A 101,915-nucleotide genomic window follows, 5' to 3' on the forward strand; every position below is an offset into this window, starting at 1 on the left:
AGTTCGTTTAGTGACTGTTCAAAGTTACAACAGCACTGAAAAAAGTGACATGACTGTTTTTTACACTCACGACTGTTGCAGCATCCTCATGATCATGTAATCAAAATTCAGATGCTTGGCGGCAACTGACTCATGTTTATGATGGTTGCAACGCCCCAGGATCACGTGATCCCCTTTTGCAACTTTCTGACAAAGCAAAGTCAATGGGGAAGCCAGATTCACTTAGCAACCATGTTACTCACTTAACAACTGCAATGATTCACTTAACAACTGTGGCAAGAAAAGTCATAAAATGGGGCAAAACTCACTTACCAAATGTCTCACTTAGCAACATAAATTTTAGGCACCACTGCGGTCATAAGTCAAGGACTACCGGTATATCCAAAATCCTTACATTTTCTGGATCCCTCTATTTAAAGCAGACCAAAATACAGGTAGTCTTGGTTTAGCAACTCAACTTGGTCATTAAGCCCTTACTTATCAATGGGGACCGAGTGCAGCAAGTGGCCAGTTTTAAGTTTCTGGGTGTTATCATAAAAGAGGCCCTGACCTGGGGCACTCACATTGCAGCACTGGTCAAAAGGGCCCAGCAGAGATTATACTACCTGAGACTTCTCAGGAAACAACTGAATGAAAAATTGCTGGTGGCTTTCCACCGCTGTACCATAGAGAGTATTTTAACTTACTGCATCTGTGTATGGTTTGTCAATTGCACAATGGCAGATAGGACAGCACTCCAGAGGGTCAACGTCATTGCCCAGAGGATCATTGGTTGCCCTCTCCCCTCTTTGGAAGAGCTTTATAGCTCCCACTGCCTTAAGAAACTTCAAAACATTCTTAAAGATCCATCTCATCCTGGGCACCCTTTTTTTGAACTATTACCATCTGGCAGACGGTACAGGGTAATAAAAACAAGGACAAATAGGCTGAAAAACAGCTTCTATCCCAGGGCAATAACCATATTGTATTCTACAGTATAGTGCAATATCGGGTTTTCAATTTCAATTATATGGAATGTAAAGGATGTATGTTTGTGTTTTATTTTTATAGTTATAATGTACACTGAAGATGGCATTTAATTTCGTTGTACCATGTGCAATGACAACAAAGTAAACTGAACTAAACTAAGTGCAGATGTCCCCAAGTAAAATCGTGACTGTCTTTAAGGTTTTACTTCAGATTTTCTTTGCTTTACAAACCTGCAGATGCCATATATGCCAGGACTAGTTGAAGCGTTACTTTTTCTGTAACTGCAAACAGTCACTGTAACAAGGCAGTTGCTAAATGAGGACCACCTGTACTGCCTTCAAGGAGGTTAAAAATGGATTTGTTTACTATACTAAGGCGTAAGCTGTTTTAGCTTCATGCAATTCCCAGATTCATTTCTACAACTTTAGAATCCTTAGGATTGCAGAGTTCAGCGACAAATCACAGATATTTTTCCTTAGATCCTTTTTAGCAGAAAAGAAACAAAATTAAATCCACAGACAGGCTTAGCATATGGAAGCAAACAACCCATAGTCAAATTCAATCACTTAAAAGATTTGTTTGTTTGTCTGTTTATGAACAGTCTGTTTATTAGTACAGCCTCTGATTCCCAGTGCCCCTGAAGCAGTTCACAAAGTAAAATACAGAAAATTAACAATGCATAATAAAAAAATAATAAAAAGAGGGAGAAAAGGTGGCAAAACTGGGCAACAATTGAAATGTATGCATACTACACAGAAGAAGCTTCACCACCTTATTCAAGTCTTCAAGACCCAAGATTCAATGGGAGATAGACATATACAGTAATGTAGTATACTAATACACTATTCCAAGTTTCCTCTTACAAAGCCCTAGCTGATTACAGTATTAGTTCTACACACCCAAATGTTAAGATTCTTCATAACTTTTTAATCTGTTGTATGATTCACAATGCTAAAAGACAACTTAAATGATACATTTTGAGCTGCTCCTGAAAGAAGGCCAAGTATTCATTAAGACAGATTCACAATGTCATATATTATATACTAGGAAAACCAGTGTGAAAAGAAAGTAGCTGAGATCCTGCTTTCTGGAACTTCTGTTCTGAGAATGATCAATACAATAAAGCAGGCCTGTCAAAATGGCGGCCCGTGGGCCGGATGCAGGCCATGCAGGCCACATCCACCCCGGCTCTGCAAGGACCAAAAACATCCCGATACATCACAATACGGCCCGCAATATGATCGGGTTTGACACCCCTTCAATAGGTTTCTAGCTATACATATTCTCTAGTCTCTTTCCAGTGTAAGCAGTTTTCATTTTTCTCAGAGGCATAATACTTTTCAAATTTAGAGATTGCAATCAATGACAACAAAAAAAGCAAGAGTAATACAGCTATCAATGAAGCTCCCGGTCCAGACACCTTCATAGAGGGACCCCATGTGTAAAAAGCAAGAAAGATCAACACTGGGTAAGTTGAACTTCAACTCAACTATTGAGCTGAAGGCATAAGGGGAAGTCCACTTCATTTTTCCCAACTTCATAATGTAAAGAGTGCCAATGGGTTCTTTCCTCCTTCTAAATTGTTGCCACTCCTAGATAATCACCAACACTTAGCTAAATGCTGCACACATATATTAAGGTTAATTAAACGTAATACCAACCGTAATAGGAATGACTTGATAAGACAACTTGGATCTGGCCTCTTTTCAACTGTGCACAAGACCACACAAGGGAACTGATTGTAATGCAACTGTCTCTCAGCTTCTATACAAACGAAGGCTGTCTACAAGCTTTCCCTTTACAAAGTCAAATAACCACAACAAAAGAAAGAATGGATGAATTGTTTGAAGAGAAACAGAAGGAACTTGAAAAGCCTACTTTAACATAATCTTTGGGATCATCTTGGACCGCAGTGCTGACTCAGTTTACCTCCAGCATAGGTAAACATGTAACTCAATGTTTCTAAAATAAATAGTCTAATACATCTGGAAGAATTAGAGATGAAGAAAATGTTATTAGAGAACACAACTGAAAGAACACTACAACAAGTAGTCCTCGACATAGAACAATTCGTTTAGTGACTGTTCAAAGTTACAACGGTACTGAAAAAAGTGACTTATGACCATTTTTCACACTTACAACTGTTGCACCATCCCCATGGTCATGTGATCAAAATCCAGATGTTTGGCAACTGACTCATAGCTATGACAGTTGCTGTGTCCCGGGTTCATGGGATTCCCCTTTTGTGACCTATTGACAAGCAAAATATATGAGGAAGCCAGATTCACTTAACAATTGTGTTACTAACTTAACAACTGCAGTGATTCACTTAACAACTGTAGCAAGAGAAATCGTAAAATGGAGCAAGATTTACTTAACAATGTCTCATTTTGCAACATAAATTTTGGGATCAATTGTGGTCATAAGTTGAGGAATACTTGTACAATGCGGATCACCCCAACGATGCCCTTGAAGTGATGTCCCAGTGCCTGGAGGCCGTACGGATCTGGATGGGGAGGAACAGGCTCAGGCTCAACCCATCCAAGACTGAGTGGCTGTGGTTTCCGACGTCCCGATATAGTCAGCTAATGCCATCGCTGACTATTGGGGGTGAATCATTGGCCCCCACGGATAGGGCTCGCAACTTGGGTGTCCTCCTGGATTCACGGCTGTCGTTAGAAGAGCATGTGACGGCCGTGTCCGGGAGGATTTTTCATCAGGTTCGCCTGATCCGCCAGTTGCGTCCCTATCTAGATCGGGACTCCCTACACACAGTCACTCATGCCCTCGTTACTTCTCGTCTGGATTACTGCAACGCTCTCTACATGGGGCTCCCCTTGAGGTGCACTCGGAGGCTCCAACTGGCGCAGAGTGCGGCCGCGCGGGTGGTGATGGGAGCGACATGGAGTTCCCATGTGACACCTCTCCTGCGCGAGCTGCACTGGCTCCCGGTGGTCTTCCGAGTGCGCTTCAAGGTTCTGGTTATCACCTTTAAAGCGCTCCATGGCTTAGGACCTGGTTATTTACGGGACCGCCTGCTACCACCAATAGCCTCCCACCGGCCAGTACGCTCCCATAGAGAGGGGCTCCTCCGGGTGCCGTCAGCCAAACAATGTCGGCTGTCGGCCCCTAGGGGGAGAGCCTTCTCTGTGGGGGCACCTACGATTTGGAACGAGCTCCCCCCGGAGATACGTAGGATCCCGGATCTGCGCACCTTCCGCCGCGCGCTTAAGACTTTTCTATTTTATCAAGCTGGCCTGGCCTAAATCTTCCCCCCTTTTTAAATGTGGAAATTTTAAATTTTTAAATTTTAAATTCGTCTTTTTATAGGGGTATGGGTAAGGCATTTTAAATTGGGGAGCCATTTTAGATTTAATTCTGTTTTAAACGTATTTTAATTGTTTATATTGTATGTTTTTTAACTTTGGCTGTGCACCGCCCCGAGTCCTTCGGGAGAGGGGGCGGTATAAAAATCTAATAAATAAATAAATAAATAAATAAATATTAAAGTATATGCTGTTGTCTATACAGAATATTGGGCTTGCATAGTAGATTCCGCATTCAAACAGGCATCTGATGGATTTATCTATATGAGTGGTCCCCAATCTTTCCAGCTTGGCAGCAAGGCCCAGCATGGGGTAGGGACATGTGAGTGGCAGACGCACATGGGTGTGCACATCTCCATTTGTACGAATGATAGGCGCTTGCACTTGCGCGCAAAGACTCTCAGGCACAAAGCTTTACTCACACGAGCACCCTCCACTAGTGCAAGCAGAGTTTCTTTTTAAAAAAAAAATTTATTGAAAATTATTAAAAATTACAGAAAAAAAATATAGCAATATGGATAGAATTGCAGAGAATGATATAATACATATAGAGTTTTAAAGCATCAATTTTCGCCTAGAAATAGTACCAACCTCCATTAAACCAAATCATCAAAAAAAAGAAAAGATTATCCAGAAGAAAGAATTCTCAGCTGCCATGTAATAGCCCTATAAATATTTACCCACAGTCACACTAAGATTATTATATTACATTCTTCTTAAGATTTCTTTTTTTCAGTCACGCATATCACCGGTCCCAACTCATATATAGCCCTGATTCTTGTCTATCTCGCAAAAGTCCGGTAAGCTTGTCTGCCTCTGCAGTCCATGATCTTTGCGGTTAACATAGCCTCCGATGGGATGTTTTTGGATTTCCATTCTTGCGCAAACGAGATCCTGGCTGCAATGATGATGTGGAGAACGAGATACCAATTAGATTTGTTTAAGTTCTCTGGTTTCATGCCTAGTAAAAACGTTTCTGGGTTCAATTTTATCCTACATCCTATGATTTCTAAAATCCATTTTTGAATTCTGGTCCAATATTCTCTTACTCGGGGACAGGTCCACCAGATATGAAAATAAGTTCCCATAGCGGCGTTACATTTCCAACAAACCGGGGAGATTCCCAGGAACATCTTCAATAATCTAGCCGAAGGGAGGTGCCATCTAGACAGCATTTTATATGTATTTTTCTTATAGGAAACCAACATTGTTAGTTTTACCAAATTTCTTCCCATTTTTCAAGCTCTATCGAATATCCCAAATTTCTCCCCCAGGCAATCATTAAGTCCTTGATAACCTCCACTCCAATCCAATCCATTAAGAGGAATTGATACAGTTTGGATACCTTCTCATCCTTCCCCAACAAGATCTTATCAAGTTCTTGTAGGGAATTATAGATTCCTCCCTTGTTTTTGTCCTGAGCTGTCCTGGATTGGATCTGATTGTATGTCCACCAATCTAACTCATAGCCTAATTCCACCAGCGTATTTCGAGGTTTTACTTTGCCTAAAGGATCCAACAGAACTTGGTAAATTAATGGTTTATTTCTATTATAAAGGGTTGGGTGTATCATTGCCTCTAGAGGGGAAAGCCAAATCGGAGTCATCAGGTAATATTTATTTCTTATTCAAACCCAAATAGTCATCAAAACCTTTCGGATGAAGTGATCCATAAAATATTTGTTTTTTGGGCCTTTCCTGACTCAGATAATAAAGTTCGAAATAGATCTATCTTAGTCTCCTTAGTCTCCCAATGGGCAGCAGAGTGTTTGCTGGCTGCCAGAAAAAAAAGCCTAGAAACTAGTGGATTGTGAACCAGCGCTGCATAAAAATCTTGGTTTACGTAGGAAGAACCTGGCTAAAGAGAAATACATACATACATACATACGTCATTTCACTTTCACACCAACTCCTAAGAATGAAAATTTATTTCTCCTTTAACTGCTCTTAGCAGTTCTTCTCAAAATTTTGGCAGCCAATGCATGCACCTGAAGCAAAAGGAGAATAAAGCCAGTGCAGGAAACCTTCTGCAACGTCTACTTCCCAGGGCCAAGCCATCTCTACTTCCTTGCACGTGGACCACAGGCTTATCGTGTCACTGACTCATTTCCTTCTCCGCTTACCCTTGGTGAACCTTCCCTCCTCCACAATGGCTTGCAAGCATTGGAGCCCTGCAACCCAGCATTAGCAAGGAAGGGCGTTCCTTCAGCAAGGCTGAAAAGCTATCTGCTTGGGAGTTCAAAGGTATCTCTGACACACATGTATGTGCACACACACACGTACACACACACACACACACACACACACAGGTGGAAAATGTCTGCTTCAAATGCAACTGGTACTGTATTGCATTTGGTCTACTAGTTGGAGAAAATGTCGCAGCAGGCACTCTAGACTGTAAAAGGACCTCAATTAGGCAAAAATAAAAAGTTCTCTTTGCTTATTGCTTATTTAGAAGTTTCACCAAGCCCACAGTAAGTCCTGACTGGATGTGAGGCTACAACTTTTTCTCAGAAGGAAAAAAACTAAGGCATGTTGTGTCAGATAATAGAAAAACAATGCCCCCAAACAGTAACCGTAAAAGGCATAAACCAAATCTTTCCCTTAAACCATTTCTCCTCCCCATCCCCACCCCAGTATAGCATGCTAATTCTGCCCTCGGGTCACCCTGTCACTTGGAGATGAATACGGGAAAACTCTTCTCTGTGCTTTGCTTTGATTTGATTTCTCTACCAAGCAGCAGAAACTTCTTCAATGCTGCTAACTAACCCACATGGAACACTTTCATTTTCTTTTCTTTTTACAACTACAAAATGTGGTTTCTACGGCTGTGCCCAAACCAGCACGTTTGCAATTAAAACAAATAACCGTCCTGCAGTTCCAGAAGGATTAATGCAGCATTTAGGAGCCAAGGAAGGCCTTCATTTTGTCAGAACATCTCTATAACAGTTAATCAAATACCCCCGGGAATCAATGCTTCCTAAGTTTCTGCTCCTGAATTTTGTGGGATATTTTCCCTGAAGTTGGAACTTCTCTTGAAATTATCACCCCAGCCACACTGTCCTTCATAACTGGTTTTAGTTGGTGAGGTGGTGAAGATGTTAGCCTAGGAAAGGGGGATCCAGGTTCAAGTCCACCCTTAGGCACAGAGGTTCATGGTATGATTTTGAGCCAGTAATTGACAACCAGTGGGACATCCAATCTGACAGTTTTTTTTTTTAAATTGTACAAATATCATCAGGGCCTGCAAAACTTACCTTTCCCCAAGAAATGTTAATATCATACAGAGTCATTTTGTTTGCACCATATGTGGAGAAAACAGGGTTGACAGCTCAATTCTGTGTGTGGTTACATTCAGGAATTAATCATACACAAGCCAGAATAACAGCTGACAGCACATTCCCCCAAAAGAAACTATTTCTGCATGCGTACAATCTCAAATACTAACATACTTATGTATTTATGGAGAAATATAAATGATTAAATAAGTTACAGATAGTAATAAATATCCCTTAAGCACTGGATTCTGCTCCCCTCCAATTTTACTTCTAGAGCTGGTGCTTTCCAATTTATAAATTCATTTCCAAGCAAGAAAAAAAAAATCATAAAATGATTTTTATAGTAATCTAGGCTTGGATATAAAATATTTCTTCTCAAAACATTGCATATGGCTTTCTTTTAATTTATAAGCTAATGTAATTCCTGACGCTTTTCTCTAAATCTTACACAATTGGTCAATTCAGACACAACTGCATTACACTTAATGAATGAACCTAATGTTTAAAATAAAAATACATAGGTGAGTATTTTCTTTCAATACAAATTATGGTAAGTAACTATGACACAAAGAAAACAACCTACCGTATTTTTCAGAGTATAAGACTCACTTTTTTCCCCATAAATGAGGGTGAAAATTTGGGTGCGTCTTGTACACCAAATGTAGCCCCGCCCACCCACCGGCCCCCAGAAAATGGGGCGCGCGGAGGCAGCAATAGGCTATGGCAATCCCTGCAGCCTGAAACAGCTGATCTTTGAGAGGCCGATCCAACGGACAATCAGCTGCTTGTGCTAATCAGGCTGTGCTGAAGCTGAAATTGAAACAGGCTGTTTGCTGCAAGGAGGCAAATTGCTGGGAGGCAGAGGCAGATTTTTTTTCTTGTGCTAATCACGGCTGTGCTGAAAATGAAACTGAAAACAGGCTGTTTGCTGTAAGGAGGCAAATTGCTGGGAGGCAGATTTTTTTTCTTGTTTTCCTCCCAAAAAAAGGTAGGTGCGTCTTATAGTCTGGAGTGTCTTATACTCCAAAAAATACGGTAGATTTGACTGTCCTTTAGGCTAATAAAATCATTGCATATGAAAGAGAAATGTAATATTTTGGAAGGAAAAATATTTCTTTCTCCTTGGGGGCTGGGATTATGTTGTATCTGCAAACCTGCGCCAAGAAAGAAGAGAACCTAGCAGTCAAGTCATAACAACAAAATCCTGCTGCAAAAAACTTTTAGAGTATACAAAAAAGAAACGGTTACTTATTATAAAGATGAATAAACATCACTGAGCTATAACTTGCTTTACTTCAGCTGAGCCCAACTGAATAAACAGGATCAATGCATAAACCCTGCCTTGCTTTAGAGCTATAAAGCTGAATATAAAACCAAAGCTTGCTATTGGCTCAATGCTTTCAACTTCAGGCTAGTCACTTGATGTGTAGTCAGGACAATATTCCTGGATTATTTCTGGTTTGTTTTCATGCCTCCAGTGGTTCTCAACCTGTGGTCAGCGGACCCTGGGGGGGGGCACGATATCATTACAGGGGATCCACGAAAGTTGAAGAAATGTTATTTCCGTGGCCACCACCAAAAGGTATTTAAAGTGTGAAGAAAAAGTCAAGAACCACAGCTCTAACCAATCCATGGAGATGCAAAGGCAAGGTAGCACAGGTAGCTTTCAATTTATGACCATGACTGACTGTGGAATTACAGTTGTCAAGTTGTTGTGGTCATAAGGTAAGGCATCCTGTGACCAGATTCAAAATTATGTATTTGAATCAAAAAAATCAGTTTTTACAATGGCTGTTTAGTGGTCATGACTATTGTTAAGCAGGCACTACAATTGTTAAAGGAATCAATTTTCCCCAGTGGGTGTTGTTGGGGGGGGGGGGGTTGTCAGAAACTGGAAATAGAAACTGGAAACTGGCCAAAACTGCTACAAATGGTTGTCACATGACTATGGGACTCTGCAAGCAACTCTATAGGGAAATCAGTTGCTAAGCTCCCAAAATGTGAACACTTGATTATATGTGGTGTATATAGCTATCATAATATCAAAAACAGGTCACAAGTGGTTCAGAGGAGGTCCACCTTAACTTCCAACAGTCATTGACTGGTTGTAAATCAAGGACTTCATGTAAACCATGATTTTAACAGTTGTCTTGGTGAGACGTGAACTCAATGGAAATCTAATACATGGAAATAGCAGATTTGATAGGAATGAACCTATTAGGTGATCTGGACAGGCATTATTTTTCCTTAGGTATGAAACACGTGTTTTGCACTTGAAATGGGTGGCTCTAAGCATTTAAAAAGTGTTTAAACTCATAAAAATATTTTGTTCTGAATACTTAAGACTTCTGGAGTAATTAAAACAAGCTATGTAAAAACAAATGCTTCCCATTAAAAACAATTGTTTTGAACTTGAAATGTCGGGGTTCAAATTTGAAATGTTTTGCATACCACAAGAGGAAACCAGTATGTCATTATCAGTTCTTTGGGAGGAAAAGGCATAATTAAATATAACACAGAAAAATAAGTTTTACATTCTCACTTGGTCTTTTGTCAGCCATGTAATTTGCCAAGCCAAGGGAGTCTGAATCTCCCTTACGAGAAAAATATTGAAATGTCTTACTAGATTTTTCTAAGATAGCACAGATGTTACATATTCCAAATTTCCATTCCGTTCAGTGGGAATCATGAGAAAGTTTGTACATAATAGTGAGTTAACTAAGATTATGACTATTTATGCTTTAAAATTGAACTTGGTCATTATGTTGTTTCAGAACGTAAGGTGCAACTTGATATGCCCAATAAATACAAGTAACTAATATGTTTACTCATCATTTTTCATCTTGAGATCAAGTTTAGATAACGTTGCCACAACCTCTAGCCTTTTTTTAATTGTTTCTCCACTGTTCCCTGCATTTTCTACCACTTAGCTATGGAAAAATCTTTAAGCATGAATGCTTCAAAATGTATTTGTGTTATAGTTTGATTAGTTTTAATAAAAAGTGTTGTCTAAATATAGACTTTTCTTTTCCGTGGATCTGCAGAATTCATTGTGAATATTTAAATTTGTTTTTATTTATCTGATTTCTGCAGACACCCATCTCAACAAATGATTCTAGGTCGCGTACATCATAAAAATATAAAACAGTACAGAACAAATATATATGGTTACCAAGCAAACTATTGCCATAGATGTTAATACAGTAAAAAAATGTGGCCCTTAAGATAGTCAAGGCATCAGGCCCATAACCAACCAGGTCTTCATGGCCTTATTATAAAAGGGTTGGGGTCAACATGATCTCTGAAGGGAGAATTGTTCCAGAATGTTCCTTTCATATAAAATGAACTGTTACAGTGATGTATCCCAAAATAGTGCCCCAAGAACTTTCATTCTCTGTTTGTTCTTATTTAGCAAAGATCTCCAGATATTCTGTTTACTTTTCCTGCTATGTTGCAATATTATTGGATATGCTTCCCTTCTGCAGCTAGTATAGATATTGATTTTATTCAGCATTGTTTTGATTGCAGATGCTTTAGCTTGATGTGTAAACTACCATGGTATAAAAAAACAAGAAGTAGGTCATGTTGGGAGTTAAAATATTTGCCAAAATTACGCAATTTAAACAGCATCCCTTCACATCAACTCTCCTAGAGTTCTACAAGTTATTCCCTCAATTTTGAAAAACAATTCTGAAAAACGAATCCTGCTCTTAAATATTATATTCTATTTAATCTCTACAGATCTTCTATTTAAATCGTGAGGTCCACGACCCCCACCTCAAACAACATTATGCTTCATTTGCGGCCCATCTGTCAAAGAGCCTCCCGCAATCTTCCTTCTCAGTTTCAACTGCTATTCCAGTTATTCCTAGTTATGTTGATAGTCATAGGCAGACTTATATATACCCTTACAATGCAATCCTATATATGTTTACTCAGGAGTAACTCCAACTATGCGCACAGCACTTAATTAAAAAACAATAAATGCATAAAAACAACCACACTTTAAAAAGAACTATTAAAAAAGACACATAAAACAAGAAAGGATGGTTATTAACCACAGTAAGAGAGCCACTGTAAAATCTCCTCATTCCTGGGACCCCTCAGGCCTGATACCAGAGCCATGTCTTGAGGGACTACGGAATATGGAGAGGGATAGAATTAATTGTACTGGGGGGAGGAGATTCTACGAGGTCGTCATTGTGGCAGAGAGGACCTTCCCTCCTGGGACCTGCCAGATGTAATTCCCTGGCAGATGGGACCCGCAGCATGTCTTCTCTGCCAGAGCTGTTGGGGGGAAGCAGAAAAATAAAAGTAATCAAGAAAAAGCAGTCCCTCAGATAAACCCACCCCATGCCTTGAAATTTCAGTGAAATCCAAAATAAGTATGCAGAGAACTGAATCTTAAATTGATTTCTGTACAAGCCCTTTAAAAACCAGGATCTCTTCCTTCAAAAGCTGTACTGAATATATACAGGTAAACCTTGACTTATAACAATTTATTTAGTGACCGTTTGAAGTTACAACAGCACTGGAAAAAGTGAATTGCGACCGTTTTTCACACTTATGACCCTCGCAGCATCCTCGCAGGTCACGTGAATAAAATTGGGTTGCTTGGCAACTGGGTTCCTATTTATGATGGTTTCAGTGTCCCAGGGTCATGTGATCACCTTTTGCGATCTTCTAACAAGCAAAGTCAATGGGGAAGCCAGATTCACTTAACAACAGTGTTACTAACTTAACAACTGCAGTGATTCACTTAACAACTGTGGCAAGAAAGATTGTAAGATGGGGCAAAACTCACTTTAACAACTGTCTTGCTTTGGAACAGAAATTTTGGGCTCAGTTGTGGTCATAAGTCAAGGACTACCTGAACAGAAACATAAGTAATAAAACTACCTGATAATGTTTTAATATGTCTAACATAAATAAAATATTGTCCTAGTTCACACATCCTACTAATCCATGTTTTTCTATGTCATAATAATTTAGCTTTGGCTAAATAAGAAAAGGGACACAGTGGCTCAGTGGTTAAGACACTGAGCTTGTCGATCAGAAGGTCAGCAGTTCAGCGGTTTGAATCCCTAGTGCCGTATAATGCAGTGAGCTCACTTTACTTGTCCCAGCTTCTGACAACCTAGCAGTTCAAAAGCATGTAAAAAAATGCAAGTAGAAAAATAGGGGCCACTTTCGTGGGAAGGTAACAGTGCTCCATGCACCTTCGGCGTTTAGTCATGCCGGCCACATGACCACGGCGACGTCTTCTGACAGCGCTGGCTCTTCGGCGTAGGAACAGAGATGAGCACCACCCCTAGAGCCAGAAATGACTAGCACGTATGTGCGGGGGAACCTTTAAATAAGAAAAATCAAACCAATTTAGGGCAAGGCAGAATATGTCAATCTAGTCATTCTCTTTAAGGATTGGAACAAATGAACACATAGGGTTTTTGTACCATTTGACTTCCTCCTCCACCTTAGCAAAGAAACTAATACGTTAGATAACCAAGAACCATGTTAATTACTACTTAAGTGATCACTTGTGCCCAAGTAAGAGTCACACCCCAGGCAGTGAAACATTCACAAGTAAACATTAAGCTCCAAAAAGCTTATATAAAGATTGTGCGGTTAAAGGAGATTGATAAAACAATATCCCTAAGCTAAGCACTTTTATGACTTACTGGCAAGACTATAATATTTCACTTGGTTCTACTATAATATCAAATTCCAAATAATTTGATGGAACTAAAACTCATTCTAGTTGAAGTCATTTAGTCTTAGTTTATATTTCTTTTTATCTGCAAGGTTAGCATGGGTTAGAATATTAACATAAGTATGGGCTATCATGGTCAAATAGTATAAAAAGATCACATAGTAGATAAATATGGAAGAGGCCAGTAATAAAACACATAGTCCACATGTAAAAGATCCAAGATTCAATCTCTACTATTTGCTAGAACAAATAATTCCGTGAAGTAAGACTTTGGCTTGAAGCATTACCCTTTTGATACAATTAAAAAAACATATGGTACAGGGCAGGGGTGGGTTCTACTTACCTTTATTACTGGTTTGCAATGGGACCGCGCGCGCACACTCTTCTGTGCATGCTTAGAAGCGTTCTGATGACGTTGGGTCGGTGGCCTCCCGCCGGTTTTACTACAGGTTCTATAGAACCGGTGCGAACTGGGGGCAACCCACCACTGGTACAGGGATACCCAGACTTATACGCTTTCTCCTTTCCTATCATATACTGAGAAACTCTACTATATAAATTTGTCCCAAACCAGCAGAAATTCTTAAATAACTGAACCTTGGACATTACTGATCCACAGAGATCTTCCAGATGGTCTCCTCCAGTCAACTGGCTCACCACTCAAGTTCCCATCTCCCCAAATTCACTACCTGTCACTCCTCTGATGTTACACAGCTCTTCCATGATGTCATCATATAATCAAGTGTTCTTTCTCTGTGAAGATCTCTTTCTCTGATAGAAAAGACTTATTACTCAGGAAAGTTCTACTGAAGAACATTCCTGTTCAGCAAGTTTATGCAAACAGATGTTACTATTAGATGACAATTATGATATAGGGTGCATAAATTAATCCGAGTAGTAATATTTAATTTTGCATTAAATTTGGGGATACAACAGAGAAATAAAAAGCTTTTAAAACTGGACAGACTAGGAAAACGCAGCTATTTTCATTACTTTTCCCACAACAATTGTATTATTAATAAAAAAATATGCATGTGCATGGCTTAAAATTGAAAAATAAATAAAGGGGATATTTGTTTATTGGGCAATCCTTGCATTTTTCAAATATTTAATGATCAGAATTGCAGACAATTTGAGAATTGCTGCCATAGAGAATCTGTAATTGAGGACTCTGTTGGATTATACCACAGGGGCCATTTAACTAGGATTTTGCTGCCACCATAACCAACCAGGTTCTTTTATAAAGAACATCCATAAACAAGACACAAAGACAATAGCATTCCCTCATTATGTTCCACTGCAACTGAGAGTAAGCAATTTTTCACATTTCTACATTTTTTAAAAATGAACCATTCTCCATTATACAACAGGGAAACTAATCCCTGAATTCATTTTCATTTTCGTTATCGATAAAAAAATATACTGACTTTAAAAACACAAAGGCTGCATTTTTGCTTTGTTTTAGCCATATCCTGTAAACTTCAGCAACTAATGTTTATGCATGTTGAAGAAAGGAAGCATACCGCAACACTGTTATATGAATTTATTAATGTATTCAAGCTACTATATTCAAGGGTTATAAACCAGAGATTAGGTTAAAAGCACACTTTGAATGCAATATAGCTTTTATGGTTAAATATTGGGTGCCTAAAATTTTTATTGCTCTTTTTTCATGCTTATCTGTTTTCTGCCTTATACTCTTTCAGGGAAATAAGATGGGATACAAATCAATAAAATAAAATAAAAATCAATTTCATTAGTGCCCCAAACATTATTAAGTTTCTAGCAGAGAATCTGCTATTCCATGTATAAATTCCTATCAATCCAATTAATGAGATTCAACCAATTCAAGCTATGTGAATACTAAGCATGATTAAAATTCTTGCAGATGGCAACCAGCCTTTCTCCTCCCACTCACCACCTACTGCTGCCTGAAGTGGAGTGACGGCAGCATTCCTATACCCTGGAGGTTTGACTAAGGAAATGAAACCTCTCTGCACATGGAGGTATCTCCATCCTCCAGCCTTTGTTACTTCATTTTACCACAAAAGAAACAACTGGCAGTGGGTGGGGGGGGTGGGGAGGGAGCATCATGTCCAGCCCATGAAAAAGGAAGAGGAAAAAAATGTGTGAGTCTTATCAATTCAATCACAATTAAGCTGATTTTGAGCTGTGTCTTCTCATGGTAGGGTTTGCTAAAGCAATGCCAGGTTTCAGATTCAGCCCAAGAACAAATGATGGCCAAAAAATTAAATCCTGTTTGGAAAAAGACCTTGTGATTTGGGGGCTCAGAAGAGTATTATCTAATTTATGCAGTCTCTTGTAAAAGAACAGAGGTTTATTGTGATTATTCCTTGATCCATCTTTGTCACTCAAGGTGGCTTCAGTAGAAATTGAATTTTGCTATAAACGGGGCAGAGTAAAGTTGAGCCTTGAGCCTACTGCCTGAAGGACTGGGTCTTTTTTTGAGGGGTACCCTGGCTCAGAAATGTTCTCTCAAAAGTGGAACGAACAAAACCTGCATTAAGCATTTTTTATAGAAGAGGTTTTATTTATTTTATTTATTTGTTCAACTTGTATGCCGCCTTTCTCCAAAGACTCAAGGCGGCTTACAATGCATTTAAAAACCATATATAAAAACATTAAAAATTAAAACATTAAAAACAATTAAAACCCATTCACACCATTCATGGCTGGATCTCGCCAGATCGCAAGAGCGAGATCAACGGTCCCAGGCCTGCCGGAAAAGCCAGATCTTCACCGCTTTTCAGAAGGCCAATAGGGTGGGGATGGTCCGGATCTCAGGAGGTAACTGGTTCCAGAGAGCTGGGGCAGCCACAGAGAAGGCCCTCCCCTGCGGGCCCACCAGCCAGCACTGTTTAGCTGACGGGACCCGGAGACGACCAATTCTGTGGGATCTTACCGGTCGCTGGGAGCTATGGGGTAGAAGGCGGTCTTGAAAATAACCTGGCCTTGAGCCATGTAGGGCTTTAAAGGTAATAACCAACACCTTGAATTGTGACTGGAGACCAATAGGGAGCCAGTGAAGCTCGCAGAGAATTGGTGTAATGTGGCTGTACCTAGGTGAACCCATGACAGCTCGCGCAGCTGCGTTCTGGACCAACTGTAGCCTCCGAACACTTTTCAAGGGTAGCCCCATGTAGAGCGTGTTGCAATAATCTAACCGTGAGGTGACAAGGGCATGAGTGACTGTGAGGAGAGACTGTGAGGAGAGACTGTGAGGTTAACACATTTTTACTGGCATTGGTACTTTAGAGAGTAATTTCCATAATATGTATTTCTCTTTGAGAGCTCTCAGCTTATAGTTTTGAAAAAGAATGGATGTATAGTGTGAATAGGTTTTTTTATATCTGTTGTGCTCTGAACTAGAATTCACTTGATTCAAGGACAACTGAGAAATATTGCAAACAACCGAAATGCCATTAGTTTAAATTTAGATTTAAAAAAAAATATTGCACTAACACAATGGAGACAACCCTTCTTGGAGCTACCTCCGTCAGATGTGTTGTACAAGTTTCATAATTCCTTGTAATAGTGGCAATTAGGAGTCTTTAAGTCCAAAACATCTATCTATAAGACACTTTTTGGGAAGATTGGCATGGTCAATGCATATCTACAATGCCTGGGAGCCTTTGTTGAGTTTGGTTTATCAGTTCTCCATGACAGGAGGAAGACTTCACTATGGATAAGCCAGCTGATTTACTGCTCTTGTTAAGGGATGCCAAAACTTAACAGTAATATAAACACAGATAACTTGAAACTCAAGTTAAATACTTAGTGACTAACACAATCCAAGTTACTCCTTACTTTAAAGATTTTATTAAGCATCTGGATGAAAAATCAGTGCAGACTTAACATAGCATAGGATACACCCAATAGACCTTGGCCAATCATAGAAAACTAAGCAGAGTTGGATTCTCTTTAGTACTTGGTTAGAAGAACACCACAAAATGACATGAGTGTAATTTAGTCTACAAAAGGAGAAAAAAATAAATAAACATCTTGGAGGAAGGTGACCTACCCATTACAATATCCATTTCTGGACAAATGGGAGAATAGTATTTTACTATTATAAAAGACAGTTCAATCCCACAGCCTATTTTTGAAAGAAGGTAGAGATCACCTCAACCTGCCGTTACTCGGACCAATGCTGTCTTCCTTTTCCATCCTCCAAAATGTTCTGGCAACTGGCATACAATACTGGAAAGATATAAGGGCAGAACTAGAGTCAAAATAACAGTAAATGTAATTCAGCATAGTACAGTAAGAAGAAATCCCAGCCTTTCTCAGTCTCATTTCTCCTCAAAATGTGGGACTCAAATTCCCATGCTGGTCGAGAATTATGGCAGTTGGAAGACAGGAAGTTGGGGAAAGCTACACACCCAAAAGGACTCTGTATTTGTAAAATGATAGTTCAGAGAAACCTATTGTCTCCTTTTCCTCTAGTCTCTGCTTATAATCACTGTTTATTCATAATGTAAAGTAATTGTCACTTAGGATTTTTAAATGGCTTTTAGCTCCCTGCTACTGTATTGAAGGAAGTATTCATCCATTGAGGTGGACACTGTTCTGCTTTGAGTATTCAAAAAGAGTAAGGGAGGCTGAAGATAACCTTAAGAGCAATAACTGAGATGAAAAAAACACAGCAGGATGTGTAAAAGGCATTCTTGCAAGAAGAAAAATCCACAGCAGTCTTAAAAGTGAACAGAACTCTCAACATGCTTAACACAAACAACTGATAAATGATATTTGGGGGAAGTTAAGACAGATAATCCTGAATAAAAAAAGACTGAATACACAATACCAGGGATGTCAAACTCAAGGCCCGCAGGCCAGATCCGGCACATGGTGTGCTTAAATCTGGCCTGTGGGGCCACCCTGGAAAAAGCAAAGGACCAGCCTGTGGTTCCTCTGCCAGCAAAAATGGAGCTCAGGAGGGCCGCCAAGCTCCATTTTCATTGACAGAGGGTTGCAGGAGGTCGTCGCAACTGAAAATGGAACTCGGGAGCCCATTGTCACTGGCAGAAAGTTCAGGTTGCCACAGGCGCCCCGACATGAGTGACATTGAGCTGGCCACGCCCCCCCCAGCCTCCCCTAGATCAAACACAACCCTGATGCGGCCCTCAATGAAATTGAGTTTGATACCCCTGCACTATACTGTACCATTATTCTCAATAACTTAAAATTTTAATGAGGCATGTAAATAAGGAAAATCAGAACTCTGCTGAAAAGAGATGTCTATATAAAGTATTTGGTTTAAAATACTAACCTAGCTTAAGGTTATGAAGCAGACATTCTAAGACACTCAGCTCAGTTGCTTAACTTATCTTCAACAACATCAAACTAAAATCAGGAAGTCTAACAACCAGGAGATAAACATCCAGTCAGAGGCTAAAAACAAATCCTGACTTTTAATGTTGTCTTATCAGAAAAGTAACAAAACCAGGGTTCTGGTTAGCATGCAAAAGCAAACAAACCACTGCAGAGTTCTAGATTTGTGCAGTTGTGAAGAGCAGAGCTAAATTGGAGTAACAGAGTAGCGCCAAACAGGACACTTGCTTGGTGGTAATAAATCTGGCTTCCTGTTACATATGAGTAATATATTGCAGACACCCAGTCAGGAGCATTGTAAATAAAGGGAAGCACTGCAGCATTTTTTGGCAGAATTAGGTTTATAGCATGTATTTGTTCTAGCTGCCTACTGCTTTAAAACTCACTCTAACAAATGAGATATACTAATGTTTGATTGAGCATTAAGAGAAAGTCTGTAATTTGAACTGTCTAGTATATGGCAAGTAGGCCCAGAAGAAGTAACCTACACATTCTGACACAAATGTACACATTCTTTTCTTTTGGAAGCAAGTTAGTTGCTAACAATTAACAGAGCTGTTAACTAGGCTATTTTCAGCTCCTCTTTTGAAGCTGACAAGAAGGGAGTTGCTAGCAACAGAAAGCTGTGTTTACACGCCAGCCATGCAGGAACTGCAGTTGGAATAACATGGAGCTAGCCAAAAGTTCTCCTCAGATTCATATTCCCACAGTCCTTTTGCTGCTGCTGCTTGCAAAAAATAATGAACTGGCATAACAAGCCAAACTCTGAAAGCCGGAGAGGCCTGAAAGTATGTTGGGGTTTTGCATGACGAAATCAGGCTGTACAAAAATGCAGTGGAATATTTGCACTTAAAAGGTACTCTGCTCCTCTTGGACTTTCCACTGCCATGCAAATCATTATCTCGGCCAAAGGTGAGAAACAAACAAGGCAAGTTCAAGCTTGTGCACTGTAAATTAGATTTGGACTTGAATTTGAAGGCAAAGCTGATTCAGCACTAGCAGCAGAGAGGGTATCCCTCTCCTAACATCTAAATGTTAAGAGGATTTTTTAAAACATATCCATAAATTTGTTTTTGCACTCTCCGAAGAGCTTACGGTGAGTGGCTAATAACAAGTGTCAATGGAATGTGCAGGGCTGAAATTTTGAGCCCAGCTGTCACACCATGGAGTGGAAAGGTCTGTGGTGGTTTCAACATGATGGGGGTTAAGCAAACGTACTGATGAAAATTGGCATTTTACTTTTAAATTTTGGTATGGCACAATGATATTGGAGCTTCAAAAATCGAGTTGAGACTTTCTAACCTGTTTTGAATTCTGAAAGACTGAATAGCATCAGATTTAAAGAGTGCAAAGTAGATATGACACACTGCATTATTAATCATCAAACTTCCAGACACATGTTCAATCTTTGTAGAAAACTTTTTATATATTTCTATAGTCTGCTCTTTCCTAATCGGGTGTCTTTCAAATAGTTACAATACCCAGAATTGCCAGCTGGGATAATGGAATGTTCCTGTCTTTTAGTTAAGGCTAATCAGTTCATTTGTATGCAAGCACTTAATAACCATTGATTTAGGGGAATGTAAAACTCTACATTTATGGCATTTAAAAAAATTAGTCAGTTGAGACAAAGGCAATATAGTACAATAGGTTTCCACCCCAATTATTATTGGCATATATACCATCCAGAGTCAATATGCTGTTTTACTTTGCTACTGCAGAAACAGAAAGGTATTTTGATATCTTAATAAATTCTTCCATTACCAATTTGACTGCAGAAAATAAACACTGAAGTGAAATAAATAAAATATTAAATCTTTAAGATACCACAACACTCTTCTTTTATTTTGCTCTGATATGCTAAACAAAACAGGCATCTTAATTTATGGACCAATTTTGCTTACACTCAGTGATACACTTTTTCAACATGTAAGTTTCCAGAATTTCCACACACTGCATTTTTGAAGTTTTATTTCCATTGACACCCCCGTTAATATGTTTCGTTACATCCATTAGAATATATTATTGATAGCATAGGACAATTTGTTGTAAATCAATTCAAATTAAGCCAATTGTTCTTTAAAATTATGCCTATTAAAATTGTTACTTTTAAAGCCAAAATATAAATTTACTGCAAAAAGTAAGAGAGCCATTATTAGGGAAATTATTACAGGTAGTTCTCCCTTACCATTCATTCAGCAAAGCCAAAGTTTGCATCATACAAGCAAAAGATCATTACAGATAGTCCTCAACTTACAACAGTTCATTTAGTGACCGAAGTTACAACGGCACTGAAAAAAGTGACTTATGACCATTTTTCAGTTACAACTTTTGCAGCATCCCTATGATCATGTGATCAAAATTCAGATGTTTATCAACTGGTTCATACTTATGACCATTGCAGCGTCCCAGGGTCATGTGATCCCCTTTTGCAACCTTTTGACAAGCAAAGTCATTGAGAAAGCCAGATTCACTTAACAACCAGGTTACTAACTTATCAACTGCAGTGATCCACTTAACTTTGGCAAGAAATGTTGTGAAATGGGGCAAAACTCACTTAACAAATGTCTCACTTAACAACAGAAATTCAATGCTGGTTTTAATTCAAGAACTACTTGTAGTTATCTCAGGATCTATATATTTCAAACAATGCAATTTTTTTTAATAAAAGTGGGGGATGCAACCAAAATTACATAATGTAGCAACATTAGAAATAGATTATATAGTTCTGGATGTACATTACTTATATGAACAATAAGGGTAAAAACAAGTTATGCATCTAATTCTGTCTAGTTAGTTACATCTTTCATCCTTTTCACATTAAGATTTTGTAAACTGCTAACAAGCTTTTGAAGAAATTAAACACAAAATTAATATTTTATCCTACACAGTAGTATAAATCTGTCTTTGTGCATTCCAATTAGTGAGGTGCCAACAACCAAGTACCATCATCTGGCAAGAACTGCACATTCTATCAGATCGACACAACAAGCCATCAATCAAGAAACAATTTTCCCCTGAAATCCTGTCTTCCAATACCATAAACATCAAAATATTACATTTCTGTATTTAAGGTTCTATGAGTAGAATGAACTGATATGAATTCCTTTGTTGGAAGCCGATTCATTAAAATTAAAATCTGTTATTTTTACCTAATAATATTAATTGCTCTCTCCATGCCTTAACCCAACAGCATTCTTATAACTTTGTAAGTCAAGACTCACCCTGAATAAAGCTACTTTATTATAAATCAGACATAGTTCTCCAGGTAAGTCTCATTAATGATGCAAGCTACTCCCAAGTCTGTGCCTGCACACACTTCAACTGTTGTACTGTTATTTGGCATGCTAAAATAATACCTTATCCAGGAAGAGATTTGCATACATAGGTTAGTGAATCTTGCATTTCTGATTATTTCAGAGGAAAACAGTAGCTGCCTTTGATTGGTTTTTGCGAGTTTCTGTTTTTAAATTTTAAGTGTTTTAAAATGTTTTAATTTCCTATTAAAACCAATATACCCTGTAACCTTCCTATTTTTTTTTTCCACAATTCCGTATGCCAGATGAATTAGCCATAGTATTCTATTCGGGTTACAAGATGGTCTGTTTTTTTCTTTTGGGACAGTGGGCGATGCTTAAAACTGAAGAACTGGCTTCCAACTTTTCAATTTTTTTTTCTCTCCAAGAACATTTTGGACCTCAGATGCATGCTTGAGAAATAAATGCACTACCATGAGGCCCTCATTTTGTTCTTGATTACTTCCAGCTCCACATAACATTTACTTTTTACAAATTAAAGTTTGAATTGAAATCTTTATTTGGCCAAATGTGTTTAAACACAGGAGGAATTTGTTTCTGATACAGAGCACTCTGTTCATGCAATAAACAAACAAATAAATAATAAAATCAAACAATCACACATTTTGGTAGGTTCTAAAATAATATAAGCAGGCCCTCAGACAGTTGACAACTGATTCAATTTAGCAGAATAAACATGTCTTAAAAACTAACTTCTAAGACAGGAGGTAGTGAGCCAGCTAGCTAGCCTCTCTGTCATTACATTCAGGAATGCATAGCTTCATAAAACCTTAAAAAGCCATGTAACTGTGACATCATGTTCCAGCTTTTGGTCAACAACCAAACTGAACTGAATTAAAGTTATTACATCCATATTTACCAATTCCACAAAGTAATGGAAAGAAAAAAAAACTTAAAAGAAGCTTTTGTGTCTCTCTGCCTCTCATGGCTTATTACCAGTGTGGTTAAAGTGAAACTAGTAACAAGCAGAAACAAAAATACCCTCATAAACTATGCATTCAGAGAACTGCAGTCAGTTCAGGTGCTGTGAGAGTGACAGTCCCACATGAACAAACTTGGAACATCCTGTGACACAACACATCCCTTCTTTAGGCAAGGAAGTTAATGTCTGTACAATAATAGCCTATGAATTCACCTTGACTCTCAGGTCACCAGGAAAGAGATTGATGATGCCCAGCTCCAAGCTAAAAGGCAGGTGTACTTCTAGGATGTCATGCTCCAAGTGCAGGGGCCAATTACACTCCTCTACTTAATAGCAAAGCTCTCATTGATTTCCACAGGAACTAGAACAGCTTGGATGATGTCACCAGTTACAACTCCAACCACACGCCCTGGGAAGTCACTGTGACTTTGATTACACATACCTTTCAACATTACTGCCACTGCTGCAACCCCTCAGCCTCTAAAGCAAGATGAGATCAGGGTTCCAGAAATCACCTGAGCTTCTTACACACATCCCTCCTGGGCTTTGCACACATTCCTTTTTCACCCCTTCACATTTCTGGGCACAAATTTATGCAAACAGAAAGGGGTGGGGGTGGACAGATAACAATGTGATCTTCGCTCACATGTATCTCTAGCCTAAGCATTCATGTACTGTAATTTATGCACTCAAGACATAAAAAAAAAAAGTGGGGGGGGCGCCTCCTTCCACGAGCCCTTTCTCGCATGTGGAAAGCATCTACCATCCCGAGACAGACCCGCACAAGGAACCTTCTAATTTATCGCATCACAAATCAGATCGACAAGTAGGAGAGCGAACTGCAGAAGTCCCACGGGGATGGGCTGAGGAGAAGTGTACTGTGCCTCTTTCTCTGCAAAACAGTGTCAATCGGTAACCGGGAGGGGGGGGGGAATACCCGACAAAACCCGAAGGGGGTGGGAGGGAGGAATTGAAAGAGGAAATGTTATACCCGCTTTACTACAGACACGAAACGTATCTTAACTATTCCTTCCCCTGTTATCCGCCTTAATCAGGATTTTAAAAAACCCACAGGATTGAAGTAAATGTGAGGGTCGCGCGCAAAGTAGCAGCGATTGGAATTGCGAACGCCCTTCAACAGGAAGTATGCGGCGATCGGAAGCCGAGGCAATTCGAAGCGTTTTTTTCTTCCCCCCGCAACTCATTTTGCCAGGCGCCTTTTTAAGTAGAATTCCGCAGGCACGGATCTCATTTCCCGGTTCGGAAGGGAAGAGCCCTCCGTTCCGCGACTGCCTGCTCGCCCGGCCGAGACGCTTCGCTGCACAAACAACAGCCACGCCACGCATTCGTGCAGGCGACTGAAGAGACGCCGGAAAGCCAACAAAAAGTTCGCCCGAGCTCTCGACGCCTTCCCATTAAATGCCAGCACCACAACTGCTCCTTTGCAAAATCGGTCGGGGCTGCAAAGGCACCGACCCCACGCGAGATGCGATTTCTTTTGGGGGCGGGGGGGGGGGGAAAGAGAGGCAGAAAGCTCCACTTACCTCTTGTGTTTTCCTGGAGCAGATTAAAAGGTTAGTTTCCCCATCTCTCTTTCCTTCAGTCCTCTCGTAGATTGTAATCCCCTCCCCGGCCAAAAAGGAAGAAAAAAAAAATTCCACGCAATCAACCAAACGCCAAGAGAGCTCTCTAAAGGCTACTTGAAAAGAAACCAGAAAGTTTTGGGGAAAGTGGGAGGGGGGGGAGAAGAAGACTGGCGTCGGCGAGTATCGCTTGCAGTGGCTTCGCCTCTTTCTCTCGTTCAATTTGCTTCCTGCGCAAGAGTCCTGCAGTGTACCTGCTCCAAGCGGGAAAAAAAAACCCCGGTTCTAGTCGCCTTCTCCGCCAACCGCACTTTGCGGTGTCAGGATTGCAAGTCTCTGAGTCACAGATTTGAGATCACAGCTTGGGGAACAGAAAGGGGGGGCCGAGCGAGGTGGAGAACTGTAGCGACGAAGGCGGCAAACAACTGCAGCAGCAGAGGAAGCTGGGTCTTTTTTTTTTTTTTCCCCTCTCCCCTCCCTTCTCTTCCCTTCTGATAGCAAGACGTTGCACAATTCTCAAGTAAGGAAACTGGAGCAGCCGCCTGCCGAAGGAGGAGGAGGGGGGGGAAAAGAAAAACGCACTTCGGCTCTGCAACAGAAGTAAAACCAGCTCTTCTACTTCATCAGCACAACTGCCTGCTGTTCAGGCTTCCCCACCCTACAGCAGGCCGAAGTCACGCCCATTTCCTGTTACCATATTAGGGGAAGAAAGTTTCCCCCCCCCCCCCCGTTTTAATAGCCATCCAGTAACTCTAGACTAGAGTTGCGTGTAGCTGCGAGAGCGCGCCTGCCCCATCGTTTGGCTGGCGGGAGGATCCAGTGGCTCTGGCGCGCATTCGCATCTCCAGCCGAGCCACAAGGTCAGCGGGAAGAGCTTCATCACGTTACTGGAAACGCTGCCCTGCCAGGAAGAGCGCTGACTTTCTCTCTGCTGGAAGATACTTTTAGTCCCGATTTCTTCTCGGGCCACCCATAGACGCTTTGCCAGGAACTCGTGCGCACTCGGAAGGCGCCGTAGGCAAGGAAACAAATCAGAGCAACTATCGAAAGTTGAAAACTCGGGCGGGGGTGGGTGGAGGAGGGGGATCAGAGAGCGAGAGTGCAGAAAAAGAGAACAGGAAGCCAGCAAACTCCTTTCGGGTTAGCCGTGCAAAAACGTGTGGATTGCATTCTGGCGAAGCGCAGTTTCATTTTCCACCCCACCCCCCAGGAAACACATGCGACGGAGCGCCAGTTTCCCCCCCCCCAAAAAAAGCGAGGGAGGCGGGGGCGCAGGGCTGTCTTGACTTAGTTGCAAAGGCAGAAGCAACGGAGAGCTCAGTTTATCGGTCTCAAACGAAACGATAGAGATTTTGCACCTCGCTTACGGGGAACCAGCTCTTTCTCGGAAATGCCACATTTACTATAAACTGGTAATTCTTCGGAATTATTATTTTTTTTAGACATCCCGACCTAAGAAAATGCAAAGGGAGGGAGGACTGGAGAGAAAAAAAAATATGCAAGGAGTGAAAGGGACCGTAATTTTGAGTGAAATTTTTGAGTGTTAAATTCGAGCGTGAGGCAGTGAGTCATGGATTGTTCTTGTGCAACAGCTTCAGCGTTTTTATGAGAGGTATAAAAGAAAGCTATTCATATCTGCCACGTCTAAGTGGTTTATACGGTTGGCCCTCTTCTTTCGACCCGTACCTCAAAACTTGCATTTTCTCTCTTCCCCCATCCTGAAACTTCTGTTTGCATCGTGCACAGGTCGCGGCCAAATTGCTGCTGCAGCAGCCCAGTGCAAGAAAAGAACAAACACTCTGCAAGTGAAGAAGCAGAAGAGACGGCGCTGTGGCAAACAAAACTGCTGGTTTGGGCTAGGAAAACAAAGCAGGCCAGAAAACTCTTGGGGAGAAAATACTATCGTGTACTATCTTGCATTTGCGTTCCCCACATTCCTGTTTGGGGAAAAAAAAAAAACAAATATGTGTGCCAAGCACATGGCTTCCTGTACTGAAGAAATCTCTCAAATAAATTAAGCATTGGAGACTTCAAATTATGCAACAAATTCCAATAAATTCTGCAAGTTAGAAGAGATCAGAGCTGCTCTGAATTTGAATTTACCATTTTGATCTTTTATGAGCCATACCTTCCCGATGCCTTGGGACCACAATTTATAGTATTTTGAATGGAAAAATGTGGATATTTTCATTTATTTACATCCCATCTTTATTATTTTTACAAATAACTGGAGGTAGTGAACATGTACAAATACCTTCCGCCTCTTTTCCCCACAACAACAACCCTGTGAGGTCGGTTGAGCTTGACTTTTATCCCACCTTTATTATTTTAGAAGTAACTTGAAGCAGTGAACATGCATATTGCTTCCTCCTTTTATTTCCCCCCACAACAAACCTTGTGAGGTGAGTTGCGCTGAGAGAATATCTGGCTCCAAATTACCCAGCTGGTTTTCATGCCCAAGGCAGGACTAGAACTCTCAGTTTCTAGCCTGGTGCCTTAAGCATTAGGCCAAACTGGCCAAATTGCAATGCCAGCCCACCTGAATAACACCAGATTGGGCAACACTAAATAACCTGCCAGCCATTATCTAATTACTGGTCATATCTGCTGGAAAACAAGGAGTGTAGTTCCACAAATCTGAAGGGCACTAGATAATTTTTATTACTAGTGAATCACTGATCAGTTTCCAGTACATTGGCTAATACCTGGACTGATTTGATTATGTGCCATCAAGTCTTTTTTGGTTCCTAGTGACCACAGATTCAATAAGAAAATACTTACATAGTTGTGCTATTATTGCAAATAATGGAATTTGAATAGATTCAGTAAGAAATCTTTTGGACTGATCACAAAACATTTATTTAAGGGACTTATGTAGACATCCACTTTAAGCAACATAATTTTGGGTTGCTTACAAACAACATTAAAAACAGTACCAAAAATGAAAACCTTCACAAAAATTCCTGGCATCCCCGAAACCAACACATATCCCACATATATACAAACATTAATGGGTTCCAACCTTATTCTTTCCCAACACTTGTTGGAAAAGCCAGGTTTTCAAGGCATTCTGAAAAGCTTAAGAGGTTAGGGATCTGTGGGATTTCAGGTGGTCCTTGATTTATGACTAGTCATTTAACAACCATTCAAAATTACAACAGACTTCAAAAAAGGTTCTTATGATCCATTCTCAAAATTACAACACTCTTCCACTGTGCAATCACATGATTGCATTTTGGGTGCTTGTCAACTGGCTTGCATTTACAACCAGTTGTAGTATTCTGTGGTCATGATTGCAAATTTCTGTAAAAAAAATTCTCATTTGGAAGAATGTATTTGTTTAACAACTACATGGTTCACTTAATAACCTCGGTGACTCACTTTACAATAGTCATAAAAACAGTCATAAAATCAAGTCCGGTCACGTGCCTTGAGTTATGATTGCAAGACTTAATGACCAAAATTGTCATAAATCAAGGACTACCTCTATGCCAAAAGGGGATAAGTTGCCATGCAAATAGTTGAGGTCAGTTTGAGTAAATTAGAAGTAGCTGATACGGAATGGCCCACTTGGAAATCAATTGAGAGTACAGAAAATACCCAAAAGCTCAATAACAAAAATGTTCATCTTTATAAAGTCTTCCTTTTGTTCTTACATGACTATCCTTTCAGAAGTTATTAAGCCATAGAGTAGGATCAGGATCATGTAACCCAAATTAATTATGACATAGTTATGTAGAAGTTCTGAGTTATTCAAACTTCAGAAGACTGCACGTTTAAAAAAAGTAACTGATATAAGTCAATCCTGAAGCCTGCCTAACCAAGTACAGTATTGTTGTTTTTAGGCAGAAAAAATCCAAAATTCAAGAAATATGAAAAAGTGTTTAAAAGATTTCCATATTATTTATGTATACAGTACATTAATGTATTTTACTGATACAGTAATGTATCAGTAAAATAAACTTTGAAAATCTTTTAGTCACAAGTTAGTATTTGAAAACAAGCTTTTGTTGGATCAAAGCCACTGCTTACAACATTCCAGTAAGTGAAATGAATGAGGCAACCCAAGCCCACTGAAATAATACTTAGTCCACGGACATGATAGAAAAATGTGAAAACTAGAAAACCAGTTTACTTTTAATGAAAATACTAATTATTTGATAATTATTCACTTACAGGCAACCACAGGCATCTGCATATTTCCAAATCTATTATAATTTACAATATCAGCTGTTGGCACCAGGAAAAAAATATTTCCTTCCTTTCATTCTTACAAAGCAATCAAGTTGGAACTTTACGGAAACAAGAACTGCAGAAAATGTTTTTTTTTAAAAAAAAAAAAAGTTGTATTTTTCAATGCAAAAATTAAAAGAAGCCTCCAGAACTAAATCATTGGCACGAAGTGCAAAGTATTAATGGGGAAAAAAAGATGCTGTAGAGAAATAAAATGCATTCCATTAAATAGAAACAGCAGCTTTTTATTAAGCATGAGTTGACACATTTTTTTCTCTAAATGTAGCGGGTATTTTGTTTTGTTATATTATCAGTTCCATATAATACACCTTAATGTTCCATGTTCTATACAGCAAAGAGCAATCTCAGCTTATTTGATGAATTTACCCAAATATTGTCATCCTCAAAGCTTTGGGCTCATCTCCCTCCCTTACTACTTGTAGTGTAATGAGTGGTTATATGGTAAGATGTATGATCTACCTTTTGAATGGTATCACCAACCCTTGGCATTTACTGTATTCCCTAAAGAAATTCATTATTCTTCATTGCTTCAGTGAGTTCTGAGAAGGTAGCCCGTGCACTCAAAACCCTTAAGAGAGGCTGAGTTAGAAGGACTAAGGAGGTTTTTAAAAAGTAAAAATTAAGTTATTACAGTAATGCCTTACCACTCTCCCTCATGAAGTTTTAGTACTTCTCTTAAGGAAAGGAATCAGAGAGTGTTTTATAGTTGAACAATATTTGAAAATGAAATGTAGCAGTTACTATCCCAAACACAAAATCCTCTGGAATTTTTAAAAGACTAGTTAGAAAATCGAGGTAAGCATTCCCTTCGTCTTCACCTGAAACTATCTCCAAACAGCTCTGTGAGTCAAAGGGGAGTGAGAGTTTGCTAGAACCCAAAAATAATGGGAGTCCCTGACTTACAACCATTTGTTTAGTGTCTGATCAAGGTTATAACGGCCCTGAAAAAAGTGACATATGACCGTTTTTCACACAACTGCAGCATTCCCATGGTCACGAGATCAAAATTTGGACACTTGGCAACTGGCGTGTATTTAAGGCAGCTCCAAAGTTATGTGATCACCTTTTGCAACCTGACAGAAGTCAATGGTGAAGCCAGATTCACTTAACAACCATGTTACTAACTAAACATCTGCGGCGATTCACTTAACAACTCTGGCAAGAAAGATTGTAAAATGGGGCAAAACTCACTTAAGTCAAAGATAGTTAACTTAATTTTTAAAGAAAGGACAGATTAGAAATGTTTCTCATTTTTATTCTATCCCCCCCCCCTCTTTTTTTCAACACTTTCCATTAAAATAACAATAATTCTCTAAAGCAATCCTACTACTGTAGAGGTCACCAGAAGGGGAAGAGCAGAGAGAGGAAGCATTATTGCAAAGTTTTGCAACTGTTCTTTTCAAATCTGCAGAAGAGTACTTAAGTCCTCTACTAAAACAGAAGCAGGCAACCTTTTGTCATTGGCTTAATTTTGTGTGTCCTTCAGCCTAAATTTAAGTGTTCTCTGCAAATGATCAGTTAAGATGCCTGTGAAAACTAAAAGGCTGGATTCCTTGCAGTGTAAAGAATTGTAGAAGGAAACAAAGCAGTAAAAATGACAGAGAAATCGAGGCCTATTCTCTTTGGCTCAAGCCTTATTCACTACCAGAATGTAGCTCTTAAAAGAAAATGTAGTTAATAATATAATAAACATTTATTTATTTTAATGTGACAAGGTGTTCAAAAAATACACTTTCTAAACATGTTTTCAAAGTTTAATGACATACATATTATCCAGCCTTCTGAAGCAAGATTTTATACTTTTAGGAATGTGTTGCAAGAACTACTGTATTGGTACAAATAATCCTTATGACTGGTCGTTTAGCAATTGTTCAAAGTTACAACACATACCCAAAAAAGGGAGTTATGACCTGGATTTGAAGTTCTGACGTCTAGGTCCCCACCATGGTTACGTGACTGCATTCTGGACGCTCAGCAACTGACCTGCATTTACACCATTTGCAGCGTCGTGCAGTCATACGACTACAATTTATGATGTTCTTTCCCCCCAGAAACCGGCATTTACTTACAGTATGTTTTCTGGCAAAAAAGGCCCCATAACAAAAAAAAATGAGTTCACTTTACAACCATGACATTTCCTTAATAACTGCCACAAAAAAAGATTGTGCTAAATGGGACATTTGTTGAGTGAGTTCTGCCCCATTTTACAACATTTCTTGTCATAGTTGTTAAGTGAATCATTGCAGTTGTAAGCAATATGCTTGTTAAGTGAAGCTGGCTTCCCCATTGACTTTGCTTGTCAGAAAGTTACAAAAGGTGATGCCATGACCCCAGGACTCCTCAACCGTCATAAATAAGACAGTTACCAAGTGTGTGAATTTCCAGCACATGACCACTAGAAAAGAGTCTGAAAAATGGTCGTAAGTTACTTTTTTCAGTGCCATTGTAATTTCAAATGGTCTCTAAATGATCAGTTGTAAATTGAGGACTACCTGTAAAGTGTTCTATTCCCAAGAGATATTGCCTTACTAAGAAAATTATATTATCCTACATCCAAAGGCTTCCACTAAAATCTCTGAAGCTGTGGATACACTATTTTAACATGCAAAGTTTTCAATTCCATATTATGGATTCTGGCTCTGTCTTCCTGTGAAAGCAACACTTTTGTGCAGCTGTTTCTTCAGTCTGAAATCCCTTGGCTGATTTCTTTTTCATTTAATAACACTCAGACTTTCTTACTTATATTTCTCTATATTGCTTAGGTCCTTTTGCTATTTTTTTTCAGGGGAAATATCTGAAAAGGCTGCTGCTCATAAAAATCTGTACAAAAAACCCTTTTCAATCTTCCTATCAGATATTTTTTCCAACAATACTGTTAATTAAGATTAGGCAGCAGAAAAAGAATTAATAAAAGCCCATAGTTCTTAAACTGGAGGTAATTGCCTCCAAGGGGTAATTTTAGCATATCTTGGGAGTAATTTGTAATTGCTTGCTTGTGAGTTGAAGATCCAATTTGGGACTACTGCCGCCAGGACACTTGTATAAAACAAGAGGGTATGTGTGTAGTTTGAATCTTAATGTATTACACAGGTAATATGCTTGCAAAATGCTTAGGAAATATACAACTATTATCAGAGTCTTAACTTTATTTATTTAACTACAATAGGGGGACTCTACTACATGCAACTTTTCTGAAACCACTTGTTCCTAAATATTTAGTTCAGTTTTTGCTGATATTAATCATAATACATTACACCATTTTTTTTCCAATGTAGTTTTCCTCTTAGGTAATATAGGGGCATCTTTTAAGGAAAATACTGAGTTTTAAAGACCCCAGTAATTACCTGGGTATGAATAAAACTCTCACCATATTGCAACTTTGCTATTAACTCTTCATGTCCCAGAATTCCAAAGCAGTCTGCAAGTTTTCTTCCGTTATGAACAACAGCCTCTATATACTTATATTTAAAGTAATTTATATAAACCATTTTGAGAGCCAGGGAAGCAGAATGTACTGCACATAAACTAAATAAAATACAGTATCAAAAAGAGGATGACAAATATTAGGAAAGAAAAATCAATTCTATCATCATTCTGTAGTTATTTTTAGGATCTTCGAACTTTAATATTTAAATGTGTTATTTTATCAAAACAAAGATAATCAAAACAATGGTAACAATTCATCATGTAGAAGATCTGTATACTCACACCTCTTCATAAGCAATTGTTCAGCTCATTTCCTCCCTGATTTAGGCTACTAACATTCATACAATCTGAGGCCACAGTATCAGAAGTCCAACTTGTTGCACAAGTAGAATTCTTTGACAAAAAAGCCTTAGGCCATCTACCCAATTTCATTCTGCAAATGTAAGAAGCCAGGCAGTAGAAATGGTTGGAGGTTAAACCATTACATGTTTCATGTGCACATGAAAGTATTCCTAAAACCAAGAATCAGATAAAGATTAGTGAAATGGGTTAAATAATAGTAACAGAAGTGATATATTTTACATGTAATACTGTACAAAGACAGGCAAAGCCTAACACATACTTAATACAACCTACCAAGAGGAGTAGATGTCCCCTCTATTAAGGGGTCCCACGCCACACCCATGTCAGCTCCGCAAAGGGAAAAAACGTGAAACGTCACATGACAGCAATGTGACACCGCAAGTTTAACACATTAGTTTTGTATTTGGGGTTTTACTTGTGTATGTAGCTCAGAGTCACCATGATGAGTTGAATGGTCATATACATTTTCTGGAATGAATGGATGGATGAATGAATGAATGAATGAATGGGTCAAAGAGCATGTGCTTTATTTATGTGTCTGGGAAGAAAGGCAAAAGGAGGTGACCTCAGTTTAGCAATCTCGTAAACAAAGAGCAGGCAGAGTCATAAACAAACAGGGGGCACAGAGTAAATGCTTAACTCTCTATAGTAGCTATTGCTCCATTATATTCAGTAGGTTGCAAAGTTCCTGAGAATCAGTGCCATCGGATCCACACTGCCAACATCCTTTCTTATGGGTCTTGCAGAAATCCACAACTTTTGAAGTTTGTGTGTTGATCTCTGGGGAAGCGCTTAGACTTAGTGGTATTTGAGGTATTTGGTGTCTATAAGCTTTGCTTGCTTCCTTATTCTTTCTCTTCTATTTTCTTGGCTATCTTTCTTCCCATAACAGATACCTACATCTAGATAGCTGATAGTGTATATCCATCTTCATATTCAAACCTGTCATAAAAACAAGGATCAGACTTATCTTGTATGAATGTATGCTTGACAAGTGTTTGGCTCAGATGTATCCATTTTTCATTCTCTAGCTGCTTGTTTCAGTCAGATGTTCTCTTGAAACTTGCACAACTAGATCTTTCTTTCCTGTTTCCTCAAATTCAAGTGGCCTGTCGCTGTCCTTTATTTACTCATGTAAAATCAGTCTTTGTATCTACTTGTATATTTATGTCTTGCGGTTACGTTGCGCTGTGATCTCACAATATTTCTCATGCTAAAACTGTATTGCAATCTTCATCACACTTCTTGGTCTATCAGGCTTATTTTATGAGGCTAGACATTCTATTCTGCATCCTACGTGGTCCTGAAAACTCATCTGCATCTCACTTTGTCATTCTTATGCAGTGCTTTAACCTTCTCTTCTACAGTCTTTCTCCATTTTCTCTTTTGACTGACTAACATCCTTTTCATGCCCTTTTATGTGGGTTTTCCCCCCACTTGCTTCCTCTTGGCATTGCAGGATAGCTTTTGTAGTAGAACCCTTCTGTTGGGCCTCTTAGAGCTTCAAGATGTGGTGTTTCAGTATCCCCTTTTGGCTTTGTCATACAGTTAACTTCTGGACATGTGATGAGGTTGCCCTTCAAAGCTTGTGGTCTCTGTTTAGTGTTTGCCTGGATGTGGTGAATAAAACTTGACTTCTCATGATTTTCCTATTCATCAAGATAGGCAATAATGCATATTTTAATTATCCAACCATCACATCTGCAGTTCAATTAGGTTCTTTGTTCTTTTGGCCCATATACATATATATATTACATCAAAACAATTTTATGTGCCCTGAGCTGGGCTTTCTTCGCTGCCATGGCATGAAATACATTCCATTTATGGGTTTCACTGGAAGCTTTTTGGTAAGTACAGATAGTCCTTGCCTATCAACTACTTACAGTTATTATAGTGCTATAAAAGTAACTTTGTGACCAACTCTCACTTTTACAACTGTCACAATGTCCCAGAGTCACGTGATCAACATTTGCAGGCTTTGCAACCAGCATGCAGTTATAACCATAACAGCATCCCTCAGTCACATGCTCACAATTTCTGTACTTTGCAACCAGCACACATTTTCGCTTGCGACAATGACAGAAGGTGGAGGTAAAATTATATATCATGTCCATTTGATTTTTTGTTTAGTGATTACTGACCAAAGGGGAAGTAAGGTTGTAAGCCTAGTTAAAGTCACATGATTTTCTGCTTAGTGTCCGCATTGCTTAGCAACTGAGTTGCCAGTCCCAATTGGGGGTCACCAAGAAAGGACTACCTGAAAATGACTGGGTTAAAACTGTTTAATCCTAGAATTTATCTGAAAGTTCTATATCTTGCAGGATATACCTGATTATCTCAGTCAACATTAATTTTTTTCTTATCTTCTATACCAACATGTTCTAGAAAGTAGGTTCTATTGTTTCATGCACAATTCCTTGCTCTTTTACATACATTTGCATGTTCCTTGTTACATATTCATCCTTTTGTCTATACATATTTGAGATTTTCTCCCAAACTTGTTACTGGAGCCACATATTCTTTAAAATTTTCCAAAATGGCTCTTTTCCTTGAGCAGGTAGCAAAACGTTTACCTTGTGTAATAATCTCTGAATATGATATTATAATGAGCACTGGCACACATATGTTGCTATAAGCTAGTTCTTATGTCTTGTCTTCACATTTATTGGCCTAGTGCCTTTGGCCTTTATACAACATGCACACCTGCACTGATTTTCACAGGGCTGGCACTTTAGTCCTTTGGCTAAGTCCCCTAAATAACAAACTGTATCTGGGTCTCTATGACTATTCTTCAGTGTCATTTGGCTAGACAATGTTTGTGACTGAAATTCTTTGAAGTTCTTGCATTACCTTCTGCCTAGGCTAATTCAAAAAGTCTTATTTTTCCAGAGAGCACCTTTCATAAGCAATCCTCTATTTTAGTTGATAAATTGAGCACCTCTCCTTTGCTTCATATACAACAAAAATTTAAAGCACCTCTCCTAGCCAAGGTGATCATTTGTTCATTGACCAAGTAAATAGTAAATTGATGTTCATACAATTCAATTAACCCTATTTTTTAAAATGAAGTTAGAAATGCCAGTAGAATGAAAACAGATGCCATCTGCCGGCCCATGTATATTCTCATATCATTGTCCTTTTCCTTTCTAGCCTTTTTCTCCCCATTGGGGTGGGGTGAGTCTTTACCTTGGAATATTAGGAATATTAGGAATATCTAACAGGTATTTCTTGTTCTCCCTTTCCTAGGGTAGCTTGTTTGCAATGACCCTAGCCACTGCAATAAAGCATTTCCTTTCTTTTTTCCCCCAAGCTTTGTAAATAAACCGATGACAGTTATAGGCATTCTCTCTTGAGAGTTATTCAGATAATAGTCTTGCAGATGTTTTATTGTGAAATTAGTATTCATTTCTTATTCCATTCTTATTGTATGTTACCTCAGCCTAGTAACTTCTATCAATTCTAGGCAATGAATTTAAAATGAAAACAGTTCTTACTTTGCAAGTATCTTTTTCCTTTCAATCTGAATTGCTATATCTTTTTAAATTTAGATTCTCCCCTCCTTCAGTCAACTTGCCTGCTGAATTTTCTGAAACGATTCATTTTGCATACTGTCAATCTTTTTTTTAGGTAAGTCTAACACTTTTCCCTAATATTTTGGATTTAATCTATATCTGTTAAAAGCACAGTAGATGGCTATTTCCCATCCAGCATTCACCCAACTGCTTTCTCACTTGCAACATCCCAGTTTTCTTGACTTTTCCCTGCTTCTGTAACTTTTGCTTTGTCCACTCAAAGATAATTCTTTAGACATAATAATAATAATAATAATAATAATAATAATAATAATAATAATAATTATTATTATTATTATTATTATTATTATTATTATTATTATTTTATTTCTATACCGCCCTTCTCCCGAAGGACTCAGGGCGGTGTACAGCCTATTAAAAACACAAAAATATACAGACATCAATTAAAAATAATTAAAATTATTAAATAATTTCGGCCAAATTAAAACCCAAAAATTTAAAACACCCAATTTAAAATCCTTTACATTGATAGCCCGGCCTGGCGGAACAGCAGAGTCTTGAGGGACAGCGAAATACACGGAGGTCGGAGATCTTGCACAATTCTGGGGGCAGTTCATTCCACAGGGCAGGGGCTCCCACAGAGAAGGCCCTCCCCCTGGGTGTCGCCAACTGACATACCTTGGCCGATGGCACCCTGAGGAGCCCCTCTCTGTGGGAGCGGACTGGCCAGTGGGAGGCTACTTCAACAGTATTTCCCTCTTGAATGGTTAGAAAGAGAATTCTGGTCATTCCAACTTGTCTGTGGCAGAAGTCAAAGAACATACATTTTGTCTGTATGTTTTCCAACTCAATCAGCAAGCTTGGAGATATGCCAGTGAATTGGGAGAGTCAGGAGCTGAAGCGTCCTCTGCTTATCCAATGTGATGCTGTAAGGCCTCTCCTCTACATAGAGCCTCTTCAACTAATACACCCACGAGACAGCAGGGCAGGGATTGTGATCTGAAAACTTTGTAGCCATCTTGGTGTCAATCACAATGGCAGGATAGTTTGCCCAGGTAAATTCCAATGCAACCAATGCATTCCAATGCAAGTTCAGTCCAAGATATTTCCATTTGAGGTGCACAATGCAGGCTTGCATCATTATAGCTACTTTAATGTGCCTCTGGAGGAGTTGCAAAAAGAGGTGCTGCACATGGCTGGACAATTTAGCTTGGATCTGATCAAATGAGATTTCTGATGGCCACAAATTAAGGTTGAGATGTGCTGGCATGTTGTAACTATCCGTGCTGTCTGCCACCAAGTTAAAGTTTGTTCTGATTCTGAACAAACTACCAGCCTCCTGCAACTTCTACCAGCACCCAAAATTCTCTGGAAAAGCCATTCCATGGACTTTATTACAGATAATTCCCTCAAATCTCAAACCCGCCTTCCCAGAAAATCTAATCTCCAACAGAAATGAGGATAGAAATATTGTGCTTGAGAAATTGGTGTAACAAAAGACATTTAATTTCTTAATTTAAAATTCAGGAACCAAAACCATTGATCAATCCAGCTATTCTTCTACTGCTTCAATTCCTGAACTTCACTTACACACTGTTGCATTGTAAATGCTAAACAATCTGTTACATAGCTTGAGTTATATTGTGGGTACATTGCATGTTGGTTCTAAAAATTACATGGGATCCAGGACAAACAATGCAGATATGATCCAGAACATACTGATGAGACACATTACATTTGAAAGAAGCAACCTTTAAATATATACATTGCATCCTTCAGAGGTGGTTTACATAACTGTACTATCTGCTTTCTTCTCAATATATACACATTTTAGCAATATCAATAGCACTTAGACTTATATACCGTTTCACAGTGCTTTACAGCCCTCTCTAAGTGGTTTACAGAGTCAGCATATTGCCCCCCTCAAAATCTGGATCCTCATTTTACCAACCTTGGAAGGATGGAAGGCTGAGACAACCTTAAGCTGGTTAGAATAGAACTGCCGAACTGTTGGCAATTGGCAGTCAGCAGAATTAGCCTGCAATACTGGATTCTAACGACTGCACTACCATGGCTCTTTTCACATTTTTAGCATCTTATCCATCAGTCCATGCTGTGGTGCTAAAAAGTCTGACTTCATTACTGGATATAATGCCACATTATTGATTCCATGATATGCAAAGATGCAAGATGTTTTAAATTGCTGGTGGCTCAGCAATTAAGATTCTGGACTTGTCGTCTGAAAAGCCGGCAGCCCAAGTTCAATACCTGAGGTCTACATGATGGGGTGAGCTCCCATCCTTTCCCCAACTCCTGCCAACGTGCCAGTTCAAAAACATACAAATTGCAAGTAGATAAATAGGTACCACTTTGGTGGGAAGGTAACAGTGCTCTGTGATGTCATGCTGGCCATATGACCATGGAAATGTCTTTGGACAGTGCTCGTTCAATGGTCTTGAAACAGAGATTAGAAGCTACTTTTATAATTGGCAACGATTAGTGGAGTAAAATCCGCAGGGACTCCTTTACGTTTACCTTTTTATAAATGACCATCAACTCCCATTTTTGTTCCATTATACAAAAGGATTACTCGCAGATCTACCAAGGCTGCTTTTCACTTAAGAAACAACTACCACAGATTGATAAATGTATTTTTTCCCCACCCAAGATTGGTAGTTTCTGTCTTGGAGACAAGAATAAATATTTCAAAATGTTACCTCCTTTTAATTATCCTAGAAGGATAATAGTAAACTACTGGTGCCTTCTATGCCATTACATCCATGGTTTCTATGCCATTATGTTCAGCCTAAAATGCTAAACATTAAAAATAAGTTAAACAATATGCCGGTTTTATCATATCTAAATTCTAGGGCATCTTTCTTCTTTCTAGCAGCATGTTAATTGGAAAGAAAATAACTGTGCCTCATATTTTCCAAACATATTCTGATAAACTAGACTGTAGGATCTTTAAACGAACATTTCAAGAAAGGCAAACTATGTTGACAGTGAACTGTGGTCTACTGGTATCCATGTTGTTTGTCTTCATTTTATTTAAAACCAAATTCTGTAATAATAATAAGCTGGCCATACACATAATTACTGATGCTTATTTAATTACTTTAATTTAAAAATGTATTATTTTGTAATGCAACACAGTAGTACTGATCTCCAAACAAGACATATGGCCATATAACAGTAGTGGGTGAAGTGTAAGAAACTGTAATGAAATCTAAGATCTAAATTTATATAGTCGCACCTGGTAATGTTACAGCCTTAAATGGAAAATTGTTTTTCTGTATGTGTGATTGTGGACAAAGCTCATTTCAAAGTGCCTCCATTCATTTTAACGGTTCTATTATCTCTATTATACAAAAAATCCAGGAAGTTAAGATGCAAACTAACAGAATTCATAGTCTATTTCTTCTGACATTTGGAGTGATGTGTCCAATAATCTCCAAAATTCTGAAGCTATAGTAGCCTTCTGATTTCCTTAGTACAGCAGACAGAAGGATGATTTTAGTGCTAATCCCTGTATTTTAGATTCCAAATTCAGATTTTCATCCAAGCATTTGCTTTATACAGGATAAAGAAATCACTATTGTGCCAAGACAGCACATTCAATTTACACCAAAGGTCTGGAAACATACCAAGACTTCTTCCCGCCAAAACTGATTAAATATTTTCCAACAAAATCCCTTTCTGCTTCACTCACAGAGTTAGCATCATATTGTGCAGTTGTTCTAGTTATGCATCCTGTCTCCCACATACTTCCGTACCTACAATAGCTGTTACTGTTACTATGGCATCAAAACAGCCATCCTTAACTTATGCAATCTTCTTACCACAAATGAAAAGGATTCTCTAATACTAGAAACAAAGTTGGACATAATATGGTCTGCTGAAGCCGGTGAAGATTCCTCAGCCCTAGAACAAGCTTTAAAACTGGGTGAATTTACTATGCTAAATGTAACACATGCGATGCCTTATACCTCTTTTTCTGCCATGGTAATCACATATATTAGAAATCCAGCTGCAGAAAAAATGTAAGAAAGACTTTCACAATACATTGTTTAACATAAGACAAGGGAGAAAATCTGTTTGAGTAATGTATTGCTTAAAAATAAACTCTGAAAATTGATAAGCACATTTGTCATATGAATTTGGGTTATAAAAAATTGATGCCATACCTAATAACCCCCTTTTTCCATTCATCTCAATTTATGCAAATTTGCTTTATGCCAGGTTTTAAACCTAAACCTAGCATAAAACAAATATGTTCACCTTTGTCATTTTTAAGAACTCTAACTCTGCATTTTGGCATATGGCTAAATATTATCTTACCTTGACAATTGATATTTTAAATGATATTACAACACAGTTGCCCTTTATAAGCAAGTGTAATTGGGTCACTATGTACCCATGTTAGTAGATAGTTGGATCAGTTACAACCGCACCTGCTTGGTGAAATTGTTCACACAGAGGCATCAATGTACAGCACAGCAATCCCAAAACTTCATCTGAACAAAAAAATGTACCACTTCATCATTTATGAACTGAATGAAAATAATGCTCTGGCCCAAAACTCTCCTTGATTAACTATTCGTTTCCAACTGAAACCATTTCTGACAAGGTTCTTTCTTACCTTGGGACATACAATGACATATAAAGTAGGATTTTTGTACACATAAAACATTTTCAATTCAGCAGTTCACAGGACCAAACCTTGCAAGACACAATCACCTAGCTAGCCTACAACTGCTATGTAGGAAAGGTATTTTTCTTTGGTCTATGGACAAAAATAAGTAGAAAAAAAATCTTTTGATATCCTACTGACATCTCTAAGCAAAATAGGCAATTTTCAGCAATGTCCCCTACTGGGCTCCTTTTGCCAAATGCTGTTTTCTAAATACTTAACTTAAAAGAATTCACAACTTGTGTTACCTTTGAGATTTATTTTTATTAACAATAACGCTTTTAGCTGCTTAGAATCCTGTAGGTATCCTTAGAAAATAAATATGTTGAAAAATGGTAACTGAGTGGCTCATTTGCAAGGATGCCCACATAACTAGAAAAGAAAGTCAAAGCTGTATGGAACAGTTTTCTGACTGTATCTGCCAGTTTGCCATCTAAAAAAACTGCAACTCTCCAATGCCCCTTATGGCAGCCATTTTGTGAATAGGCAAGATCTGTCAAGAAACCTTAAAAAGGTTACTTTGAAGCCTCCTTTAGCCCAAGTCAATCATTCTCCAAACAGCTGAACTGGGTAGGAGCTATATTGACAAAAATCTAGAAAGGCTCCACAAAAATGGAAACTTTCTAGTCATTCTATCTCTGTGCCCACTTTGGAGCCAAAAAAAGGAGTGAAAAGGGGGGCAAAAATGGCTAAGGAATGGCAATTCCTTCCAATTCTGTAAGTGCCAACCAGTTTGTGCCACTTTTTTTTTCTTTTTCTCAAAGGTAGGTAGATAGGTAGGTAAATCCTGTCAAGAGTAGGAAGAGAAGTGCAGGCCTCCCAGCCCATTTTGAAATAGCTGGGAGGATTGTAAACATGTCATTGGATGACTAATTGGGATATCACTGGCTGTGCACGGAATAGAAGTAACCTGAAGATAATACTGAATATATTTCTTTGTGAGCTCAACTTCAGTTACCATGTAATACCTTTACAATTCTGGTAAGGACTTGATTCTAATTATAATAAGAATCTATCTATTTATTATCCCACCTTTACTGTTTTTACAAAGTACTCATGGCAACAAACATATCCACCACACCTTCCTATTTTCCCTATAACAACAACCCTGTGAGGCAGGTTGGGCTGAGAGAAGAATGACTGGTCCAGAGTCACCCTGCTGCTGGCTTTTATGGTTAAAGCGGGACTTGAACTCACAGTCTCCTGCTTTCTAGCTTGCTGCCTTAACCACTACACCAAACCTTTCCAGCACTTGAGACTGCCCAACATAATAGATCTTACTGGAAAAGAAATCAAAATTTGGGTTTAGGTTTAATTTACAGTATTATTCAAAAATGGAATGCTGTTGTGTATTACTTTTTTTGGAAATCATAGAAATGTAATTTTCTCTCCTTTTTTTCTCTCCTTTCCTTTTTAGGTTTTCAGTTTACACCTTGTTATATAAACTTAGTCATTTTCATTTAAATGAAATGCAGTTTAGCAGTTTTGTTTGCAACTGTTATGAGTTGTATCATCTTTGTTACCATTTATATTGATATAAAAATTCAATATATTTCTTTAAAAACTTTGGGTAACCTTGCAAGGGAAACATGGCCACTAAACCTTATCTTGAGGGTCAAAGCATCCTTTAAACTCAAGTACTTCTTCTTTCATGCAAGCCATCTGATTTTCTATGATGCATTAAAGTATTTTCTTTCCCAAAGGCAAGGCAGCCCATCTGTCTGTAACTTTGAACAAGCTGATAGGAGCAAATGGTGAGGAAAAACCACACCTATTGCCTGTGCTCTGCCTCAGAGCAACATGCCAGAATTTTTCTTGATCATTGCCTTGCAAAAAAAGAAAGTCCTGCCAATGACCCAAAACACACATTCTGCAAAAAGGTGTGGCTGAAGTTTTCTGTTACAGATTACTAAACTCTAAAATGCATTCCAGAATATATTATTTCTTTTGGCCGTGATGCATTTGTTCTTTTATAAAACAGGATCTCAGGGCAAAAAACTACCAAGAGAGAAATCTGATTTTTGCACTCTTATATTGTGCAAGAACACAATATTGTATTAAGTAAATTATTGCTAGAGTTAAAGTCAAAATGACATTTTACCCTAGACTCCTTTGGTTCGTATCTGTTACAGTCTGACCTTGTGTATATAATTACTGTACTGAAAGACACATGAAGTTGTTCATAAGGTTGACATCACATATGTGTATATAAAGCTATATTACTTCCAATTTTCCTTTAATTCGATGACACTTAAGTTTTATTTATGTTTTCAACTGGAAGTCTAAACACATATCCAAACATTTGTTGGTTCAGTTTACTAATGAGTCAAACACTCCTATTCTTTTTTTTAAAGACTTCATGCAAATCAGATAAAATACTGAAAATATGCAGAATGCATATAAATTCACAAATATACAAACCATACAAGAACTGTAGCTGTTATTTGATTCTTAAGACACATAGGAACTCTCTCAGTTATGCAGTAATTGATACTTTAACCAGCAAAGACAAATCTCAGATTTTAGAGTTCAATGCAAAGACTGAGCACAGAAGTGTGGCTGTAACAAACTTACAAATAGTCCTCGACTTACAACCACAATTGAGTCTAAAATTTCTGTTGCTAAGTGAAACATTTGTTAAGTGAGATTTGCCCCATTTTACGACCTTTTTTGCCACAAATGTTAAGTGAATCAATGCAGTTGTTAAGTAAGTAGCATGGTTGTTAAGTGAATCTGGATTTCCCATTGACTCTGCTTGGGAGGAAGTCGCCTAAAGGGAAATCACTTGACCCCCAGGACACTGCAACTGTCATAAATATGAGTCAGTTGCCAAGAGTCTGAATTTTGATCACATGACCATGGGGATGCTGCAACGATTGTAAGTGTGAAAAATGGTCATAAGTCACTTTTTTCAATGCCATTGTAACTTTATATGTCATTAAAGGAACTGTTGTAAGTAGAGGACTGCCTGTATTTTATTTTTAAAAAGGCTTATGTTTAGGCAAACTCATGATCTTGCATAAGGTGGCTAGGAACCATTAAAATGAATTATGCATATGCCATGCTGGCTGAGAATGATGGGAGACTGCTTTTAACACCTAGTCCTTAAAACCTTTGCTTATTTCTTTCTATTAAAGAAGCAGAAAATTGGGCTAGAACAGAAGCTCTCAAACTGTGGGTTGAGATCTCCCAATGCGGTCATTAGCAACTGGGTTGTGCGTGTGTGTATCTCTTACTTTTTTAAAAAAAGATCAGCTTTCCCCAGGCAGAATCGGGCATTATTTCAAACTGGTTCGTCTTTGCTCCTTACTTTGCCTGCATAAGCCCCAGTGGCCACTTAATGACACTGCAAAGCCTGAGAAGTCTTGTGATATAGATTAATATTTAATTCTTAGAAGTGTTATTCTTTTTTCTTGTCTGAACTTAAACCCAATGGGAATTTTTTTTATTCATTTGGGTTACAGAAAATTCATTTATGATTTCAGGGGGTTGCAAAGTTTCAAAGTTGCAGGGTTAGAAGATTTCAATAATTTAATAGATCCATTGCACAGGCCAATGTTAATTGGCTAATAGAAGTACTATGTTAAAATGCAGCTGGCTAATTGGTCGCTCAGTGTATCGTATAAACCCAGTCAATATGGTTAACACATTGTTCAGTTAATTAAAGAAGACGCCCTGGATCGAGCCAAATGGAGACGGTTTTGCCGACATGCGAACCCTGCCATGGCATAATGGCAGGGAATAATGTTAGGAAAGAAAAAGATTTTTCAGTTAATTATGGACTAGCAGTTTGTGCAAATACAACCCTTGCCTTGCCTAGTGAAATATGCTGGACTAAACAGAAGCCAAGAATATTATCTACTATTACCAATATTCTGTCCTGTGGTTCAGTAGTAGCATGATAAAAGCAGGCTTCTCTGCATATTGAGCAGTTCCTTATATTAAAAGCTTGGCACAGTGAGGCAGCTGCCACATGGAACTAATTAAAGCATCAAGTATGTACAGTGTGGGTTTTGCTTGTAATACGTTTCACATAATAAATCTGTCCTTATCACAGATATGATGCCAGCAAATGGTGCTGTCCATATTGACAGTGCACAGGATACATTTAGGACACAGATGGGAGGGTTGCCCAGCTTTGTTGTCCTCCCCTCTTAGCGAATGTCAAATATCCATACTTATTTAAATGGCTACCTTAGATGTCACCTATGTCCCTGACAAAATGGTGAGTGAAGCATTTGAGATTATACTCATGTTGCAACCCAGGCTACTTGTTGACTCTTTAAAAGTGAAAGCACCACTTTAAAAGCTAGGAGTGACTTTTAAACTCCTTTAGGTAAAGTTTGGGATTGAGATTAAGAGAACGGCATGCCAAGTTGCCCAAAGAAAAGAAGCTTCCAAAACATATCCATGCTATATAAAGTGCAAGTGGGGAAATGCCCATCTTTACCACATTTTGTTTTATTTTGCATTTCAAATGGCAGGTTTTCTTTAAGCCAGTTACGGATTTTAACAAAGAAGGAAGGGCAAGGACTCCCTGCAACATTTCAGTATAAGCGCTCTGCTCCGTAAACCCTGCAAGGTTGCAATCTCTCCAAAATAAGCCTTCATCAGGCTTGCCAGTATTATGTAAGGCACTGCCACATGTCAGTGGGTGTTGGGAGAGCTCCCTGCCAAAGAATCTCTTCCTCTCTAGTACGAATAAAACACGAAACAGGACAGTCTCAAACATTTCTCCGAGACTACCGGTATGTTGCAAGCCTGAGCCCCAGAGGGCTTCTCGCTCTCCCTCCGCAGCGAGACCTGGGGAAAACCTGCTCGTATTCCAAGGATGACGCCTGATCCTCGCCCACGAGGGGGGAGAAAAAGGACATTTTCGTACTGCGCTGCAAAGCAGGAAGGGCTGTTTCTGGTTGGCGCTTGCAACCTCGTCCCATATCTGGAAGGGCCGCTTCGCTACTTAACTTCCCCCCCTTCCTTCCCCCCCCACACTTCTATTAACAGCAGCAGCACGGAGGTCACTCGCAGGAAAGCTTTGTTCAGCGAATAAAGGCCCAAAGATCCCCTTCCATGCGGAAGATCACAACAACTCATCGCCACCCGTGTGGCTCCAGTGTTTGTTTTGATTCGCGGCAGCGTGGAAACCGAGGCAAAATTAATCGCGCGGCCTCTTTTCTAGGCGAAGCAGCGGCTTGGGGAGCTCCAAAGAGGAGCGGCCCGAAACCTGAGCTAGTAAAAAAAAGGACAACAACCGCTAACTCGTGACAAGCGCTTTCTTAACTTTGCACACACATACCCTCCCCGCGCCGAGGGTTCATTCGGCCGCTCGCTTTTGCAAAACAACTCCGAGCCGCTCTGCTGTCACTCACACGGCGCCTGCTCTATATTTGCATAGTCAAACGCAAACCAACCCTCTCTCTCTCTCTCTCTCTCTCTCTTTTCCTCGTAAACTTTCTCCTGCAACTTGCTCCGCTTGGAGGGGGAGCAGGAGCCAGCAGAAAGGAGCAAAAGGCGAAGTCCGGAGCAAGCTACCTGCTGCAGGAGTCCACGGCACCGAAGAGCGGCTGCACAACCCAAATCCAAGCGCGGAAGGACGAGCTCACCTCAGCAGTCCAGACGGGTGGCAAAGACGCCGCCGCCGCCGCCGCCGTCGTCGTCAACCAGCCAAACCGAGCCAGCGCCAACTTCGCCTCTTGCGGTAGGATTCTGGGAAGGCGTCACTTCCTAGAAGTGGTAGATTCCGAAACCAGCTTTTTGCAAGTCGGTGCCACCTCCTCGCGGTGCCCGGTTCCTCTGTCTGTCTCGACCGGTCGCGTGAGAAGGTGCAGGACTTATTAAGCTGGTGGGTGGTGATTATCGGGAAAAGGAAGGGCGTTTTGGTATTGATAGCTCTTGGGATTCCTTGAGCCGAGTTCGGCATACCTGAAGCGCATTTTAGTCCTGAACAACGAGTCCAGCTTTGCGCCAGTCCTGTTATAACTTGACGCTGGCAAGCGCCCCAGTCGAGCCGAGTTCCTTGGCACCTGAGACAGACAGTCCTACAAGCGCTGCCCTCCTTCCTTTCAGTTTTGATCAAGATAATTAATTTTAAAAGATTGCTGCCTTTCTGCAATTCAAATCCGGCTGAGTCATTTACTGTCTGTTGCCTAATGCGCTCTTCCTCACCCTGACAACTCTCTAGGAGTGTTGGAGGTATCAGAGCCAGAAATTTAGGGGAGTTCTAGACCCAACATCTGGAAGGTGCCAGGTTGGGGAAATCTCATTTACAGAAGTGACATCAAGCGGAGTCTAATATTAGACCCCACTTGATGTCACTTCTGTAAATGAGATTTCCTATGCTTTAATTTGTTTTTGTGCTGGGTGTTCCTGATAGGATCCTGTATCCTTACAGGCAAAGAGACAGAGAGACTGTAGATAAAGTGCATATATATTAGTCTAATGTGCTGTGCAGATCAGCCGTATAAGGTTAATTTATGGTTGGTTTGTTGTGTGAACCAAGAACATTTGGATGAGTTGATCATAAGTGCGTTGTGTGAATATAGCCAAGTAATTCTGCCTGCTATTCTGTATCTTTCCTCCCAGTTTTCAAAATGAGGGAGCCAGAATGACTATGGATAACCTGACATGTACTTTTATCCTTTCCTCTGGCTGTGTTCATACAACAACCCTTACTTAACTGAAACATTGCTTCTAGAATTAACAATAGGTTCACACATCATATCGTATAGTTTGTATAACTGATTTATTTAATAACAATTGATTAGGTTCATTAAATATTCACGTCCAACCAATCATTTTGTCATAGCTAATACGACAGACATAGTTGTGGTTAACGTGTATCCTGGGCAATTTCTCTACCACCTTAACAGTTGAGTTTTCTCCTCCCTGAGCATATCTAAAATATTGTCTTCCTGCTTGGGCATCTATTTGCCTGCTGCCTTGTGTGAACCAACCTCTTTAGAAAGTAATGGATGTGAATAGCAGAGGAGGATATGACTCCTTATCCATAGGAAGGGTCAGGAATAGGGCAATTGCTGTCTATAGTACTGAGCACAAAGGATTAGGATACAATAATAGCATGACATGAGTTTATGCTATCACTTTGTACAGTGTGCTATAATTTTGTGCGTAGGAGAATGCTCGAACATGTAATTGAACTGTGTCCATTAACTGTTTCCCAACAGAGTTTAAATGTTGGCATAGTTGGCTTCTTTAGTGCCATTTTCTGGACTGGGTTAGTCTCAGTGGATATAACAGGTGACAGCTGTTCCATCTACATAGCAAGAGCAAAACTTTTTCCCAGCCCTCAGAGATTTCATTGGAGTATAGAGTTCCTTTCTAATCGAAAATAGGAATATTGTATACTCTTCTGCGAAGGCAGCTGCAGAAATGATTAGGTGCTTTACTATGATAAAATGCATTGTTCTGGTATATTTTACACATGGAAAAAGTCAATAAAAAAAGAAACTAGAGTAAGCAATAGCTGGATAGCACACTAGCTTGGAAGAACAGAAGCTTATAAAAATATATTGTAATTTTTTTTTTCCAACATGGTAATCTGGCACTAGATCAGTGTTTGTCAACTGTGGCAACTTTAAGATATGTGAACTGGCTTGGGAATCCTAGGAGTTGAAGTCCACACATCTTAAAGTTGCACATCTTAGGGTTGAGAAACGGTGCTCTATATTACTTGGTCTTTGTGTCAGACAACGAAGATAAATGATCACAAATACCAAATTAGCTTGCCTGCGGCCAAAACTGCATAGCAAAAGACTACAAGTGGAATTATTGCCTTTATGTTCAGCACAATACAGTAATTGTGTACTCTGAACAGAATTCATGAGTGTGCAGTGCAATTCTATCCATGTTGAATTAGAAGCTATCCTCACCAGATTTTATTCCTAAATTAATATGAAGGCTTATTGCCTTAAAGAACCACTTATTGTGTTTGTGTTGTATTTTTCATAGTTGGTCTTCTGAAAGCTTTAGCTGTTCTAGAAGGGAATGAATTGTGCCTAATATATTGTGTCAGTGTTTGTCTTAGTTTGATGTTAGGCTTTTTATGACATTTCATGTTTTCAAGATACAAATTCCTGGGAATTGTTTTTCTGTTTCGCAGGATAAATAGATCAGTAGTATTCAGCTGTGATAACTTCCATTCCATTGATGGTGGAACAGTGTATGTCAGATTAATACAATTTCAGCAGGCAAGGTTTAAAATGCATGCATACATTTTAAAAATGTTGACCCTAGTCAACATTGTTTTCGGGTAAGCCTTCTATAATGGGAATCCTGCTGTCCCAACCAATCTCCAGCATAATGCCTCTTGGCCTCTATCATGAACAGCATGTGAAGAGCAACTCTGTCAAGCTCTTAAGTCACAAGCAATACTGATATCCGAGTAGGCTTCACTGGACAAGACAGGAGAAAATGAGTGATTTACTACATGTTTTGATCAGAAGTTTGAAAGTGTAACAAATGCTAATAAAAATCTAGCTTGACCAAACTCTGAAAATCCTAGTTCCTTAAAATGCATGTAGATGCATCAGCATCTACATGAAGAATTTTGTGAAAATAATTACTACTTGGCCATCAGGAAAATACCACACACATAGATTAATAAGCAGACACATATACACGCTGAAATGTTGATGTTTATTTAAGTATAAGAAGAGACAAGAGAAGATTTGGTTACTTACTATCAATCATGTTGGTGACATGCACTCTTGCAGAGCTCTTTAGCTGTTGGCTTTTCATTCCTTACGTTTGTTCTTCTTACAACCCATATTGGGTTTTTTTCTTTCTTTCATTGCTGCAGCTGTTGTTGCTATGCTGTCTATACTGTTGCTATGATTTGCAAGACTTCTGCATTTGCTAGATCATGGTTGTCTCTGATGAACAGTAATACCATTCATTCCCCTTGCAGTCTCCTCTCTCCAGTTTCTAAATAAATGAGAACAGTTTAATCATAAGGAATAGTTTCTGGGACATAATCTGGCTGTAGGAGTTTACCATTTTTATGAGGGGCAGGAATCAGGATGAATTTGGTAGCACCTTTCCAACCAATACACTGTATTAAAAAAAATGTAACCTATGCGCACCACATTTTATACTTTAATGTGTTGGAAATTGTATTACCAGACTCTTTCTGATTTAAGGCTACTAGACTAACACCGCTGATCTCCTACAATGTCTATAATAAAAGGAGCAGGGTGGCGCAGCAGACTAAACTACTGTTAAAAGTAGCATTTAGCTGCCAGCTGCCTGCAATTACTGCGAGTTCAATTCTCACCAGGCTCAAGGTTGACTCAGCCTTCCATCCTTTCAAGGTAGGTAAAATGACGACCCGGTTGGTGGGGGCAATAAGATGACTTTGTATAAAATAGAACACCGCTTAGGGGGGGGCCAAAAAAAGCCCTACTAAGCAGGTATATACAGAATATGAAGGCTATTGCTTAATGCATTGTAAGCCGCCCTGAGTCTCCGGAGAAGAGTGGCATATAAATCACACTAATAAAATAATAAAATAAATAATAATAGGGGGAAATTATCCTAAATTATATCTACTCATATCTAAAAAGGAAATATTGATTGATTGATTGATTGATTGATTGATTGATTGACTAGGTGCTATCAAGTCAGTGTCGATTCTTACTCAATATGTAGATAGATTTTCTCCAGGAGCATTATTCCCCAACCTGGCCCTTCAGGGTTTCCAGCAGTGTTGTAATTGAATCAGTCTGCCTTGAGGTTGGTTATCCTGTTCTTTTTTTCAGCGTTATGAAATTCTCCAGAGAATTAGGTCTTCACATAATACATCCAGAGTATGATAATTAAAAAAAAATCTACATGCTTTTGTGATAATTTTGAATGAAAATTAAAATACCTGTAAACTAAGACCAGTTGGACTTAATTAATATTTTATGGGAGACCACAAGGAAAGCCAGGCTGCTGAAAACAGATCCAAAGATCTCTGAAGAAGGCAATGGCAAGTGACACTGTTTTCAAGAAAACTGCACAAATTATGTCTTTGCAATCAGACTTAACTTAGCTGGATATGAGCAAAAGTAAGTCATCAGCACTCTTATCTACAATACACCATATTGCTGCTTGTCAGACCTTCAAAGTAAACCAGACTAGGAAACCAAAGTTATGAATGCTAATATCAGTTTTATTGTAAGATTACAATAAGAGAAATTTGAAAATCTAAAGATGCTTTCTCCCATCCCTTTACTTTTATGAGAACTAGAAAGGGGTCAGGTTTGAGACACTCTTCTCAAATTACATTTCTGCCTCAGACTCAAATCTCTGTTATCAAATCAGTTTCTTGGATGCAGCTCTTCTTTTCTTCCTCAAAGTCAACCCTACTATCCATTACACGGCCTTGTTCACACTGCCCACTTACAGTGATTAACTGAATTATGCTTTTTTCTGTTCCTGAGTTCATGTGACATTCACCTGTAAATTAATTGCATGGATTTGGTTGGCCTAAAACACATAGAATAAAATGTGATTGGCTGTTTTATAGATTACATTAAATCTGACTGAAGAGTTAACCAGTGAAGAAAGTGAATATTTGTTTAGAACTAGTATATTTGCTTGGAATAGTTTTCATTTATATCCTGTTTTTCAGGTCAACATTAACATGCAAAACAGCTTAAATACACACAGTCATACCTATTCTCAAATAAGCATACTGACTCATTTAAAAAGGTTGATTTTGTGGCGCCAAATGACAGATTTTGAAAACTTGCATTTTATTTTATTATTATTTTATTTTTGAGTCTGCCTAATAATTACGGCATTTCTGTAAAGTGAATACTGTGTTTTTTTTTTTCCTTCTGGCCAGCACAACTTACATGGCATGCCTGAATAATAAAGAAATTGACCAAATTCACCATTTAACCTGATGGAAAATAGTCTTATCATTATACTTTTCTACTCCACAGAACTTTTTAAAAACAGCAAGAATTTCAGGTTAAAGAGCACATAGTTGGATGTGTCCCTATTTTCTTTTTCTTTTCCACACAGCAGTGGCCATTTTTTTTTTGGATGCTGAATCCCAGTAAATCAGTGTTTTTCATCCTTGGCAACTTAAAAGATGCATGGCTTTCAGCTTCCAGAGTTTCCCGTCCAGCAGGGGAATCTAGATCTGATCTAATTGAATGGGACTTAATGAATCGCATGTGATAAGATTTCATATTTAAAAAGCTTCAATAATAAAAAAAGTAATCCTGAACTACAGCAGAAGACTGAAGTTCTGGACTTATATATCCAGGACCCTTTCTTTCTAATAAATATGCATACAGGTAGTCCTTGACTTACGACCACAATGGAACCCAAAATTTATGTTGCTAAGCGAGACATATGAAGTGAATTTTGCCCCCTTTTACAACCTTTCGTGCAACAATTGTTAAGTGAATCACTGCAGTTGTTATGTTAGTAACACAATTATTAAGTGAATTTGGATTCCATATTGACCTTGTCTGTTAGAAGATTGCAAAAGGTGATCACATGACCCCGGGACATTGCAACCGTCATAAATATGAGTCAGTTGCCAAGCATCCGAAGTTTGATCACATTACTATGGAGATGCTGCAATAGTCATAAGTGTGAAAAACAGCCATAACTCACTTTTTTCAATGCAGTTGTAACTTTGAACAGTCACTAAAGGAACTACTAACTGTAAAACTAAGCTAAAATGCCCCTTTTCCGTTGCCCTTTTAAGTAGCTTTGAGTAGTCTTTCATTGCCCTTTTAAGAGGAGGCTCGGGCAAACAGACGCCCTTTGAGCTTTTGCTTTTTTGCTCTTGTGACTTCTTCTCTGATCCAGAATCATAGGTGGTTGGAGACTCGGATCTCAGGTGAGTAAATCTGGGTTTAGTCCAGATGAAAAAGTGAGATGAGAGAAACTCTTTGAATTTGCTTCAGAGCACAGACTTCTTAATAGTTCAGTGAACCTTTATATTTCGCAGGGCATTGATTGCTAATGGATTATGCAGTTAAATAAAATTTACTTTGCGCTAATGTGAATTGGATAATGACAATTCCCATTCACCCCAAAATCCCATAACTGTCTAATAGGTGTGAACAGTATGAATTACGTTGCCCACTGTGCCCAATGACTTGCTGTATAATGACGAGAAAAATGTCCATGTTTTCTCCTATCAGGAAGTTCTCAGAAGAAGAGAAACTACTAGACTTAAAAGTGAAATAAGGCAAAGAATTGTCTTGTGAAGACTACTTAAAGTATCCATCTTTCAGGAACTTGATTGCTAAAAAGGGGGAAGATTGCTAAATCTTCCCCCTTTTTAAATGTGGAAATTTTAAATTTTAAATTCGTCTTATTTATAGGGTCATGGGTAAGGCGTTTTAAATTGGGGAGCCATTTTGGATTTAATTCTGTTTTAAACGTATTTTAATGTTTATATTGTATGTTTTTTAATTTTGGCTGTTCACCGCCCCGAGTCCTTCGGGAGAGGGGGCGGTATAAAAATCTAATAAATAATAAATTATAATAATAACTTGCAGCCCAATAAGAAGGACAAAGCCTGCATAAAACTAACATTTGTAAGAATGTGTAGGGAGTTACCTATTGCACTTTTTAAAAAGAGGAAACTTTATAATGTTTGAGATAGGATGTGTCTCATGTATTGTAATGCTATGTATAAAGTTTCTGAATAGCACCTGTCCCTTCCCAGGATTCATAACACACCCATCGCATCCCAGCACTATCCTCCAACTCTCCAGAACTTAAGTGGAAAGTTTTCACCAGAAAATAAAGACCATTTGTTTTTCTGGGATTTTCTAAACTTGGAAGCATTTTTTTTTTTTTTGCTTGCTTGCTTGCTTGCTTACTTGCTTGCTTTCAATATTAAAGAGTTGTGATCTGTAAACTATATGTAACTGTGTTATCTTAAGTCTGTATAGAAAAATGTTTGATGATGTAGTTTTTCCTGTTGATTCAGAATATAGAGACAATCACAATCTGCAAACGTGGATGTTTTTGTTTTTAATTAAGATTTTTAAAAACAATAATAAAAGATAGTACAAGGTAGAAAAACGAAACACTAAAAAGCAAATAAAATCCCCCTTTAAGAAAGTAATCATCACAAGTATCAACAATTTCACAATCTGTATATGGAGATTCTCAGTCATCCAGGTTGTGGTTGTCCCAAAAGTTCTTTTTTCAACAGGCAACTGGACTTTCTTGTTATTCTTTGAACACATTTTGCTTTTCATCCAAGAAGCTTCTTCAGCTCCAACCAGATGGTGGGGAATGGAAGAATTTATATTCCTTGCAGACAGCTGGTCATTGGCATTCTTTTAGAGTCACTTGGAGATTTATTTGTGTCCTCTGTCACCTGAGTAGTGCAAATGGTTGTGGAGGTAGATTACGTCTATCCCTCCCCCTCTGTTGAGAGAGGGTTGTTCAATTTTGACACAAATGGACAAAGAGAAACAAAGTCCAGTTGCCTTTTGAAAAAAAGCACCTTTGGGACAATTTCATAATCTCTTCACCCCTCTTAGTTAACAAATATAAAACATTTCATCCCATAACCCATTTCTTAGTAATAAACAAATCAAATATTCTCTTTATCCAATTGTCAGCAAAAAGTCCAAACAGAGCTCTAAAATATTAACACTAAATATAAAAACTAGACTCTCCGCATCTCAACTTTTAGCTACAGGCAAAAACTATAAAAAGGTCCTAATTTTCTACTATAAACAAACCAAAGCAGATTTAACATTTTGATGTCCTTTTCTCCTAAAAAAAGAGTACATAGTCCATTCAAAATGCTAACCATTCTAGAAATAAGTGCTCCAAATAGGAATGAATTCCATTCAATTTTTTTTTTAAGTATGGCTGTTTTTTGTGAGTTTGATATTGTGTGGCATGTTTTCTGAAGACACTAATCAGCCTTTACCTGATCTCTACCACAAAATGATTGGGAAATTGCAATTATATGCATATTTATAATAGTATCCACCATTGGCTTTTAATATAAAATGCATCAGATTTTAGGTTTATGTTGACTGATATAAATTTTGTCGTTAAAGCGTTTTCTTGATCAACAAAGGAATGTTGAAAATAAATTGTGTAAAGGAACGCGTATCTCGTTGTTGATTAGTAGGATAGAAAATTGAACAGAATGGGACAATATTTGGTGTAAACTGGTGGAAGATATCTCAGTTTTAAAGATAGACCAGATCAGGTCAGGGGCTGCAGAGGAAAAAAAATCAGCAAAATTTATCATTTCATTTGGTAATCCATGAGAAAACCCACCATGCCATTATATGTGTTCAATCACACTCTGAAACTGATCGATCTATCTGAATTGAAAACTGAAATTCAGTTCTCAAAAATGAACTAAAAAGAACTGTGAACACTTGGGAAATGATTTTGTATGGTAAATGATGTAAACATTTGCTGAAGCTGCTTGCTCCCTATCAAAAACTCAGATTGTTACCCAGTATTGTCACAAAGTTTATTTTATTTATTAATTCAATTTATATGCCGACTTTCTCCGGAGACTCAGTTCTCAATATGATAGAACTTACTGCATATTTGACTGTCTTATTTATTAAAAAGAAAACACCATTAGAAATTGCATGCATGCTGTTACCCAATATGTTCCCCACATCCTATACCTTTGATTTTTCCTACCCATATGTAGGACTTTTCATTTCTGCTTACTGAAATTGAAAATTGAAAATTCTGCTTGCTGTGTTTTGCAAGATCAGCTTATGGAAGTCTGATATGCAACTTTGACAATGTCAGTTAAATTTATTTCCATACAGAGTTATCCAGGTTAAAATGCTTTCAAAAACTGAGGCAGTTTAGGATGGGCTTGTTGACCTGGAAGATTACATATGTGTAGCCATATTTTATGGTAGCCTTTGTCTATTTCTTCTTAGTTTTCCTTAGGGCTTCCATTGCAAAAACAATCTCTGGGACAATTTGGCAAAAAACTAATATAGACTGTATTTTTAGCATGAACTTTTGCTTGTCTAGTTCTTAGTGAGCCATTTTAGCACTTCTAGCTATTTCTCCCTTCTACATTCTGTGCTTTGCCAATCTGTTCTCTACCTTCTGTATCTGTGAACTTGTTTCCTTTCAACAAAGCACATTCTAAAGACTGTGAATAAACACTCTTCTGCACTATTTCCTGACAAATGCTCCAAGGCTTGCTTTATTGTTTGTATTTTTATGGATGGGTGGTACATAATTAATAATTCAATCTGCCCTCCTCATACACACATTCCTCTAATTTCACCTCATTATTACCCTAAATAAAGGTACATAGCTTTTCATAAGCCAAGGAACACATTTGCTGGAAACTGTTGTGGCCCCGCCCTCTGAGCCTGTCCCATCGGAGGAAGAAAGCTCCGAGCATGAGGAAGAGGAGTCAGCCAGGCCTCCCTCTCCAGGCCCCTCCCCTCTGGCACTGTCTCAGGTGCCGGCCGAGGGAGAGGAGATTAGCAGGGAGACAGGTGGCTCGGATGAGAGCGAAGGAGAAACATTCCTGGACGCACGCCTCCGAAGGCGTGATAAACGATTGCAGCAGCTCAGGAGGCGTGCTAGGGATTAGAACTGAGTCACTGGACCACACCCCAGAGACTATATAATAGAGGGTGGTGGCCAGTGATCCTGTGACGAACAAAAGTAAACCTTGGATAGTCACTAAAGCCTCGACCGGAACTGCTGAGAGAAATATTATTCTGATTGGACTTTTTGTACGCTAAGTATCTTATCTTTCTGTTTTGTGGAAATAAACCGCTGCCAAGTTGGAGATAAAGACCTGGGTGTGTACCAAAGTGTTTCCTTAACCCTCGGCTGGCTGTGTGTGTGTGTGGACGGGGACAGATCAGAAACAGTCCTTCCCAAAGTAGAATGTGAGGAGAACAAGGAGAATAAATATGAGGCAAAAGCCTTCAGAAAATACACAGGGCTCTTAGTTATACAGTTCTATCGTAAAACCAAAACCATATCCATATCCTTGTGTTTAATCATTTGTTAGATATTTAAACTGCTTACTGGCAATTGCCCTCTAGGTGGTGTTAAACATTGCCCCCTTTTTTTTTACAGGGAATCTGATTTTCAACTGTGCCAGATATTTGCTGGAGAGCCGATGATCATTCAAAGAGTGGTATTGCATTCACGCCCTGGTATGTTTCTACTTGTTGGAGAACATATTTGAGTTTTGTGTCTATATAGAACATTGTAAACGGGAAGAGAAAAGAAATCCAAGAGGGCAATTTCTGATGTGCACATCCAAAGCTTGTTATGCAAGTCTTCAACAAGACTTTCTTAGCAGACATTTTCTAATTACAGATGCGTTGGTGAGAATTTTTCAGTTTGTGTAAGAGCAAAAATGTTTAAACAAATAACCTAAATAAGATTACTGCTGTTTTTGAAGTTTGACATGTGGAGAGTGCGGTAAACAATTTTGTATGTTTTGCATATTCATGATTTCTAACAGTAGCTATAAGCAATATTTATTATGATTAATGTATTCTTAACTTTGAAGGTTATTGTATTTGTGCATTTCCTTCTGGCCTCCTGTTAATTTATATTTCACAAGATTTATAAAGCAGCTAGCCATTCTTGCACTAAAACTGGTGGTATAGCTTTCCAGTTTTCTTTACATTAAAATTGCTGTGCGTCACAAACTACTTTGTTAGGAATGAGGATTTTTAGATGCATATGTCATGTTGAAAATCAGTATGGCCAAAAGGAAGAAAGGCAAGGGAGGAGAAATACAAATATAATTTGTAAATATCAGAATGGTGGCTGACCCAAGATATATAGCGTCAATGAAGAAACACATGCTATAGTAAGGAACGTGAGTCCTCTAAAGTCAGATGTGATTGTTCAGAATTGCTAATTTAACTCCCATAATCTCAAGAGGAAGAAGAAACCAAGCTGTTAAACCTGTGATCTGACTCATTCTAGGCATCAATGGAGTGCCAGTTGCAGAAAACTTCCGTATGGAAGAAGCCACCCTCTCAGACAAAATTGATGAAGGTCAAGTTAAAGTCCGTACACTTTATTTGTCTGTGGATCCTTACATGGTAAGTGGGTTTAATAAAAAATATCTGAATATTTGAAGAATATTTGAAGAATATTTGGCCAGTTGATTCTTCATGTAATCTGCCAGTCATGAGTCACTGTAAATAGTGGAGGGGAATATTTTGCTTTGCATAAATGCCCATGACCACAATTATAGCACACGTAACACACATACTGCGCAAGGCAAGTACCTGAGCTTTTGGTTTCCTCCTTCCAAGCAGATTGCTAATCTCAATATGGAAAGTATTGCAGCGTCTACAAATGAAGCCGATATAACTGGGAGAAAGAATCATAAAATGATCTCTGAATATATGTAACCCTATGCCATACATTAATTTTGTTCTAAAAAAGTGTACAGACATGAGCCACGATGGCGCAGTGGTTAGAATGTAGTACTGCGGGCTACTTCTGCTGACTGTTGGCTGCCTACAATTTGGCAGTTCAAATGTCACCGGGCTCAAGGTTGACTCAGTCTGCCATCCTTCCAAGGTCAGTAAAATGAGGACCCAGATTGTTGGGGGCAATATGCTGACTCTGTAAATCGCTTAGTTGTTGTTGTTAGTTGCGAAGTTGTGTCCGACCCATCACAACCCCATGGACAACGTTCCTCCAGGCCTTCCTGTCCTCTACCATCCTCTGGAGTCCATTTAAGCTCATGCCTACTGCTTCAGTGACTCCATCCAGCCACCTCATTCTCTGTTGTCCCATTCTTCTTTTGCCCTCTATCTTTCCCAGCATTAGGCTCTTCTCCAGTGACAGTAAAGCACTGTAAAGTGGTATATGCATCTAAGGCAGGGGTCCTCAAACTTTTTAAACAAGGGGCCAATTCAGGGTCCCTCAGACTGTTGGGGGGCCGGATTGGCTGGGAGGGCGTGGCTAGGTGGGCATGTGACTAGGTGGGCATGGCTAGGTCATGTGACTGGGTGGGCATGGCCAATTTAACAGTCCATTGAACAATGCACACAAATTAAACTTTAATTTGTTTTGCTCCTGGGGGTGTTTTATTTGCTTTTGTTTGCATGTTGCTCTTTTGGTTGCCTTTTCTTTTTACTAGATTGTTTTTTCAGTTGTTTAGGAGTCTAGTGGTCCACTTCAGGAAACTCAGTTTTGCTGCAATTCTTCTCAGCCCTAAGGAGCTTGAGAAATCTCTCTCTGTCTCTATCTCTTTGTCTTTCTCTCTTTTCTTCTCTCTCCCTCTCTTTTTCTTTTCTCTCTCTCTTTTTCTCTCTCCCTCTCTCTTTCTCTTTCTGTCTGTCTTTCTCTTTCTTTAACTCTCTCCCTCTCCTTCTCTCTCCCTCTCTCTCCCCTCTTTCTCTCTCATTCATTATTTCTCTTTCTCTCTTTCTTTCTCTCTCTCTCTCTGTCTGTCTCTCTCCCTCTCCTTCTCTCTCCGTCTCTCTCTCTCTCCCTCTCCCTCTCTCTTTCTGTCTCTGTCTCTTTCTTTGTCTTTCTCTCTCCTTCTCTCTTTCTCTCTCTCTTTCTCTCTCTTTCCGTCTCTCTCCCTCTCCCTTTCTCTCTCTCTCCTTCTTTCTCCCTCTCTCTCTTTGTCTCTCTCTCCCCCCTCTTTCTCTCTCTTTCATTCTCTTTCTCTCTTTTTCTTTCTTTCTTTCTTTCTTTCTTTCTTTCTTTCTTTCTCTATTTCTCTCTCCCTCTCTTTCACTTTCCCTCTCTCTTTCCTTCTCTCCCTCCCTCCCTCTTTCTATCTCTCTCTCCCTCTGTTTCTTTCTCTCTCTTTCTGTCTGTCTCTCTCTATCTATTTATCTTGTGGAGGCGGGGAAGGTGAAAAACGGACCATTTTGCCTGTTTTTTTGCCTTTTCAAACCTCCCCCCCCCCCCCCACAAGCATTCTGCAGGCTAAAATTGTTGAGCTTACCTTTTGGTTCCAGCCCACAGGTCTCCCAAAGGCAAGTCCTGCGCTCTGCTGAAGGGGGGTGGGATGATATGGGCGGGGCAACCTCGTGCTCTGCAGGCCGGATTAATTGCTTCAGTGGGCTGCATGTGGCCGTAGTTTGAGGACCCGTGGTCTAAGGGCTATTGCTATTGCTATGTTGTAATAAAAAAAATCAGCATTGGAATTTACTTCAATTACTGTGAAGTAAACTTAGAGTTCTTTGTATAATAACTTCACTAATTACATTCATTTTCCACAGGATCACATCAGAAAGGTGTGTCGCATAATTTGAATTATGATTTTTTTCCCTCTCAGATGTACCATATAAACCAAAATAAGGGAAAAAAATACTTTGGAGCCTCAATCAACCTCTTAGTCTATCAGTAATAAAAAATACAACCTTTATTCTTCCTTCTTAGGCTTTTAAAGGGTTTATTGTATTATTTAGCAGTTTCCATATTTTTACTCTGACTAGTATTAAAATCCTTGTAGCTTCATGTGTTGGCCAGCTATGTATCTCTTGAGAAAGAAAGAACAAAAGGATTGAGTTTTAAAAGATTCTCTTGCTACAAATAATTGTCTTTTAGCGCTATTGTATGAATGAAAATGCTGAGTCTGACTACATCCAGGCTTGGAAATTGTCTGAAGTTGCTGATGGAGGTGGAATTGGTTGTGTGGAAGAAAGCAAAGATGTGCGTTTTGCTCCAGGAGACTTCGTGACATCCTTTACCTGGCCCTGGCAGACCAAAGCCATTTTAGATGGAAAGCAACTGGACAAGGTAACATTTTGTCACTTCTTTCCATTTCCTTTGGAGAAAAACAGTACAGACAAATGTGCCCTGACCTCTAGCAATATGAGGTTAAAGACTATGGATATTCATGGGGAGGGAATTGAATGGAGGCATGTAATGACTGTCAGAGGAGCAAGTATATAATAGCAACAACTATGTGATGATGTTACTGCAGTTTGTTGAGAACACCACTGTCAAAGAACAACCCCCGCCATTTTCTATCATTTGTACAGTTGCCTATGGCACAGCATCCAATGTGGTACCAGAAATGTGATTTTTAGCTCAGTACCAAAGGAATAAGGTTGTACTTGTTATACAGATAATTTTTGGCTCTGTGTGTGCTTTTGAGTCAGGTTTTTTTGAGTCCTGACAACTGCCTAAACAATTCCTGCAGTTTTCTTTCCACATTTTCAGAAGTGGTTAGCCACTGCCTGCTTCATAGAGCTAAGAGAGAATGACTGGTTCAACTACCAAGGTAGCTTCATATCTAAGGCAGGGTTAGAACTCATAGTCTCTTGGTTTCTAGTGTGATGCCTTAACCACTGTATTAAACTGACTTCAGATAGGACCCCAAAACTCAAAAAAAAAAAAAAGACAAAAAACATCAACTAACCTTTTGATTGAACCTTTCCAAAAGAATCCAGCCAAAAAATCAGAATGTATCTTGTCTAGAATGATAATGCTTAATTAATTCCATCTTTGAAACCTTTTTTTTCTTCAGATCGATCCACAACTTGTAGACGGGCATCTTTCCTATTTCCTGGGTGCAGCTGGCTTGACTGGGCTGACATCTTTGCTGGGAATCAGAGAGAAAGGACATGTATCTCCAGGCTCCAATCAAACCATGGTTGTCAGTGGAGCTGCTGGTGCTTGTGGCTCTCTGGCTGGGCCGGTAAAACAGTATAAACTCAGTCTTAAGGGTTGTTGTTAGAGATGAGATTATTCTGCCTATGAATCTCAAAATTCATATTATTTGGCCCTACGGAAGCCACTATATTTTTTCCTATACCTCAGAAATAGGCAGACTTTATCATGGGATATATATCAGGGGTGAAATGCTCCCGGTTCGGACTGGATCACCCAATCCAGTAGCGATGGAGGCGGGTGGTTCGGAGAACCGGTAGCAAAAATCCCTGCCCCCTCCCATGCCCAGCTGAGCCACGCGATCATCAGAGACTTTTTTTCTTTTAAATGCCTCTGCCGATCCAACCTGAGTTACCTGATTGGCAGAGGCTTTTTAAAAAATGTCAGTCAGGCAACTCAGCTTGGATCATCAGAGGCATTTAAAAGAAAAAAAGCTTCTGATGATCAGGCAACTCAGCTTGGATCGTCAGAGGCATTTAAAAGAAAAAAAGCTTCTGATGATCAGGCAATTTAGCTTGGATCGTCAGAGACATTTAAAAGAAAAAAGCTTCTGATGATCAGGCAACTCAGCTTGGATCGTCAGAGGCATTTAAAAGAAAAAAGCTTCTGATGATCAGGCAACTCAGCTTGGATCGTCAGAGGCATAAATGCCTCTGACGATCCAAGCTGACGATCCAAGCTGAGTTGCCTGATCATCAAGCTGAGTTTGACGATCCAAGCTGACGATCCAAGTTGAGTTGCCTGATCAGCAGAGACATTTAAAAGAAAAAAAACCCTCTGACAATCAGGCAACTCAGCTGGGATCGTCAGAGCCTTTTGAAAGCATTTTTTACAACCTCTTCACTGAAGAGGTTGTAGAAAAAATGGTTTTAAAAGTTAAAAAAAAAAGGCCATGCCCACCCAGTCACATTACCCCCCCAAACCACGCCCACAGAACTGGTAGTAACAAATTTTAGATTTCACCACTGATATATATGCTGCATCTAGTACCCCCTGCCCCTGAAATGGGTTTGACTTATTTGGGGGAAAGCCTGGAGACATCATTCAAAGATACAAGTGTATCCTAAGCTTTGTAAAGGTAAAAGTGCCCATTTTATCTTGAAATCATCTCTGGTTCCAATCAAGCCAATATTCCCAATTTTGGGAAGACTTGGGAGCATGGGTGAAAGTCTTAAACACCGTTTCAGAATTCTCCAAACCAAAGAAAAAGGTCTAAAGATTTTGGCCCCATCCTTTCTATAAGTTCATGATATCACTAGTCACACACCCTGTGGTCCTTAGGAGCCTTTATTTTATCCTTTTTTAAGTTAAAAGTTTTTTAAAAGTACTGACTTTAATCCCCAAATTAAGCATTTAGTCTTGCTTCCACCTCACATACTATGTGGAATAGGAAGACACCTTCTATTAGAGCCAACAGTCTCTTCTTGTTGCTGATGGATGTGAGAATTGCTACTTTCATTTGAGACTATGACAAAGAAGGGCAATGGGTTAAAAGATACTTTTAACCATTCCATGATTATTGTCCAGTTTTGTCTTCTCTCCCTCTTCTGGCACCTTGAGAGAAAAGATGCATACAATGATTATTTTGTAACTGACAGAAAATATAGATTCATTTAAAAAAAACACACACACACACAACCCTTGTGCTGCAAGATCAGTGATTGCAAAAAACTGACTTTTTGTAATGGTTTTCTGCTTTCAAAGATAGGTCTCCTGGAGGGCTGTTCTAAAGTAGTCGGCATTTGTGGCACAGATGAAAAATGCAGAATTTTGGTCTCTGAAATGGGTTTTGATGCTGCAATCAACTATAAGAAAGAGAATGTGGCACAGCAGCTGCACAAATTTTGCCCGGATGGAGTGGATATCTACTTTGACAATGTTGGTGGAGACATCAGTGATGCAGTAATAAGACAAGTGAGTGCGCTGTATCTACTTTTGACTCTGTTCAGGCATTTATGTGGGTGCAGGAAGGGGGCAAGGTGCGGAGAAAAAAAATACCACGTTCAGTCCCACTCCTGCTCCCTACATTAAACTTGTTTTGGCTTTAATATGATCCACAGGATCTAGGCCCCAAATATTGCAGGGACCCAGATAGCTGGAAACTAGAGAAAGGGCAGGAACATATGCTTTTCTTTTCTCTTCTCATTTTGAGCTCCCCATGAGTCCTTGTGCTGGTCCAGGATGCAGTAGTGTGAGAAATCATGGATGCATAAACCAAAATTAGGTTGGCAAAGCATTCAGATAATCAAATCGCCAACTTTTCTACCCCAGGATATAACTTCTCACAAAACTACACTTGTGTAAGATAGAATTAGTTTTCAGTTCAGGAAAGCTGAAATGGTTTTGGACTCTTAAGACACTTTCTAATATAATTGTTTACTTAAAATTTGGCAGATAAATATGAGCAGTTAATCTGAGATAACACTATTTATTTTTCCAGATTGTAAAGTAGTACGGGATCTAATATTTGTTGGAATATAGGTTCCTAAAAACTGAGCAGTGTCTTTTATATTGTTCTATCACTTTTCTGGAGTTCTGTTAGTCAAGAAACTTGACACAAGATGCTTATTACCTACGTATTTTTAATTTTATGGTTCTTGTCCACTCTGATTTCCAACCAATGAATTCAAAGATCTTTTTCATCAAATTGCAGTACGTTCCTTCCCTGCATTTTGTTTGACTTTTGTTTGGCTGAAACCTTTTTTCTTTTTTTTATTTAATTCACTTCTATTCTCATCCAAATTAAGTGGTGTAAGTGGTCTTATCTTTATCACATCATATTTGGTATCTGAGGCATACTTAAAAGTCTGGTCAAAGTGATAATGTGACACACATGACTATGTTTGCATGACATGTTACACACAGACTAATAAGTAGCATGAAGCCAATCTACCCTGTTTCCCCCAAAATAAGACATCCCCTGATAATAAACCCAATTGGGCTTTTGAGCGCATGGCAATAAGGCCAAGCGCTTATTTCAGGGTTCAAAAAAATATAAGACAGGGTCTTATTTTCAGGGAAATACGGTAGTGATACCAGAACAATTGGATTTATTTAATAAACTGTATTTAAGTTAATCATAGTAAATATGCTGTTGCACATATACTGCATTTATGGTTTTACTGTAATCACATCCATAACAAACCATGATAACATAAAAGTGACACGTCTGATTATATCATTACATAGTGTAGATGCTGTAATTACACATTTGCATTATGATATGCAATGCAAGAATAACCATAATGATGTAAGGGGTCATCACTTGTCTCTTTTCCCCATAACATGGATGCCCATGCAGTATACAATAACTGAGATGAATAGCATTTTGACTCTTTTTTTCTTTAGTCTTATTTTTCCTGTAGATGAATAAATGAAACATATTGCTGGTTGCTGCAACAGAATGTAGGCCAGACAAATGGGATGTTCTTCTGCACTGTTTCAGTACATATAATAAAAACACACTGTTCTTTTAACGGCTCTCTTAGTCAGCCCCTTGCTGTTTAATGTTCTATGGCAATTCTATTGCACAATTCAGACTGTGCTTCCAGGAGAGCCAAAGTGCTTTGGCCAGCAGCACTTTGCTAAGGTAGGAACTATAGGTAAAGGCCAGTGTAAATCAAAGCCTGTCCCTCTTGGGAAAGTCTAGCTGTCGATTCTCAGAACAGTACTTATCACCCTTATGCACCAACTTACAGACAGGGAGTAGAAGATCACTCAGGAGGTTTTAGCAAATGTACTTGTCACATTATGACTTTAGTTCTTACATATACTTTGACTGAAAATGGCAGAAAGCTCATTTACTCCTTCCATCATACCCTTTTTTGCCTCCTTGCTCCAAGGCTTTTGAGAATCCCATGCATTTTTCTCTATTTTCTAACGGCAGCTGTGGTTCCAGCATACTTTCTACTAGTTCTTATCTGCAGAATGTAGTGTAACTTGTCTCTGTCCCTGGAAGTGAACTGTGGGCAGTAAGGGCTTTATTATTAGTGCAAACAAAAAATGGTTAGACATTTAAATCCTTCCAATTTTTAAAAAGATAAGTTTAAAATACAGTAGTAAATATATTGAGTTGGCAAATATGCAGTTTGAATTGTTATATAAAAGAATAAGTGAAAAAAGAATGTACTCTCACAGCTTTGTTTTCTTTTTTTCTTTTTTCTTTTTTAAAAATTATTTATTTAAAAATACAAACAGAACAAAACAAGTAACAACAAAACATACAGAACATGTAAACAAAAATTCAATATACATCTTATCTTATCACAGCTTTGTTTTCTATCGGCGATTCCTGGAACACTTTACAGGATCTTCTATAACATGCAGAGAAGCTGGATTTTGGTGTATAAGGTCTTAAGAATCATAAATATGAAAGAATGCTATTGTTGTGAACCATTCCATCTCAGTTAGTTATAGACTGAATGTCTAACTTTCCCATCCGTAATATTGGTAAAAATTACTCTTAAGAAATACAAACTGCAATACCGTATTGTCTTCTTGTTTCCAACAGATGAATTCAAATAGCCATATTATTTTATGTGGTCAGATCTCCCAATATAACAAGGTCATGCAGTACCCACCTCCTTTACCTCCAGATGTAGAAGAAATAAAGAAATCACGGAACATTACTAGGTATTCCTCATTGGCTTAGTCCTCCAAATGAAACACTGAATAAAATCTGCCAAAATATGTGAATGCTTTTTTTTTTTAAGTTCCAAAAATTGCCTTTCTAGATTGATGAAGCATCTATGAAACAAGTTAACTCAAATAATTACTGGAGTTAAACTTGCAGCTTTACAGAAAACTTTTGTCAGAGGATTATCAGTGAGAAAGCTCTTTGATAGAAAAAGAAAATGGGAAGACTGATTTCCATATATACCGAGGGAAATTGGAGTTGGAACTACAATAACAAATATAAGCTAATATAAAACTTTATCAGTGGATAAATGTGACATGTTTCCAGTAGCTCTCTTAAATCATCATGCCTTTGAGTCTTACTGACTAGAGCAGGGGTCAGCAACCTGCAGCTCTGGAGCCGCATGTGGCTCTTTCACCCCTCTGCTATGGCTTCCTGTCACTCAAAATATGTGTCACAACAACCAATGTGCGACACCTGCCGGCATGCGATTTATTGAGCTTTTCAACCCCCTAGTAGGCCAACCATGGATAAATCCAAGAAAAGAAAAGTTTCAGAAGAAAACAGAATGTTTAATTCAACTACTTATGCTAATTTTGTGGCCGCTCAAGAAATAGTTAGGCACCGGAAGTGTTTTGTGGCTCCCGGTGTTTTCTTTTCTAAGGGAAACGGGTCCAAATGGCTCTTTGAGTGTTTAAGGTTACAGACCCCTGGACTAGAGAATGAGAAACAATTTTGTGCTTTATTTGCACATTCCAAAGCTTCATGTGTTACCTGAGAAGATGAGGGCATTTAACAGATATTTGATCAGAAATTTAAAATAACAGTAACAGTGACAGAGTTGGAAGCGACCTTGGAGGTCATCTAATCCAACCCCCTGCTCATGTAGGAGACTTGTACTAGGGATTCGAACCGCCGAACTGCCGACCTTTCTGATCGAAAATAAAAATGATGCAGCAGTATGCTGGTCCACCCTTTCCCAGTCTGGTGTTTTTTTATATGAATTGTATTAGAATACTCCATTGTTCCCATTGAGATTAGAACAGTGATTATTCAATTATTCTATTGCATTGGAAAGTTAATTATCCTCTGTTTGGAAATGTGTCTTTTGGAGTAGGCAAAGGATGGGCACTAAATTCACGTTGTGTCAGCTTTGAAATGGCAGAGATGTAAAGGTTCTAGTGTCCCAATAGGCTAAAATATAATTTCAGATGAACCATTTACACTGTTAAAATACTAGACCCGGGATGGTGAACCTATGGCACGCGTGCCACAGGTGGCACGCGGAGCCATATTGGTGGGCACATGAGCGTTGCCCTAGCTCAGCTCCAGCACTCATGCACATGCTGGCCAGCTGATTTTTGGGCCTTCTGGGCCCACCGGAAGTCAGCAAATGGGCTGTTTCCGGCCTCCAGAGGGCCTCTGGGGGGGTGGGGATGGCTGTTTTCACCCTCCCCAGGCTCTCAGAAAGCCTCTGGAGCCTGGGGAGGGCAAAAAACAGGCCTACCGGGCCACCAGGCCATCACATGCCAAAAGCAAGGGGAGCATGGGAGGGTCGCGCGTGCATGGTGGGGGGGCAGGGCGCATAGAATTATGGGTGTGGGCACACGCACACGCGACCACCCCACACTTCCCCAGCTTTTGGCACGCGATGGCAAAAAGGTTAGCCATCACTGTACTAGACCAATTGGATCATTTCCTGACTCTTTAAATTATGTTTGCTGTGCTTTGTTGCCATTTCTTTCTGCTGCAAGTAAGACAGAACATACTGCTTGTTTCCATCCATGACAAATTTGGTGAATTTTAAAATTGGGAGTTGTTTGATCTGCTGAAGAAATAATCTCCCTCAAGTTTATTTTGGACTATAACCTATTGAATTATTATGTATGTAACTGTAAATATTTTTCTGTAAACGATGGTTACAATTAGATTGGAAATGTAATTATTGCCCTAAGTGTTTTCTATGAGAATGGTAATTGTTCCCCTTTGCACATAAAATGGAATCAGAAAGGCATTTCAGAATGTTTTTAACATTTAACATTTGACTGCTGTGAGATGTCAATTTCATTCTTTACAGAGAAAGATTCCTGGTTTTGAACTACATGGAGAAATACTCAGCTAGTACTCTGCAGCTTTGTCAGTGGATCAAAGAAGGAAAATTGAAGGTATTATAAAAATCAATAGATAAATTGCTCATGGCTGCAAGCAATCATTTTCTTTCATTGACATTTTCTTTTCTCATTTGTTGGTGTTGCTGAAGCTGAATGAACAAATCCATTTCACCTTATCTACAATGAATAGAGATGCTTTTTAGAAATCATCTGATTAGGCGTAACTATCCGAAGACCTGAGATTACAAAAGTTTTGTTTTGATAATTTTCAACTGTCTTTAATGAAAGAAAAAAAATACTAGATTGCATCAAAAGGGGAAAAAATAACCTTTAATGCTACTTTTTTTAAAAAAAAAAAACAGGTCAAGGAGACAGTCGTGGAAGGCTTAGAAAACATTGGAGGTAAGAGATGGTTTCTTTCTTTCGAGTGTATGTCCTTGATTAAATATATAGATACAGGAAGGTCCCTTAGTTTATTTCTGGTTCAAACAGCAAAATTGTCTGACCCGAATCTGAATGCCATTGCCGTTCACAGTTAAGGAATGCTAAATTTACTTCTTAATTAATGTGTTTACATTTAAACTGAATGTGTTTAAATGTTAAATCTGCTGAATCTAAATTCTGCAAAACTAATAGCTCTTAAAATATTGTCTTACTATCTTGGAGCATTTTAGAAAATTTAAAGAAGCAGCTGTTGTATGCTTCTTACATTATGAGTTTACAAGTAATTATCTGGCTTAATTTTATTTTTCACAGCAAATTCAACCTACCCAGCAATCAATAACCAACTCTTTATCACAGAATTTCTAGGGAGGTTATTAAGTTTTATTATATGTGAGTAGTCTTTATATAAGTGAACTGGAAAATTATATCCATAATTTCTGCTACAATCATTTGTTTTGGCATAAATTGTGATGACAACAGTATTTTTAACAGCCATGCTGGGGAATGGAAGCTGAAATCCAATGTTGAATGCACCAGGTTGGAGAAGGCTGAGCAATCTAATTCTTACAAATATAGGTAGAATTGAGGATCAAACTAAAAATTAATTAATGTAAGGGATTTTATTTGCTGACCTTATATATCAAACGTTTGGCTTTTGTTTTGAAAAGAGAAAGGACCTGTATTACAACAACATGGAATTCAAATTACATCCTATTAAGACACCCATTACTATTTTCCATTGTCTACTTCGTTAAAAGACAATTCTCCCTTAAGGGATTTTTGTTAGACAGTGTTCTGTCCCCGTCCCACACACGCACACAAACAGACAGCCGAGGGTTAAATAAACTAGCAGACAACCAATTCTTCCGATAAGACGCTTGGCAGCAACCCAGTAGCTACTTGCCAAGAACTTCTACTCAATAAACAAAATACACACAGTCAAGAATTGTCCATTTCGTAAAATAAATCCAAGGCCGATAATGTTGTTTCCAAAGATGTAATGTGACTCGATAGTAGTTAGTTTTGTCCGTCACAGAGTCTGAATGGCCATCTCACCCCCTTTTATATCCTGTGGGGTGTGGTCCAGTGACTCAGCCTAATCTCTGGCACGCCTTTTCTTCTGTTGCGCGCGCTTATCTCTGCGACGGTGCCGAGGATCCAGCCAAGACTCATTACCCTCATCACTGTCCACCTGTGGCTGCGTGGACGTGCTTGGCCCTGGCCCTATCTCTTGCCCTTTGGCGGACACCGAAGGCATTGCCAGAGAGGAGGGTCCTGGAGAGGGAGGCCTTGCCAACTCCTCTCCTTCACTCTCGGAGTCCTCTCCTGCCGATGACACAGGCTCAGGTAATGGAGCCACAACAGACAGTAGACAAAGGTTTTCAGTTCATCCTTTACCAAATTGTGAACTTTTCTTTTGTGAGACTTATACTTTTAAAATATTGATATCCTTTCTCCTCAATCAAGGTAATTTACATACAAAAGAATATATAATAGAAGTAAGCCAATAGACAAACAACAGGTAGTCCTCGACTTACAACAGTTCATTTAGTGACTGTTCGAAGTTACAACAGGATTGAAAAGTGACATGACTGTTTTTCACACTTATGATCATTGCAGCATCCCGGTGGTCATGTGATCAAATCTGGGTGCTTGGCCACTGGTTCATATTTATGACGGTTGCAGTTTCCTAGAGTCATGTGATCACCTCCTGTGACCTTCTGACAAGCAAAGTCAATGGGGAAGCCAGATTCACTTAACAACCATATTATTAACTTAACAATTTCAGTGATTCAACTGTGGCAAGAAAAGTCATAACTTTTGACTTAACAGAAATGTTGAGTTCAATTCAAGGATTGCCCGTAATGATTCAATGCATTCCATCAAGTCTGCATTCAAAGATCATGTAAAATGTATTATTATGGACATCCAGAAAGGAGGATGAAATCTTGGCCTCCATACATCACTTGAGAGCCTCAGGGCAATTGCAACAGCTGCTGGTTTTACCTCATGTCATGAGATAAAAACAAGAATTGGAGCTGATCAGAGGATCTTAAATACCATGAGAGGTCAAAGGTGTGATATAAGAATACTGAATTCAAGGCCACAATTCTGGAGGCCTTTAAAGATAAAGAGTTATCTTTAATTTGGCCTGAAGGAACTGAGAGAACTGTTGCAGTTATCACAGTTCTGGGGCTGTTTGAAAAGCCTGAAAGAAAAGGAGAAGAAACTAGAGGAACTATGTAAATGTGAGAGAGAAAAGAAACTGAGAAAATATATAGGAAGATATATAGGAAGATATCTCCAAAGAAAAAAGAATGCTAATTGAAGAATGAAAAATTTTATTAAAAAAAAAAGACACATTTGTAGTTCTTCCAAAAGGCAGAGCCCTATGTGGGGAGGAGAGGATTTAGTCTACTATTGAGTAATACCGGAGGAATGTCAAGAAGAGGAGAACCAAAAATGTTCACGGAAGGAGGGAGTATAAAGAGTGCTTACAAAAAAATTGAGTTACAAATTTTCACCCATACGAACAAAGCTTCTGCAACTCCAAGCCAGAAGGTCCTGGAAAGAAGGAGAAGGTGGGGAAGGACTGGTTTTCTGCATGCTACATGTATACGCTAGGCAGCACCATCACACATTGGAAGGCTAAATTTACCCATTTTGGACGCTACCCTGTCCTGCCTGTTCACTGATCTTGTGGTTTAGTTTGCAGCGTTCTTCAATTTATGTGATGGGTAAAATAAAAATTCTATATGTTTTATACTTGGACTTACAAGTAGTTTCAATCTGTTCATAAGTAGGGGACTGCCTGTATTCCAAAATCAAAAATCCACATAAAGGCTAGAAGTTATTAAATAATTCTGAGCAATCAAGTGCTTGCATTATCATGCTATAACGATTGCACAAGAATTGTACCAGAATCAGCTGGTACAATTGCCATTGCTTTGCTTCAGCCTGGATCAGTGGAGATCTGCCTGAGGCTAGTCTTTAGATAAAATTGCTCATGCAGCCACATGAAAGAAAACACAGAGATTTAAAACTTGTACTGGCAAAGTTTTGATGAAAATTATTTCATCATACTGAAGTACTATTAGGTTGCAAAGGAGAGAAATGCCTATTTGTGTGGTCCTACATATATGCATATTTGTAGATTCAAGCTAATGGCATACTTCCGCCCTGAGTCCTGTTGGAGAAGGGTGGTATACAAATTAATTAATTAATTAATTAAATAAATAAATAAATAAATAAATAAATAAATAAATAAATAAATAAACTTCCAATTATAGCAAATCCATGTTATCTGGACAAAATGGAACTCATACATAGACAATGGATTTCTCATTGTCTACGTATAGGATTTGTTTAAACTATCCAGTTTAGCCTACACTTTCCAAATAGGTTTCCATTTATTTATTAACCAGATCTAAGCCTCCTTAGTTTTTTCAGGTCCAGCGAATATAGGCTCGTCCTGCTACTTGTACATTAGTGTATTAGAAGTATGCAGTATATAGAAATGAACTTCTGTGATACACTACCATACACTATATGAGCTAAATCAAGTGCTTTGTTGCTTTGAAAACAAGTTGCCTCTATCACCATAAACAAACTTGTCAGCCTGAATACAGATTGCCTGCCTTTATTATTTTTATAACAACTCAAGGCAGTGATATTCCAACAGCCAACCTGTGAGGTGAGTTGGGTTGAGAATGAGCAACTTATCCAAAGCTAGCTTTTCCTGGCTAAGGTAAGATCTCACAGTCTCCTGGCCTCTATAGCCTGGTGCTTTAATCACTAGATTAAACTGGCTGTCTTTAAAGCCATGGGCTGATTATTGAAGGAAAAGTAACGTTATTTTGTACATTTAAGTCAATTCAGAAAGTGTTTGTATTTAAAATTAAAACACCAATGTAAAGTATTTCAGCTTTTGAATGATTTCAACTTTTTTTCTCTTACAGCTGCTTTCGTGTCTATGATGAGTGGAGGCAACATTGGAAAACAGATAGTGCTTGTTTCCAAATAAAAACCACTTCTGATCTATTTTGTGTCTACCAAGAAAAGAAATATTTGCATAAGCCTGGAATGAATTTATCCTTTAAATCTGTATCCCATTTTGGGGATTAGTAAAATCTTTTGAATCTCTTAATTTTTTTCTAAGTTCTTTTGGGGGGTTTTCTTCTATTTCTTTGAGAAATTTTTCCCAGTCAAAATGTGTTTCCTAGCCTTTAGTAACAAATGATAAAATATTGCTTTACCACTGCTACAGAAATATAAACTATGTGCATATAATATAAAACCAAAATTAGTTTTAGCTGTTTGAACAAATGTTTGCAAGCAAATTATGTCTTATTTGATCATATATTTCTAATTTGGTTTTCTTCTGCCTTTGTTAATATCTAGGAAACAATTTCCTAATAACACTATAGTAGTATTTCTCAGTTTGAAGATAAATGTAAGCCATAGTTGAAGCAGCTAGGATTTGGTAACCAACTTCAAAATTTTAAAGTTTTAAAAAAATAAACCATGGCTAACATCCTGGAAGTAAACAAACCAATTAAGGCATACCATATACTGATTTATGTCCTGGAATGTATAAGCCAGGCTCTAATCATTACTGAAAGTGAAACAATAATGAGAATTTTTTCTTGAATACAATACAACTATTAAAATATATTTGTTAATGTAATTTTCTGACTTGGACACTCTTCTGTGACACTGTTCTTTCTGATTCATTAATAGTGAATGAACGCTTTTAGCTGCTCCTATTTTCCCTAACATTTCACTGTTACATACGTTTATTTAAATTAGAACACTAAACAAAAGGAGACATTTCCTAATTGTACGACTAAGTCATGGGATAAAAAAAAACCTTCCTTACACTTATGTCCAAATGTTCTAGCTTGCAAAATCCAATGTAGCGCAATGACCATGAGAATTATTACAAAGGAAGAAGCCCCTTCTTTGAATTTCCTCATAAGGAAAAAATGTGGTAAGAAAACTTTTAATAATTGGTGACACGAAAGTTTACAGCAAAACCTGTTCCATGCAGTGCATATCCTTTGTGGGTTTTTCACTGTCAGGTAAACAAGAAAGTAGCAAACAAGGCATCTGCAGAAACAGCACTGTATCACTAATACAAGTAGTCCTCGACTTATGACAATTGAGCCCAAAAATTACATTGTTGAGCGAGACAAATGAGTTTTGTCCCATTTTTTGATCATTCTTGCCACAGTTAACTGAATCACTGCAATTGTTAAGTTAGCAACATGGTTGTTTAGTGATTCTGGGTTCTCCATTGACTTTTCGTGTCAGAAGATTGCAAAAGTTGATCACATGACCCCAGGACACTGCAACCATCATAAATATGAGTCAGTTGCCAAGCGTCTGAATTTTGATCACATAACCATGGAGATGCTCAACAGTCATAAGTGTGAAAAATGGTCATAAGTCACTTTTTTCAGCCGTTGTAACTTCGAACAATCACTAAATGAACTGTTGTAACTCGAAGACTACCTGTACTCCAGTAGGAATTTTTTACCCTGCAATTCTTACATACTTATCTGAATCAACTCCTAGTGAATTCTGTACAAATTACTTTTAAGCAGTGGTGAAATCCATTTTTTTTACTACTGGTTCTGTGGGCGTGGCTCAGTGGCTGTGGTATGGCTTGATGGGCGTGGCTTGGTGGGCATGGCTTGGTGGGCGTGACAGAAGGATACTGCAAAATCCCCATTCCCTCCCTACTCCAAGGAGAAAGATATTGCAAAATCTCCATTCCCACCCCACTGAGGCCAGCCAGAGGTAGTATTTGCCAGTTCTCCGAACTACTCAAAATTTCCACTACCGGTTCTCCTGAACCTGTCATTTCCGCTACCGGTTCTCCAGAACCTGCTGAATTTCACCCCTGAAGACAATCCTATCCAGGTTTATCCAATATTACTTCTAGATTGGGGGAAAACATATCTCCAAATTCAGGCTGGAGGGAAATAATAGGCAGAGAGGGTTGTGTGTAGACATGAGAATGGTTGTATGTATCAATCAACACGTTAACATTTTCAGAGAAGACGGAAAAATGTTAGCAAATACAAGATTGGAATAAATAGTACACCAAAGCATTTTATTACAACAGAGACAAATTATGGAATTTGAAAAAAATATTGATTAAAAAGAAATAAAAGTGCAATGTATATTCAGACATAGCCTATACATGTTATTAAATTAACAATGGGGCACAAACCAGAGGCAATATTTGTATATTTATTGCGTGTGCATTAGAAGAAAAAATGGCTGAGGCAAACTCCTTTACATTACACATACATAGTTCCAGCCATATCATGTGCAAGATTATATAGAGTCTTATAACTACATCTCTTGAATTATTTTCAGTAAACATATAAACATGCTGTAACTTGACCCATCAGCCATACCCATCCTAATCATAAACTCTGAATCCTGGAAGCTGAAAAACATCAGGTCAGTTATTGATTATGGCATAAGATAAATTGCCTTGGACATTTAGAGACAGACTTCTGCAAGGTTTAGCCATTGTCAGTAGGTGCTCATTTCACATGTCTAGTTCTATAATTGACTCATTTTTATATAAGTATAGCATACACTTAACTGTATTTTTCGCATTCATTTTTTTAACAAGATGCAGCACATTCTATTTTCTTACTGATTATCTCAGTTCCTGCATAACAAAACTGAAGAACACATTTTATTTCAATCTCATTGTGATCTCATTCAGCATAATAGTTATGAACCAAGAAAATCAGCAATATTCCACAGCAACAGATTGCTAATAGGCTACATTGATCTGTTAAGTAATACATATGCAACATTAATACTGGCAATAATCCAGAAAGCTTTGCAAGAAATTATGTGCATTTTAGTGGATTCCTGCCTATCTGAAATTACTAGAGGAAACCAGCAGGAATTTGACATAAAGCTATCTTCCATATGCAAGCATGCAGAAGGCACAAACATTTTCATCTGAATTCATATATTAAACAATAGCTTTTACATGTATGGTTTGCTTAAGCATTAATTATTTGGGGGAAAACCCACTATTTGTTAAGTTCACACAATATGCTAAATCAAAATAAAACAGTTTGATTTTAATTCAGTTTATAAGCCACATGGCCAAGTTTGCACAGCATACTCTGACTCTGAAGACAGATGGGAAGTAGAGAGGAGCTTCCTGAAGCAAAGGCAATGCCTTTCATTAACTCTGATTACGAGTCTTAACGGGCACGTCCATTGCAATCATTTGGGCATCATATTAACAACTCAGAAATTACGGACTCTGTTATAAATATTATCCAAAGCAATTATATCATTTTTTCTTGTCATGAAATCCGATACAGTACAATATATATAAACAAAGACTACAGAACTTTTGTTAAAACCCAGGGTAGTTTGAAAAACATTTTTTTAAAAAATGGAGGCTGAAGTTGGGGAAAGGACTGAGTTTGAAAAGGAAAGTGGGCAAAGGTGATTGACATGACTTAATGCCTTCAATTAGGGCTGAGTAAATTGCTATTCAGCAAACGGCAAATATTCCCATGTTTAGATAAATCATCTGATAAAGAAACACACAAAAGTAGAAACAATTACAAAACATTACAATAGTCCATAAATTTTGTCTAGCATTAAAACAGTATGATGTCAAGATCAGTATCAATGTAAATATAATAAGAAAGCGGTTCCTGAGGCAAATAGTGTCACTTTTTTCTAAAAGTTTTATTACAGAGCAGCACAGAAGGGGTTTGATGGCAATCCTGAACCTTCATGATCCATTGTCTATGCAATCAGAACATAAGACATTCAACTGGAAATAGTTCACAGCTTTATCACTTAACAGTTTAAGTGATTGTATACTTCAGGCTCCGGAAAAAAGGAAGCATCAGGAAGTTTGGTAGTTCTTCATATCTGCAATAAAGGTTCTCAGCAAAATAGATTCCATTGCCCAAATTCTGTAGACCAGGAAGAGGGTTAGTGCAACAACCCAAGTTCTCATTGGAGAGAGAAAAAAAGAAAGAGTTCCATATGTCTTCAGTAAGAAGTAACAGGAAAAGACTTGCCAGAAAAATAGAAGTGACATGATTAAATGGATGGGCACAGTCCAATATGGTTTGATAAGATACAGATGAGAACGAAAACGCTGGCCTTGGCAACGTAGCAATAGGCACCAACAGGTGTATGCCATCAGTGGTAGGTTGAAAAATAACACCTATCAAACAAAAACATTCTCAGAGCACATGCAGAAATATAAATACATAAAATTACTCCGAACACTTGACACATGAAGCCATAAATAAAATGCACATATAGTAGATCTGTAAAGATATATACTAGGAATGACAGGCTGTAACTTTACAATAAAGTAGTATTAGCTCATCTGGCCATGTTCCTTCTCTGGTCTTCCTTGCATGACTGACAAGATCTCAGCCTCGTATAGCAAGGTTTCATCTAGGTATAGTAACTAAGCTGTAACTAAGCTGGTAACTAAGCAAACTAGCAAATTTGACAACAAACAGCCACTTTCTTCCTGGAACACTTTTAAAATATTGCCCTACCTAAATTTTATCTTTCAGTTTTGTACACTATGAACTTAAGAATCTTACAATAAACTGAAAAGCATCAATTTTTAAAAAATTGTACCCTCACATATTAAACAATATGTTATACACTTCAGTGGGAGAACACTTGTGGATTTAGCACATTCTGAAAACCGTTGATCACATGTTTTTTTAAAAAAATTGATGAATTTATTGTCAAACAGTGGGGAATTAAAAAATACTTGTGAAAGAGAAGCTCATTCAGATTTCTCAGCAGGAAGTTCTATTGATCACTACAAACATGTAGAGGGTGCTGTGGGCCCATGGCAGGAAACTAGCCTACATTAGTGGTTTTCAAACTTGGCCACTTTAAGATGTGAAGCTGTAGACTTCAATTCTGGGAGTTGAAGTCCTCATATCTTAAAGTTGCCGAGTTTGGGGAAAAATGACTTATCAATAAAGGAGAATATTTGTAACTCAGAATTGAAATGAGGGGCCCTTGGTGCTTTCTGAGTTAGGTTGTTTTCTTGTACACGTTTCATTATCCAAACTAGGTAATGATATGATGTTTCCTTGTTTGGGTAATGAAACATCTGCTCAGAGAGCACCAAGGATCCCTCAAAATGACCTATAATTAACTTTTAAACAAAGCAATGAGCTTATGGCTGTCCCCAACTCAAATAAAAACTGCAATTACAAACGGTTTCTCCACTGGGAAAATACAGAAAGTTGGCTTAATATACAGAAATACGATTTCAAAATAGAACTTTAGCAGTATCAACAGATCTTCATATGAAATAAAATGGAAAAAGCAGATCAAGCCTCAAGCAAATCTATTTATTCAGGTAGATGTCCATAAAATGCTCTCTGTGGAACTGCTATGACAAATGTTCAAAATTTCATCTTGTGTAAAGCCAAGCCCATTTCACATTTGTTTATTGCCTTACCTGAACTTCAGTGACCGATCTGTGGATAGGTCTTGAAGTGCAGGAGATTATAAAATCCTTTAAAGACTAGGGCCCAATTATTTGAAAGTGTGTCTCCTTTTTCAGGATTACAAGAAGCACAGCCTGGAGGTGTGGGCCCCAAACTGTTGCCTTTTATTTCCCATTTTCCCTGCCCCCTTGACAAAGCTGTCTTCCCCCTCCTCTGTAGTATGCTTGGCTATTTACACTTGCCCTGCCTTTTACTAAAATGGGACTGTCATTTGCATCCACAAGTCGGTTAGCAGGGACACAGGAAAGAAGCTCTTGACAGAAGTAGCAAGGCTTACTATAGTGGCCTTCCTTGGTAGGCTTATTGGCTCTCTCTTTTAGCTATTGGTGAATTGCCAAAATATTTTTATTTTGCCCAATACTTGGCTTTCCCGCTACAAATATTTGTAATATAGGTCTCAGTTCTGTTTGTTTGTCATTACGGTTTTTGTGTGATTTTTTTTTTTGTGTAAATAAATAAGTTGTTATAATAAATAAGTGCCATAGAAATCTTACTGTCAAAAGGCAGAAAAGGGAGGGAGACATAAGCTCTAAATAAATATATACCTACTCCAACATTATGCTACGGAATTAACAATTACATGGAAAGTTAAATTTGTTCTGAAGAAATTGTATACATCTGAATAGTCTCCAAAATTTACTACTGGAAGCTTGTTATAGTCATATTAACAAGCAATGCTGTCTCTAAGTTTTTTTTTAATCTTGTAACATATTTAACTATTGGGAAAAAAAAGATCAGAAGATTGTTATCAAAAACTATGCTGAGAGTCCTACCTGTAAAATTCCAACAATGAAGGTTGAGCTGCCTTCAAAGAACTGGCCATTAACAATTAACCCAAAGGAAAAGCAGGCCCCCACATGGCCCTCTATAACCTCACCAATGAACCAGGGTCCTGATAGGGAGAAAAATGATATTATATTAAGCATATCCAGAGTGTTAAATAAATATTTTTCCAGTTTGAAATCCTTGCTAATAATCACTAGGACAAAAAGATCCATGCAGATAACTAACTCCTGTAAATAATGCCATTTGATCAGTATAATCTATTCAGTTAATTAATTCACATATCAAACTATGCTTTGGGCACAACATTATACACTATGGTTTTTAAATCCCAATGGGAATGGTTTGTTCAACAAGTTAAACCAGAACCAAACCAACCACATTATTGTGATTATTGTGATGTGTGAATTTAGTGAATAAGATTTTTAAAATTAGACATAAAGGATTGTAAATTTTTTAATGTATGTTATTATTTCTTTGCGTTTCGTAAGAGAAATCACAAACTTTACAATATAGAATATACAATATACATGTACAAATACTTTAAAATATAACTTTTACTCTCAAAATATACATTTTTAAAGAGATGCTGTGTTCCAATAAATAGATACAATTAAGAAATGTGGATTTGGCCATCGTTTCCGTCATGGACTCAGTGGCCAAATCAATAAAAATCAGAGATACATTAGAAGCTGCAGCAAACCATAATATTGGAAAATATAAAGAGTGAAGATTTGAGCAAAATTATCAGAAACATCTTAGTTTTGAGCAAGGATGCTGCTTTATTATCATTATTATTAATTAAATTTTTATCAATGCAAAGCCTGACAAGAGACAGTCCTCAATTTATAACCACAACTGGGACCAAAACTAAGCAATATGATTGTTAAGTGAGTTGTATGCAATTTTATGAATTTGTTGTCATAGTTATTAAGCAGATCACTGTGGTCATTAAGCAAATCAAGTGACTGCAGAGAAGCAATGGTTGTAAGTGTAAGGACTAGTCATCAGTCACTTTTTAGCATTGCCGTGTCTTCAAATGTGCATTAAATAAATAGTCATAAATACAGGATTACCTGTATATGCTTCTCAATAATCCTATTCACAGGAATCCTTGGCAAGCTACTGCATACAAAGCTCACCATTTTTTCTTCTTCTTAATATGTAGTGCCTAAGAAATCATCTCATATGTATCAGTTAAGCGTAGGAGCAAGTCTAGTTAGATCTTGAATGGAGGGCTTTCAGAAAATTACAGGACTATAAGGTAGACTGAGAAGCTGAAAAACTATTCTGGAAAAGGGCAAAGAGTGAACTGTTCCTATACTGCAGTCAAGAAAACAATCTATTATCCATACTCTACAGCCGTGTTTCTCAACCTTGGTAGCTTGAAGATGGGTGGACTTCAGCTCCCAGAATCCCCCAGCCAGCAGTGCTGGCTGGGGAATTCTGGGAGTTGAAGTCCATCCATCTTCAAGCTTCCAAGGTTGAGAAACACGGCTCTACAGGTAGTCCTCGATTTACAACAGTTCTTTTTGTGACAGTTCGAAGTTACAACGGCACTGGAAAAAGTGACTTACAACCATTTTTCACACTTATAACCATTGCAGCATTCCAATGGTCACATGATCAAAATTCAGATGCTTAGCAACTGACTTGTAATTATGATTGTTGCAGCGTCCCAGGATGATCAACTTTTGCGACCTTCTGACAAGCAAAATCAATGGGGAAGCTAGATTCATTTCACAACCATGTTACTAACTTAACAGCTGTAGTGATTCACTTAAGAACGGTGGCAAGAAAGGTTGTAAAATGGGGCAAAACTCACTGAACAACTGTCTCGTTTAGCAACAGAAATGTTGGTCTCAATTCCGATTGTAAGACGAGGACTACTGTACATTATGTCTCCATGAAATTATCAGAAGCTGAATTCTACTAAAAGGAGATTTTCCTGTTTTTTAAAAATCTATGAATTGTTTGGGTTTTTAAAATCTAAATTATGCCAATGCATGATTCAAATGGTTACATTTGTAAGAATTCATTATTTTTTCATTTAGAACCCTATTAAAACGTTTTGCAATAAAGTCTTTAGAAATTAATAAACTGCTTTTCACATTCTTTGCACTTACCTAGAATAGTATATAAATTCAACATCAGAAACGAGTAGAAGAATAAATCTGTTTTGCTCAGGACATGAAGAGAAAAAGAGGTTCGTACTGCCACACCTGGGGGTTCTGAAACAATAACATAATCTCAGTTCAAAATTATTGCTTGCTACTGCTGAAAACATACCAGGTCACAAATTTAGAAAGTGACACATCAACAACAGCTAGTGAAAAGTTGGATTAGAACCAGTGTTCCACTTGTTCTAGAAGGTACAGTATTAGAGTAGAATTAGAGACAATCTAGTTTAAATCTATTCTTAGCCACAAAAATTATTCAAGTGATTTTGGAGCAATCATTCTCAATTCAGTTAACCTCACAGATTATTGTGAGGAAAAATTAGAGGAGTGCAACATACATTGCTTTGAATTCCTGGAGGAAAGGTATACAGAAATCTAACAAATTGTAATAATAAAATACAATGTCCTAAATAGATTTGTCCATATCAATTCAAGATGTACAATACAACTGCCCCATCTTAGGTTTTTAAATATTTAGATGTGAATACCATAAACATATCACAAATAAAAATAAGAGAAATCCTAATATTTATCCTAATATTTAAAAATGAACTATTCTGATACTAGAATCTAATAGCTACTTTATGTGATTAAAAACTAGCCCAACTCAAACGGTGTCATCAGTTTTCTAAGAATATTCTTATTAGAAAACATCAGCCTATACGAGAGAATATTATAGCTATTAAATAGCTATAATAATGATGATCTGCTGATGTTGTCCCATCGTCATGCTGCCCATATTTTGCAGGAACAAAATTCTGGAAGTACAAAGGAGACTAGCTGAGTACAGCTTATAATCAATATCTATTTTCCATATTTGGGGCAATGTAGGGACTGACATAGGCATGGGATAATTTTTCTTAAAAATATATCATTTCATTTCAACTTGTACACCAATGTTACTGCCACCATTACTGATAGTATAATCGGCTCTAGGCAAATTAAAAGATCCCCAATGACAACTAAGATCCGTGGGAGTTTCAAATAGAAATTCACTTGGAATGTTGTTTAAAGCATTCCATTTATATATATATATATAAAACCTCGTATGGCAAGTATGCTGAGCATGGCTTCTGGAATTCTGGAATTCTTTATCAGCAGTAGCCAAATACAGAAGGGATTATGTTTTCTTCTATGTAACAAATTAATATGTTATGTCTCTCAGTAGTGGGATTCAAATCCCGTAGCGGTTTGCTTGCGGGCACTCATAACACTTCTGCGTGTGTGCAGAAGCTTCTGCGCATGCGCAGAGATGTCCGGACAGGTGGGCAGAGCCTTCCGCCCACGCCGCTACCGGTTCATCCAGTCCGGTAGCAACCCACCACTGGTGTCTCTGTGTTTCTGCTCTCTGCCAGGACTTCTGTTTGTGTGCATGTTGCCCTGTGAAACATAGGACAGGCTGCATACTCTCCACATATGACCAGGGGAGCGGGTCAACCATCTCTCTGAGTAGGCACTGCGAATTTTTCTCTGTACTATTTTTCTCTGCAGCCTCCAGTTGAATCTGGCCTGTTACTGACCTAGATGTTTGATAGTAACTTTAGGTTCATTCTGTTCTTAATCTGACACTTAATCTGGACAATTACTGAGAGAACTGAGACCCTCTTCCATAATTTATTTTCAACATGCCATTAGGTCTGAAAGAAGAAAAAGGAAATGGAGAGGGGATGAAAGGAAAAAGGATCAACGTAATTGCTCTTACTTTTAAATTTAGGTTTTGCTCGAAACCGGAAAAAAATCAGCAAAGCAAGTTGAAATATAATCGTTAATACAAAGAGTGTTCGTACCTGAAAAAAAAAGTCAAAAGCAGTATGATATATTTTGAAAATGAAAAATAAAAAGGTCAGCTACTATTAACTAACTTTCTCTATTATTAATAAATATATGAACGGAAGCTACTTCTCTCCTGTACCACAAGGCATTTCCTAGAGACAATAAAAAAAATTAAGAAGGAAACAAAAAGATCAGAATACAACCTCTCCTGCTGTCAAAACCCGGAACTGCCACCAGACAATCAAACAGAAAACAATACCCTAATCAAGAAACTACCAAGAGCAAACCCCACATTCACTTGCACTGATGAAGTTACCTAGTTGGGTAATGAAAACACTGCAAGCAAACAACCAAACTCAGAGACCACCGATGATCCCATAGAAGGCAGGCTTTTTGATAACTGTTCCAGAGCAGTGTAGGGCCTCACAGGTCACAACCAGCACCTTGGGTTGCATACAGAAGCCAATCAGAAGCCAGTGCAGCTCCAAAAGTAACAGGATCATCCAAGTATACAGAGATACAATCACCACAGCACAGGCCACCACATTTTCTATTAGCCATCGCATCCAAAAGATAATAATGTTTATCTACCAAATCTATCTATCTACCTACCTACCTACCTACCTACTTACCTACCTACCTATCCATCCATCCATCCATCCATCCATCCATCCATCCATCCATCCATCCATCTTCAAATGTATAGATTTATATAGCTGTCCATCTTAAACAAGGTGACTCTGGATGGTGTACAATAAGTAAGTTTTTATACAATAAGTAATAAACAAGGGTTTCCATCCATGCCAGTCTGATTCCGGGTGTAAGGTATTGGTGATCACCATTGGGATTTCACCCCCCCCACCTGTGCCAGCAGAGGAGGTGTGCTGCCGACTCTGTTGGCCCAAGTATTCTATCTGGCGGTGACCAGGAAAAGGGCATTCTCTGCTGTTGCATCTGCCCTCTGGAACATCTTGCCTCCCAGAGAGAGGTCGGCCCCAACCCTCCCCGACTTACACAATTGTAAGTGTGAGGATCAGTTGTAAGTCACTTTTATCAATGTTGTTGTAACTTTCAACGGTCACTAAACAAATGACTGTAAATCGAGGACTACCTTTATATCCATCCATCCGTCTATCCATCCATCTATTGTTCACTCCTATCTGAAAGAATACTTACCCATATATAATGGTCAGTAAGAAGAAGCCAAGATGCCAAAAGATCAAATCTAAGAGAAAGATTTTCCTCCATAGCAAATGAATGAAGCTGAGTGGCACTTCTACCACTGCTATCCTAAAATAGGACCAAAACAAGAATTAATAAACTTTTTCAGTACTATGCTCCATTTTTTATTTTGTTAGCCCCCACCCCCCACGTATCCCCACCCAAAGGGGAGATTTCTGTTAAATCAATCTGTCATTTTGTACAAATCGGGTTTCCAGTCCTCATCTTCCCATAGATCTGCTATTAATCAAACCATTAGCCCACCGAGCCCCAATTCTAGCAGTGCCTTCTCTTATTCCCATAAGCTCAAACAGTCCTTGATAGTCCTTTGACACCAGTGGTAGGATTCAAAAATTTTTACTATCGGTTCTGTGGGCGTGGCTTTGTGGGCGTGGCATGGCTTGGTGGACATGATAGGGGAAGGATACTGTAAAATCTTTACTCCCTCCCCACTCCAGAGGAAGGTTACCGCAAAATCCCCATTTCCTCCCAATCAACTGGGACTTGGGAGGCAGAAAATAAATGGGGGTGGAGCCAGTCAGAGGTGTTATTTACCAGTTCTCTGAACTACTCAAAATTTCTGCTACCGGTTCTCTAGAACTGGTCAGAACCTGCTGAATACCACCTGTTTGACACACATGCCAATCTTCTCAGCACCTCCCTCTCTTCCAATAATCAGCCTACCTTACTTTCTTTGAAATCGACTGGATTTTCTACACTACATTTTTCCTAAAATTCCCTATCCTAGTAACACCACCCCCAAATTTCTACATGCCTCCATTCAATTCTTGTACTTCTGTTCTATGATACAATATGGCATTATAGGAAAGCAACTAATAACTATTAATAAAGTATCCAGTTTAATAACTAAGGTATATTCTAATGGCAGACTTGCATACTTAAGGTTCTTGTTATTCATTGCTTAAATATTTTCTAGCAGTCCTTACTGTAGCATTTAATTCTGGTCATATCATTGAATGGTTGCCCCATTCTATATTTCACTGTTTAACTGTGCTGCCAGTAATTCGATTAGAACAGAACAGAACAGAACAGAACAGAACAGAACAGAATAACAGAGTTGGAAGGGACCTTGGAGGTCTTATAGTCCAACCCCCTGCTTAGGCAGGATTATACCACTTCAGACAAATGGTTATCCAATCTCTTCTTAAAAACATCCAGTGTTGGAGCATTTACAACTTCTGGAGGCAAGTTGTTCCACTGATTAATTGTTCTAACTGTCAGGAAATTTTGAGACAATGCCAGTCATTGTTTACATTTTCTTTCTCATTCTTTTCCAGAATGGCAGGTTCCCCAATTGTTTGGGATAATAGAATCATTTGAAAGCACATTGAAGGTATTATCATAAAATGCCTGCTACGGTGGCTTGCCCAGTCAGAAAATATCCATTTACCAGAAAAATCCATGGTAGCATAGGAATTAGAATGCAGCTATTGCAGGTTAACTCTGCCCACTGCCTGAAGTTCAATCCTGACCAGCTGAAGGTTGACTCAGCCCTCCATCCCTCTGATGTCAATAAAATAAGGACCCAGATTGTTGGGGTCAATATGCTGACATTTGTAAACCACTCACAGTGTGCTGAAAAGCACTATGAAGTGGTATATTAAGTCTAAGGAGCCTTGATGGAGCAGCGGACTAAAGCGCTGTTAAATAGCACTTAGCTGCCAGCTGCCTACAATTACTGCAAGTTCAAATCTCACCAGGCTCAAGGTTGACTCAGTCTTCCATCCTTCCGAGGTAGGTAAAATGAGGACCCGGATTGTGGGAGCAATAAGCTGACTTTGTATAAAAAAGAACACCGCTTGGGGGGGGGGGCAAAAGCCCTACTAAGCAGGAATATACAAAAGTATGAAGGCTATTGCTTAACACATTGTAAGCCGCCCTGAGTCTCCGGAGAAGGGCGGCATATAAATCAAACCAATAAATAAATAAATATCACTATTGCTAGTGAGAGGCTGCTATCATCTTCCTGATGTGTCCTGAGACCCTAACACACGACTCGACTGAAGAGCTGGTGGCCGCCTGGGAAAGGGCGGCCGCTGGAGCTTTGGACCGCGTCGTGCCTTTGCGGCCTCTGACCCGATGCCGATCTCAACTGGCTCCTTGGTTTTCTGAGGAGCTGAGAGAGATGAAGCGTCGGAAAAGACGCCTAGAGAGCATTTGGAGGACTAGCCAATCCGATTCCGACCGGACACAGGTGAGGTCTTATATCAAGACCTACCTAGTGGTGATAAAAGCGGCAAAGTCTAACCACTTTTCCGCTCTTATCGCATCTGCAGAGAACCGCCCAGCCGCCTTGTTTAGGGTGACCCACTCCCTCCTCCGGGGGGGAGTGCGGGAAGATCCCTTGCAGGGTCGCGCTGAGGATTTTGTGCAATTCCTGCACGATAAAGTCGCTCGGATTCGGGATGGCTTGGACTCCGACTGGATGAGTCCACGGGAGGAGACGAGGGCAGGTCTTGAGAATGTTACCTGGGAGGAGTTTGATCCTGTGACTCCCGAGGATGTGGACAGGGTTCTGGGTAAGATTAGTGCCGCCACGTGTTTATTGGACCCGTGTCCCTCCTGGTTGGTGCTGGCCTCCCGGGAGGTTACACGAGGCTGGCTCCAGGGGATTATAAGTGCTTCTCTGAGTGAGGGTGCCTTTCCTGCCGCCTTGAAAGAGGCGGTAGTGAGGCCCCTCCTCAAGAAGCCTTCCCTGGACCCGGCTGAATTAGCCAACTATCGTCCAGTCTCCAACCTTCGTTTTGTGGCGAAGGTTGTTGAGAGCGTGGTGGCACGACAACTTCCCCGGCACCTGGATGAAGCTATCTATCTAGACCCGTACCAGTCGGGCTTCAGGCAGGGGTACAGCACTGAAACGGCATTGGTCGCGTTGGTGGATGATCTCTGGAGGGCTCGGGACAGGGGCTGCTCCTCTGTCCTAGTCCTATTAGACCTCTCGGCGGCTTTTGATACCATCGACCATGGTATCATGCTGCAGCGGTTGAGGGGGTTAGGAATAGGGGGCACCGTTTTGCGGTGGTTCTCCTCCTTCCTCTCCGACCGCTCGCAGTTTGTGTTGGCAGGGGGACAGAGGTCGACCTCGAGGCATCTCGCATGGGGAGTGCCACAAGGGTCGGTCCTCTCGCCTCTCCTGTTCAACATTTATGTGAAGCCGCTGGGTGAGATCATCCGTGGTTTCGGGGTGAAGTGTCATCTGTACGCTGACGATACTCAGCTGTACATCTCCACCCCAGACCACCCCAACGATGCCCTTGATGTGATGTCCCGCTGCCTGGAGGCCGTGCGGGCCTGGATGGGGAGGAACAGGCTCAGACTCAACCCCTCCAAGACCGAGTGGCTGTGGCTTCCGGCGCCCCGATATGGTCAGCAGGTGCCATCGCTGACTATTGGGGGTGAATCTTTGCCCCCCACAGAGAGGGCTCGCAATCTGGGTGTCCTCCTGGACGCACGGCTGTCTTTAGAAGAGCATATGACGGCCGTGGCCAGGGGGGCCTTTTATCAGGTTCGCCTGATTCGCCAGTTGCAGCCCTTTCTGGATCGGGACGCCTTGCGCACGGTCACTCACGCCCTTGTCACCTCCCGGTTGGACTATTGTAATGCTCTCTACATGGGGCTCCCCTTGAAGAGCACTCGGAGGCTCCAACTGGTCCAGAATGCGGCCGCGCGGGTGGTTATGGGTGCAACCCGTTGTGCCCATGTGACACCCCTCCTGCGCGAGCTGCACTGGCTCCCAGTGGTCTTCCGGGTGCGATTCAAGGTGTTGGTTACCACCTTTAAAGCGCTCCATGGCATAGGACCCGGGTACCTTCGAGACCGACTTCTGCCACCAATAGCCTCCCACCGACCAGTTCGCTCCCACAGAGAGGGTCTCCTCCGGGTGCCATCAGCCAAGTTATGTCGGCTGGCGACACCCAGGGGGAGGGCCTTCTCTGTGGGAGCTCCAGCCCTGTGGAATGAATTGCCCCCCGAAATACGAAAGATTTCCGACCTCCGGGTGTTTCGCTGCGCTCTGAAGACCCTGTTGTTCCGCCAGGCAGGGCTATTAACATAATGTTTTAAATTGGGGTATTTTAAATTTCTGGGATTTTAATTGGAGCCTAATTATTTAATGATTTTAAATTTTAATTGTTGTCGTGTTTTTTGTGTTTTTAAATAGGCTGTACACCGCCCCGAGTCCTTCGGGAGAAGGGCGGTATAGAAATAAAATTATTATTATTATTATTATTATTACATTAATCTTCTTCTCCTCTCCCTTCCTCCTCCTTTTTTGCAATACCCAGAGCTCTGAGAAAACTCTGCAATATATTGGGGATATTTTTATTTTGGAAACAGAATATTATGTTTGAGGTTGGTGCTCTGCAGCATGCTAGCTTCCCATTTAATTTTTCATATTAAAATAATGTTTTAAAAATGAATTTGGCTATGGAGCCTGATGAATGTTTAGAAGCATCTGTGGATATATTGGTGACTATAAATACCATGTTGTTGAAACATACCTATCCTTAAACTATGCCTACTGCTCCTACTTAGAAAGGCTATGAATAATCATAGATAAGCAGATAAGCAGAAATTTTGCCAAATGCATTTTTTCTGCCAAATATATGATAGAATGATAGAATGATGAATAATAGCAGAAAACTCACCTCAACAGTTACAGCTATCTGATGAAATCCTTGACTGTAGTTTTGGGGGGACCATTTCAGAACATAGAGAGGTCCAGACACCTGAATAGCATCTCCAAGATAAATGTCATCAATCATGATCTTGACAAACTTGATAGGAGAAGGAGAGAAGGCCAAAATTCTAAGTACAAGAATATAGTGGGACTTATTAATGATATCACGCATATGCTTAAATTAAAAGCCACTATGTTTATGTGTAGCGTTTAGGAGAAAAACATATTACCCTTACTGAAGTATTTAAAATAATTTACTATCTCATTATAGTCTGGACTGTGATCAATAAAGGCTAGAATTCGTAGGTTGTTTGGAAAACCGATATAAAATAAAAATGTAGTTAGAAACATCAGTGCAGTGAAAGAAGAATGCAGGGCAACGTAACCCCAGGATTTTTTCCAGCCATTTGTTCACTAGCGTAATCTGCACATTCTGACAGATAAATGAGGTGATAAAAATAATTTCAAATTTTATTATTGTTCGAGACAGTGTCATACAGGATAGAGAGAATCATATTTCTATGGTATTCCTCTCTGAATTAACAATACAAATGGTAGCACTTCTTTGTAAGACTGTCACCTTCCAATTAAATGAAGTTTTGCTAAAGTTCACCTTCTTTTACAATTCAAACCTCTGCAGTCAAAAGTGGAATCTAAAAGCACCAATGGAATCTAACTATGTTCTTAACTACAGATTCTGATTCAAGTTATGCAAGTCATTCTCTTCTTTGCAGTGTGTTTTGTGAAAAAGAGAGAGAACAAAGTGACTGCACAATGTCCTACCTGTCAATGACTATTTTAGCTTCAATCATAACAATATACGAGCACACAAGAGATACAAACTCAAGGTAAACCGCTCCAAACTTGATTACAGAAATATGACTTCAGCAACAGAGTGGTCAATGCCTGGAATGCACTACCTGATTCTGTGGTTTCTTCCCCCAAACCCCCAAAACTTTATCCTTAGACTTTCTATTGCTGACCTCACCCCATTCCGAAGAGGTCTGTAAGGGGCGTGCATAAGCGCACCAACGTGCCTACCATCCCTAATGTCCCTTTTTATTCGTATCCATTTCATGTATTCATAATCATGTTTATACTTTTATCTGTTATCTTATATATGCTTGACAAATAAATAAATAAAATTAAAAGTAAATAAAAGTAAACCCAGCCCACTAAACTGTATTTAATAAAACATGGAAAAACAAATCAGAGCACAGAATGTTGCATAAACCTAGTCACTGCTCATGGTTATATGTGTTAAGCAATCTTGTATTTGACTTTATGTATGATTTCAATCCAGGCTATGAGCCACAGTTTTAATATGTTGCCCGAAATTAGATATTTTGTTGCTGGGCAAAGCAACTACCATTATTTTGCCAGAAGAAAGATGGGTTTCTAGAGCATTGACAAAGCAGAGCTGCTGCAGAAGAAACTTCTCTGTTGTTTCAGTATTTTTCATCATTCACAGCATGCAAAGAGTTGAGGGCATGAAGGATTTAACTATTCCACCATCCTCCATGATAAGTCCTATACTAATTGAGCCACTAGGCTTTCTCTATTTTTTACATTTAAAAAAAAAAAAATACATAAGCAATGAGAAAGTTGGCTGAGATATTTAGACTTTGCAGCACAGGTGATGCAAGTAACTGCAAGAGTGATTAATTGGACTGGTGACAGGATGACTGGCAAGTTAGCCGCCACATCATTGCTATTATTTCTATAAAATTTCCATGTTTCAAAACATGTACGTTACCTAATATGGGTAGAATGAAGAATTCTCTGTAGTGGTTCATGAGCATAGCTACTATAAAGGTATGATTTAGGATTGGTGATAAGAACTACAGGCCATTCTTCAAATTTCAGGTCAGCAAAACTGAAGAGGTCATGATCAAAAGCAAGAATCCGATACCTGATATTCAATAATTAAAATAATATTTTAATTAACAAGGAACATCTTAAACAATAGAAGCCCATAATTAAGATATTTATTTACATAGTTTATTAATTTTTATATGCCTCCCAGCTCCCTGATCAGGTGACTCTGGGCAGCTTACAGATCATGAAAAGATAAATAGAAAACAGGGTTTTTTTAATTATAAAAAAAAAAAAGGAACCAAGAGACGGATGGTACACGGCAGAGATGGGTTTCAGCAGGTTCTGACCAGTTCTGGAGAACCGGTAGGGGAAATTTTGAGTAGTTAGAGAACCGGTAGTAAAAATTCTGACTGGCCCTGCCCCCATCTATTCTCTGCCTTCCAAGTCCCAGCTGATCGGGAGGGAATGGAGATTTTGTAGTAACCTTCCCCTGCCATACCCACCAAACCACGCCCACCAAGCCATGCCATGCCCACAGAACCAGTAGTAAAAAAAATTGAAACCCACCACTGGTACAGGGATGAGGTCATCTTACCCCGTTAGCCATCTCTAGTGGTGAGGGCCCCCTCTCATGGTCTCAAACTAGCTAGCAAAGCCATGTTTTGATACTCTTCTGGAAGGCCAAATGGGTGGGAAAGTTTTCCCTTCTGGTGATACAGAAGGGACCACAGTGAAAAAGACTCTTCTCTTTGACCTGCCCACTGGATTTTCTTAGCAGATGGGGTCCATAGCAGACCTCTTCTGCTCGCATGAATGGGGTGAGTTTTCACCCTTTGGGATGAGATGGCTCTTCAGATATCCTTGACCCATGCAATATAGGGCTTTAAAAGTAATAACCAACACCCTGAACTGGACCCAGACGCAAACTGATAACCAATGCAGTTTGTGCAACAGCAGTGTTATATGTGCCACTCTAGGGGCCTAAAGAACTGTGCATGCTGCTGCATTTTCTGCACTCGCTATAGCTTCTGAATACTCAAGGGTAGCTCCATGCAGACCGCGTTGCAGTAATCCAACCAAGAGAAGATTAGGACATGAATGACCATGTGCAGTCTCTCATGATCCAGGTAAGGGCGCAACTGGCACACAACACAAAGTTGCGCAAAGGCTCCTCTAGTCATGATTGTCACCTGCTCTTCAAGCAGGAGTCATGAGTCCAGAAAAACCTCTAGTTTGCATACTGGGTCTATCAGGGGTAGTGCAACCCCAGCCAGAACTAAAAATTATAAACAATTGCATCCTGCGGTCCCTTGCACCCACAACCACTCTGTCTTGCTGAGATTCAGCTGAAGCTTGTTCTCCCCCATCCAGACTCCTACAGCTTCCAGGCACCGAGAAATGACAGAAAATAGAAAAGAAATAAATATTGCCTTTGCATTAGACATTTACTTACTTCCTACTAGTCTTCCAGTCTCCCAACTCCAGCTCTAAAGTCCCATCAGGATGACGAGTATGAAGGACAGGCATCAGGCCTCCCAATGTATGGAAATGCCCACACAAATAAACTAAGGCAAAACTAATCAAAGCAAAATATATTATTAATACATAGCATACAATCTCTTTACTTGGGACTTTTACCATTGTAAATTCTAGAAAAACCCAGCAGCTTAGAAAAACAAACAAAGTTTAATTATTGAAAGGAGTAGAACTACAGAATTAAAAATGGGGAATTCAAAGCTACAAATGAATCCAAAATTCATATTCTGCTACCTAAAAAGCTGAAAAGAAAAAGTGGGCTGTAAAACTGAGAGGAGACCAATACCCTCGGTGTAGACTGAACTATATCGAGCTTGACTAGCTTCATCTGGCAGTCAATACTAGGCAGGTTTTGCACATTATTGCTCAGAACGTGGCGATATTATACATTATGAAGGAGGTGATGTCAAAGGATAGTAGAGGAATGACAAATTGGTCTGTATTGCCTTGTAACCCATTGAATAAGTTTCTGTAAACCAAGCAGGAGAAGAGACTGTGGTTTTGATTTGTCCATTGCATGTCCTGGGAAAGGAGATCTTCTTAATGCCTTCCATTCGCTTAGGAAAGGGCATTGCAACATGAAGAATTATTATTGTTAGAAATATTAGCTTCTAGCCAATTAACAATGTAATTTAAATAATAATAATTTCTTGTTATTCCTTAATACAAAATGAATGAGTTATTTTAAAAAGCAGAAAGTAAACAATATATTTCCAGAATAAATAAAAATAGTACCGCATGGCTGCTCGTACCCCTGGAGATACAGAGATGATTGATGAGGTAGGGTAATGACCAAACAAAATTGTATGGTTAGCCTCATGGCTTTCTGAGATCAGTGCAGACAACTCCTCCATTTTATTCTGAAATGAAAAAGTGTGAAGAGTTTTAATACAAAATTGAAAACAGTCAACACATACATGCAGTTTTTAAACACAATATTAGTGCTGGAAGCCATGAGCATCTTTAAAGTCCTAGTTACAAATAAAGTTTAATATTTGTAAACCATCCACAGTTGCCGCTAGATTAGGGGTGTCAAACTCAAGGCCCACAGGCCGCATCTGGCCCACAGGGTGCTTAGATCTGGCCCGTGGGGCTGCCCTGAAAACAGCGAAGGACCAGCCCACAGTGTCTCTGCCAGCAAAAACAGAGTTCACCCGCAGCCCTCCTGAGCTCTATTTTCATTGGCAGAGGGATGCAGGAGGCCATCACAGGCGAAAACAGAACTTGGGAGCCTACTTTCGCTCCGGTCACCACAGGCACTCTTGACATGAGTGACATCGAGCTGGCCACACCTCCTGGCCATGCCCCCCAGCACTCCCGAGGTCAAACACAATCCTGATGCAGCCCTCAAAGAAATAGAGTTTGACACCCCTGCTCTAGATGAAGTGGGCAGCAAACAAATCTAATAAAATAAAGAAGAAAGATCTCCAAATGGTTCCCATTTAACAGTTTTTTAAAAAAAGATTTTATTTTTATATTCCCCAAACACAGACAGGAAGCATATGCTGGAGTACTAGGACAATTTCTCACATAGGTGTCAAGATGTCCCAGGGAACGCAGGAAAAAAAATAAAAGAAAACCTGCTCAAGTGAAATACCAAAGCTCACAATAAATAACAGAAAGGATTACATGTACTCCAAAAGGTTTCTTGTGGTTTTCATTTTTGAATAACATTACAAATTAAAAAATCAGTGTTCAAATTGAAGTATGTGTTAATTTCAGTGACTCAATGAAGACAAACAAAATCAAACTACAAGAGCTTTGGAATCTGTCCCAGTGCTCTTGAAGTGACTCTGGATAATATATAAAGAAGATGATGGAAAAATCAATACAAAATAATGTAGTTCGTTAAAATATACTAAAACAATGATATAGTGATCGGAACTGATGTTGATTTGGGGATTCAATTCATGCTGAACCTAAGGAACAGGGAAGTAAAATTATATATATAATGCTATGTCAACACATCAAGCATAGAAAATTCTCAAAGAGTTTCTAAGCAAAATCTACTATTAGTCCTATGCATATGGAAAATAATGCTAAACATTATAGACAGCTAAAAATATTTTCATTACATAATTTAATATAATAAACTATCCTTTAATTCTTAGGCTTTTCTTCTGTTCGAAAACGTATTTAGTAGAGATCTGAACAAGGATGCTGACATCTATAAAACACTGTACCGTAAGATAAAATAGATTTGGTAGAGACCTCTTTAGCTACCATAATTTATGAATTATGGTTATTTGTAAATAAGTATTATTGCGCTACCATGTCTGTTTAATTTTTACATTTTGAAGTATCTTTAGATCTGTAAGTGGCTCTCAGCCTTTTAATATTTCAAAGTAAATAAAGAAAAGGTATATATACAACTGTGCTGTTTCACAGAAGCTTTATGTCAATATCTTAGAATGCAGACAGAACTGTGGACCGAGTTTGATCTTTCTAATGCAGCCAAAGAATCTTCTATACCACATTGATTTTCATCATGAGACAACAGAATATTTTTTTAAAAAAACAATCTCAACAGATTATTTTAATACTCTCCTTCTGATTATCACTGACAGATTCTCTTAAGGAAATACTTAGTAGAATCTTGAGTTTGACAGAGAACTAATAATTTAGGATAATTAGAGGATGTCCTTCCGTAAAGCCTAGCTGTTCCCAAAGATTGCTCTGTTACCCAAAGTAAGGATTTTTTCCCTTTGCAGCTAATGAATGCAATGGAGGTCTGTGTGCAAAGAAACAATAATAAGAAATGGGTGTTTTGCTAGAAACCTATATGATTGCAAAACTACTTAAATCTCCACTGATCCTTTGTTCCACAGAAAACTAAATCTCACGAAAAGATTTGGTGACTGCATATAAAACTCACGCCATAGGAAACTAAATCCACTCTCTCTTTGAAAATGCTCACTGTTCAGAGACATGAGGTACATCAACAACATTGATAAATGACTGCATGGCATATCTCACAGGCTGAAAGTAGGAAGAAATACTGTAGGTGAATACAGGTAATCCTTGATTTACGAGCACAATTGAGCCAAAAATTTCTGTTGCTAAGCGAGACAGTTAAGTGAGTTTTGCCCCATTTTATGATCTTTCTTGTCACACGCGTTGCAGTTGTTCAATTAGTAACACGGTGGTTAGGTGAATCTGGGTTTCCCATTGGTTTTGCTTGTCAGAAGGTCGCAAAAGATGATCACATGATCCTGGGGCACTGCAACGTCATAAATATGAACCAGTTGCGAAGCATCTGAATTTAGATCACATGACCATTGGGATGTTCCAAGAGTCATAAGTGTGAAAAACTGTCGTAAGTCACTTTTTTCACTGTCATTACTTTGAACATCACTAAACAAATGGTTGTAAGTTGAGGACTACCTGTACTCAGAACACTTCATCCAGACACTATAGTTAAAATATATAAGACACAGAACTGGCCTCAATTTTTTTCTGATCTTTTGAGTTGATAAAACATTGTTTTTTTTCTAACATTACCGTATTTAATATCCCAAAGAAATTGTAGGGTCTCTTGGGACCTGGATTAAGGCTTGCATCGACACAGATGAAAGAATATTTTCCAAAAGATGTTTTATGAACATAATGGAAGGAGCCATCTTTCTGCCATGCAGAATATTTCCTGCCAAAGAAAAGGATTTAAGAAAAATTCTAATTGAAAGGAGAAATATGTTACAGCAGAAACTTGAAAGGATAACAGAAATAACACAGATACATCTGTGCTCAGTTCACCACCATTCTGTACTTGGCAATAATAATAATAATAATAATAATAATAATAATAATAATAATAATAATAGAAGAAGAAGAGGGAGTAGTAGTAGTAGTAGTCATCATCATGGGAACACAAACTGGACAAAGTTGTCTAAAATAAGAAGGCAAAGATCTTGTGGGACTTTGGAATACAGACAGATCGTCATTTGGAACATAACACGCCAGATATCACAGTTGTCGAAGGCTGATGCATACAATTTATTTATATCGCTGTACCAGGAGACACCCGAGTCAAAGAAAAAGAACTGGAAAAAATCACAAAATATTGCGACCTGGCCATCGAAACTACACAGCTATGGATGAAACATGTAACAGTGATGCCCATTGTCATTGGGGCACTTGGTACCATGTCCAAGAATTTTACAAAACACATCAAGAAATTGCAGCTTCCTGCAATAACACCAGCATAACTGCAAAAAACTGTGCTACTCGGAACATCGTACATCTTAAGAAGATACTTGGTTGATACCTAGGACGCTGGCAGCAACCCGTATCAATCATTAGCACCAGTCAATCATATTTGTGACACATTTTTAAATGTTCAGTTGACTGAGTTTCATGTTTAATGAATAAAAGACATAATAATACAGTACCATAATACTGTAATACCGTAATAATAAATAATAAATAATAATTTGACTTCAATTTCAAAGCTTGAATTTTCTCGCTCCTTCCTTCGGAAGGTTAAGGGAAAAAATGCAGCTATTAAATAGCAACAGAAAGGAGAAACAAGCAACATAGAGTCAGTTAGATAAAACCTTGGTTACCTATAATTGGAGACTCAGATTAGTATAGTATAATTAATAGCACTTTCTTTTATACTGTTTCACAGTGCTTTATAGGCTTCTTTAAGCAGTTTATAGAGTCAGCATACTGCCCCCAACAATCTGTGGCCTCATTTTACCCACCTTGATGGTGGGTAAAATTTTACCCAGATGGAAGGCTGAGTCAACCTTGAGCCTGGTGAGATTCAAACTGCCAAATTGCTGACCGCCAGCAGTCAGCAGAAGTAGTGTGCAGTACTGCATTCTAACCACTGCACCAACACAGTAAGACATCAGGCTACAAACCAGAAGACCTGGATTGTCCTAGAAACAAAGCCAGTTGGGTAACCTTGGGCTAATCATTCTTTCTGAGCCCTTAGGAAGCAGGCAATGACAAAAAAATTGTCAAGACAACTGCAGGCAGTCTCCCATAATTGGACACAATTGAAAAGAAGGGAAACCCCTATAACTAACCTTAAAATATTTAATTGACAAAATATGTTAAGAGTCAACATTTTGGTACATGTATCTTGTTTAAATAGAAATTTCTATCCACCATATATCATTCTGGACTGCTGAAACCATCATTACATGCTAACATACCTGTAGTAATTACGAACACTTTCCAGGCTAGGTATGTTGAATGTATCTGCAATGAAAATGGCAAAGATTTCAATCCAGTTTCAAGATAAAGCTAGGAATAAAAAAGGTAGTCTAAGTTTTTAAAAAATCATTGCAGTATGAACTTGAAAGAGAAGCAGGATGACTAGGGAGGAAAGCAAGATTTATTGCACAAACCAAAGGCTGAGATGCTTTTTGGGAAAACTAAAATTATATTATTTAAGGAAATTTACAACAGAATGGGCAAAATAAAATTACCACAAAAGCTAAATATATAAACAATATTCTCTTACTTTAATATATATATATATATATTTATACTTTGCAGACAAAGTGATTCCAAACATTTTTAAAAAATATGTTATCAAATATCAAAACATTAAACATGGTTACATAAGGGGTTATGACAATCTAGCATTTCCTATTGATAAACATAAAATTAGAATTACATGCCTAAAGTCTTATTTCTGTCTTACCATGATTTCCTTTTATATCTATCCATTTTGTTTTTTCCATGACCTTAGATCTTTTTAGGATTGTCTGGTAAGTTTGCCACTCCACCTCAATCTGATCAGACCCAAGTCCATCCTTTGTTTTGGCATCAGTCAAGTCACCTGTTTAGTGAATAGAGAAGAGCTCCAGAACCCAATGAACAATAGAATGCAGAATAAACCAAATGCCACTGACAAGCTATTTAGAAATTAGGTTTGATACCTACTGCAGCGTATTACATTATGATTGTGTGTTTCCTTTGAACTTATAGAAAATGTCAGCATCTGTGCTCTACATGTTTTTACATAGGGTTCATATTCTACACCACATCTGGGCATTTTACCACCCGCAGGCCACATTTGGCCCTTTAGCTGTCCCTGTCTGGCCCAGGCGGTAATAGGGGCAGTGGAAACGGTGGTGGCACCCCTACACAACAATTCCAGTTTCTTCTGTGGCCTCTTTAGAAAATTAATTTCTCTACAGCGTATCAGAATTTTCAAAATCTTGCTTTGAGCAGACCACTCGGTTCTTCCTCTCAATAAACATAATAAATCATAATTACATAAATCCTTTCATTAGGAAATTGTCTGAACCAGGGTAAGAACAAGGCTGAAAAGACAGCTTAGCTTGTTAATCAGCTCCTATCCCAAAGCTAACACTGAATAAAGTCCTTTAATTTTAAATTCTGTTAACCATATAGAAATGAGGCAGTGCCATACTGCAGTGTAGACAGGCATGCAGTGGGGTAGTTTAACCCTTACTCGAAACCTAGATAGCCTACCAGCTGCTGCCAAAGATACTTTAGAAGTGGCTTGAAATATAATCATAGACTTCCCAAACTATAAAAAAGGCTGCCTATCATCTAATAAACTGCAAGATTGTCAAGAAATGCTAGTGACCCTCAACTAGCCAACCTCTTTTCTTAACCAGCTGCATGTAGTATTTCTATATAGCAGATTAGCATACTAACGGTCCACTAATCTTAACTAGATTAACTCTGTTTCTAAGGTTAGCAAAAAAATATCTGAGGTTTCTTGAAAGACCTCAGAAAGACTAATATTAATTCTAACTAGTTATTCAATATGTTGGTATGTGTATATACATTTAAGTGTATAATAAATGATGAATACAGAATGTCAACCAATCAGTAGCAATAAAACAATTTGATAAACACTGTTAGAAAAATAAAGAAGACCAAGGTCAATCTGGTTAACTATGGTTAAATATGCGAGCCAGTCTTTCCACTCCAGGCAGGACATTTTGTTGTGCATTTTTTCATGATTGAAAAAAATCATTTGGTGCCACTCAGGTTCTTTCAGAGGGTGAAGGATCCTAACAGAGTTCTCAGACAAATATTTAGGCACAAAATCATCTGATGGGGCTAACATGTTAATATAGTTTTGAGGGATATTACTTCAACTACCCAATCTGACTTAGAGTCATGGACTTTATTTTTGGTTTCCCATCCAATACTAAACTGGTCCAACAGCCCAGCTTAACTTTTTGAAATTAGTCAATATTAGCTGATTGTTATCAGAGGACAATATTAGAGGATTGTTATCAGAGGATCAGGGGTGTCAAACTCAATTTCATTGAGGGCCGCATCAGGGTTGTGTTTGATCTTGGGGGGGGGGGGGCATAGCCAGCTCCACATCATTCGTGTCAGGGGTGCCTGTGGTGGCCCAAGCACTCTGCCAGCAAAAACAGGCTCCCGAGCTCCATTTTCAGCTGCAATGGCTTCCTGCAATCCTCTGCCAGCGAAAAGAGAGTTCTGTTGTCACTGGGAGAGGCATCGTGGGCCAGTCCTTTGCTGTTTCCATGGTGGTCCTGTGGGCCAAATCTAAACACCCCATGGGACGGATCTGGCCCCCGGGCCTTCAGTTTGACACCACTGGTCTAGATAAACTGCATATTTACTTTTGTCTGTAAGAGAAAGCAAATACGCAATTGCAAAAAGTGACAGAACGAGAAGAGGAACTGTTTCTGGTATTTCAAGTTTTTGGGTATTCCCTCTAACGCTAAGAACTTATATAATAACTTTTTCAGTGGCACAGCTTTTTTTTAATTTTAAAGGCGGTCCTACCAAACAAGTAACCAGCACTGGAGCATATTCCCCAAAGAATTAGAGTATCATATAAAAATGAAACAAAAAGAAATAACTTACCTGTCACTAACGTAAGAGCAGGTTGGATTATGGGAATTGTTTCCTTACAGAATTTCTCAAAATCAGAAACTCGACTGGGACTCTGAAACTTACTGATATGCAGATCTGACACCTACAATAACAATAATAGACTGACATTAAAAAAAGAAATAAAGCTATCTAATAACTCTTTACAAAAACAGTTCTATACCAGATAGGTATACAAAAAAAAAAAAGTGTTAACTGAAAAAAAAAAATCTTGATTCCAAACAATAATAGTTTTAATTTCACCACTAGCCCTTTTAGATGACCCACAGTTTCCCTGAACATACAATGACACACCTCTTTTCCCCTAGTGCAAGGGTAGGCAAATGTGGCTCTTTTACAACCTGTGGACTTCAACTCCCAGAATTCCTGAGACAGCCAAGCTGGCTCAGGAATTCTGGGAGTTGAAGTCCACAGGTTGTAAAAGAGCCACATTTGCCCACCCCTGCCGTAGTGTATATAGCACAGTGTTTCTCAATCTTGGAAGCTTGAAGATGGATGGACTTCAACTCCCAGAATCCCCCAGCCAGCACTGCTGGCTGGGGGATTCTGGGAGTTGAAGTCCACCCATCTTCAAGCTACCAAGGTTGAGAAACGCAGAACAAAAGCCAGCAGCTCATTTTACAGGGTTCCCCCCCACACACCCCCTCAAAAATACGAATGCACAGTATCACCAAACAGGATACAACTTTTCTGACTACGGTTCGTGAACAGCTGATTCAAATCATCCCAATCCAGCAAATTGGAAAAGTGACTTCCTCTTTATTGATCGGAACTAGTCGTTTCCTACTCTTTCATTACTCTTCAATACTTTTCTGTTTTATTCTCTCCTTTTACCATTCCCCCCCCTTCTATTCTCCTGAATCTGGGTGGAGAAGAAAACCTGTACCTTGAAACTGGAACGTAATTTTAGTTAGTCATGTATCAAAATTACAGGAGCTTCTAACGGGTCCGGGCAATTGGAAAAAAGAAACCAACGCCGCTGCTTTTACCCGTTGTAGCCGGAAAGCTTCCACGCCACGCCACGCCACCCGCTGCCACTTGCCTGAATCACCCAGAAAAGGTTGTTAGCTTTAGCCCCGGGCGCCGGCACGGAAGAGAAAGAGCGAGCTGGGAGGCGGGGTTGTTGTGGCCCCGCAAAACTGTACCGATCCATCAACACTGTCACCGTCACCATCGCGACCGCCAGCAGCCCAGCCAACAACCGCAGCATTTTCGTCCGCCTCTTCCACATCCACTGCCACGCGTGAATCAACGGTCCCGGTCTTCAACCGGCAACGGGCCACAGCTGCCAATTTCCGCTGCCGGCTCTCCGGGCTCCTACGCCACTCAGGTTGTATTAGTCCGCCCCTCTCAGGTCTCTATTGGAGGACGACGTCCTCCGCCCAGCAGCAAATATAGATGATCTGCTAACTGGATTAAGATCGCCTGGATAAACTTGATTTTATAGGGGTCTGATGGTTAGATAAGGAAGACAGACGTTAGAAAGGAAGAGAAATTAAAAGAGGGAATCCTAATGAGGAAGCCCTTTCTAGCTTTTTTAGTTTTTTTAAATTGTCAATGGGTTTTAGTTTGAATGTTTTAAATTTTAGGGCCAAAGTCATGAAATTCTTTTAAAAAATTTTAAATTTTGTATTGGTATGTGTTTTAGTTTTGGCTGTGCACCGCCCTGAGTCCACTAGGAGAAGGGCGGTATACAAATTGAATAAAACAAATAAATAAATAAATAAATAAATAAATAAATAAATAAATAAATAAATGAGGAGAATTGTTAAAGAAGAGGATATTAAGTATCATTGTGATAGTATTACTATGTTATTGTACTACTACTACTATTATTGTGATGAATGCTATAACAAGAATGAATATTATGACTGATGAAATATTACTGTACCCAGACCAAACACTGTTTGATGAAAACCGGATTGAATATAAATAAAATCAATGAAATAT

General features: G+C 38.9%; 2 protein-coding genes across 4 annotated transcripts; one reads left to right on the forward strand and one right to left on the reverse strand.

The window, feature by feature from the left end:
- The first annotated feature begins 46,167 nt into the window (after positions 1-46,167).
- Positions 46,168-73,222, forward strand: PTGR2 (prostaglandin reductase 2). 3 transcript variants are annotated; one of them, XM_070939805.1, is made up of 10 exons: positions 46,168-46,423; positions 56,815-56,894; positions 57,682-57,800; positions 60,277-60,468; positions 61,202-61,372; positions 63,049-63,258; positions 65,855-65,976; positions 68,058-68,145; positions 68,454-68,493; positions 72,495-73,222. In XM_070939805.1, exons 2-10 carry the CDS (start codon positions 56,858-56,860, stop codon positions 72,557-72,559), a joined length of 1,044 nt encoding a protein of 347 aa, XP_070795906.1. In that variant the 5' UTR covers positions 46,168-46,423; positions 56,815-56,857; the 3' UTR covers positions 72,560-73,222. The 3 variants fall into 3 exon arrangements, with proteins under 3 accessions (XP_070795906.1, XP_070795923.1, XP_070795914.1); XM_070939822.1 differs by lacking the exon at positions 46,168-46,423 and adding an exon at positions 46,483-46,547; XM_070939813.1 differs by lacking the exon at positions 46,168-46,423 and adding an exon at positions 52,536-52,588.
- A 3,219-nt stretch (positions 73,223-76,441) lies between these two features.
- On the reverse strand, positions 76,442-101,222 carry TMEM62 (transmembrane protein 62). The gene is made up of 14 exons (XM_070931282.1): positions 101,008-101,222; positions 99,939-100,050; positions 97,759-97,896; positions 97,265-97,310; positions 95,604-95,745; positions 92,838-92,962; positions 92,020-92,142; positions 90,505-90,660; positions 88,717-88,876; positions 84,005-84,118; positions 82,758-82,842; positions 81,002-81,106; positions 78,866-78,984; positions 76,442-76,768 (listed from the first exon to the last, which is right to left on the reverse strand). Exons 1-14 carry the CDS (start codon positions 101,194-101,196, stop codon positions 76,442-76,444), a joined length of 1,941 nt encoding a protein of 646 aa, XP_070787383.1. The 5' UTR covers positions 101,197-101,222.
- Positions 101,223-101,915: the final 693 nt, after the last annotated feature.

This window comes from Pituophis catenifer, unplaced genomic scaffold (assembly GCF_029215685.1).
Source record: "Pituophis catenifer annectens isolate HBS135680 unplaced genomic scaffold, rPitCat1.0.hap2 SCAF_1, whole genome shotgun sequence".
Taxonomy (NCBI): domain Eukaryota; kingdom Metazoa; phylum Chordata; class Lepidosauria; order Squamata; family Colubridae; genus Pituophis; species Pituophis catenifer.

Coding starts and splice junctions, on each gene's coding strand:
- PTGR2 (XM_070939805.1), top strand. CDS start 56,858: ATGATCATTCAAAGAGTGGTATTGCATTCACGCCCTG. Junction 60,469..61,201: donor ATGGAAAGCAACTGGACAAG/GTAACATTTTGT, acceptor TTTTTTCTTCAG/ATCGATCCACAACTTGTAGA. Junction 65,977..68,057: donor AAATCACGGAACATTACTAG/GTATTCCTCATT, acceptor CATTCTTTACAG/AGAAAGATTCCTGGTTTTGA.
- TMEM62 (XM_070931282.1), bottom strand. CDS start 101,196: ATGTGGAAGAGGCGGACGAAAATGCTGCGGTTGTTGGCTGGGCTGCTG. Junction 81,107..82,757: donor AGCAAAACCTAAATTTAAAA/GTAAGAGCAATT, acceptor TTATTGTTTCAG/AACCCCCAGGTGTGGCAGTA. Junction 76,769..78,865: donor TCATTGTTGGAATTTTACAG/GTAGGACTCTCA, acceptor TTTGTTTGATAG/GTGTTATTTTTCAACCTACC.